Here is a 144,179-nt window from a genome sequence, read left to right on the forward strand (position 1 = left end):
ACCAAAGGGTCCAGTAAACAGACCCACATACCAGTGTGCTGGCACTAGCCCCTGTATCCCCAGGGCCTTGCAGCTAGAGATGCTAGGAACTGCACCACCCCCTGTGGGAAGGCAGCAGCCCCAGGAAATCCTGGGTCCTGATCTGAACCATCAGTGAGACAGCTCTAGTCTTGGGACCAGCCCCACCCACCAGTAGGCCAACACCATTCTGAGACACCTTGGGGCTCTCAACCAGCTGCCCCAGGATCTGGACCCACCCACCAGCAGGCTGACATGAGCTTTGGGACTCTCTAGAGCCTGTAGCCAGTTGTCAGGAACCAGCCTCCCCCAACAGCAGTCCATACACACTCTGGGAACCCCCAAGGCCCTGCAACCAAAGATCTTGTGATCTGGCTCTGCTCACCAGCAGGATGGTACTAGCTATAGGACCCACCAGCCTTGGTCTCACAAAGCAACAGACCAACATGAGCTCTGAGACATGCTGGACTATTCAGCAAGCCACCCTGGGACCCAGCTCCACTCACCAGTGGGCCCATACCAGCTATGAGTCACCCCAGACCCAGCAACCAGTGAAGTTAGGTACAGGTCCACTTACCAGTAGGAAGACACTAGATCCAGGACCCCTGACCCTGCAACAACCCACTGAAGAACTTAACTACATTCACCAGTGGGGCAACACTAAACCCAGGAGATCCTGGGGCTCCACAGCCAGTTGCCTCAATTCACAGACTTGCCCACCAGTGAACAGCAGCCTCTGCACAAAGCAGGGTCTGGCAACCAACCAGACAGGGACCAGCCACGTTTATCAGACTGCACACAATAGTAAGCCTGCCACCAAAAAAAAAAAAAGATTCATATGGCCCACATAGGGAACACCCCTAGAGCATGTAGCTCTGGTGACCAGAGGGGCATGCATTGTTGGGACACATAGGATGTATCCTACAAAAAGCCATTTCTCCAGGTGGAACATAACGAACTTACAAAATACAAAGAAATAAAAACAGTGAATTAGGCAAAATGAGGCAACAACAAAAAAATATGTTCTAAACAAAGGAACAAAATAACACACCAAAAGAATAATTAAGTGAAATGGAAATAATAAATCTACCCAATCAAAAGTTCAAGGTAATGATAGTAAAGATGTTCAAAGAATGTGGGAGAAGATTGGATGAACAAAATGAAAAGTTAGAAGTTTTTAACAAAGAAAATATAAAAAAGAACAAAACATACATGAAGAATACAATAATGGAATAAAAAATACACTAGAGTGAATCAACAGTAGATTAGATGATACAGAGGAATGGATCAGTGAACTGGAAGAAAAAGTAGTGGAAATCATTCAAGTTAAATGGAAAAAATTTAAAGTAAATAAATGAGGACAGTTTAAGAGACCTCTGAGACAATGTGAAGCATGCTAACATTCATATTATAGGAGTTCCAGAAGGACTAGAGAGAGAACAGGGCAGAGAATATATTTGAAGACTTAACAGTGGAAAACTTTCCTAACCTGGGAAAGGAAACAGACATCCAGGTCCAGGAAACACAGAGAGTCCCAAACAGAATCAACCCAAAAAGGAACACACCAAAACATATTGTAATTAAAAAGGAAAAAACTCAAGATAAAGAGAGAATATAAAAGCAGCAAGGGAAAAACAACAAGTTACATACAAAGGAACTCTGATTGGTCTTTCAGCTGACTTTTCAGCAGAAATTCTGCAGATCAGAGAAAGTGGTACAGTATATTTAAAGTGATGAGAGGGAAAAACCTACAACCAGAACTAGTCTACCTGGCAAGGATGTCATTCTGATTTGATGGAGAGAGCACAACTTTTACACACAACCAAAAGCTAAAAGACCTCAGCACCACTAAAACAGCTTACAAGAAATTCTAAAGGGATTTCTCTAAGTGAAAAAAAAAAAAAAAAGGGGCCATGCTAGAAATATGAACATTTTGAGAGGAAAAATTTCACTGGCAAATGGAAATATGCAGTAAAGGTAATAGATGAACGACGTATAAAGCTAATAGGAACATCAAAAGACAAAAGTAGTAAAATCATCAATATCTACAATAAGTATTTGAGAAATACACAAAACAAAAAGATGTAAAATATGATGTTAAAAAGAGTAAAAATGATGGAAGGGGGAGTAAAAATGTAGGGCTGTTAAAATGCTTTTGAACTTAAGAGATTAGCAATTTAAAATAATCACATGTATCTAGAGATTACTACATATACACCTCATAGTAACAAAAACCTAAAATTCTATAATAGATACACACAGTAAAAAAGAGAAATGAATCCAAACATTAAAGATAATCATCAAACCACAAGGGAAGAAATCAAAGGAAAAAAAAAGAAAAAAAAAAAAAACCAAATAATTAACAAAACAGCAATAAGTTATCAATAATTATTTTACATGTAAATGGAATAAATGCTCCAATCACATGACACAGAATAGCTGAATGGATAAAAAAATAAGAAGCATATATTTGCTGCCTACAAGAGACTCACTTGAGATTTAAAAACACACACAGACTGAAAATGAGGGAATGGAAAAAGGTATTTCATGCAAATGGAAATGAAAAGAAAGCCAGGCTATCAATAATTATATCAGAATATATAGACTGTGAAATAAAGATTGTAAGACGAGACAAAGAAGAATGTAACATAATGATCAAGTGATCAATCAAAGAAAACATAACAAGTGTGAATAGGTATGCACCCAACATAGGAGCACCAAAAAAATAAAGCAAATATTAACAGACATAAAGAGAGAAATTGACAGTAAAACAGTAATAGTAAGGGAATTTATCACTTCAATTACATCAATGGGCAGATCATCCAGAAGAATATAAATAAACACTTGACTTAAAGGACACATTAGGGTAAACTGACTTTTTTTTTTTTAACATCTTTGTTGGAGTATAATTGCTTTACAATTGTGTGTTAGTTTCTGCTTTATAATGTAGTGAATCAGTTATACATATACATATATCCCCATATCTCTTCCTTCTTGCATCTCCCTCCCTCCCACCCTCCCTATCCCACCACTCTAGGTGGTCACAAAGCACAGAGCTGATCTCCCTGTGCTATGCGACTGCTTCCCACTAGCTATCTATTTTACATTTGGTAGTGTATATATGTCCCTGCCATTCTCTCACTTTGCCCTAGCTTACCCTTCCCCCTCCCCATATCCTTAAGTTCATTCCCTAGTAGATCTGTGTCTTTATTCCCATCTTGCCCCTAGGTTCTTTATGACCTTTTTTTTTTTTTAGATTCCATATATATGTGTTAGCATACTGTATTTGTTTTTCTCTTTCTGACTTACTTCACCCTGTATGACACACTCTAGTTCCATCCACCTCACTACAAATAACTCAATTTTGTTTCTTTTTATGGCTGAGTAATATTCCATTGTATATAGTTGCCACATCTTCTTTATCCATTCATCTGATGATGGACACTTTGGTTGCTTCCATGTCCTGGCTATTGTAAATAGAGCTGCAATGAACATTTTGGTACATGACTTTTTTTGAATTATGGTTTTCTCAGGGTATATGCCCAGTAGTGGGATTGCTGGGTCCTATGGTAGTTCTATTTTTAGTTTTTTAAGGAACCTCCATACTGTTCTCCATAGTGGCTGTATCAATTTACATTCCCACCAACAGTGCAAGAGTGTTCCCTTTTCTCCACACCCTCTCCAGCATTTATTGTTTCTAGATTTTTTGATGATGGTCATTCTGACTGGTTTGAGACGATATCTCATTGTAGCTTTGATTGGCATTTCTCTAATGATTAATGATGTTGAACATTCTTTCATGTGTTTGTTGGCAATCTGTATATCCTCTTTGGAGAAATGTCTATTTAGGTCTTCTGCCCATTTTTGGATTGGGTTGTTTGTTTTTTTGTTATTGAGCTGCATGAGCTGCTTGTAAATCTTGGAGATTAACCCTTTGACAGTTGCTTCATTTGCAAATGTTTTCTCCCATTCTGAGGGTTGGTTTTTCGTCTTGTTTATGGTCTCCTTTGCTGTGCAAAAGCTTTTAAGTTTCATTAGGTCCTATTTGTTTATTTTTGTTTTTATTTCCATTTCTCTAGGAGGTGGGTCAAAAAGTATCTTGCTGTGATTTATGTCATACAATGTTCTGCCTATGTTTTCCTCTAAGAGTTTGATAGTGTCTGGCCTTACATTTAGGTCTTTAATTCATTTTGAGTTTATTTTTGTGTATGGTGTTAGGGACTGTTCTAATTCCATTCTTTTACATGTCGCTGTCCAGTTTTCCCAGCACCACTTATTGAAGAGACTGTCTTGTTTCCACTGTATATTCTTGCTTCCTTTATCAAAGATAAGGTAACCATATATGTGTGGGTTTATCTCTGGGCTTTCTATCCTGTTCCATTGATCTATATTTCTGTTTTTGTGCCAGTACTATATTGTCTTGATCACTGTAGCTTTGTAGTATAGTCTGAAGTAAGGGAGCCTGATTCCTCCAGCTCCGTTTTTTTTTTTTCTAAAGATTGTTTGGCTATTCGGGGTCTTTTGTGTTTCCCAACAAATTGTGAAATTTTTTGTTCTAGTTCTGTGAAAAATGCCAGTGGTAGTTTGATGGGGATTGCACTGAATCTGTAGATTGCTTTGGGTAGTAGAGTCATTTTCACAATGTTGATTCTTCCAATCCAAGAACATTGTATATCTCTCCATCTATTTGTATCATCTTTAATTTCTTCCATCAATGTCTTAAAATTTTCTGTATACAGGTCTTTTGTCTCCTTAGGTAGGTTTATTCCTAGATATTTTATTCTTTATGCTGCAATGGTAAATGGGAGTGTTTTCTTAATTTCAATTTCAGATTTTTCATCATTAGTGTGTAGGAATGCAAGAGATTTCTGTGCATTAATTTTTTATCCTGCTACTTTACCAAATTCATTGATGAGCTCTAGTAGTTTTCTGGTAGCATCTTTAGGATTCTCTATGTATATTATCATGTCATCTGCAAACAGTGACAGCTTTACTACTTATTTTCTGATTTGGATTCCTTTTTCTTCTCTGATTTCTGTGGCTAACACTTCCAAAACTATGTTGAATAATAGTCGTGAGAGTGGGCAACCTTGTCTTGTTCCTGATCTTAGTGGAAATGGTTTCAGTTTTTCACCATTGAGGATGATGTTGGCTGTGCGTTTGTCATATATGGCCTTTATTATGTTAAGGTAAATTCCCTCTATGCCTACTTTCTGGAGGGTATTTATCATAAATGGGTGTTGAATTTTGTCAAAAGCTTTCTCTGCATCTATTGAAATGATCATATTGCTTTTCTCCTTCAATTTGTTAATATGGTGTATCACATTGATTGATTTGCATATATAAGAATCCTTGCATTCCTGGGATAAACCCCACTTGATCATGGTGTAGGATCCTTTTAATATGCTGTTGGATTCTATTTGCTAGGATTTTGTTGAGGATTTTTGCATCTATGTTCATCAGTGATATTGACCTGTAGTTTTCTTTCTTTGTGACATCTTTGTCTGGTTTTGGTATCAGGGTGATGGTGGCCTCGTAGAATGAGTTTGGGAGTGTTCCTCCTTCTGCTATATTTTGGAAGAGTTTGAGAAAGATAGGTGTTAGCTCTTCTCTAAATGTTTGATAGAATTTGCCTGTGAAGCCATCTGGTCCTGGGTTTCTGTTTTTTGGAAGATTTTTAAACACAGTTTCAATTTCAATGCTTGTGATTGGTCTGTTCATAATTTCTATGTCTTCCTGGTTCAGTCTTGGAAGGTTGTGCCTTTCTAAGAACTTGTCCATTTCTTCAAGCTTGTCCATTTTATTGGCTTATAGTTGCTTTAGTAATCTCTCATGATCCTTTGTATTTCTGCAGTGTCAGTGGTTACTTCCTCTTTTTCATTGCTAATTCTATTGATTTGAGTCTTCTCCCTTTTTTTTTCTTGATGAGTCTGGCTAATGATTTATCAAGTTTGTTTATCTTCTCAAAGAACCAAATTTAGGTTTATTAATCTTTGCTATCGTTTCCTTCATTTCTTTTTCGTTTATTTCTGGTCTGATCTATATGATTTCTCTCCTTCTGCTAACTTTGGGGTTTTTTTGTTCTTCTTTCTCTAATTGCTTTAGGTGTAAGATTAGGTTGTTTATTTGAGATGTTTCTTGTTTCTTAAGGTAGGATAGTATTGCTGTATAATTCCCTCTTAGAACTGCTTTTGCTGAATCCCATAGGCTTTTGGTCGTCGTGTTTTCATTGTCATTTGTTTCCAGGTATTTTTTGATTTCCTCTTTGATTTCTTCAGTGATCTCTTGGTTATTAAGTAGTGTATTGTGTACCCTCCATGTGTTTGTAGTTTTTACAGATTTTTTCCTGTAATTGATATCTAGTCTGAAAACATTGTGGTCAGAAAAGATACTTGATATGATTTCAATTTTTTTTTTAATTTACCAAGGCTTGACTTGAGAAGAAAGTATATTCTGCTGTTTTTGGATGGAATGTCCTATAAATATCACTTAATTCCATCTTGTTTAATGTATCACTTAAAGATTGGGTTTCCTTATTTATTTTCATTTTGGATGATCTGTCCATTGGTGAAAGTGGGGTGTTAATGTCCCCTACTATGATTGTGTTACTGTTGATTTCCCCTTTTATGGCTGTTAGTATTTGCCTTATGTATTGAGGTGCTCCTATGTTGGGTGCATAAATATTTACAATTGTTATATCTTCTTCTTGGATTGATCCCTTGGTCATTATGTAGTGTCCTTCTTTGTCTCTTGTAATAGTCTTTGCTTTAAAGTCTATTTTTTCTGATATGAGAATTGCTACTCCAGCTTTCTTTTGATTTCCATTTCTATGAGATATCTTTTTCCATCCCCTCACTTTCAGTCTGTATGTGTCCCAAGTCTGAAGTGGGTCTCTTGTAGACAGCATATATATGGGTCTTGTTTTTGTATCCATTCAGCCAGTCTATGTCTTTTGTTGGGAGCATTTAATCCATTTACATTTAAGGTAATTATCGATATGTATGTTCCTATTACCATTTTCTCAATTGATTTGGGTTTGTTATTGTAGGTCTTTTCCTTCTCTTGTGTTTCCTGCCTAGAGAAGTTCCTTTAGCATTTGTTGTAAAGCTGGTTTGGTGGTGCTGAACTCTCTCAGCTTTTGCTTGTCTGTAAAGATTTTAATTTCTCCAACAAATCTGAATGAGATCCTTGCTTGGTAGAGTAATCTTTGTTATAGGTGTTCCCCCTTCATTACTTTAAATATGTCCTGCCACTCCCTTCTGGCTCTCAGAGTTTCTGCTGAGAGATCAGCTCTTAACCTTATGGGGATTCCCTTGTATGTTATTTGCTGCTTTTCCCTTGCTGCTTTTAATATTTTTTCTTTGTATTTAATTTTTGATACTTTGATTTATATGTGTCATGGAGTGTTTCTCCTTGGATTTATCCTGAGGACTCTCTGCTTCCTGGACTTGATTAACTATTTCCTTTCCCATATTAGGGAAGTTTTCAACTATAATCTCTTCAAATATTTTTTCAGTTCCTTCCTTTTTCTCTTCTTCTTCTGGGACCCCTACAATTCGAATGTTGGTGCATTTAATGTTGTCCCAGAGGTCTCTGAGACTGTCCTCAATTCTTTTCATTCCTTTTGCTTTATTCTGCTCTGCAGAAGTTATTTCTGCTCTTTTATCTTCCAGGTCATTTATCCATTCTTCTGCCTCAGTTATTCTGCTATTGATCCCTTCTAGAGAATTTTTAATTTCATTTATTGTGTTATTAATTACTGTTTCTTTGCTTTTTAGTTCTTCTAGGTCCTTGTTAAACGTTTCTTGTATGTTCTCCATTCTATTTCCAAGGTTTTGAATCATCTTTACTATCATTATTATGAATCTTTTTTCAGGTAGACTGCCTATTTCCTCTTCATTTATTAGGTCTGGTGGGTTTTTACCTTGTTCCTTCATCTGCTGTGTGTTTCTCTGTCGTCTCATTTTGCTGAACTTACTGTGTTTGGGGTCTCCTTTTCACAGGCTGCAGGTTCATAGTTCCCATTGTTTTTGGTATCTGCCCCCTGTGGCTAAAGTTGGTTCAGTGGGTTGTGTAGGATTTCTGGTGGAGGGGACTAATGCCTGTGTTCTGTTGGATGAGGCTGTATCTTGTCTTTCTGGTGGGCAGGTCCACGTCTGGTGGTGTGTTTTGGGGTGTCTGTGGCCTTATTATGATTTTAGGCAGCCTCTCTGTTAATGGGTAGGGTTGTGTTCCTGTTTTGCTAGTTGTTTGGCATAGGGTGTCCAGCACTGCAGTGTGCTGGTCATTGAGTGGAGCTGGGTCTTGGCATAGAGATGGAGATCTCTGGGAGACTTTCTCCATTTAATATTATGTGGAGCTGGGAGGTCTCTTGTGGACTGATGTCCTGAAGTTGGCTCTCCCACCTCAGAGGCACAGCCCTGACCCCTGGCTGGAACACCAAGAGACTGTCATCCCCCAGCTCAAAATAAAAGGGAGAAAAAAGAGAAAGAAAGAAAGAAGAAGATAAAATAAAATAAAGTTATTATAATAAATAATAAAAAGTAATTATTAAAAAAAAATTTTTAAGTAATAAAAACTTAAAAAAGAACGAAAGAAAGAACAGAGCAACCAAACCAAAAAACAAATCCAATGATAACAAGCACTAAAAACTATACTAAAAAAAAAAAAAACTAAAAAAAAGTAAACGGACAGACAGAACCCTAGGACAAATAGTAAAAACAAAGCTATACAGAGAAAATCACACACAGAAGCATACACATACACACTCACAATAAGAGAAAAAGGGAAAAAAATATATATATCATTGCTCTCAAATTCCACCTCCTCAATTCGTTGTCTATTCAGGTATGCCACAGATGCAGGATACATCAAGTTAACTGGAGATTTAATCCACTGCTCCTATGGCTGCTGGGAGAGATTTCCCTTTGTCTTCTTTGTTCGCACAGCTCCTGGTGTTTAGCTTTGGATTTGGCCCTGTCTCCGCATGTATGTCACCAGAGGGCGTCTGTTCTTCGCTCAGACAGGATGGGGTTAAAGGAGCAGCTGATGCAGGGGCTCTGGCTCCTTCAGGCCGGGGGGAGGGAGGGGTATGGAATGCGGGATGATCCTGTGGCCGCAGAGGCCAGCGTGAGGTGTGTCGTGTGTTCTCCTGGGGAAGTTGTCCCTGGATCACGGGACCTTGGCAGTGGCAGGCTGCACAGGCTTCCGGGAGGGGAGGTGTGGACAGTGACCTGTGCTTGCACACAGGCTTCTTGGTGGCTGCAGCAGCAGCCTTAGCATCTCATGCCCACCTCTGGGGTCCGTGCTGATAGCCGCGGCTTGCGCCCATCTCTGGAGCTCCTTTAAGCGGCGCTTTTAATCCCCTCTCCTCGTGCACCAGGAAACAAAGAGGGAACAAAAAGTCTCTTGCCTCTTTGGCAACTCCAGACTTTTCCCCGGACTCCGTCCCTGCTATCTGTGTTGCACTAACCCACTTCAGGCTGTGTTCACACAGCCAACACCAATCCTCTCCCTGGGATCTGACCTCCGAAGATGGAGCCTCAGTTCCCAGCCCCCAGCTGCCCCAGTGGGTGAGCAGACAAGCCTCTCGGACTGGTGAGTGCTGGTTGGCACCAATCCTATGTGCGGGAATCTCTCTGATTTGCCCTCCTCACCCCTGTTGTTGTGCTCTCCTCCATGGGTCCGACGCTTCCCCCCTCTACCACCTGCAGTCTCCACCCACGAAGTGGCTTCCTAGTGTGTGGAAACCTTTCCTCCTCCACAGCTCCCTCCCAATGGTGCAGGTCCCATCCCTATTCTTTTGTCTGTTTTTTCTTTTTTCTTTTGCCCTACCCAGGTATGTGGGAGTTTCTTGCTTTTTGGGAGGTCTGAGGACTTCTGCCAGCATTCAGTAGGTGTTCTGTAAGAGTTGTTCCACATGTAGATGTATTTCTGATGTATTTGTGGGGAGGAAGTGATCTCCACGTCTTACTCTTCTGACACCTTGAAGCTCCACCTACATTTTATGTATAGACATACACACATACACATTCCTTTCAAGTGTGCAAGGAATATTCTCCACAATAGATCACAGGGTAGGCAACAAAACAAATCTTAGTAAATTTAAGAAAACTGAAATAATATTAAGCATCTTTTCTGACCACAATGCTGTGATACTAGAAATCAACTACAAGAAATAAAACTGCAAAAAACACAAGCATATGCAGGCTAAACAATAAATGGATCACTGAAGAAATCAAAGAAGAAATTAAAAAAAAAATACGTGGAAGCTCCTGGAAGTAGATGAAGACAAATCCACAATAATCCAAAATTTATGGGATGCAGCAAAAGCAGTTCTAAGAGGCAAGTTTATAGTGATACATGCCTACCTCAGCAAACAACAAATCTCAAATAAGCAACTTAACCTTATATCTAAAGGAACTAGAAAAGGAAGAAAAAATCAATAACAAAGTAGAAGAAAATAAATTATAAAGATCAGAGAGAAATAAATGAAATTGAGACAAGAAAACAATAGAAAAGATCAGTGAAACAAAGAGCTGTTTCTCTGAAACCAACAAAATTGATAGACCTTTAGACTCATCAAGAAAAAGAAAAAAAAAGAAAGAAAGAAAGAAAGAAGGCCCAAATCAATAAAGTCAGAAGTGAAAAAGGGGAAATTATCATTTATACCACAGAAACAGAGAATTGTGAGAGATTACTCTGAGCAATTATATGCCAATAAAAGGACAAAGCAGATGAAAAGGATAAATTCTCAGAAATGTACAATCTCTCAAGCCTGAACTAGAAACATATAGAAAATATGAACACACTAATTACCAGTATTAAAATTAAATCAGTTGTTTAAAAACTACCAACAGAAAAAAGTTCATGATCAGATATGTTCATAGGTGAGTTCTACCAACCATTTAGAGAAGAGTTAACACCTATACTCCTCAAAGTATTTCGGAAAATTGCAGAGGAAGATATGCTTATTAACTCATTCTATGAATCCAGTAACACTTTGATACCAAAACCAGACAAAGATATCACAAAAAAAGAAAATTACAGGCCAACATCACTGATGAACATACATGTAAAAATTCTCAATAAAAGATTAGCAAACCACATTCAATATTAAAATGAACATACACCATAATCAAGTGGGATATAGCCCAGGGATGCAAGGAGGGTTCAATAACTACAAATCAATTAATGTGATACACTACATTAACAAATTTAAGAATAAAAATCATATGATCATCTCAATAGATGCAGAAAAAACTTTTGAGAAAATTCAGTATTCTTCCATAATAAAAACTCTCAACAAAGTGGGTATAGAGGGAACATACCTCAACACAATAAAAGCTAGTATGATAAAGCCCACAGCTAACATCATGTTTGATGGTGAAAGCTCGAAAACATTTCCTCTAAGATCAGGAACAAGACAAGGATGCCCACTTTTGCACTCTTATCCAACACAGTATTGGAAGCCCTAGACATAGCATCAGACAAGAAAAAGAAATGAAAGGAATACAAACTTGAGAGAAAAAAGTAAAACTTTCACTGTTTGCACATGACATCATATACACACAAAAAATCCTAAAGTTGTCACCAAATAACTACTAGAACTCATCAATGAATTTGGTAAAGTTGCAGGATACAAAATTAGTATAAAGAAATCTGTTGCATGTCTATACACTAACAATGAACTATCAGAACAAGAAATTAAGAAAATAAACCCATATATAATTGCACCAAAAAGAATAAAATGCCTTGAAATAAATCTAACCAAGGAGGTAAAAGACCTGTACTCGAAAAACTATAAGACACTGATGAAAGAAATTGAAGACAACACAAATAGGTGGAAAGATAAACCATGTTCATGGAATGGAAGAATTAATATTGTTTAAGTGACCATACCACCCAGGCAATCTACAAATTCAATGCAAACCCTATCAAAATACCAGCAGTATTTTTCACAGAACTAGCACAAATAACTCTAAAATTTGTATGGAAACACAGAAGACCCTGAATAGCCAAAACAATATTGAGAGAGAAGAACGAAGTTAGGGCTATCATGTGCCCTGATTTCAAATTATACTACAAAGTTGTAGTAATCAAAACAGTTCATTAATAGCACCAAAACAGACACATAGATCAATGAAACATAATAGAGAGTCCAGAAATGAATCCACAGTTATGTGGACCATTAATGTATGACAAAGAATTCAAGAATATAAAATGGGGTAAAGATAGCCTGTTTAATATATCATGTTGGGAAAACTGAACAGCTACACACAAAAGAAATTAACTGGACTACTCTTTCATACCATGCACAAAAATAAATTCAAAATAGATGAAAGACTTAAATGTAAGACTTGAAACCATAAAACTTCTATAAGAAAACATGGTAGTATGCTCTTTGACATTGATCTTGGTAATATTTTTTTTGGATATGTCACTTTAGGGAAGGGGAACAAAAGCAAAAATAAACAAATGGGATTACATCAAACTAAAAAGTTTTTGCACAGTGAAGGAAACTATAAACAAAATGAAAAGACTGCCTAATGAATGGAAGAAGATATTTTCAAACAATATCTGATAAGGTGTTCATATACAAAATATACAAAGAATACACAACTCAACATCAAAAACACAAGAAATTCAATTTAAAATGGGCAGAGGATATGTATAGACATTTTTCCAAAGAATACATACAGATGGCCAACAGGCATAAGAAAATATGCTCAACATCACTGATCAGAGGGAAATGAATAGCCAGGATATGGAAACAACCTAAATTTCCATCGACAGATGAATAGACAAAGAAGATGTGGCACATATATATAATGGAATAGTACTCAGCCATAAAAAGAAATGAAATTGGGTCATTTGTAGAGATGTGGATGGACCTAGAGTCTGTCATACAGAGTGAAGTAAGTCAGAAAGAGAAAAACAAATATCATATATTAACACATATATGGGAAATATAGAAAAATGGTACAGATGAACATATTTGCAGGGAAAGAATAGAAATGCAGACATAGAGAACGGACGTGTGGACACAGAGGGGGATGGGGAGGGTGGAATGAATTGGGAGATTAGGTTTGACGTAAATACACTATCATGTGTAAAACCGATAGCTAGTGGGAACCTGCTGTATAGCACAGGGAGCTCAGCTCTGTGCTCTGTGACAACCTAGATGGGTGGGAAGGGGGGGAGGGAGGTCCAAGAGGGAGGGGATATATGTATACATATAGATGATTCACTTCACTGTACAACAGAAACTAGCACAACAGTGTAAAGCAATTATACTTCAAAAAAAAAAAAAATGGAGATATCACTTCACACCTTTCAGAATGGCTATAGTCAAAAAGACAACAAATAACAGGTGTTGTTGAGGATGTGGACAAAAGGGAACTCTTGAGCACTGTTGGGAGGAATGTAAACTGGTGTAGCCACTATGGAAAACAATAGGGAGATTCCTTAAATAATTAAAGGTAGAACTACCATATCATCTAGCAACTCCACCATGGGTATTTACCCAACAAAAATGAGAACACTAATTAGAAAACATACATGCACCCTTATGTTCATTGAAGCATTATTTACAATAATCAAGGCATAGAAGCAACCTAAATACCCATAAATAAATAAATGGATAAAGAAGGTGTGGTAAGTACATATGATGGAATATTAGTCATTAAAAAGGATGAGATCTTGACATTTGTGACAACATGGATGAACCTAGAGCATATTATGCTAAGTGAAATAAGTCAAATACTGTATGATTTCACTTATATGTGCAATATAAATAACAAAGCAGATGAACAAACATCAAAACAGAAACAGAGGTACAGATATAGAGAACAATCAGATGGTTGCAAGACGGAAGTGGGTGGAGGAGGAAAGATATAGGTGAGAAGAATTAAGGGTACAAGCTTCCAGTTACAAAATAAATGAGTCACAGTTATGAAATGTACATTGTGCAGAATATAGTCAATTATTGTGTAATATTTTTGCATGATGACAAATGTTAACTAAACTTATCATGTTGAAATATATAGAACTATCAAATCACTGTGTTATGTAACAAGAACTAACATGACGTTTAGGTCATTATACTTCAAAAACAAACAAACAAAAAAATTCATTGATAAAGAGATCAGATTTGTGGTTACCAGAGTTGGGGTCAGGGAAGGGGAAATTGGATGAGGGTGGTCAAAAGGTACAAACTTCCAGTTATAAGATAAATAAGTAATAGAGATATAATGTACAACATTACACATGATGTCATGTACAACATGATAAATATGATTGACAGTGCTGTATGCTATATACGAAAGTTGATAAGAGAGTAAATCTTAAGCATTTTCATCACAAGGGAAAAAGAATATTTCTATTTCCTTAATTTTGTATCTATATGAGATGATGGATGTTCACTAAACTTATTGTGATAATCATTTCATGATGTACATAAGTCAAATCTTTGTGCTGTACACCTTAAACTTATACAGTGCCAATGTCAATTATAGCTCAGTAAAACTGGAAGAAAAAAATGATCTCCACCCTCTCTGGCAATATATAAGTGTCCCATATGCTCTATTCCCTTGCCAACCTTTGATATTAAATACTTGTTTTAAATAAAAATAAAATAGTTCTCCATACATAATCAATCAATCAATCAATCACATCCCAGAGTACATTTGAAATCCTGACTGACAAGAATGACAAAAACTCACTGTTATGTCAGCAAAGTTATTTTCCTATATTTTCTTAGTTCTGTCCTCTGAGATGATCTCTACTGTCCATTATGCTTCATAACTACAACTGAGATAGACCTTTTTTAGAGAATACATAATTTTTGCAGTCCATTTCTGCTAGTGAAAATTCACTGGTCTTGGAACTGCTTTAAGTGTTAAAGTCACAGGAAGTGTCTAACTAGCCTTTTTTCTTTCTTGCTTTCTCTTTCTTTCTTTCTTTCTTTCTTTCTTTTTCTTTCTTTTGTTTGTTTGCTTGCTTGCTTTCCATTTGTTTGTTTTGCGATTATAGTTCCTTTCAATACTTCATAACCATAGCCAATGAGTTTAGACAGCTTTTAAGCCTGAGGGGTTATTTTTTGTTGGTTTCTGTTTTGTTACTTTATTATTTTATGCAGTCTTCTCTTCCATTAGTCTTTGCTTAGCTTAATGGTCACTTCTTTGAAGTATTTCGAAGCAATAGTCTTTTGGCAAAAAACAGTGTTCTTAATCTACATTTGCTTGGCAAAGATCTTTTAATATTAGTTACTTAACAAAAGCCTAAGGCCAAGATTTTATCTTCTGCTGAGATATTTAGTACCTTCAATTTGGTTTACAAAACTTGGATTTTTCAACTCTGTAAAGCTCCAAATCTGGAGACTCTGTTAATGTAGATGCCAGGTTATAAGCAGAGATTGAATATTTTAAGGAACATTATTTTCTTTAATCCCTAATTTCAAGTTGATTATTTTTAGTCTGAGATCAGATGTCTCTTGTAAGACTTGTTTAAATGGTGACAAATCTACACATTCCAAAATATTTTTATTTATTTGTCCTATTATACACTCTAGTACTACAATCTCCCTCAACCTATATTTTGAGACCCGAACTATATCAATAACAGTCTGACAAAATGCTTTGCCAGCACGTAAAAAAAGATGCCAATTTCCAGTTGGGGATGGCTGTCTGTTCACTAGCATTGTTCTATCTTCTACATTCATAAAACTCAACATTATAGGTTTTATAACTTGTACTTATTTCAGGAAACCAGATTCTATCTTTACATTCTCACCTATAAGTTTTGAAAGGGAATAATAAAAAATGCCCACATAATAGGATCTTTGTGAAGATTAAATGAAATCATCCATATATAGCCTTAAGACCAACCCTGGCAAGTAGATAGATTAAATAACCAGCCATTTGTAATTCACTTGTATATTTAGAAATATAGGGTTTCCAAATTTTTTAATGTATGTAAGAAAACAAATAGGTTAAATCATTTCTGATCATGAAGTGCTAAATCAAGAAATTATTAAAACAAAGACATTTAAATTATCTGTGTTTTTAAGAAACTGTAATGTAAACAATTATTACTCAGTTATAAATACTCATAGTTTTAAATATATCAACCAGAAAATACATAAATAACTATTTACTAACACCTTTCTCTTGTTGGACCCTGGACTAATCCTGCCTTAGCATGGTTAGAGGGCTATTTAGCCATTTGCCATACGAGAACATTTCCCTCATTACAAGACATGAAACTTTGAGAACTAACAAAGAAGTGAGGCCTAATATTGACATTTATCAATTTAATTTATATATGTTTTAACAACTGAACAGGAGTAAAGCACCAGTCTTCATATTTTTAGTATACTGTGAAATATAATATATTGCAGGCCAGAGAATATCCAATTTTTAACATCTCCAATTAAATAAAAATTGAAATGTATATCATTGTTCTCCATTATCTTGTAAATAAAAGACAGAGAAATGTCATTTCAAAAGGATTAAGTGGCAACAGGTTCATGTTCCTGGAACCTGACTGTGGACAAACCTATTTTTGGCAAAACCTTGTGTGTGTTATCAATTTTGATCATGTATCTTCAGTTCTGCTTGGGTTTTCCAAACAATTCAAAAAGTAAGAGTTTACCAGTAAGGAACTAAGAAATGAGAAAAATAGTACCTGATTATCTCAATGTTATCCTGAATATAAAAATGAGGAGGCCTTGTTGATAAATCTTTTTTTTTTAAATTTTATTTATTTATTTATTTATTTATGGCTGTGTTGGGTCTTCGTTTCTGTGCGAGGGCTTTCTCTAGTTGTGGCAAGTGGGGGCCACTCTTCATCGCGATGCGCGGGCCTCTCATTATCGTGGCCTCTCGTTGCGGAGCACAGGCTCCAGACGCGCAGGCTCAGTAATTGTGGCTCACGGGCCTAGCTGCGCCGCGGCATGTGGGATCTTCCCAGACCAGGGCTTGAACCCGTGTCCCCTGCATTGGCAGGCAGATTCTCAACCACTGCGCCACCACGGAAGTCCCCAATCTGTTTTTTTTTTTGACAGAAGTTTGTCACTTGGAATTCTGAACCTTTCCTTTGGGGCTCTGTAAAAATAATCTATTAATAAACTTAGGGCCTGACAGAATATCTTGTTTTCTAATATTTGGCAAAAAGTTCTTCTTCAGAAAAATCCATATTGTTTTAGACTCAATGTACACAGGGCTTTTAAAGTATGATTTGAGGAAAAGTCGCCCTTTCCTTTGAAATGCCTGTGTTTGAATACACAGATTTAGAGTCAAAGTAAACCTAGGCCGCACACAGAGCGTGATTCACTTTTCTTTGACAACTTACTTTTTTTTTTCTGCCTTACCCTTTATCTACAAACCTCCACCACTCCTCACCACTGATTGATCCCAGCTACATTAAACGAAAAAAAACCACTAATAAATTCACATTGAAGTGTAGCGATTTAATGAGTTATGCCTGTTGCATTCGGCAGCAATAAAATTAATGAAGAAGGGTCAGGTTTAATTTTTGTAGCTGTTTATTGAAACCATAATTAATCTCACTCCATTCTAAATCTTAACCTCATATAGTAGGTGAATAGAAATAACAACAATTCAGTAGTCATTTAAAATAATAATAAAATAATATGTAATTGGTGGATGCAATTGCCAACGAGAATGTATATTCATTTTGCAATGGAATATCGTGATGGATCAATAACTTATTCATCGATCATATGAACATCCAATATTGGAACTATGGGCACTTTGGCATCTGTTATAGGTTATAAATTTTTGGTAAAATTCTCTTCTAAGGCCTACCACATATCATGTTCTCAATAGCCTGCTCCCACAATTGGCAAAATTATCTCTTTACAGAAGTAATGAGTAAAATACTGCCTAAATGTAGCCATTAATCCGTTTATGTCTGGAATTCTCTCCTGGTATGGCAAAGCATTCCAGCACAAAAACAAACAGCAACAACAAATAAATTGTGGTGAATAAGATATAATAAGCTAGACATGATAATATCTGGCTTTCTTGAATAGTAAGATGAAATTCTTCTTTTCATTATACTTACCTGTGTACTCAGGATAATAAAAATTAGATTCAGAATCATAATGGCTAGTAAGATCAGAGTCATTTTCTCCAGACTATAGGAAGTAGGCAAATTTCTCATCTGCTTTAATAGTTTTTCTCCATTTTTTTGATGTCTGAAGGCTGATAGCTTTTAAACCTCAGTTGTCTCTCTTCCCCTTCTGCTCCAAATATAGGCAAACTGAAAAGAAAGCACGAGTGTTCCCTCGTCTGGCATCTGGGAAGTTCAAACCATGAAACTCCATTTCCCACCCCCTCCCAGTGCAGGCAAGACTCTCCCAACAGCCTCAGTCTCCTCTCTGCCTTCTCAAGCCATTTTCAGACCTGTTTAGGGGCTTCCTCTGTTCTCAAAAGCCTCATTATATGAATGATAATTCTCTTCACATTCTCTTGGTGTATGTGTGGCATTATCAGTCTCAACATCCAAAAATTTTTGCTAAGTTTAGCTTACCAAGAGTTTCATTAAGATGGTGCTAACTACTGTAACTAGACCAAAATACGCACTTTGTTCTACAGAGACATTTTGAAGCTAAAGGTATATACTAGGAATGATAATGAGAGCATAAACAAAGGAAACAAACAGTTTTTAAAAAACACCCTATTTCTCTTGAAAGTAATTTTTCAAATCATTCTTTTGGGGAAAATCTTCATTTTACATATAAAAAGGAGTGTTAGTTGTAATAAAGTATTTATAGACATAATTAAGGAAGGGGTTAAACTGCTTATCAGTTTACTTTGCTTGTGAAAATGTGACTGAGTCCAGAGAAAAATATTTTCCCAGTAGAACCTTCTAAGAGAACAGCTTTGTAAGTGAGACCTTGATGTACAAATGAATTGGAGTCAGAGGAAAAGATGCTTTGGGGCTTCAGAGACCTAAAATATAAGTTCATTTAACTCCTTCAAGTTGACAATTATGAGATCAGTGTTTTGAACACAGTATTAAACTGGTGTTTTAAAAATAGGATACAGAAAGGTGAGAGTATAAACCTACCTTTTAAAATCTGTATTTATTTTTAAAGGAGTTCTATTTTGTGTATCTTGGAAAAGGACATTTCACAGATAGGTGAATTCTTCAAAGAATATTCTACCAAAATTATCCCCTGTTACTGTAAGTTGACTCAAAACAATGGTTCTAAGTGTTATGATCATAAATAGAGTAATTATACCCCCAAATACTAGAACATGGTTTAGGGTTTCTTAGGTAACCAGTCTATTTTATCTAAGGCTTTCTTATTAGAAAAACAGATGAATCTAGTTAAACTATAGAGTATGAACTATGGAGGGAAAAACTTTTTATTTGCATATATCACATTATTTTCTTATTTTTTTTGCCTTGATATTTTTTATTTTTATTTTTATTTTTCACTTTTTATTTTATATTGGAGTGCAGTTGATTAACAATGTTGTGTTAGTTTCAGGTGCATAGCAAAATGATTCAGTTATACATATATATGTATCTATTCTTTTTCAAATTCATTTCCCATTTAGGTTATTACATAATATTGAGCAGAGTTCCCTGTGCTATACAATAGGTCCTTGTTGGTTATCCATTTTAAATATAGCAGTGTGTACATGTCAATCCCAAACTATATGTAATGTTCATCTTATATATTACATCATATTTTGTATATCCAATGTATTTTCTGTTTTCATTAATTATGTTGGTTACTTGTGTGTATGAATATATATGGTCATATATATACACACAATGCACAAAGCACTAAGGTTCAACAGTCACACCATCATGAACTATGCTAAACTAATAATGCTCCTTTGCTGTATTTCAATCATATGGCCAGAAGTAGCTGGGACAGTGCTTTTTGGATAAACATAGCTCTGTGTCTGGGGTCATCACCCAAAGCAGCAAAATTGTTTGGAATTCAGATGTTCTATATTTTATATCAGTAAAAATATAACATTTAGTCCATAATATGTGTTTACTCTAATATAAAATATTTAAATCATCACCAGCGTATTTTGGCTGCATGTTCCCATGGTTATTACTGAGATGGTGTTCATTGAGTGTCTCGCTTTTCTGAAAGAGGACTCATTCAAAAAGTACTGGCACTAAATATCACAGTCAGTGTTCCTTTTAATTTTATATAATATATTTAACCTCTGTTCGTTAACTATAAGCATTGCACAAGTACATCTTGATACTTGAAGAAGGGACTTACTGCCCGCTTAATTTTTCTCCCACCCCATCCTTCACCAGCCACTTCAAAATAGTGCACAATGTATTATTAATTTTAGATAATTAATATCAATGACATATCAATTACTTTCTACACCTGTAATTTCTATCATTTTAATATCTGATGCTGATAATTAATAATGAATTAATTTTATATTATTTCAAAAATTGAAAACAAATAAAATAGTTCAAAATAAAATAAAAGAATCCCACCCTCAGTCTTCAGTATTTTTGTGGATATACAGGTATCCCCTGCTTTCCGAAAATCTTTATGTCACTTTACTTTCATAAAAGATCTACATTAGTACCTGTTTTTGCTAACCAACAGAAATCCCAAGAGGATTTTCACTTTTACAAAGAAAGGTGAAAAGCAAAAAGAACATTCAACGTTGGTGTTAGTTTTGCAGGAAGCTATTATAGAGGCAGCATGCACCCTGAGCAGGGAGAGCGGCACAACTGAGTTTCTTCCCCAGGAACTACACTCAGAATCTCAGCATCAAGCCTTCATAGTTTTGAACCGTGCCTTACATAGATTTATTTTGTGAATACGTTAGCAGTGATATTGCATTCATTTACTTATCTCTGGTACCACAATATGTTTCTTTGGTATTACTATGATCCCAATTTTTTTTAAACTTTATTTTTTAGAATAGTTTTAGACTTACAGATAAATTGTGAAGATAGTACAGAGTTCCCATATGCTCCACCCTCAACTTTTCCTTTTTATAACATCTTACATTAGTATGATACATGTTTTTATAATTAATAAATCAATACTTGTACATTTTGATTAATTAAAGTCTGTAATTTATTCAGTTCTTTAGCTTTGCCTACTATTTTCTGTTGCAGGGTGTCATCCATGATAACACATTACATTTAGCCATTGTGAATCCTTAGGCTGTTGTTGGCTGTGACAGTTTCTCAGACTTTGTTTTTAGTAAACTTGACTGTTTTGAGGAGTACTGGACAGGTGTTTTGTAGAATGTTCTTTAGTGTCGGTTTTTGTGATGTTTTTCTTATGATTAGACTGGAAATGTTGTTTTAGAAGGATACAATTTTAAAACCACACATCTATTTTAGTTTCTAATTTTTTTTCTCTTCCTTCTGTGTCTGTAATCTACTTGTATCAGTCCAAACTTCTTTGAACTTAAGGCTTTGTAAAAATAATTTTAATTCCTCAATACTTATTCTAAAACTTAAGTTTTAAGTCTAAGTTATATAGACTTTCTAGCTTGATTAACATTTTAAGAAAATTATATTTTTATTGCTTAATATTTACTCTGTAGTAATTTTTGATTGCTGAAATTATATAGGTACTGCAACTCCTGAAGATGCAATTTTTCCCAGCCCTGCTCCTGCAAAATGCTTTCTATTATTTCCCTCCACTAAGAAATGTCCACTTGAGGGTGACTAGAGGTTATTGATGGAAGTTTCTACCTGTAAGTGGAGAAAAAGATGTCCTCTGTGTTGAATACAATCCAGTTCATTCCCCAAGGACTGTTCTTCACAATTCTTTCCAAACTTCTACTTTTAAATACCTCCCAAGAGTTGCTGGCTTTCATTCTGCTCTCAAAATAACACATCTAGAAACATTTAAAATGCATATTTTCCTCATTATAAAAATTTGCATGGCTGTTTCTGTGAAAACTGGAGAAAATAAAACTTATTTTAGCAATCATAAATGTAAACTGAATGCGTATTTGAAAATTCACATATCTAGAAAAAATATACATGTGAATATCTATATATGTAAGTGACAAAATATATTCAAACTCATCCATGAATATATATATTATAATTAGAATTATCTGAATATTAATTTTTAATCTTTCCTTATCACGTAACATTATATCATATTTTTTCCTCTTATTGAGTATTGTTCAAAAATATGATTTTTCAATAATTGTATAATATACTATTATAGAGATGAGCTACATTGTAGGATATTTTTATATTCTCCATATTTTGAAATTTTAAGTAATGTGATGAATAGTATTCTTTTAGACAAGCTTTTGGGATAGATTCCCAGAAATGAGATTAACTTCTCAAAGTAAATACAATTTTAAGAACTTAAACTAATTGTTTGGCAAAATTTACACAAATTTATACTACCACCATAGTTGTCCAACACTCCTTTTCTCTCTTTTCATCTTCAGTTTCTGATTTTTATAAAATAATTTCTTATAGAATACCATAATTCTCCAGTGTTTTCATCTTATTGAGGAATCCTTGACCTTAAACACACTTTTGGCTATTAACTCATTTATCTGCTCTGTCTCTGTCTGTCTCTGTCTCTGTCTTTTTCTACCTCTCTTTCTGAAAGTGAGAATAATAAAATATTTGTAATTGCTTTATTACATCACCTTTTCTCTTCTTCTGGAAAATACTTATCAGACTTTGGTTCTACGTCTATAATGGAACAGCAACTTCTATTCAAGTCAATAATGATGTTCAGGTTGCTAAGTACAAAGATTATCTTTCTGTTCTTATTTTTCTTGACCTCTCAGCAGCATTTGACATAATTAATTATTCCTCCCTTTTTGAAATACTTTCTTATCTTGTTTCATATGACCCCATACAACTCTGAGATGCCTCTTACACATTACCCAATATTTTGAGTCTTCTTTATTTGCTATTACTCCTCTCTTGACCTTTGTCAATCAAGTGTTAAGCAGCTCACTCCAAACATATCTAAAAGCAGGAATCTTCATTCCCTACCAAATTTGCTCTCTCTCTGAATTGTCCCAGTCTGAGCATGTAGCACTCAGTATATTCCACACAATTGGTTTATTCCAAAAACTTAATGTCTCCAGAATTCCTTGCCTTTATTCCCTAACCCTTCACATTTGTTATTTCAGCAATCCCTGTTGGCTCTACCTTCACTCAAATCTGTTCCCTTTTTCTCCATTTCCATTTATCTTTAACCACTGGTCTTCTCTCTCCTCCTCCTCCTCCTCATTCTTCTTCTACTCCTCCCCCTTCCCCACCCCCTTCCCTCCTCCTCCTCTTCTTCCTCCTCCTCCTTCTTCTTCTTCTTCCTTTCTCTCTCTCTCTCTCTATATATATATACACACACATAAATATCTCACTTTCTTTTTCAAAACTCTCCATCACATTTAAGTAAAAGCTATCAGTCCCTACATAATGCCTCTCTTTCTGACCTCCTTTTCAATGCTAAGTGCTAACCATGCTGGTGTTATTTCTAGGGATGCTTAAGTTGACACTAGCTTACATTCTATGGTATAGCTCTAGCAGTTTCCTGTGTTTGGAAAACAAACAAATGAACAAACAAAAAACAAAATATATTTTCCTCAAGGCTGGCTTCTTGTTTTTCACCATAGATAAAAATTTACCTCCTCAGAAAAAGCTTTCACTGAATACTCACTCAAAATAACTAATTTTCTTGTCAACTGCATTATTATGAACTTTCATCAAATCTTTTACCGTGGTCATTTTTAAGTCTTTTGTCATTTACAGACAGTTCTGGGTGTACTCTGATGATTTTGCAAATATGTTCCTATAAAAGGGTTTCATCTTCAAGAAATTCATGGAAAAGACTCTGACAAGTACAGGTTTCTGGTAACTGACTGTACTGCTGAACTGAATGAATAAGCATTTTCAGAACTCTGATGAAAAACTGATGAACTCATAAAAGTGCTAACAAAAGATCAAGATGAAAAAAAACAATTAATTACATGGGACTGAGTGAACTGATGAGGATGAGTATAATTTTTGTGACTTTCTGTCTGAATTTAAAAAAAAAAAAAATCCCACAAGGACTCAGAGGCAAAGAATATACAAATCAATTTTCACTGCAAAGTAAAGGAGCTGTTACAGTGGAGGATTACTGGACTGAATGTCAATATTATGACATAGTATGAGTGTGTTTCATGTTTGGTAATTGCAATCATTGTTGCTTTTGTTGTGGTCATCCATGTACAATGCTTGGTGTCAGTCTATTTATCTCTTGTAAAAATAAAATACAGTGTGTGTGTGTGAAAAAAAAAAAAAATAGCTCCTCCCAACATAGTCATCCTCTGTCATGTAGCCTTATTTAATTTTCTTCACATAATTCATATATTCCTGAATGTATTTTTATTGTTTATTTAGGTACTTATTTTCTGTATTCTCTCACTGGAATACAAAAATCTATGAGAGCAAGTATTTTGTCATTGTTATAGATATACCCCTAAAATTTCAAAAGGTGTTTCACTGTATGTACCCAATACATATTTAATGAATAATGAAATGAACCACCATCTCTTCATCTTTTGTGTTTTTTTTTCTCAATTTTATAAGAAAAATAACATGCCTTGTTTAATTTGCATTTTTGTTACTAGTGGGTTTGAATGAGTTCCTATTTTTTAAATAAAGTATGTTTATTTATATTAGTTTTTTTTTGTTTTCTTTTTGTCTTTTTCATTTTTCTTGCCTGGAATACTCATAAATCTGGAGGGTAAGGAAACAGATGAAAAAAGTCTGTATGAAGACTCTCCTTCACTCCACATATCACAAAGTTTTTATTACAACTAAATACAACTTTCTTCATTGATAATGTACATTTTGAAAACGGAAAGGAGATTTTTTAGAATTTTTCTGATGTACAAAAAGGATATACTATTTTGATATTAAAATCTAATTAGATAATTTTCAGCACGGCTCTGGACACCTCTCTCCACCATCGAAATACCAGGATAAGGCAGACAGTTGATGCTCAATTAAATCTGTCAAAATCAAACTTATGCTTCACTAGAAAATGAAAGCTAAACAAGGTGGTTTAGATAGAGACAAGAGAATTGTGAACATTAAGCATCATAAGGAGGGTTGAAACCAAAAAGTAAAATTCTGAGTTTAAGAATTGGACTTTGTTGCCAATTTTTGCTTATCTTAGTTTGCCATACCAATTCAAACTTCCAATGTCTCCGAGTCAAACTGACTTTTTAATTGTTCTTAAATCTTTCTCTCCAAGCTAAGAGAGCCATGCTTAGGACAACATTGCTCAGAGGCCAATATCAACATTGACAGACACTTTACCATTTTCCTATCACGGATATTCTTCTTGTTTAATATCCATTGCATTAAAAGGATACAACTGCAATATTTTAACTATTTTTTAATGCTAGATTTTAAAACCATAAATTACCAAAAATATACTCCCTGTGATTTCCTAACATAGAGAGAAAGCATTCAGTTTCAAATAAGTGAATTCAAAGAAGGGATCTTTAAGCTCTATAGTTTTTCACAGATTTACCAAAAGCATGACATTTCAGAAAGTGCAAAGGTGATTGTATAATGTTTCCTATAGCTAAGCAAGTCACACAAAGATAAAACTAATTTTAAGTGCTGAAGTAAGACATATAAAGAGGATTCAGATCAACAATTCTGACATGATATTGAATGCCTTAGTTTGGGTACTGTGAGCTGAAGATATATACATACATACATATGTGTATGTTTGTGTTTATGTGTGTCTATGTTTCTTGAACTTAGCTCCATGGAATTTTATGTAAAGACTGTATATATGTGCATTTATTCATTTGAATTGATTGACAGTAACATTCCCAAGGTTCTCCAAGGAATTTATGAGCAACACCCCAAAGCAGAAATATCATGTTTTTTAAAGTTTCTGGCTAGAACCAGAAAAATCTGTATTCCTTGGTCATTTTTGTAATATGCAGCTACTCTGAAGGACATAGATTTGTGCTGGGTTATCATTAATTCTAGAAAAGAATATAATAATAAAGAAGACAGTTATCTTTTTGCATTGTTATTGTCATTAACTTAAATTTAATTCTCTCCTAACACTAATAAGAATTTAACAACACAGATATTAGCCATCACATCTTGAATACCTACTATATTCCAGGCCTTGTACTTTGTACTAAAATCTCAGAAGTTACGTTTATTTTACTCTCCCTATTTCACAAATGTGTAAACTCAAAGAGATTGTGTAACTTTCACAAGTTTACATTTAGTAATACCTGTAGAGTACTTAAACTTTCACTTCTGTAAGTACTGTGGAATGAATTCTGGCATTAAATCAAGGTCAATTTGTTGTCAGATATTTTATATTTGGTTCAAAATTGTCTTGGTGTTCCTAAATAAGGAAACCTAAAACATACATGATGGGTGTTGTTTATGAGGCTCTTAAATATTATATACTCATTTTACAGTAGAAATAATTAATATGGAGACCTTAATTCAAATTCATTGCAATAATTTTCAGTTCTGGAAAGCCATATTTGGTTCCACTGGCAAGGTGAAGGACTTCATTTTTTTGTTTCCCTGGACAAAACATTACTCGAACCCTATCAGAATATGTAGGAACTAGGAATGCCTGTCTCCTCTAATAGACGGTAAACGTGTATCACAGCAGGAAGTTTGTCATATTCATTTCCATATTATCACTGAACATAGTGTTAGAAACAAAATAGAAGTACAATAATGAGTAGTTTAATTAATATATTAATTGACATTAAATGCTATAATTTTTATATTTTTCATCCATATTAGTGAATTCATTTGCTTAGGTGGACATATTATCCCATAAAAATATTTTGAACCAACATTCCTACATAAGCATTTAAGAATGCCAGTGACTAAAGAGAGAACAAATTCAAGGAAGAAAATTCCAATATTTATAGGTGCATTATTTGCTTAATAAGAAGTCGACATTAAAGGTCTGACAGCTTTAGTTTTCTATTTAAGTATTAGCATATTTTGCCTATGTGCTATTTAAACATTTTTTAAATTTAATATTTACAAACACTGTTTTGCACCTTGTTTTATTCCTCAGTCATTATTCAGGTATAAACATTAATTAATAATCATTATAATAACAGAGTATAGCATTTATATGGTGCTTACTCTGTAATAGCCCCATTTTATTTTATTTTATTTTTTTTTTTTTTATTTTATTTTTTATTTATTTATTTATTATTATTATTTTTTAATAGCCCCATTTTAAATGCTTTACATATAATCCTTACAATATTCTAAGTGCTTTATATATATTATCCTTAATAATCCTGTGAGGTAGGTACTATTATTATCTCTAATTTAAAGAATGGAGCATGACATATAGTTAAGTGCCTTACCCAAAATCATACTGTTAATAAATATCAGATCTAAGAATTAAACCCAGGCAGAATGAATTTATATTCCTTGCTGTTCAACAAGATATATTGCCTTTGCATAAATAGTGTCATTGTAGTTCAATCTTTTTTTTTTTTTTTTTCTTGATTCCACCTTTGTTATTCCATAAGGGCATATGTTTTCATAAGCTTTCTTACTGACAGTCTTTGGTTAAAATTTAACTAAATTTCCTTTGTCAGTTTTTATCAGAGGCATACCTGAGTTAAACGCATTAATTTATGGCATTAAACAACCAACACATAACAATTCTTTATCTTTTTCCTAGATGATTCTAGCCAGGCATTTATTATCTAAGACTTAAAATGTTCTTGTGTCTCTATATACAGAGAAAATTCATCAGTCTTTACAACTTTGAAATACAATTTTTATTCTCATTTCACTGGTTATAAATATCAGATTTTTTAAATTTCTTAATAAAAAATTAATTTCAGAATATTTATTTCTACCCCCCACCCCCCATTTCTTTAGTTCTTCATATTCACTGCTGTCACCTAATCGGGAATAATGAACACAATATTGGGTCAACTTGAACTGAGAAGTTATTTTGACTCAATTAAGCCTGAGAGGTCTCTCAGGTGTTTGGAGCAATGAACTGATGTTCCAACAATCCTTATTACACTTTATGAGTTCTACACTCTTCACAAAATTGCTTTTTCAATTGGTGCTTCACGGGAGTTAAAATTTAATTTATATATTGGCATTTGTAGAATGTTAAATAGAAAAATATTTACTGATTATAACATACTTTATTTTGTTTGGTTTCAATAGTTTTAAAGTGCTGCTCCTTATAAAAATTGAATTGTCCTTCAAATTCAGTATTCATTTCATTGAGCTTCAGGAACGCTGCAAAGAATAAAGCAAAGAACTGATGAAAAACAAAGGACAGAAGTCAGTACTAAAATGAAAAACAGTGCTTTCTTCTTTGATAAGTATCATAGCTCACTTCTGTCATTTTCTCATAATTTGGGGGATTATTTTTCTATTCCAAATCCTTCAGTGGTTTCCATTTTTTGTGTGCATTAAAGTCATGTTAAAGTCTAAATATCTCACTATATGCAGTCTGTAGAAGGTCAGGTTTTTGAAAAACAGATGCTGAAACAAAGGTTCAGATGCAAGTAATTTATTGAGGAAGTGCTACCAAGATAAACTGATGAGGGAGTGGAGGAATCAGAACAGGGGAAAGGGAAGAAGTCTAACGAAGTGCAGTTTCAATCCAAAATCCTCACTACAGCCTGATGGGGCAGAAAGTATACTTCAGCCTTTGTCCTACCTGAAGGTGAGGGTGCTTATTTGTGGAGTGGGTGTTTAGAATCAGTGTGTGAGACACAAAGGATCAGTCTGTCAAATCAGATTGTGCTAATCAAAGATCTTACCCAGTATCAAGATTTACTAATAATTTTAAGGATACAGGATATCATGGGCCTCTACAACGCATGCACCTCTGGCACAGAGTAATGCATGAGGTCTCTAAGTGAGGTTCCTGGAGTTACCTCACATAGGGAGAGAAACATTTAAATTACAAAGCATCTAATCTTATACTCTAGAGAGGGGAGTAGCTTACATGAATCACCAGGAAGACAAACCTCATAAATTATAGGTTAATTAACCATAAATGTCCCTTTATCTGCAGACATTCAATAGATACGTTTTTTTCTTCCTTGTAAATATCATCAGCCTATTTACCTGGAAGGAAATTGACTAGAAAAGTAGACTAGGTCACCTGCTTTTGTTTCTTCACCCCAGTGGTGTTCCCCCAGTGAATGGATCACAGGCCAATTGCTTTAAATTCTCAGGTTACAAGAGATCTAATAAGCTTTGGAAGGAATATTGACAGCAACCAATCTACAGCATGTCATAACCCAATTCTAATCTTCTTTATCCAATGTCCCTCCCTGTGCATTATGTTTCAACCTTAGCAAACCAGTTGAATTTCTCTAAATTCATTCTATTTCTTCATCTTGAGTGTTTTTGTAAGTAGTGTTATATGGGGAAACTACTGTAAATTTTAGTACCAGTACGATTTCCATTGTTAACTCCTTTTAAGACTCACAAAATGGAGATGGTCACCTTCTCTGTACTATCACTCTACACTATTTTTATATTAGCATCTACTATACTTTAGCACAATTGTTTACATATGTGAAAATTATTTCCAAGTATCTCAAGTCTTTTGGGTCACTGACTCCTTGAAGATTCTGAAAATTTTCGTATGATACCATATGCCACAGAATTATTTTGCATTCAATAATATGAAGTCAAATATCCCTGAATCCCCATCATGGACCACCATATTGAGAAACCCTATAAAAAAGTATGTTTATTGAGAATAAGTTCTCTATTTTTTTCATCATTTCACGACTTGAGCTTATCTTAATGCCTGTATATATATTGACTTGGGACGATTAATTTTTAAGACTTTTGGGTATCCGTTTCCTTACAGATTGATCTCTCTTTTCCTCAAGTGTATAAACCACACTCATTAATAATCTCCTTTTTGCTTTCTTTGTCCATTTAAAAAATAATTTATGTTAGTACATGCTGAGTACTGATTTCAACATTTGACATATATATTTTTTTGTTTGTTTTTAGTTTATAGCTTTATACATATAATTATTTTTTTTATTTTTAAAAACTTTTTTATTTTTTAAAAATTTGTATTGGGGTATAGTTGATTTACAATGTTGTGTTAGTTTCAGGTGTACAGCAAAGTGAATCCGCTATACATATATACACTATTTTTTAGATTTTTTTCCCATATAGGCCATTTCAGAGTATTGAGTAAAGTTCCCTGTGCTATACAGCAGGTCCTTATTAGTTATCTATTTTATATATAGTAGTGTGTATGTGTCAATCCCAAACTTCCAATTTATGCCTCCCCTTACCCTCAGGTAACCATAAGTTTAATTTCTGCATATGAAACTCTATTTCTGTTTTGTAGATAAGTTCATTTGTAGACTTTACTTAGATTCCACATATAAGTGATATCATATGATATTTGTCTTTCTCTGTCTGACTTACTTCATTCAGTATGACAAGAGGTGAATCTCTAGGTCCATCCATGTTGCTGCAAATGGCATTATTTTGTTCTTTTTTATGGCTGAGTAATATTCCATTGTATATATGTACTACATCTTCTTTATCTATTCCTCTGTTGATGGACATTTAAGTTGTTTCCATGTCCTGGCTATTTTAAATAGTGCTGCAAAGAACATTGGGGTGCATGTACCTTTTAAAATTATGGTTTTCTCCAGATATATGCCCAGGAGTGGGATTGCTGGATCATAAGGTAGCTCTACTTTTAGTTTCATAAGGAACCCCCATACTGTTCTCCATAGTGGCTGTACCAGTTTGCATTCCCACCAACAGTGTAGTAGGGTTCCTTTTCTCCACACCCTCTCCAGCATTTGTTGTTTGTAGATATTTTGATGATGGCCATTCTGACTGGTGTGAGGTGATACCTCATTGTAGTTTGATTTGCATTTCTCTAACAGTTGGTAATATTGAGCATCTTTTCATGTTCCTCTTGGCCATCTGTATGTCTCCTTTGGAGAAACGTCTATTTAGATCTTCCACCCATTTTCTGATTGTGTTCTTCGTCTTTTTGATATTGAGCTGCACGAGCTGTTCGTATGTTTTGGAGATTAATCCCTTGTCCGTCACTTCCTTTGCAAATATTTTCTCCCATTCTGTGGGTTTTCTTTTGTTTATGGTTTCCTTTGCTGTGCAATATATTTTAAGTTTAATTAGGTCCCATTTGTCTATTTTGTTTTTATTTTCATTACTCTAGGAGGTGGATCAAAAAAGTTTTTTTTTTTTTTTTTTTTTTTTTAATGTCAGAGAGTGTTCTGCATATGTTTTCCTCTAAGAATTCTATAGTATCCAGCCTTACATTTTGGTCTTTATCCATTTTGAGGGTTTTTTTTTTTGTGTATATAGTGTTACGGTGTGTCCTAATTTCATTCTTTTACATGTATCTCTCCAGTTTTCCCAGCGCCACTTATTGAAGAGACTGTCTTTTCTCCACTGTATATTCTTGCCTCCTTTATCATAGATTAGTTGACCATAAATGCATGGGTTTATCTCTGGAATTTCTATCCTGTTGCATTAATCTATATTTCTGTTTTTGTGCCAGTATGATAATGATTTGATGATTGTATCTTTGTAGTATATTCTGAAGTCAGGGATCCTGATTTCTCCAGCTCCGTTTTCTTTCTCAGGTTTACCTTGGCTATTTGTGGTCATTTGTGTTTCCATCGTAAAATTTTTGGTTCTAATTCTGTGAAAATACCATTGGTAATTTGATAGGGATTGCATTGAATCTGTAGATGGCTATGAGTAGTACAGTCATTTTGACAATATTGATTCTTCCAATCCAAAAATATGGTATACCTCTCCATCTGTTTGTGTCATCTTTGGTTTAGGTCTTTTGCCTCTTTAGATAGGTTTACTCTTAGGTATTTTATTCTTTTTAATGCAATGATAAATGGGACTGTTTCCTTGATTTCTCTTTCTGATATTTCATTGTTAGTATATATGAATGCAAGAGATTTCTGTATATTAATTTTGTATTCTGCAACTTTGCCAAATTTATTGATGAGCTCTAGTAGTTTTCTGGTAGCATCTTTAGGATTTTCTATGTATAGTATCATGTCATCTGCAAAGAGTGACAGTTTTACTTCTTTTCCCATGTGGATTCATTTTATTTCTTTTTCTTCTCTGATGGCTGTGGCTAGGACTTCCAAAAGTGTGTTGAAAAATAGTGATGAGAGTGGACATCCTTGTCATGTTCCTGATCTTAGAGGAAATGCTTTCAGTTTTTCACCATTGAGAATGATATTTGCTGTGGGTTTGTCATATATGGCCTTTATTATGTTGAGGTAGGTTCACTCTATGACCACTTTTTGGAGAGTTTTTATAATAAATCAGTGTTGAATTTTATCAAAAGCTTTTTCTGCATCTATTGAGATGATCATATGGTTTTTATTCTTCAATTTGTTGATGTGCTGTATCACAGTGATTGATTTGTAGATATTGAAAAATCCTTGCACCTCTGGGATAAATCTCACTTGATCAGGGTGTGTGATCTTTTAATGTGTTGTTGGATTCAGTTTGCTGTATTTTTTTGAGGATTTTTGCATCTATATTCATCAGTAATATTGGTCTGTAATTTTCTTTCCTTCCGGTATCTTTGTCTTGTTTTGGTATCAGGGTGTTTGTGCCCTTGTAGAATGAGCTAGAGAGTATTCCTTCCTCTGTAATTTTTTGGAAGATTTTCAGAAGGGTAGGTGTTAACTCTTCATTAAATGTTTGGTAGAATTCATCTGTGAAGCCATCTGGTCCTGGAGTTTTGTTTATTGGAAGACTTTTAATCACAGTTTCAATTTCAGTACTCATCATTGGTCTGTTCGTATTTTCTATTTTTTCTGGTTCAGTCTTGGAAGTTTGTATCTTTCTAAGAAGTTGTCCATTTCTTTTAGGTTGCCCATTTTATTTGTGTTTAGTTGCTTGTAGTAATTTCTTATGATCCTTTGTATATCTGTGGTGTCCATTGTAACTTCTTTTTTATTTCTAAGTTTATTGATTTGAGCCCTCTCCCTTTTTTCTTGATGAGTCTGGCTAAAGGTTTTTCAGTTCTGTTTATGTTCTCAAAGAACCAGGTTTTAATTTCATTGATCTTTGCTTTTTTTTTTTTTTTTTTGTCTCTATTTCATTTATTTCTGCTCTGATCTGTATGATTTCTTTCCTTCTACTAACTTTCAGTGTTTCTTGTTCTTCTTTCTCTGGCTGCTTTAGGTGTAAGGACAGGTTATTTATTTGAGATTGTTCTTATTTCCTGAGGTAACATTTATTGCTATAAACTTCCCTCTTAGAACTGCTTTTGCTGCATCCCATAGGTTTTGGATTGTTGTGTTTTTGTTGTCAGTTTTCACTAGGTATTTTTTGATTCCTCCTTTGATTTCTTCAGTGATCCATTGATTATTTAGTAACATATTGGTTAGCCTGCATGAGTTTGTGTTTTTTACAGGTTTTTTTTTTGTTTTTTTTTCTTTCATGTAATTGATTTCCAATCTCATAGTGTTGTGGCCAGAAAAGATGCTTGATATGATTTCAATTTTTGTAAATTTACCAAGGTTTGATTTATCACACAAGATGTGACCTATCCTGGAGAATGTTCCATGTGCATTTGAGAAGAAAGTATTCTGCTGTTTTCAGATGGAATGTCCTATAAATATCAATTAAGTCTAACTGGTCTAATGTGTCATTTAAGGTTTGTGATTCCTTATTAATTTTCTGTCTGGATGATCTGTCCATTTGTGTAAGTGGGGTGTTAATGTCTCCCACTATTATTTTGTTACTGTTGATTTCCCCTTTTATGGTTATTAGCATTTGCCTTATATATTGTGGTTCTCCTATGTTGGGTGCATAAATATTTACCTTTGTTATATCTTTTTCTTGAGAAAACTGCTTCTTGATTCAGAGATAAGCTTCTTCTCACTGTATCCTCACATGGAGGAAGGAGTGAGAGAGCTCTCTGGGGTATCCACTATATTCATTCATTCATGAGAGTTCTACCCACATAACCTAATCATCTCTTAAAGACCCCACCTCCTAATGCTATCACATTAGGAGATAGGATTTCAACATATGGATTTTAGGGGGACACAAACATTCTGTCCACATACAACATTTTCATAGATACTGCAATGTCATTCTGTCTTTACAATGATTTTGATACATGATACGGTGTTTAAAATCATTTCAGTAAGGCTTTAACTAAACTATTCCACTAACTATACTGCTAATTGCAAAATCAAATTGACTCTGAGGAATTGCTGTATCTCTTTCCAAAGTAGCATTTGACGTTTTCGGCAAATTCATTTCTAATCACCAATTTCTTGATTTCTGTGATAAAAAAAGTTCCTTCCTAGTTCTTTTCCAAACTCTTTACTGTCTAATATTAAAGCAAACATCTTTTCCTTAACTCTATTTTTTTGTTTCCTTTTTTGGTAGATATACTATTTACCTATTCTCAATATAAAGCCTAATCATTTGAGAATCCCTCATCACATCTTTCATCCAGTTAACGTCAGACTCTTGATATATTGAATGACTTAACAATCCTTAGATGTGTTCCATCCTTTTTCAGCATGCTGATTCTTTCTCTGCCTAGATCTTCATTATTTTAGCTTGGGAATCTAGACTGTCTCAATACAACATATTTTCTTATAGTAGATAGATCTTTCTAAAATACAAATTCAATCATGTTATCCCATGACTAAAATTTTTAAAATTACTCTTCACTTGTCATGCAGTAAGAACATGGAAGTTGTAATATCATACATCTGTTTTCCCAGAACATTGAGAAATTTATGTGCCAAAATACTCCTTTATAGGTTAAATGAGTGACAAATGCTGAGAAAATAAAGTAGAACTTTTTTTTTTTTTTTTTTTTTTTTACTGGAAGAATCCTCAACTCTAAAAGCTAATGTGTATTTAATATGTATTTGAAATTTCTAAATAGAAATTCAGGCTCCATGTTTTCCTTGCATATCAGTATCTCTCTCTCTCTCTCTATATATATATAGTTTCAATCAATGAGTGCAAATAAATCATCTTAAAGGAGAGAGAGGATTATAGGAATTGGTTCACTCAATTATGTAAGTTGAGAAGTCCCAGGATCTTCAGTCTGCAAGCTGTAGACCCAGGAAAATGGGTGGTTGCAGTTTCAGTCCAATCTCAAAGGCCTAAGAACCAGGAGAACCAGTGGTGGTGAATTCTAGTCAAAATTCAAAGGCCTGAGGACCGGAGGGCCAACAATGTAAATCTCAGTCTGAGAACAGGATAAGATCGATATCTCAGCTCAAGCAGGCACGTTGAGAGATGGTGAATTCTCCCTTCCTCTGCCTTTTTGTTCTATAAGCATCTCAGTGGGCTGAATCATGCCCACTCTATTGAAGAGGGCAATCTGCTTTACTCAATCAATCAATTCAAATGCTAATTTGATCTGGAAGAAAACAGAGGAAAAGCTTGTTGACCTTGGCCTTAGCAAAGATTTTTTGGATTTGACACAAAAAGCACAGGCAACAAAAGCAAAAATAGACATCAAACTAAACAGTTTATGCACAGCAATGGACACCATCAACAAAATGAAAAGTAATGCATGGAATGGGAAAAATATTTCTATATTGAATATAAGTAGTTAATATCCAAAATCTGTAAGTAACTCGTACTACTCAATAGCAGAAAACCCACAAATAACTCTATTAAAAATGGGCAAAGAACCTGAATAGACATTTCTCCAAAGAAGACATACAAATATCCAACAGGTATATGAAATTCAGGATGTTCTAGACTCCTAGAATTGAATAAATTTTCTTACCTAGGTAAGTACTCTAGGAATTTCTAGAATTGCAGAGAATTAGAAAGTTAAAAATCTTTCTGATCAGGTAGTATTTGTGTTGAGCTAGGAGATACAGCAAAGATTTCAAGTATTAGTTACCACATTACTTATAAGTAAATGCCATTTATTGTCTCATACGTTGCGACTACAGTGTTATTCTGTTTCCTTTGGATTGGTACCTGAAGAACATAAGTGGCAGCATAAGCTACACAGAAGGCAAAGATTCCTTGACCCAATTTGACAGCCTGTTTTTCATTTCATTCAATACTGAGTTATTAAAACTCAGTAGGCTTTGAATTATTTATTAAAACTTAGTGGCCCACTAACATCTCCAGCCATTGTCTAATACATTGAGTGCCCACAGTTAAAGACTTTTCCTCCGTGTGGGGTGCACTGGAATAAGACAGTGGAAGACAGCTACTTCCATCAAGAAGTCAAGGAGTCTAAACAAAGATATGTAGTCACATAGAAAAGTATGAGAAACAGAAAATGTACATTGTGTGGTACTCGATCCATGTTGGTATGTGTTAATTTGTCACAAAACACTTATGCACCCAAACATACAGATTAAATAAATATTCAGAGTTCAATTAGAGAAGGTTCTCTGAAAGAGTATATATACAGGTATATATAAGAGCATATATTCTATGATTGCCACATGTTGATACATGATATGTATCCTTGTAATGGTACATAAGAGTATTCTATGTGGCCTTTCCGGATAGACACTCAGACATTTTGATGTTTAAGAAATTGAATTACTCTTTGAGTAACCTGTAAAAACACTATTTTTCTAATATATTTCTGTGCCTTATACTTTGGTATCAGCATTCAACATTTTCCTTTGTGTTCTTTAGTTTTCCTGTCTGTAAAATGGAGATAATGTTAATTTCCCTCTCCTGTTTGCTGAGGTTGATATATACTTAAAAAGCACTCTAAAAATGGAAAGCACTTGTGTTTATTACTAGCTTTTAATATTGACCAAGAAAAAAAGAGAAAAGAGTCATTTGTCTGAACATTTTGCAGTAGAATTAGCAAGGGCAGCAGTAGAGAAATGTGAATTATGGAAATATATATATAGGGAGAAGGCTTTTTAAAGATTACCATTTTTTTCATGATCGAAATCTCCTAAAATGCTTTGAGACCCTTTTTACTGTGCTCATAAGAGGTTTTCTACAGTCAATATAGATGAAAAAGAAAATATTATTTTCCACATCAGACATAGAGAATCATTATCTTCAGCTTTAGGAGTCTGGGTTTTCTAGTTTAAGAAGTATCAGGTTGGATTAGGACTGAAAGGAAGCATTTAATTTTTCCAATCTGTGACTGCAGAAGAGCTTTCATTGAATTTAATTTAAATCATATATATTATTTCTCTCATTGTGCTAAATTATTTCAACATTTAATGATTGTAAATACAAATTACTAATTTCTTACTGAGACTGACAAGTAAACAGAGTTGAAACAAACATGGTATGTACTGATTATATTTGTCAAAAATATTTCTTATTAATCACACTCAGAGAAAATAACAATGGCAAATTCAAGAGCCTGACACTTTATATTTTATATAATTTGTATTATATGTACTTGTTTATGGGAGAGGGATCTGTGATTACAGTTTTCTTAATGTGGCATCTGATTGAATTCTTCATTTAGTTCTACTCATTTACTGTTTTGTTATTCTTTTTAGTAGTAAGGAGGCAGGTTTACTTCTGTTAAAGTCATTAACCAATAAAAAATGTATTGTAGTAGAAACTTGATAGAAAGAATTCTGTGTTGAGCTCAGATATAAAATTAACCAGTAACAAAGAATTGCTTTCAGACAATAGTTATGCTCTATCTATAAGAGAAAGCAAAACAGGAATTCAGCAATTAATCAGAGAACTTTACCAAAAAAGACAGAAAAAACAGAATATATATAAATATTTTTTATATATAAATTTATTTATTTTTATATTTTGGCTTCATTGGGACTTCATTGCTGTGCACCGTCTTTCTCTAGTAATGCAAGCAGGGGCTGCTCTTCCTTGCAGTGCACAGGTTTCTCATTGTGGTGGCTTCTCTTGTTGCAGAGCACAGGCTCTAGGTACGCGGGCTTCAGTAGTTATGGCAAGCAGGCTCAGTAGCTGCGGGACATGGGCTTAGTTGCTCTGCGGCATGTGAGATCTTCCTGGACCAGGGCTCGAACCCTTGTCCCCTGTGTTGGCAGGCAGATTCTTAACCACTGCACCACCAAGGAAGCCCAAAACCAGAATATATCAAGCACTTAAAAACAATGAGTTGTTTTGTCAGAGAATTGTACTTACATTTATTATTGAGTCTTCTAATCTAATGATTTTAAGGTGAATTTAGTAAATGTTGAGAATATCCAAATAAACTGACCCAAGGCCTTAAAACAAAGCTGGTAATAATTTTTAGGTTGATAAAAGTACTATTGTTTTAGTGATAGTGACCTACCATGTTATTTTGAAAAGAAAGATAAAGAAGACATAACTTTCTTGCTAAGGCATGTTAGTTAATGATAATTTTTATATCATTACAAAACATGGTAGAATATGCTATAAGATGTGGAAAACACACACACACACACACACACACACACACACACATATATATATATATATATATATATATCTTGTATAGCCACCTCTAATCAAAAGGCATTTTGGGACTTCCCTGGTGGTGCAGTGGTTAAGAATCTGCTTGCCAATTCAGGGGACATGGGTTCAAGTCCTGGTCCGGGAAGATCCCACATGCCGTGGAGCAACTAAGCCCGTGTGCCGAAACTACTGAGCCTGCGCTCTACAGCCTGTGTGCCACAACTACTGAGCCCAAGCGCCTAGAACCCGTGCTCCGCAACAAGAGAAGCAACTGCAATGAGAAGCCCACGCACCACAACGAAGAGTAGCCCCCGCTCTCAGCAACTAGAGAAAGCCCGTGCGCAGCAATGAAGACCCAACACAGCCAAAAATAAATAAATAAATATTTAAAAAAAAATATATATATATATATATGTCTTTGGGTTTATTGGGTTTATGTCTAGAATAAATTGGCTGTGTACAGAAACAGAGGGATATATCTATTAAGGTTTTTGTTTTGTTTTTATTTTTTTTTCATTTTAAATCTACTATGAACTGTGAAAAACATTCAGAATAGACTGCCTGTATAATAATATGCTTGCTTAAAGCATATTGTAGTTATATTTTGAATTATTCAAATAAGCCATTCAAATTTTTATTTCCATTTTGTCTTACCTAAAAAGTCTTGGATTATTAAGTGTTCACTTTTCACTGTTCCTGTTATGGTTAATATTCTACTGAGGAAAGTGAAGTAAGGGTTATATATTAAATTGTAATGATTTAGGAGCATTTGGCAACCATTCAGTTTGGAATAGATAAGGTATGCCCATGAACATAAATTATGCAACTACACTGACCATGTTGACAAGATAACTGCTTATTTTTATTTAGTGTTGTTTACTCTAAAAGTTAGAGCATATCAAAAAGTTGACGATGAAGAAATTAAGAAAAGATGATACATACGTACATACATATATATATGTAAAATTTAAAGCATATCAAAGAATTGAAGATGAAGAAATTAAGGAAAGATGATACATACACATATATATATATATATATATATATATATATATATGCAACAACCACTATTAAAAAAAAGAAAAACAAACCACAATAAGATTAGCCTATTTTCTTCTAGTCTATTATATTCTATTTTATTCTATTTGAATAGTGAAATGGGCTAAGGTGGTCAAAACGTATAAACTTCCAGTTATAAAATAAGTCCTGGAGATGTAATGTAGAGCATGGCGACTACAGTTAATAATACTTTATCATATATTTGAAAATTGCTAAGAGAGTAGATTTTAAAAGTTCTCTTCACAAGAAAAAAAATATATTGCTATGTGTGCTGATAAACATTAACTAGATTTATTGTGGTTATCTTTTGCAACATATACATATATTGAATCATTATGCTGTATACCTGAAACTAATATAACGTTATATACTAATTATATCTCAATAAAAAAAGAATAGCTTTTCTTTCTAAAATTAAAAATATAGGTGACAAATATATTGTTGCTAATATTATTATTTGCTTTACAGAGTCTATCATTTACCTTTATGTATTTCTGTCTTACTCCATGTAACAACTGACTGATTGGAAATCTATACTGGTATAACATGAATAAAAAGGTGCATTTTGTGTATTATGAATTGAGATTCATAGTCTAACCAAATCACACATTTCCCCCTATCTTTTTAAAACATAGCCCTTCTCTTTCTCTTCCTTCCACATCTCTCCCTTTCCCCTTCCTCTACCACTGTTTCCTTCTTTTCCATTTTTTATTGCAACTGTCACAGAAATGATAGCACATCATGGGGAGTTTTGCCGTCATAAGTAGAATCAAAATCTCTAAGTTAAAAATGTTAATGAATGAACAGGAAATAACTTCTATTTAGAAAAATTACAATTACACATCATCACAATCAAACAATTTAAATTAAAGCTTCAAGTTATCTGTAAGAAGAGAGGTAATATTTAAAATGTTATGTGAACAATGCTATCTCAATTTAAAAAATAAATTGAATGAGTTAATTCTACCTGAAGCTCATTAATAAAACTATTAGCAAAAAAGCCTAAAGTGAGATCTCCTACAAGATTACAGAACTCTAAATATAGCATTTATATTAAATATGTAAATTACAAAATAAAAATTAACATTTTATCTTAGAAAATAGATACATATGAATCACCCTTTTTAAAGAGTAATATTGGTTTGTCTTAACAGCTCATAATTCTTTTTATATACAAGTTGGAGAATTGTATCCAAATTTTATATAAACTACCTTTTCATATTTTTTCTCTACTTATGTATTGAAATAAACCATCTCCCACATTACAAAAGGTTACATGATTAAATATTTCATCATTTAACTAAAGTGGTAAACATATATAATACATTACTATATTTTCAAAATGTCTTTCTTTCAAGTCAGAAAAGAAGTGTGTATCTATGTATATGTGAGAACTCAAAAAAAAAAAAAGAAAAAAAAGTGTAAGTAATAGAAAGATATGTGGTTCCCCATTATATCTAATTTGACTTAATGAGAAGTAGTTCTTATCTTTCAATCAGTCTCAATATAGCATAATATTCAAAATAACTTTTAGAGGAAACTTAAAGCTGGAATCATAGAACTTTTGCATTTTATCCACTTGATTATAGATTTTCTAATTTAGCTCAAAATTTTTGAGAAGCAATTATTAAAATATATGGCATTGAATCCATTTTTTATTATGAAACTTTTATATTAAATAAGAGTTGTCTAGGTTGTCAAGGGAATTTACCAATTTATGTCAATCATTTGGGTTCATAATTAAACACAATTCTTTTTTGAGATTTTTATATAAAATCTGCAGTTTTCTGTAATAGGAAAGGGGAAAGTAGGTCTTAGATACATTAAATCAGTGACTAACATGAATCCTTACAAAATACTGTTAGAAATCATGACATTATTTTACTATAAATTGTCTCAAGTCATGCCAGTCAAATAAGCACCATGATGTTAATGGTAGAATGTATTAATTCCAGATACTAGCCTTATCCATGGAAAATAAACCTACTGAAGTTGGAATATGTTGATGTTCTTGTAATAAGCGTAAGTTCAGAAATCAAGCTTGTGAGAGTAGTACTGAGGGAAGCTAGGACTAAAGAAAGGAATGGGGATGATGTGATGAGATGGATATTTCACTTCTGTGGTATTCTTCCCTCAAAATCCATTAATCCAGTTAATCATGAGAAAATAGCAGACAAACCCAAACTGGGGGATATTCTACAAAATATTTGATGAGTACACTTCAAACGTGTCGAGCCCATGAAAAATAAACAAACATTGAAAACTTAAAACTGGAGAACACTAAGATGAAAGAGCAACATAGAACATGGTATATAGTAAATGTTGGAACAGAAAATATAAGAAAATTAGTGAAAAAACTAGTGAATTCTGAATTAAAGCTTTATTTAGTTCACAATATTATACCAATTCTAAGCAACTTCTGAGTTGTGATAAGTGTACTATTGTTTACATAAGATGTAAACTTTAGGAGAAACTAAGTAAAGAGTAAATAGGAACTCATTATACAATTTTTCCAACTCTTCTGAAAATATAAAATGATTTTATTATGATAATAATAAGGAACATTAGCAAAATAAAGAAAAAATGAGAAATAAGAGAATTTGTAAGAAAATTGAAAATAGGTCAAAGGGGACCAAGCTATGTGGAAAACAGTTAAAACTGCAACATTACCTGTACATTTTTTTCCTGATGATACTGAGGTTTATATATGAAGATTATAGGAATTTACATCTACATTGATTCCCCAAAGCATAATATGTATATTAAGACTAATTTAAGATTGTCATCAATTTTCTGTATGTTTCTGAATTTAGACATTGACAGGATGAATAACAGGCTTTACATTGTAACTAACTTCCTGAGAAAGCTTTAGAGGTAAAAAGTCAAAAGGGATATGCTCAGATTTCTATATCCAATGAGGTCATAAACTACCTGATTTCAGAGAATGGAGTCTGTAATCAAATATTGAGTAATATGACAACATTAAGTCATGTGCAAACAGCCAGCTGAGGAAATTGCCTGTAACGTTTTCAAATCCTGTTCTGTGGTGTACTGATGACCTCAAAGATGGTAAATATTCCATGGGAAAAAAAAATGTACTTTGGTCAAAACTTTTAGAAAAGATTACATTAAAGAAAGATGAGGTGTCTTTACTCATTGAATCCTCAGAGCCTTTCAGATGACAATGTGTTTTATAAAGCTTTCTGCTGAAGGGGTTGGGCTTCTAAGATGTGTGTGTGTGTGGGGGGGAATTAAAGAAAATAGAGTATTTACAAAATTGATTTTTGCCACTTATTATTTATTTTTCTTTTTTCCTTGGAAAACTTACCTAAATAATGACACATTAAACATTCACACAGCAAATTTACTGTCAATTTAAATCTATTTGGTGGGACTATTACCTTTATAAATCTGAGTCTTTGGTTCCTGTATCTCTTAGCACTTTTATATTTCTGCATTTCTGATTTTAATGCCTACTAATGTTCCTGGCTGCTAATTTAGAGAGGTTTTTATAAATTCTCTAGTTAGTCTTAGGTAGTGTAAGAAGCTCACATCAATAATTATTTTGTCCAGGCCAATGAAATAAATCACAGCACACACACACATGCACACGCACACACACACACACACACACACACACACACACACACACACACACTGAACTGGAAGTAACTCCCCTTTCCCATCTGGTCTACTGTAGGTGAGCCACTAGCAGTCAGGAGTTAGAAATGGCATAGGTTTGCCTTCTTCTGTTTCCTGATGAGTAGTTATACACTCCATCTTTCATGGTTTTTGAAGTTTCCAGAATCTAAATTGGGGAAGGCAGGACAGAAAAGTGTCAAGAATATAGGAAAAATCTTCTTTTCTTTTCCCTTAATAAAAAGAAAACCTGTTAGCTCATATAAGTAGAAGTCCAGGTATAGGACAGAATTCAGAATTTGGTGATCCATTGGCTCATTGTTATCTCAAGGGACTCAGTATCTTTGCCTTTCTGCTATGCCATCTAATTTGTCAGAGAAATTACTCTCAGGGTGATCGGATGGCCTAGCACCTAGCAGTAGCAATCAAATCTATACATTGCTTTATACATATCCAGCGGGAGAAAATACTGTTGTCTGTGCTTTCCTAGCAGCCATCCTAAGATTCATCTTGATTGGCATGTAACTGCTCCTGAAACAACTGTGTCTAGTGGAATGGATTATGTTATTTTGTAGAAGCCTACCAAAGTAGGTAGGCATTGTTATCAAGCAGTGAAGCAACAGAGGAGCCTGAAATCAGTTTTACCTGAAGGGAATGGGAGCTGTTATCTAGTACTTATTGAGTCTTTAACTTTCTGGCTGACCATGGGAAAGTTTTTCAATTCCCTGGACTAGAGTAAATTTTAAAAGTTCAAAAGTTTTTTTCTATTTTTAAAAGTATAAAGGTAAGATTAAATAACTTCTAAGATCTTCCAAAGAATATGATTCTGAAAACTCAACTTCAGAGTGATTATAGAATTTTGATATTCAATAATTCAATATTTCTTATTGATTATTACATGATAGACACTGTTCTAAAATTTAGGTAAGTGATGTTCACATCGGACACTTTATATCTCAAGGAACCTACATTCTAGTGGAGAGGAATGAAAATAAACAAGAGAAATTAAGTTTGTAGTAAGTTGCTAGTAATAGGCACTAATTAGAAAAACAAAGCCGGGGAGAGATTAAGAAATGTTAGAGACAGGTTTTATAATGTCAGATTATTGTGGCCAATTATATCACTTAACAGGTCACATGTGAACAAATATTTGGAAAGTCATGGGAGTGTGCCTAGAACAGAGAGAGTAAAGAGCTGTAGGTGATGATATCAGAGGTGGTGGGAGCCAGATCTTTGATGGGACTTGCAGGCCACTGTAAGGCTTATGGTAAATCTAGGTCTTGGGGAAAGTCTATCAGAAATAACTACTGACAATAGCCCCTCTTCTTTCATTGTTCAGCAAATACAAGTTCAATCCTGTTAAGTTTCAGGAAAGGAGGCAGGATTGAGACAGCAAGGAATGACATTTCATTAAAACCTACACATCTGAAATGAGTTAATTACTGAAATTTTCTGTTGTTATTGATGTTAATAAAACAATAAAATGGAATTTATATGTAACATTTTATAAACACTCAAAGACAGTAAATTTTAAGCTGCTTTTGGTCAAAAGATTCTACATAATATTAATAGCATTACAGAGTTCAAAAGGTTTACTGAAATAAAAATATATATCCCAAGTATTACTGTCATGTTTCTCACTTCACTAGCCACAAATATTTTTGCCTCTAAAATGCAGTGCAAAAGTGCCAATTGAACTAGGTTTTGAAATTTATGCTTCAGAGTATCTTTATTATTTGATGCTGAAACCTCCAAGGAGAATTTGGTTAGTTCTGTACTCAAATCAGTATAAATCTCTTACAGATTTTATATAAAATGAAGCCATTTATGCTACAGTACGTTCATATGCAACTTTACTGTTTGATGCAATTCTTTAGTGTAGCTTGCAATGAATTTTAACTACAGTTATCAAGCTTTCTTGATTTACTTTTATTCATTAATTGCCCATTTATATAGAATGAAATAACTCTTCTTTTAGGAAATGTTATTACTTGAAAGGATTTTATTAATATTCATAAATGCAACTTTAAATAAAAATATATATTTCTTAGATTTATTTTTCATCAAGTGTGCTGAATCTACTTTGGGAGATTTTTCACTCTGGTCAGATTTTCCCCAGTATTCCTGATAACTAACAAAATGTCAATAATATGTATTCAGTACACCCAGTCTTAATAGTTTTATTTTATTCAAGTCTGATTATCATTGTTTGAGAATATAAATATAAATCCCAAGGTATCATCATTTCTTCCAGATTCAAATTTCATAGAAGTTTGAGATAGTAAAGAGTAATATTGCTAAAAAGATTTCCTGGTTCTCTTCAGTACTACTTCTCTTTTAAGTCATGGCGTTTTCAAGTAAACATAAATTGTTTTTCCAATTCCCTGTTATTTCAGTTCTTGAAATTCTTTTCTCTCATGATCTTGTTTTCCACCATACCTCAGCCTCTGACTTCCATGGTCATTACCAAGATCTTGATATTTCCAATAATTCAACACATACTCCATAATGTCAATGTCATGTGTTCCATTCTCTGACCAATTACTTTTTATCTGTTTCCAATCTTCAGGTGCCCTGAATCCAGCAATCCTTCCACACCTCCTGGACCATTGATACTACCATGTTTTCATCTTCTAAACCTCTTCAAGTCTGGATTCCCCTCTTAACTCACTTTATATTTCATTGTTAATCACTCCTGCCTGAAAACCTTGACTTCCCTTGCCCATCTCTCACTCTGTTGTAGAACCACAGTGTTGGTTAGATGTAACCCACCATACTCATTCAGCTGAGTGAGCAACAAGAAGACTTTGCTGCTGTCAGGCAGTCATATTCAACACCCCTTACTCATTTTTTCACTCCTTCAGATGACTATTTTATATGTTTTCCTTTGTCCTGAAACCTCCAATATGCCTCAGATGATCTGCATTCTCAGGTGATGGTATTACTGCCTACTTAACTGAAGAAAATTAAAGTAATTTGAAGAAATCTTCTAGAACCACCAAACTGCATTCACCCACCTACTCACATCTACATTCATGAGCTCTATCTTCCTACCTTCTCCTATCTAAGGACAATTCTCTATTTATAAATGGGATCCTGTATCCTACCACCTACTTGATTATGTCTGTCTGTAATCCTTCCCTCTTTTCTACATCATGCCATTTACATTTTCTATTCTAACATTCCTGTCAGCATAGAAATAACCCATTATTTCTCCCACCCTTACAGTCCATCTTTTTTGCTTCTTTGTCCATCAATTACTACTCCACTTCTTTACTGCCTTTTATAGCAAACCATCTCAAAAGAGTTGTCTTTGTTTACTGTCCATATTCTTGTTAAAACCACAACATCGAATGCTTTTGTTAAAGTCACTTATGTCCACAATATTGCTAAACATACTTTCAAATTTCAGTGCTCAACTTAATTAGTGCTTTCATCACCAAGATTTGACATAGTTGATTCCTTATCCCTCTTACTGCATGTTCTTCCTTTGGCTTTCATGACACCAAAACCACAGTTTCCATCCTATTTTACTGGCCATTCATTCTCCATCTTTCCTGGTGGTTCTTCCTTTACTCCAGAATCTCTTCAATTTAAATTGTCCCAGGGCTCAGACTTTGACTCCTTTCTTTTCAATAACTATAACATTTTCCAATCTTGTCTAATTTCCTGATTTTTATTATCTGTTAAATTTCCATCTCAGAACACTCTCGTGAACTCCAGACTCGCAGGTATATTACATTGCCTGCTTGACATCTCCACTTGGATGACTAATAGACATTTAAATCTTTTCAGGTCTAAAATTGAATTTCTGGTCTCCCCCCCCACAGACCTACTCTTCTCACAGCTTTCCTTTCTCAATCAATGACAACTGCACCAATAGAGGTGTCAGACCAAAAAATCACAGAATCATTCTTGACATCCCTTATTCTTCTATATCAAATCTGTTTGAGAATCCTATGGTCTCTACTTTCAAAATATATCCAGAATCTGACTAATTCTTTCCAACTCCCCTATTCCAGCATGTCTGTGGTTGGAACAGTCAATGTCTCTAGCCTGGATTTCTTCAATTGTCTCCTAGCACATCTCCCAACTTCTATCCTTGACATCTGAGAATCTCTCCTTAATACAGCAGTCAGAGGGGTCCATTTAAAATGCAATTCAGATCATATCACTATTCTGCTCAAAACTGTGCAGTGATTCTCACTTCACAAAAGCAAAACCTACAAGACCCTGTAAGGGCCTGCTTGATTTCCCCCAGTTACATCTTTTAATCCAGTCCTGATAGTTTCTATTCTGCTCACTCTCCTTCAACCCTACTGGCCTTCTTTCCACATTGTTGACGTAGAGTGAGCAGGCACTTTGCAGCAGGCACTTTTTACCACAAAGCCTCTGTCCTGAATGTTTTTCCCCTAAATATCTACAAGGCTCACTTCTGAGTTTGCACAAATGTTACCATGTCACTGGGACTCCTTTGAGCAGTGTATTTAATATTGCAACCTGTACCATTTCCCTGACTCTCTCAACCCCCTTGCCCTTCTCTACATGTTTTTCACCTGTATCCCTTATCACACTCTAACTTACTATTTGCTTCTAAATTAGGCTTTTTGTGTAATTTCTATTTTCATTAATAAATGTTAGCAGAAAAGCGGAAATATTTGCTTTACTAAGGTATCCCAAGGATCCACAAGTTTCCTGACTGATGATAAGCACTTATTTGTTTTTAAGTAAATGAAATAACAAGAGCTAATGTTTAATGAGCACTAAATATTTGTCAGGTATTGTACTAAGTGTCTTACATGTCTGGTAGCTATTACTGAAACTAACGTATAGTTATTGAGGTGGACGGGTGGAGTTAGGTACCGTTCTAAGGGATTTATACACATTAACTCATTTTAAGTGAATAACAAACTATATGAAGTGGGTACTACTATATTTTCCATTTTGTCAAAAGAGAAAAATTGAAGTACAGAGGATTTTGTAAATTGCTCTAGGCTACACAGCTAATAAATTGTGAAGCTGGCATTCACATCCAGACAGTCTGGTTCTGACATCCAAGATTCTAACCATATATATACTATCTCATGCTAGAAAGTAAGAGAGCTGAGATTTGAAGACAAGCAGTCTGATTCCAGAGCCCACATTCTTAATGACCAACATATATTTCATTCACTGCTAGACTCTTAGAAATAAATCAGGGATCATTGGCTAACTGAATGTGCTCTTTTTCAGTTCTATGAAGTTGTCAACAGGCACTAGAAAGAAAGAGTAGAACCCTATAAAAGTATTTAATGTCTGCAATATCTTTGAGATACAGGAACTTAAATAACTTCTTGTGTTTAGGAACTCATTTAATCTATGTCTGCACTGAATGCTACTCTAACTGATATGTAAATAATAAGTACCTGTAAGAACATAGACATATCACTTACTCACTCTAGGCTGCATTTTTTATTTCATCAAAATGTAAAAAGTTTGAACTAGAATGACCTATAAATTTCCAATTTTGAATAAAATGTTATGAGCACAGGTGACAACAATGAATTTACATTTTACTTTTATTACTTTTTTACAATTTAACATGTATTATTTACAAATTTTTAAAAAAATTGTCATCATAATCATCATCATCATCTAAATTTATATGCTAATAAATGCATTCACAAATGATAATTATGAGAAGAAATGAATTTATAGGAAGAATTGCGATAAATTCAACTTGCTATTTGTTTGGCTATGGGACTGATCATGATTTCCTCTTTATAGTTTACTTCCTCAAAAAAATCATAATACATTGCTGCTATTTGTTAAATGTCTCCATAATAGTTACAAATTTTATGTTTTTGGACTTTGAGACTCCACAGAATATACTGTTTTTAAATGAAGACTTTCAAGTCCTAATTTTTTATAAGTTTTAAGAAAAAGTTGTGTAAAAGTGCCAGATAATGAAAGATATAAAATTTACCATAGAGAGAAGAGTTTCATGGGAAAGCATCTGCTAAGAGCTTTGCATGAAAATTTAAGGAGTTTATTCTGAACATTTTCAGAGTATGCTTTTTTTAATCAAGTGTTATCTATGCAGGTTTACTCATAAATAATTGAAATTTAATTTTCCTTTTCCAAATAGTCCCAACTTCCATGTAAGTGTCCCAAACAATGTAACTCAGGGTTTTCTTCCTGATGAGAGTACACTTTAAAAGCTGATACTGTCATTTGGAAGAAAACTTGAGCATAACTACACATCTTATCATTAATTATTTACTTCCTAATAGTAGCAGAAATTCAGACAGAAGCTGCCATCTCACAAATACAAATTATGAAATGATCATGAGATTTTGGTCAGCATTTCTGAAACATGTGACTGATATTTACATTAGAGTTTATCATAAATATTATATTCATTTTGCATCACAATCTTTAAGCTTGTTAGTAGTTTTTAACTAATATGAACTAGATATTGTTACATTTGAAAATGGACACTGTTGACTGAAAAAAAGAAAAAACAAAAAATGCATAACATGAGAGCTGTGAGTTCAGTTTTATTTGGGGTTTACTGAGGACTGTAGCCTGGGAGACAGACACTCAGATAGCTCTGAGGAATTGCTCCAAAGAGTTAGCGGAGGAGGTCAGTGTATATATACGACTTTGGTAAATGGGGTACATGCAATGAAGCATACATCTCGGTAGAAGGTTGCTGCTAATCACAAGAGCAGATGTCTCCATTAAGTGATTATAGTGCTTTTCTAGGTATGAGAAGATGCAAGAAATTGGTTTCCTAAAATTTTCTCCTGAAAATACCTAACTATCTGAAGGCCTGTTCAGCCAGATTTTCCCAGAGCATAGAGTGCCTCATTCCTGATCTCATCCCTGAACTCCTTTCAGAGTATGTTAAAGGCCAGCAACTGCATTGGCTAGTGACTTCATTCCTGTAGAACCTGATGGTGAGCGACATTCTTTACTTGGCAACACTAACAAAATTGCTTATATAATTTCTGTTTCTATCCTTGAAAATTTATTTCCATTTTAAAATTTTATGTGTATATAAATACATACACACATATAAATTGCATTTTTGTAGATAAAACATGGTCAAAAATCATATATATGTGTATATATTCAATATAATATTTTTAGTTTGGGAATTGTTTTAGAGAAATCACAATTTTACAAAATGATTTTATCAAACTTTGCCCAAGATTAAATATTGAAATAGATAATACAAAACTGAAGAACTTAGGCTCATATTTCATTCTATACTATATTACAAATGGATTTGTATATTCACTTTTCAAATAAGCACATAGTATATATACAAAAACTATTGAATAACATGAGGACACAAACAAGTCAATGAATTATATATAAGAAAGCTGGTAAAAACAATTTAACAGACACATTTTATTTAGAAAAGATCTGTTTTTAAGAGTTAGGACTAATACTTAAAAATGATATTTAATTATATGCAGCATATGTATTTGGATATTTATAAGATCCAAAGCTTTAACATTTAATTGTAGGTTCAATTAATTAAATATTTCCTGATTTCATTGGGAGGGATAAAAGATAATTAAAAAGTTGTTGTTGCATTTTTTCAATCTCTCTCTAACGTAGTAGAAGACTCTGGGAATAAAATTCCAAGACTTGGTGTTAGGTCCTGTTTCAGCTACATCTTTATGTCCAAACAATGAAACCTTCCAATCTCAATTTCTCCATCAATGAAGCCAATGCAATGATCCTCACCCTGAGAGTTGCCCATAAATTGGTTTAATGTGAAATAACATATAGTATATCGTTTATTGTTAAGCATTTGAAAAGGTGAAAGGTCAGTACTTATTTCAGCAATAATCAGTGTTAAGCACAAAATCATATCTGTAAAATGTCAGTATAATTGAATTTAAATTTGGTTAATCTCATTTGTCACCTTTTTATCTCTTAAATTTTGAATTCCTCTTTCTTTAAATTAATTTTTTTAATTGGTGATTTACAATGTTGTGTTAGTTTCTGCTGTACAGCAAAGTGAATCAGTTATACATATACATATATCCACTATTTTTTAGATTCTATCCCTGTATGGGTCATGACAGAGTATTGAATAGAGTTCCCTGTGCTATGCAGTAGGTTCTTATTAGTTATCTATTTTATATATAGTAGTGTGTATATGTCAATCCCAATTTTCCAATTTATCCATCCTCCCCTTCCTCTTTGGTAACCGTAAGTTTGTTTTCTACATCTGTGACATTTCTGTTTTGTAAATAGGTTCATTTGTACCATTTTTTTAGATTCCACATATGATATCTGACATATATCATATGATATTTGTCTTTGTCTGACTTACTTCACGCAGTATGACAATCTCAAAGTCTATCCCTGTCACTGCAAATGGCATTATTTCATTCTTTTTATGGCTGAGTAATATTGCATTGTATATATGTACCACATCTTCTTTATCCATTCCTCTGTTGATGGACATTTAGGTTGCTTCCATGTCCTGGGTATTGTAAATAGTGCTGCAATGAACATTGAGGTGATGTATCCTTTCAAAGTATGGCTTTCTCCAGATATATGCTAAGGAGTGGGAATACTGGATCATAAGGTAGCTTTATTTTCAGTTTTTTTTTAGGGAATCTCCATACTGTTCTCCATAGTGGCTGTACCAATTTACATTCCCACCAACAGTGTAGGAGGGTTCCCTTTCTCCACACCCTCTCCAGCATTTATTATTTGTAGATTTTTTGATGATGGCCATTCTAACTGGTGTGAGGTGATAACTCATTGTAGTTTTGATTTGCACTTCTCTAATAATTAGTGATGTTGAGCATCTTTTCATGTTCCTCTTGGCCATCTGTTTGTCTATTTAGATCTTCTGCCCATTTTGTTTTGATTGGGTTGTTTGTTTTTTTGATACTGAGCTGCATAAGCTATTTGTACATTTTGTAGATTAATCTGTTGTCAGTCACTCCGTTTGTAAATATTTTTTCCCAGTCTGTGGGTTTTTTTTTTTTTCTTTTTGTGGTTGGTTTCCTTTGCTGTGCAAAAGCGTTTAAGTTTAATTAGGTCCCATTTTTTTGTTTTATTTTCATGTTCACTAATCTAGGAGGTGGATTGAAAAAGAGCTTGCTGCAATTTATGTCAGAGAGTGTTCTGCCTATGTTTCCCTTTAAGAGTTATATAGTATCCAGGCTTACATTTAGGTTTTTAATTATTTTGAGTTTATTTTTGTGTATGGGGTTAGGGTGTGTTCTAATTTCATTCATTTACATGTAGCTCTCCAGTTTTCCCAGCACCACTTATTGAAGAGGCTGTATTTGCTCCACTGAATCTTCTGGTCTCCTTTGTTACAGATCAGGTGACCATAGGTGCATGGCTTTTTCTCTGGACTTTCTATCCTGTTCCAGTGATCTATATTTCTGTTTTTGTGCCAGTACCATACAGTACTATACTACTGTAGCTTTGTAGTATAGTCTGAGGTCAGGGAGTCTGATTTCTCCACATCTGTTTTTCTCTCTCAAGATTGCCTTGGCTCTTTGGGGTCTTTTGTTTCTCCACACAAACTGTAAAAAATTTTGTTCTAATTCTGTGAAAAATACCGTTGGTAATTTGATAAGGATAGCATTGAACTTGTAGATTACTTTGGTTAGTTTAGTCATTTTGACAATACTGATTCTTCTAACACGGAAACATTGTATATCTCTTCTTCTGTTTGGATCATCTTTGATTTCTTCCATCATTATCTTTAAATTTTCTGAGTACAGGTCTTTTGCCTCCTTAAGTAGGTTAATTTCTAGGTATTTTATCCTTTTTGATGCGATGATAAATCGGATTGTTTCCTTAATTTCTCTTCCTGATGTTTTATTGTTAGTATGTAGGAATGCAAGTGATTTAGGTGCATTAATTTTGTATCCTGCAACTTTACCAAATTCATTGATGAGTTCTAGTAGTTTGTTCATAGCCTCTTTAGAATTTCCTATGTATAATATGAGGTCATCTGCAAACAGTGACAGTTTTACTTCTTCTTTTCCAATTTGGATTCCTTTTATTTCTTTTTCATCTCTGATAACTGTGGGTAGGACTTCCAAAACTATGTTGAATAAAAGTGGTGAGTGTGGACATCCTTGTCTTGTTCCTGATCTTAGAGGAAATGCTTTCAGTTTTTCACCATTGAGAATGATGTTTGCTGTTTGTTTTGTTGAATATGGCCTTTATTATGTTGAGGTAGGTTCCCTCTATGCCCACTTTCTAGAGCGTTTTTATCATAAATCGGTGTTGATTTTTGTCAAAAGACTTTTCTGCATCTACTGAGATGATCATATGGTTTTTATTCTTCAATTTGTTGATGTGGTGTATCACAATGATTGATTTGTAGATATTGAAAAATCTTTGCATCCCTGGGATAAATCTCACTTGATCAGGGTGTGTGATCTTTTAATGTGTTGTTGGATGCAATTTGCTAGTATTTTGTTAAGGATTTTGCATCTATATTCATCAGTGATATTGGCTTGTAATTTTCTCTTTTTGTGATATCTTTGTCTGGCTTTTGTGTCAGGGTGATGGTGGCCTCATAGAATGAGCTTGAGAGAGTTCCCTCCTCTGTAATATTTTGGAATAGATTGAGAAGGATAGGTGTTAACTCTTCTATAAATGTTTGATAGAATTCACCTGTGAACTCTGGTTCTTGACTTTTGTTTGTTGGAAGATTTTTAATCACAATTTCAATTTTAGTACTTGTGATTGGTATGTTCATATTTTCTATGTCTTCCTGCTTCAGTCTTAGAATGTTGTGTCTTTCAAAGTATTTTTCCATTTCTTCTAGGTTGTCCATTTTATTGGCATAGATTTGCTTGTAGTAGTCTCTTATGATCCTTTGTGTTTCTGTGGTGTCAGTTGGAACTTCTTTTTTCATTTCTAAATTTTATTGATTTGAGTTCTATATATATATATTTTTTTTTTTTTTGATGAGTCTGGCTAAAGTTTTATTGATTTTGTTTATCTTCTCAAAGAACAGCTTTTAGTTTCATTGATTTTTGCTATTTTTTTTCCTTTCTATTTTATTTGTTTCCACTCTGACCCTTATGGTTTCTTTCCTTCTACTAACTTTAGCTTTTGTTTGTTCTTCTTTCTCTAGTTGCTTTATGTGTAAGGCTAGGTTGTTTATTTGAGATTTTTCTTGTTTCCTGAGGTAAGATTGTATTGCTATAAACTTCCCTCTTAAAAGTGTTTTCTTGCATCCCATAGGTTTTGGATCACTGTGTTTTCATTCTTGTGTGCCTCTAGGTATTTTTTGATTTCCTCTTTGATTTGTTCAGTGATCCACTGGTTGTTTAGTAACATATTGTTTAGTCTCCATGTGTTTGTGTTTTTTACAGTTTTATTTTCCTGTAGTTGATTTCTAATCTCATAACATTGTGGTTGAAAAAGTGCTCAGTATAATTTCAATTGTGTTAAATTTATGAAGCCTTTACCTGTGACCAAAGATGTGATCTATCTTGGAGAATATTCCATGTGCAGTTGAGAAGAAAGTATATTCTGCTTCTTTGGAATGGAATGTCCTATAGATATCAACTAAGTCTATCTGGTCTAATGTGTCTTTTAAGGCTTGTGTTTCCTTATTAATTTTCTGTCTGGATAATCTGTCAGTTGATGGGGTGTTAAAGTTCCCACTATTATCATGTTATTTTTGATTTCCCTTTTTACAGCTGTTAACATTTACCTTATATATTGAGGTGCTCCTACATTGGATGCATATATATTTACAATCGTTATATATTCTTCTTAGATTGATCGCTTGATCATTATGTAGTGTCCTTCCTTGTCTCTTGCTACAGTCTTTATTTTAAAGTCTATTTTGTCTGATATGAGTATTGCTACTCCAGCTATCTTTTGATTTCCATTTGCATGGAATATCTCTTTCCATCCCCTCACTTTCAGTCTGTAGGTGTCCCTAGGTCTAAAGTAGGTCTCTTCTAGACAACATATATATGGGTCTTGTCTTTGCATCCATTCAGCTAATCTATGTCTTTTGGTTAGAGTATTTCATCCATTTACATTTAAGGTAATTTTCGATATGTGTGTACCTATTGCCATTTTCTTAATTGTTTTGGGTTTGTTTTTGTGGTCTTTTTTCTTCCCTTCCTCTTTTGGTCTCTTCTCTTCTGTTTTCCACCTAGACAAGTTCCTTTAGTATTTGTTGTAGAGCTGGTTTGGTGGTGATGAATTCTCTTAGCTTTTGCTTGTCTGTAAAGCTTTTGATTTCTCTGTCGAATCTGAATGAGAGCTTTGCTAGGTAAAATATTCTTGGTTGTAGGTTTTTCCCTTTCATCACTTGAAATGTATTGTGCCACTCTATTTTGGCCTGCAGAGTTTCTGCTAAAAAATCAGCTGAACCTTATCTGGATTCCCTTGTATATATTTGTTGCCCTTCCCTTGTTACTTTTAATTATTATTATTATTATTTTGGTCTTTATTTTTGTCAGTTTGATTAATATGTGTCTCAGTGTGTTCCTCCTTGGATTCACCCTTTATGGGATTCTCTGTGCTTCCTGGACTTGAGTGAATGTTTCCTTTCTCACGTTAGGGAAGTTTTGGGCTATAATATCTTCAAATATTTTTACAGGTTCTTTCTCTTTCTCTTCTCCTTCTGGGACCCCTATAATATGAATGTTGATGCACTTAATATTGTCCCAGAGGTCTCTGAGACTGTCCTCATTTCTTTTCATTCTTTTTTCTTTATTCTGTTCTGTGGCAGTGATTTCCACCGCTCCGTCTTCCAGCTCACGTATTCATTCTTCTGCCTCAGTTATTCTGCTATTGATTCCTTTTAGAGTATTTCATTTTGGTTATTGTATTTTTCATCTCTGTTTGTTCTTTAAATCTTCTAGCTCCTTGTTAAACATTTCTTGTATCTTTTTGATCTGTGCCTCCACTCATTTTCCGAGATTTTAGATCATCTTTACTATCATTACTCTGAGTTCTTTTTCAGATAGATTGTCTATCTCTTCTTCACTTAGTTGTTCCTGTGGGTTTTTATCTTGTTCCTTGCTTTGCAACATATTTCTCTGTCATCTCAATTTGTCTGACTTTCTGTGTTTGTAACCTCCTTTCCACAGGCTGCAGGATCATAGTTCCTCTTGCTTCTGGTGTCTGCCACTTGGTGGGTGAGGTTGGTTTGCTGTCTGTGGAGGCTTCCTGGTGGGAGGTCCTGGTGCCTGCCCTCTGGTGGGTGGAGCTGGGCCTTGTCCCTCTGATTGTCATGGCCCTGTCATGGAGTGTGTTTTGTGGTGGTTGTGAGCTCAGTACAACTTTCAGCAGCTGTCTTCTGATGGTTGGGGCTGTGTTCTTATCTTGGTGGTTGTTTGCTCTGAGTCTTTCCAGCTCTGGGGACTGCAGCTTGTTCCATGAGTCTGGGTCTTGGTTCTAAAATGTGGACCTCTGGGTAATCTCAGTTCAATCAGTATTCCCTGGGGCTTCTGCTATCTGTGTCCTTGCCCTCACTGTGAGTGACAATTGACCTTTGACTCCCCAGAGATCCCTCTAAAACCCCTAGGTAGGTGTAGCCCAGGTTCCCTTGGAGGTACTGCTTTCTGCTGGGTCCCATGCAAGTGTGACCTTGTGTGTGCCCTCCAAGAGTGTAGTCTCCATTTCCCCCAGCCCTGTGGAGCTCCTGCAATCAAACCCTGCTGGCCTTCAAGGCTAAATGCTCTGGGGGGTTTTCCTCCTGATGCCTGACCCTCAGACTGTCTTGGAGTGCTATATTATGTGGGAACATCCCTGTGTAGTCTGCATGGGTTTAATATTTTTTGTTGTGGTGACCAGAGCCTGCACTGGATATTGAGCAGGGCCTCTCTTTTGTGGTTGTCACTGCTCTGTCAGAGGTGGGGTCTGCTCCCTAGTTGTTGGAGTAGAGCCTCCCAGATCTGTTTCTTAGCTGTGTTTCTGATTTGCAGTTCAAGGGACTGGAGCACTCCCACCGAGAGGGAAGCCACTGAGTATTCCTCTTCTGGAGCTGTTCACCTGTGGGTGTTCTCTGTTGTGTCACCTTTCACCTATTGAGCTCTCAGATTACCCTGTTGTTGGCACTGCTCTTGGCCCTACCTTAACTGTGGGTATGCTGGCAATTGGCCCTGTTGACTTTTAGACATTGTTTCACCAGGCCACCAGCATAGATACACTGAAGTCAGGTCCCAAGATTACAGTAATCATTGATCTAGACCCACTGTGGGTGCTATGGGGGCAGCTCAGACTCTGGCCTGGCCCATTCCCCATGTATATGTTTCCACATAGTCTACAAATGCTAAATCTAGGCCTGTCTCAGCTGTGTGAGAACTCTTTGTCTGTTCAGATGTTCTGTATGTGCTAAGTTTACAAAGCCGGTCAAGGGGGTGTCAATTTGCAGTTTGCACAGCTGTGAGGAGAGATTTCAGCTTTTCTTCCTTAGTTGCATGGCCCCTGGGGCTCAGCTGTGGTTTCAGCCCCATCTCTGTGTGTGGGTCACCCACAGGCGTCTGCCCCCAAGGCTGCCCTGGAGCACATGAGGCCACCCTGGTGAAGAGAGCACACAGAGGCATGCAGTGGCCATCGTTGTGGGACCCCCCAGCAGTGATGGGCATGTGGAGGAGCCAGCAGCCACAGGCATGAGAGAGTCTTCCCTGATGGGGGCCCTTCTTAGTGCCTGGGGAGGCAGGGGCCAGAGTGTGAGGAGAAAGGCTGCAATGGTGGTCCCACCCCTTGCATGTCACTTACCAATGGCACTTTGCTTCTATGGCAGTCTGTGTTACCTCCACAAGCATTCCAGTTTGCGGATTTCCTTACTCCCATCCCCTCAGGCTATCTCCTTGTAGCCAAAGGCAGTTGTCTTTACAGATTTGCTCTCCAAACTCCACTTTCCAGCACCCAGCCCCCATCCACACCGGTGCACACATGTGTCAGGCTGGGGTGTCCAGGTCAGTGGAACGAACCATCTGTGTAGGTCTCACTCTGTCCTGCCTGCCATAGACCAGTTACTGCATTCTCCTCCAATAGCCCCTGAAGCTCCCTTTCTGTCCCAACTGATCTCCCTGCTTGTGAGGGGGCTTCCCCAGATGTAAGAACTTCTCCTCTCCTTTGTCTCCACGCTCCAGGGGCACTGGTCCCAACCTGCTCCCTTTCCTCTTCTTTTTCCCTTTTTTCTTTCATTCTACCCAATTATATGGGGTTATTTCTTGTCCAAGGTGTCCAAGGTCCTCTGTTAGTATTCTGCTGGTGCTCTGTGAGAATTGTTCCATTCACAGATGTATTCTTGATGCATTTGTGAAGAGAGATGAACTCCATGTCCTCCTACTCCACCATCTTGACCTTCTTCTCTTCAATTACTCTTTATATCCTAATTGATAAACAACTGATTCATCTTCAAGGCTACAAAAATAACACTTTCTCATTTATCAGTCATATATTTTGTGATTAGAAATATATTACATATACTTATTTAGGGAGATGGAACTTGTGGAGTTTTAAAAACACTTCCATGTGAACAAAAGAAACACCATACTGTAATACATCTAATATTTTGTAATTTGTCTAATCGTATAATATCAAATGTTTTGCTATCTCTTTATATGAAGTCAATGTTTTAATTTATAAATTTGCTTTGAGTTACTATTTTCTATGTCATGTGTATGAAAAGTCATGCACTTCAGAATTGTATACCAAAATTGTATACCAGGTTTGGCTTTGTTTTTCCAAAATACATATGCTTATTCCACATTCTAGAAATATTATACACATATTTCTTGTGGAGGTACTGGGTGCACATATTTATTTAGAAAGTATACTGGGTTACTTCAGTTTGTACAGCCATATATGAACTATAAGTGTGCCACAATATTCAAATAGCAGATGTTGTGAACATTCCCAGCACATGGAGAACATATGTGTCAGATACTGTGATTGATGTTTTCCATATATAGCCCCATTTAATCAACACAACAATCCTTATTAGGCCCAATTTACAAATGAAAAACCTAAAGCTTGATAATTTGAACAATTTGCTGGAGATTGGTGCTGGGGACTAATGCAAGTCCGTATGAATCTATTAATATTTGCAATGAATTCAGTACAAGGAATTGTAACAAAAATAAAGCAAGCAGAACTAAAAATAAGGGTTTGTAAACATTTTTAAAGTAAAGCTAAAAATAAGTTAATTTTGAAATAGGAAACTGAGAATTGGGTAAGGAGGATGGAGTCAAACTTATATAACGTTGTGTATATTGGCAGCATTTTGAAACTGAAGAGATTTCTTTTTGGGAACCAACGAGGAGAGGGCTGAGCTGCATGAAAGAAGGATGTTAACATAAATCTCTTCCTGGTGTTCCTGTTTACATTACTGAGAATCGCTGAGGCATTACTACTATAAGGAAGAGACAAGAGCTAAACTTTGGAACTTAAAAAACGAGCAAAACCGACTGCATGTATGTTCAAAACACCACTACCATGCTACTCCTTGTTTTAATTGGCTTGTTTAATGGATTACTGTGTAAAGTATCATAATTTCCAAAAACCTAATTCCAGAATCTAATTGTTTGGTAAGATTTGGTTAGGCTGAATAAGTGAGTCAGAATAGTCTATCTATAACTTTACCACTAAGTGTACTCCAGTGATTTATATTAAAAAAAAACAAAGTTAGCTTTTCCTCTTGCTTCTCACAAGGGAATGATACAGATTATAAATAATGATATTCACTTCCATAAATGACAAACTGGTACTTATTAGTTGAATAATAAGCACATTATGCTGAGTCACTGAAATTTGATACTCATAAACTAAAGCAAGCCTAAGATTAGGGTTAATTTAAGTCTATACTTTGATACATCACTAAGGTGTGGGAAGGCTGCTCAATGCTTGACAACATTGCAAAGCTTTGCTAGTTATTTATACATAAAGATACTTGAAAACTCCAATAACTGTAGGAACCTTGCTTTGTTAACATCTCTGCCACTGGTGTTTTGCGCTGGTTGTTATTTTTTTTTTATTTTTAACATGTAAATATTATTGGCTTTTGCCTTATTAGTATAACTTTAGATTGCGGGTCTTTATGGTAAAAATTATTGTATTGTAATTCATGTTTGTATCAGTAATGTTTTGTCTTTAAAATTATCTAATATGTGGCTATTAAGGCATGTGTGTATTATAGCTTAAATACAGGTAATTCACACTACTCATTTCTAACCTAAGTCTATTAAATTTTTTACTGTTCCAGTTAAAATATATCAGTCCTTTTTTTTTTTTTTTTAAACTTTGGGTTTATTTATTTATTTATTTATTTATTTATTTATTTATTTATTTATGGCTGTGTTGGGTCTTCGTTTCTGTGCAAGGGCTTTCTCTAGTTGCAGCAAGTGGGGGCCACTCTTCATTGCGGTGCACGGGCCTCTCATTATCGTGGCCTCTCTTGTTTTGGAGCACAGGCTTCAGACACACAGGCTCAGTAATTGTGGCTCACGGGCCTAGTTGTTCCGTGGCATGTGGGATCTTCCCAGACCAGGGCTCGAACCCGTGTCCCCTGCATTGACAGGCAGATTCTCAACCACTGCACCACCAGGGAAACCCTATCAGTCCATTTTTAAAAATAGAATTTATTTTTTACAGCAGTTTTAGGTTTATAGCAAAATTGAGTTCACATATGTCACCTTCCCCCACACAATTCTAGACTTTCCTACTGTCAACATCCCACATGAGATAGGTACACTTTTTACATTTGATGGGCCAACATTGATACATAATTATCACCAAACTTCATAGTTTACACTAGGGTTTACTTCTGGTGTTGTATGATATATGGGTTTTAACAAACATATGACAACATATGTCCACCATTATAGTTTTATGCACGATGGTTAAATGCCCTAAAAATTCCCTGAGCTCTACCTATTTATCCCTTCTCCCCCACAAACTCCTGGCAATCACTGATATTTTTACTGTTTCCATAGTTTTGCCTTTTCCAGCTATGACTGGAGTCATACAGTATGCAACCTTTTCAGATTGGCTTCTTATACTTAGTAATATGCTTTTAAGGTCTCTCCATGTCTTTTCATGTCTTGATAGATACATTTTAGCACTGAATAATATTTCTTTATGAATACACAGCAGTATATTTATCAAGTGGCATACTGAATGATATCCTGGTTTCTTCCAAGTTTTGGTAATTATGAATAAAAGGGCTATACACATATTTGTGCAGATTTTTATATGGAGGTAAATTTTCAACTTATTTGGGTAAATACCAAAGAGCGTGATTGGTGGATCATATTATAAAAGCATGTTTAGTTTTGTAAGAAATAGCCAAACTGACTTCCAAAGAACCATTTTACGACCCCTCCAGCAATTAATGTTAATTTCTGTTATATCCTCACCAGAATTTGTTGTTGTCAATATTTTAGACTTTAGTATATGTATTTTGATCCATTTCATATTTTTTCTGAAGGTCTATTTTTAGATTTACATTTTTGCCTGTGGATGTCAAACAGCATTTATTGAAAAAACTATCCTTTCTTCATTGCATTGTCTTTTCTCCTTTGTCAAAGATCAGTTGAAAATATTTTTGTGGATCTATTTCTGGGCTCTCTATTCTGGGCCATTGATTTATTTGTCTATTCTTGTTGATATGATGGATTACATTAATTGATTTTCAGAAATTGAACCTGCTTGAACACCTGAAATAAATCCCACATAATTACAGTGTATAATTCTTTCTATGTATTGCAGGTTTAATTTTCTGCTATCTTGTTGAGGAGTTTTGCATCTGTGTTTATGAAAGGTATTGGTCTTTAGCTTTCTTTTCATATACTGTCTTTGGTTTTGGTTTTAGGGTAATGCTGATCTCAAAGAATGGGTTAGTAAGTATTCCTTCTGCTTTTATCTTCTGGATGAGATTGTTGGAAATTAGTATAATTACTTATTTAAGTGTTTGGTTAGAGTTCACCTGTGAACTCATCCAAGCCTGGTGCTTTCTTTTTTGTAATGTTATCAATTATTAGTACAATTTCTTTAATATATATAGTCCTGTTTAGATTGTCTATTTCTTCTTCTGTAAGTTTTAGTATATTGTGTCTTTCAAGAAATTGTTCCATCTCAAACTTGTGAGCATAGTGTTGTTCATAAAATTCCTTTACTATTTTTTGTCCATGTGATCTGTATTGATAGGTCCCTTTCATTTCTTATATTAGTAGTTATGTCTTCTCTTTTCTTGGGTACCCAGGATAGAGGCTTACGATTTTATTGCTCTTTTTACAGAGCCATCTTTATTTTCTATGATTTTTAATTGATTTCTTGTTTTTAATTTCACTGATTTCTCCTCTAATTATTATTATTTTATCCTACATCCTTTAGATTGAATTTGATTTTCTTTTAGTCATAGTTTTTGCAGTCTGAGAGGAGGGAGAGTAGATTTTCTTGTGATCTCCCTGCCTCAGCTAACTATTTTGTTCAAATAAATTTGAGAAATACTAAGGTAGATGGTCACCTTCCAGTTGTCCAAAAGAAAAATTTTAAAGTCTGACAGTTTTATTAAAATTAAACAAAGAGATAATTAAGTTGGCTAGTTGAGAATGTCCATTAAATATAATTAGATTTAATCAAATTAATACATTAATTTGTTAAACATATGAACTTAGTGGAGAAGAACAAGGGTAACCGAACATGATCCAATCTTTTGCTCTTAAATAAAGATCCATTTACACTTAAGAAACAATATAGTGAGAAAGTCAAGAATTAATCAAATAATCCTGAAAATACACATAAAATTATTGTGTTTAATTTGTTCACTGGTTTACCCCTATTGCCTAGCACAGTATGTGGTACATAGAAAATACTCAATAAATGTTGAATGAACTAGTTAGCAAATAAAACTGCAATATGGGTTATGAAATCAGGTCATCGGATTCTGTGAGAGTACATAACAGGAATAAATTATGTTCAAAACTAACATGGGTAGTTCAAGAAGATTTTCTGTATGAAATGGTGCTTGAACTGAAGTCTAAGAAATGAAGCAGGGTAAGAGTTGAGAGACATTCCAGTTGGAGAAGTCTATTCTACATGTGCAACAACCCTGTGGATGGAGAGAACATGACCATAAGAATTGTAACATGGCCAGTGCACCCCAAGAACACAGAACAGGGAGTGGGTGAACATGAAAATGATGAAATGGAAGGTAGGAAACAGTCTATTTTGGATTTTCTAGACATCGTTAGATATTTTGTTATGTTTGTACTTGTCACTTAGACATACACTCTATTTATTTTCAAAGAATAGAAGCAAGTGACTGCAATTTTCATAGTACATAACCTATTTTCAAATCAAAATTGCTTGGTAATATAATATGTAAAATTCACTATAATACATCATTCCTATCATGACAGAAATAGAACATATGGAATATATCTGCCCCACCAATGAAATTGGAGACAAAGGTGAAAATAAGCCATGAAGTGATTATAAGGAAATGAAAAAGCTGTTCATGATTCATTGTGGAAGTGACTTACAAGCTCTTATTTCAGCTGGTTGCAGTATGTTATATTGAGCTGGCAGGAAACATCAAATTGTCAAATCAGAATCTCAGAAATTAGACATCTTTTTAGAGTATCAAGCTTTACTCATAAGTACAAATATACATATAATGAAATGTATAGGCAAAGCACAAGGTAGTGAGATATGTGATGTAGTTTCCTAGGACCTTTTTTTTTTTTTCTCATATTGGACACATGCTTTCTGCCCCCAAGTAACAGATGCATTCTCTGTGTGAGGTTGACATGTCATTTCATACAGCGGGGATCATTTAACTTTTGAAACACCTCCATGTTATACCCCAGATGGTCAACTAACTTATGTGACATTTTTCAGGTCCACACACAGCAGGAGGATCACAGACACCCTGTATTTGGCGTGCCTGAGTTAGGAGTAGGAGTCCTTAGGTATCCATCCAGCTGCACTATCCTAACATCAATTCCCACAAGTTTAAAAATTGTTTTCCATTTTCCTTACTGAGAATCAAACTCTTCCTGAACCAATCTAGTGCCTGGAATCATAATAACATGAACTGCTCTATTTAGCTGTGTTTCCATCAAGTTGTGGTCTGTTGAAATGCTCCTAACAAAAGACAACACCCAAATTTTGTCTTTTCCTAGAAGCTACTGTTGATACTACTCTCCTGCCTCCCCCCGCCCTGTTCCGGTTCAACAGATTAGATTCCCTAAGAAGTCATTGCAGCAAACCAGGTCAAGCTTATGCTCCCCATGACATTTTGGGCATTGCTTTGGGGTGTCAATCTCTTGCCTTAGGGTCCAGATTTATGACCACAATCATTTTTCTGGCCCTTAGACTTCCTTTATGATTTCTCCCCTTTTAGCTTGTCCTGACTAGGAATTCCCAGCTTAGTGCAGTCTTAGTCAACTATCTTTCTCTTTCCAAAATTGAAAGTACTTTTATATAAGGGCCAATTTAACCAAATAAAAGACTGTAGAATTACTGAATAGGTATTTAAGTTAGAATGGTAAAAATGATATTTGATTCACTCTTTACATTGCCTACTCAGAAGTGGGAGAAAGCAACTTTACCTCAAAGAATACTGAAAAATTTCTATGCAAGACAGTGTTCTATGTTCTGTGAATAATAGAAAAAATGAAAATACATGATTTCTATTTTGATACTCTGAAAATAACAATTGTAACACTCCTTGAGTTCCATATTTGCATTCATTCTTTAGAAAGAGAAATTAATAGATTGTGCTTATATTTTCAGGTGATTTCTGATATAGTAAGATTACAAAATGATTTGTTAAACAATATCTGTTTCAAATACTCTTTTTCAAAGCCAAAAAAATGTGTTACTAGAACATGGGTACTTCTACTACAATCTTCCTAAGATTGAATTTAAGATCACTATAAAATAACTAAAACTAGATAAAATCTGGTCATATATAATATATTAAAAATTAATCTATTTGTGTTCACTTTCTTAAAAATAGGAACTTTCATATTTTTCAGAGAGCATTTGTCCTTTTGAGTTTGTCTGAATAAATTCAGACACACTTGATAATTCAATCTATCTAAGCAGGGAAGCTCCTGTATCCAGGGAAACCAGTCTGGGTGGCCAGGACCTAAAGTTAAGACAGGAGGGGCCCTGCTATCTGGGATGTAAGGAAGCAATCTGCTAGCCTTCTCTTTTAGTCAAGGCTTCTTTGTGTCTGTGATGCCTCCTGACCAATCTGGAAACACACCTATGTCCTTAGTCATGTTTGTTATCTACCACCTTACTGTCTGTAGCCACAATCCACCCATGGAGATGACAGTCACAATCAAAAGCAAACTTTTTCAGATCTGTACTGGTGTCCATGGTTTCACATGCCAGCAAGGAAACTACAGAAGGAACAGCAGTTATCTCTTGAATCACAGTGAGAAAATTCTGTGATCTTCACTTAGCAGCTGCTTTCCCAGAGTCACTGAGCCAAAAAGACTGGCCTGTGTTTAATATAGTGTGAGAATTTAAGTTCCAGAATCAGAATGAATGGTTTGAAATCTTGGCTTTGCCATTTGTCACCTGTCAAGATCTTAGTGAATTACTTAACCATGTTGAGGCTCTGTAACCTTATCCAATAAATAAGGGTAAATATAGAGGCTAATTTAGAAATGTTGGGTGGATTAAATAAGAAAATGTATCTAACGGGTTTATTATGGTGTGGGAATAAAATAATAACTACTTAGTAATGATACCTGCTAGTATTTTTGTGATGTGTTCAACCCTTCTCTTCTTTGACTTCTGAGTATACAAAAATGTACCTGTATGTAGCTAAATATATTAGAGAATGTTTTATGACAAAGGCTAAATTATATTTTCATGATATTATGCAAATCTTAGGTGTGAGATTTGCACTCTCTGCTGTGTCTACAGAAACAAAAGAGCAAGATAACGGAGTCTTTGAAAAAATTTCAAATCTGTTCACATGGTCCTAGGATGAGGCTGTGGGCTTGACTCTCTCACTTAGCCTTGGCAGTAGAGAGAGAGATAAATGCTCTGTCCTTTCTGCTTAGTTCTTACCTAGCCTTGATTGCCCAGCTCGTGACTTGGGTAAGAGTCTTTACCAGTCTTGATTGAGACAAGAATGAACAGAGAGCATATGACTCCATCTTGGAAAGTAAATGTCCTGATTCTTATTAATCCATGAAGCAAGAAGAACAAGAAGAATGAGGGAGAGGAATGTAGTGTGTTTTAAATGATACTTGATGTCTAATAAAGTGAACCCTCTATACCTCTAATAAGTCATGACCCAGTGGATGTCAGTCTCTGAAACATCCACTCCTTTATAAAGGTGATGATAGAAAGCTCCCTTCCCAATGTTCTCTGCATAGGGAATGAATATTTCCTTTCTTAGATAAACCAAGACAGCTTCTTAAATGAATAGGCATAAGCCTCTTCTTTCCTCTAATCACATATTAGATAGATGGATAAGCAGATTGTTGTAATTATCATCATCTCATCATTATAGTTGTTACATTTTAATTACTTACCAGATTAACTGCAATTCTTACTTTGATCATTCATTCCAGGACAATTCAGAAAAAAAAAAAAAACACAGAATTTCATCTATCACTGCAAAAGAATGACAAAAATTAAAGTCATTGGTGACCAGAGTTCCTTCCTCCATTTTCTATGAAACATTCCATGATTGCCATCAACATGGACTTTGCAGACACAATGTGATCCTGTCAACCACCTGTCACTCTGCTTGTGCCCTCAGTCAGGGCAAGACTACCAAGCTTTAATCTTACAAACCATTCATTTTCCTGTTCATTATTGCCACTATAAAGTTGTTGACCTAAAACAAATAGACTGCCTGTTATTTCTCTAGCAAAAATGGGTTTATTCAGGATCAGTAGAGAATTGCAATTCAGGGTCTGCAACCATGATGAGCCATGTGCAACTTCCCAGCAGAGCAAGGGAAGGAAAACTCTCTTATAGTGGAGAAAAGGAAGCTGGGGGAGGGGGGCTACTGTATAAAAAGAGTCTATAGCTTTTCATTGGCTGGGTTGTTGCCAGGGAAAAGAGGAGTCCTTCTTCTTCCCGTTGGGTTATGTTATCTTTGCAGGGCATAAGAGTTCCCCCTTCTGGTCTCCTGAACCTATTTAATTGAGGTTTCTGTTTATTAATTTTTTATAAACACACATTTGAAATATAAACAAGGTTTTATTATCTAGAAAAAGGAAATTCTGCTAGAAATTGAAAAATGGCATAAATTGTAAAGTAAACGCTTATTTTATATTGAGCCCTCTGATTAAAAATATGTCAATTTAAAAAAAATGTCAATTAAAATATCACTTAACATCTAATCACATCAACTGTGAGATTAAAATAAAGGTTTTAATGTAAGTCCATCTTTGAATTACTGAAATGCAATACATCATATGTAGTATATAATATGTATGGTTATATCTGGCTGTGCATATCATTATTACTATCTGAATATAAATTAATGATATTAGTCCCCATCTACTTAAGTAATATAAATGCTAATTGAGCATACATTCTTCACCAGCTACTGTGCTACATTTTTCAGAATGAATAGCAACTTGTCCACATAAATTATCTTTGTAGGAATCACTCTCCCTATTTGGGGAGACATTTCAATAAAACAACAGTCTGAAGAAAATCAAGAACGTTTGGTTGGTGACATTACAATAGTTCATGCAGTGCAGGAGCTTTGGAAACAAGCAAGAAAATAAAAGAGGTAAAGCAGGTGATGAGATAAAGCACCATTTCTTCCAACAATGAGGTTTCCTGAATTTCAGTACTTGGTTATACAATGCACTGACCTTAAAAGCAGCAACTATTCTGCTACTATGTTGGTTACAGACATTTTCTGTGCCCTGTTTTGTTCTGCCATTTTCGTGAAAGAAGGTGAAATATTTATTTTATTACTAGAAAGTAGAATGGTCTGTTAATCCCTGAAATTTGACTTGTTTAGTAAAATTAAAAAGTTATACTTTTAGTTAAAATATTAACTAAATCAAATTTTACTGTTTTATGTGTTCATTAAGAAAATAAGTTACTGATTGAAACATACATTTATAAATTATAAAGCAGTAAGTAAAGTTTGTTTTAATTTAAAAATATATTATATGTTTAATAGTATGGGTTCTACTATTTAAATAATGCTCATGGTGAAATGAAGAATCAAGAAATCAACTAATGCATGTAGTGAAGGGTGTGGTTAATGGATTTTACAAAATTCTCGGTCTTGAACTCATTTAAGAATGCAATTTCAACATTTTTATATCCAGGGCCAGAGACTTGTGAAGCCCTTAATTAATTTGCTTTTTCAACAGCTTTTTTTTTTTAGCTCTATGGTGATCTAGATGGTTACTTTTCTTCTAAAAACTTGAGGAATCCATAGAACCTCTGGTAACTTTCTATGAGGAAAAGGATAAAGCTAACTAAAAAAAAAAAAAAAAAAATCCTGATTTTTATTCCCAAAACATAGTTTGATATTTGAATTATTTATTGTCAGCATGGTTTTCCACTCCATTTTGACCATGTACAATATATAAACATTTCTGCCTTTGATAAGCTGACTTACCAAACTAAAATTCTATCTAGCATCATATTTGTTCTGAAAACATCTTTTGTGTATACATTTATATTTTATGGTAAACTCAGTATAAAACTTTTTATTTAAACAATTTGAACACATGCATGTGTATATATCAAACAATTTTCAGATTTTTGCATTTGACAGTGAAAACTGAATGTTGTTTTTGGAGAGCTCCATGACAAATGAGCTTTTAATTGCGCTATGTTCCATGAATTCTGGACTCCATTTAGATGGTACACAGCTCTCTTTAAGTAAACTCAAATGAAAAACAGAAATAATTAAGCAATTAATAGCCTGGTTATAAAAAGATTGTCTGATTTAACATTAATTGTAGTTAACATTATTAATAGTTTATTTATAAAATTTAATACTTAAAATGGCTATAAATTAGCTGTCCATTTCCCTCTTTTTAAATATAAGGGAACTGAACCATATAGGTAGAGAGTATTACAGACTATATGTTAAACCTATGTATTTTAGATCTAAAGACTACATTCTTCACTATGACAATGTGTTGATTTAATATGCTTAGAAAGCATATGCATAATAATTCACCTCTCTGTATTATTTCCCCATGACCACTCTATAGGTACCCTTCAAACAGCTTATACATATAACAGTGTTTATTTAACTGTACTTAAAGTGCATTCAATTAAATTACAGACAACACTGAGAAAATACTTTTGGCTCACAATTTAAAATTATACTCAAAAGAAAGCTATGTTACATGTTTTTCTCCCTCAAATATGATATCATAATTTTCCTTTATCAGAATAATTTTCTTCTTATAACCAGTGTGCTTGGAGATGGCTATCTGGTTTGTAGCTAACATATCTTGTTCATAGATAATTATTGTGTGGTAGGATAACTTTCAGGATTTATTTTTTAAGGCAAGAGTAATTAAGTAAGTCACAAATCTTATAACTTAAAATACCATTTAAACATAATGTTATAACAATAAAAGATATTTTAAAAAGTGAAAACAAATAAAAATTATTTTGTTTATAATTCTATTAGCATACGATAATGACATTTTTTAATTTTCCATTTTGTTTTCTAAATTTTATTCATTATAAAAATGTTATTCTTTTATGTCACTGCAAAACTGTCTTTCATATTGCTTACACGTAAATATTCAGTCATGTCACTATATGTAGGTAGGAATTTTCAGCAGTTACTACACGCCTAGGATTTCTAGGCATCTTCATGTACTCAGCTATCCTGGCTTCCCGTTTTGCGGTGTGTTCTAATAGTAATGTTGATGGCTCAGAGGTGAAACTGATTTAATCCAAAATGTCAATATTACTATTTAAGATTAGCCTTTTATACAGAATTGGTATGTTTAATGCTACCCACCAATAATAGTTTGTTTCTTTGTACTGTCAGGACCCAATATAGTATGATTTGTTTGAGAAAAGAGATTATTATCTTATTTGCATTTATTTATTTCAACTGCTCCATGCTTCAAAATCTAGTCATTTTTCACACTTACTCAAAAAAAAATTTTTTTTTAATCCTAAACACTTCATATATCTATACAAACAAAGAGGAAAAGAAAATAAATCACTAGTAAGCAAGCACAAAATAATCTATCACATACTAGAAATTCCAAGGACTATTCTCTGAAATATAATATTAAGAAATCTAGGGCCGGGCGCTGTTGCGGCGCGGGGACCACTCGTTACTGCTACCGCCGTCTCTGCCACCTCATGGCGGCCATCGGGGTTCACCTAGGCTGCACATCAGCCTGTGTGGCCGTCTATAAGGATGGCCAGGCTGATGTAGTTGCCAATGGTGCAGGTGACAGACTTACTCCAGCTGTTTTTGCTTACTCAGAAAATGAAGAGGTTGTTGGATTGGAAGCAAAACAAAGTAGAATAAGGAATATTTCAAATACAGTAATGAAAGTAAAGCAGATCCTTGGCAGAAGCCAGAAATGCGGTCCTTGGACCTGGCTTCTCAGCAATTAGCCCTGAGAGGGAAGAATCAGCTGGCTCCTGGAGATAGACCGGAGCACACAGAACCTCCCCACACCTTCAGATCAGCACCTTGCTGCCCAGGAGCCTCCTCCAGCTAGCCTTCCTTCGCGGTCCGCTGTGACCACTTCCAATAGCAGTGCGGGCATCCGGTGGTCCAGACAGGAGACACCGATGCTTCTCTCCATACTAGGTGAGGCACAGTATATTCAGCGCCTCCAGACCGTACATCACAATGCAGACGTCTAACAGACTGTGTCTAAGCGGACGCAGCAGGAAGACTTCTACCGCACCGAGAGTCAGTGCCGCTCCAAGTTCAAAGTCCTGAAGGCATTATATTTAAAGGCCTATGTGGCCCACGCCACAAGTATGGGTGATCCACCACACTGTCCCTTTTATAGATACGTTGGATCACCTTCTCCGAAATCAGAGAGTGACTGACGCAGACAACTTAATGGAGGAGGCTGCTTGGACCCAGCACTTTAATCAGAACTTGGCAGCCCCTGACATCCCAGGGGAAGAAGGAACCAGCGTTCTGGGAGCAAAAAGGACTCAGGCAGCAGATCATCAGCCTACCTTGAAAACAGTTAAGGAATCAGATGAGGATTGTCAACTGAGGATCAGTGACCAGATGAGAGAAACCAGTGACCTTGAGGACTCCTGGGATGAATCCTCGGGTGCAGGGAGCTCTCAAGGAACCCCCAGCTACAGCAGCTCCCACCACCTTTCCAGAGGTGCAGCTGCTCCCTGTCAGAGCAGCCCCATGACCAGACTGGGAGTGTCTGGTGAGCCCAGCCCCTGCACCAGCTCCGGCCGAAACACTCCCGGGGTGGCCTCGGCACAGCGGCCTCCAGTCTCCTCCTCCAGAGCTCCTTTTGTTTCTGGTGGGGATGGGCCTTTGACCAGTGAGCCCCCTCCCAGGTGGGCGAGGTGAAGAAGGCAGTCAGTGGCCAGGACTATTGCAGCCAAGTTGGCAGAAAACAGGAGATTGGCGCGAGAACTTTCAAAGTGGGAGGAAGAAAAATTGGACCGGCTGATTGCCATTGGCGAGGAGGCCAGCGCTCAGCAGGACCTTGCCAACGAGCTGCGCAGGGATGCTGTGGTCGCGGTCAGACGCTCGGCCACAGCGGTAGAAGAGGCAACCGGTGCTTTTCAGCTAGGGCTTGAAAAGTTGCTTCAGAGGTTAATTTCAAACACCAAAAGTTATCTGATCACACAAGGGTGTATTTCCTTCTCTGGCAGAGGCCCGGGTCCAACAGCTGCCTTCTGGTACCCTGGCTCCTTTTCCGTGTCTTCAGAAAAAAAAAGAGTGGATGGACCATTAAGGTGCAGACGGGTAGGAATATACTTGCTTCTCCCAAGCGTCTCCACTAGTTGAAAGACCTTTCAGAAACATGAGTGGTGGCCTGGTAGACAATGGAAGTAGCCAAGTCCAGAGAGCTAGTTAGCCCTGGCTTCATCACTGATGTGCGACAATTTAGTTTACCTCTCAACACCAGTTTCCTCGGCTGTTAAAAGGGGGCAACCTGCCTATCTCACAGGGTTGTTGTGAGGATCAGATGGCTTAAATAGATGTGAAAGGATTTAAAAGTTTACAAGCACTATACACATGGAAGTTATTAAAGCATATGACCTTGGCCGAGGTCATGCTAGGGTGAGGCACAAGATATGGGGTGAGCTGACAAGATACAGAATTAAGGTTGTATACCAAGACCTCATTGCTTGAATCTACTAGTTTAACTTTACTGCTTCCTGGAGATTACAATCTTCATTTCTTTAAATCTCTCTTTAGCTCATTAGGCTAATATAGACACAACACGTCTTAGTACATTTATCTCTTATATCTTCACTGCTGTGTCTGTGACATGCCCACTAGCAAACACTCAATAGTCAAACCATCTTTCCCTCCATTTTACTAGTCCTTAGTCTCTTATCACTATGGATATAATTCAGAACTGACAGGGAGCCACAGTCGTGTGTTTTGGTTCATGTCAATCTTTGATATAATAAGAAATTGGCTGTCTTATAAAATATTACATGTAAGTAAATTCTTTGCATTCCATATTTTTTAGATTCCTTGATTATGCATAATTATATATCTTTAGCTTTGGTTTGCCATTTGGACATCGTTGAAACAATTTGGATTATATCAGTTTCCCAAAGGCTTTTAGCTAATTTTGTTCTTCTCTGTTAGCCTTTTTTCTGTCTAGTATGTTACAGAAGGAAAGCCCTAGAAAACTTTTGTTCTAGGGAATTTTCCAAAGTCACTTTTTCTCACAAGATATAGACAGAAGTTCACCTCATTAATGGCATATGATGGAATAGAACAGCTTTGGGAACAGTTGGGTGGTGTGGATAAGGATGGCCTGCAATAGGCAACTATTTTTAAGCACCAACCCTCCACAAATCCATCCCCTTTTCCCTCCAAAACACATACACTTCCTAGAGGAGATATGATGGTGTTGAGCCATGCTTCCAATTTACTCTAGAAGGGAAGCCATTTACCAGCCTTCGTTAACCTAACTTAAAGCTCTTAGTGGTTATTTAGTACTTTCAGAAAGTACAAAAAGGAAACTTGGAATTTAAAAAGCTTTCCTCTAATCAAGAGTCTGAAAAAATGTGCAGGCTTGTTGGGAGAGGTTTTATTTTATATTTTGCCAGCTTGATTGCTTACCTAAATGCTGGAAATACCAATGCTGGAGAAATGGTCCAAACCACAGTGGGAACATACTGGAAGCAGGAATAGATGGCAAGCTTCTCTGATGAATGGGCGATTATGTTGAAGCAGCATGAGGTAGAGCACACTGGAATCTAGTCAGAACCCTCAGATTCTAATGCTGCCACAGTTCGTTACATTGAGCAAATCACTTGCCCTTTTTGTGCTTCGGTTTCTTTATCTCTAAAATGAGATGTTTGTACTAGATAACTTTTCTTGTACCTTCCAGTTCTAAAAAATTAGATGAATAGCATAACAAAAGGCAAAATGAAATTCTGATTACAATATCTTCAGTCACAGCAGCGTATTAATGTATGTGAAATACTGGTAACAATTGTGTCTTAAGGAAGCATTCTACAGTATTAATATTTATGAATGTACTCATGAACTTCTATAAGCACCACACTCAGACACAGATTCCTTGCTTTAAAGGAGCATATGTTTAAGGCACGGAAATGGAGATATATATATATATATTTTTTTTCAGTTGTTTTAGGACCTTACGTGGAGGGGTCCATGTCAGTTACAACTGGATAACGCTACTGTAGATAGGTAGACTTTCCAGAAAACAGGAAAGGACTTGAACAAGTTAGCCCTGTACTATATTTATCTATTAATGGTAGCAAAGTACACAGGCAGGGATTTATTTGAGATAAGAGAAGTGCTAAAGAGCAGAAGTCAAGGTGAACTTTGGAGGTAGTAGTGTGCAGATCTAATGGGCAAGGTCAACTTTAAGGTTGGGAATAAAACTAAAGGGAAAAATCTTTAAAAAGGAAACAGAAAAAACAGGCCAAATCTTGTGAAGAGGAGGGAAGTCATAATAAGGGGAGGCTGTAGAGAAACAGACCCAGAAATCCTGTCTGAGCTCTAGGTCCAGCCGTGACCCCCTGTCAGTCTGCAGGCAGGTCACTTCACCATTCTGTACCTCAGGTCCCTCACTTATCCAGTGGGAGGCTATCCCAGCTACCACGCAGGAGCTGTGTGAGGGCCCAGTGGACAGATGAATGTAAAGACAGATGTTTCCAGACACAGTGGGCTCTGTACTGGGACAGCGCGGGGAAGAAGCCCAGTAGCACGCGAGTGCTGGTGAGTGAGGGGCAGGGGCCTGCTGACCGCAAGGGACACTTCAGGAGGGAGGAAGAGGAGGAGGATGAAGGCCATGGTACTGTGATAGGAGTGACGCTCTGCCTCCTGAAGCCCTCAACGTAAATGGTGCTGTGTATGCCAACCTCCCACCACCCTCTGTCTCTCTGTTAAGTAACTTAATCCTGGTATGGACGAATGAAATTTTTATCTGTACATAAAAAAAAAAAAGAAAAGAAATCTAGTTAAAGAAAAATCTTCTATGAATGAAAATATTCTGCTTCAATAGAGATAATCTAACCGGGAAAGAAGTAAGAAGAATTCTTGGTTGATTCACACAGATAACTTCAAATTCAGATAAGCTAAAGCTATACTAATCTGAGAAGGCTTTGTGTCTATGAGTTAGTACCATTGAGATCAGGTGAAAAATGTAAAGAGAATACAGAGGTGAGTATTAGGTTATCTCAGGTCAGTTCCTGTAAAAATGTAGATAAATAAGAAAATACAATGAAAAATAAGTAAGACAGGATTAGAACTATCTCTGCCAAATAGTAAATGTATTATATCTCCACAAAATAATTTGAAAAGTGAGGTACTAGCATAAGAAAAGATCAAATGATGAAACTGACCTGAAAAGACTATAATAGTTCATATCATACTCAAGAATTACATGAAATAAAGAATTATTGATCAATAAAGAAGAGCTATTGAGTAAATGAGTTTGTGTGTAAATATATCCATTATAATATAAATACACCCAAATTAAAACCAACTGTGTTACACAGGCCAATATTAGAAATGAATAAAAATTCAAAAAAATAATAAAAACATTTTGAATAGTTAATTTAAAATGTGAAGGACAAGAGATGATGTCAGCAAGATGGTGGAAAAGGAAACCACAAACCCTCCTTTCTACCATGAGGGCACTAATTCAACAATATGTAGACCAATTTCCTTTGTGAGCAATCTAGATTCCAGTTAAAAGGTTCCTGCACCCCTGTTGAGTTTGAAACCACTTACACTGGCAGAAAAATCTGTGTACACTCTCACCATATTCCCTCCCTCTGGGACAGTGTGATATGATCAAGAGGATCAAGCTGCTTTCTGGGGAGGAAAAGAGAACATTGAGCAATGTTCAAGGCTGACTTTTGATAGAGGGGGCTGCCTGAAGGACTGGTTTCTGTCTCTCACATCTCAGAGCACTGATTGGCCCACCATACCCTAGATGCCTGGGGACCACTGAGAACAAAAGAGAGCTGGCCACATGCTGATGCTGCAGAGCACCTGCACTACAGCAGAGGAAGGCTGAGACAGGTCAGAGGCCGCTCCCAGGAGGGAGAAAGAAAAGAGTGGAGCATGTGTCCAGTGTTTTGGCTTTTTGAGGAATGCCTGAGGAACCAGTTCCATGTAGCCTGACTTGGGGTGCTGAGGGGACCTGACATACTCTAATACCTGCAGGCCATTGAGACCAAAAGACGAGTTGAGCAGCATGCTCATTAAATGAGAAACACAGTAATTAATATTTTATATAATTCAATCTTAGACTTCTTTCTGCTCTTAGTAAGACTAGAAAGAAACATAAAAGAACATAGTAGTTATCTTTGGATTAGGCACTTTAGATGCCTTTAAAAAATTCATTATTCTTTCAAGTAGTTTTCAAATGTTAGTAGACAAGCATATAATACATTCAAATAGGGAAAAAATTAAGATGAAATATAAGAAAAAATCATTTACAGTAGTTAAAATACTATACACTTAACATAATAGTGGAAGTTGTAAAACATATTTGAAAATTCCTTGGCATAATGCCCATTAAGAGATCAGGTTTATGTCCCTTCTTATTGAATTTACTGACTTGTTTGTAACCAGAAGAAAGCAGCAGAACTTGTAATCTGTGACTTCCCAACATGCTCTTGGAATGCTTACTCTGGAGGAAGCAGCTATTATGTAAGAAGTCTGAACACCTTGAGATCCTCAGGCTGGGGAAGCCAAGGTTTGGCACGCAGATTCACAGCCCCAAAAGAGCTCTTAGCTGCCCCGGCCAAGTGGGGGAGCCATTTTGGATGTCTGCCGTCCTAGTCAACATCTGACTGCAATGATGTAAATGTCCTCAAGCTAGAATTGAGCCATTTGAGCCATTCATGAAACCTGGAGCAAAATAAAATGATTATTTGAATATGCTAAATTTGGGGGTAATTCGTCATACAGCAATAACGGGACAAAAATTTTCACGTAGGTGGTAATGTATTTGGTCATTATATGTACAACAATATTAAAAGGGCTACAACATCCAAAGGTAGTGGTGGATGATCCGATATTCATTACACTCAGATATTCAATCTTAATTTGTGTTAATTAATGATAACCATTCCACAATATGTTTTGTTTTGTTGTTGTGTGATTTTTTTAAGGACTTACAACTTATTAGAATTGTACCAAATATAATATGTATTTTAAAATTAGACCTTCTTATAAATTCCAGTTTACCACATTACTTTTGTTACCATTTTTAGAGAACCAGTTTCTCCTATGGAAATCTTTAATAGTTATTGTAAGGATTAAATAAAGTTATGTATATGAAACACTTAGCAGTGTGACTACTCTATAGAAGATATATTCAGTAAATAGTAATTATTAGTTATAATAATAATAAAATAATGCATATTCTCAGCACTGTGAATTATAAAGCTGAAAAACAATACTGATTCAGTTCATTATGTTTTAATAATATTTTCAAGTGATGCAGTAAGTGGCAACATTCTGGATAAGTAAATTAGCCATTTATTAATGCTTCTGTATAAAACTGAGTTTTTGTTGTTGCATTAAATAGTTGATGTATACTATTTTAAATTATTTTTCAAAACCATAAAATTTTGTTAAATTATATCTAGTTTTTCTTGTCTTCTTTTCACATGGAGAGTTTTCAGTTTGAACACTGCCATCAGTGATTCTCTAATGGGGTAGAAGAGCTTCAGTTAATGAAATGAAAGCAAAGAAAAATTATGACAGATAACTACATGATAATCCTTTCAAATTTTAGTGTTTTTTAGCTATTTACTATTTACTTAAGAAATTTTATAAATAAACTTTTTTAAAAGTTTTTATTTTTACTTTTTATTTAAGCAGCTTTATAAATGGTTTTCTTGTAATTTATTTTTCCTTTAACATAGATTAACTTTCCTGTAGACTGAAAAAATGCACAACCTGAAAGTTGAGAATTATATTTTATTTGGTGGACAATCTGAGACTTAAACCCAGTACACAGGACTGTCAGATAGCTCTGAGAGACTGCTCCGAAGAGGCAAGAGGAAGAGCCAGGATATATAGGAGTTTTTGCGACAAAGACAACGTAGTCAGAACTTCAAAAGATTACTGTTAATTAAAGAAAACCAGATATCTTAAGTTAACGGATTTAACACTTTTCTTGGTGTGGGCTCAATTGAAATCATTCCTTTGATGTGTACCTTAACTATCTAGGCCCAGCATCCTGCTTTTCTCCATCTTGAATCCCCTCAGGGTGCATAGTTTCAGGCAGCTGCATTGGCTGAGGGCTTGGCAGCAGGCAGCCCATTTGTCTCCATCCTGAGTTCCCTCAGGGCTCACGGTCCAGGGTGGTTGTAGTGTTTTGATGGCTGCAACATCCTTTGTTTACTGATATGGCAGACAACATTTTTTCATTCATATCCCTTAGAGGAGCATGGACTCCTCATTCCTAAGACACTTGGATCTAGATTTAGTCAGCAAACCAAATTCACATTATAAGTTATATATGTATTGTAATAAATCTCTATCAGAGATTTTTAAAATGAATTATATATTTTTCAAATATATGTAATTTTTAGATTTTTATTTTCAAATATCTAAATTTGTTCTTCTGTTTCTAAATTTAATGTGAGTAAAGTTTATTTTTGTGATGCCTATTTATGTTTATCCACTTCAGAGTAAAATAATTCTGTTATGAAAATCTATTTCTATCATTTCTTTGCTACATATCTATGGGTATTACATTAACCACTTTTTAACCAGTTTTCTCTGTTTAAAATGAGTGTAGTAATATTTATTTTGTAAGATTGTGGTGAGTATGAAAATTATTAAGCTCTTTAAAATACTTAAGAACTGATAAATCATGTGAACACTTCAAAAGTGAGGCTTTGATTAGTATTATAAATAAATAAATAAATATAAAGTTATATTCCTATATCATATATACTAGTGGATCTTTGGGATTAAAGCCCCATTTTTTTTTTTTTTTTTTTGGCCTCCCAGTGCAGCTTGCGGAATTTTAATTCCCAGAGATCGAATCTGGGCCCACAGCAGTGAAAGAGCACAATCCTAACCACTGGGCTGCCAGGGAATTCCCTAAACCCTCATTTTAATCTTATATATGTATATCCATGTGTACTCACCTATACTCATATATGTATATTAGATTACACAGATACTATTTGTACTGTATATAAAATATTATGTATGTATAATATCTATTATAAATATCCCTAATACCCTAATATCTACCTATCGATCTATCTATCCAATTCATGACGCCCTAACCATTCTCATTTTATAATACAGTATTCACCAAAGTAACCTTAACATTTCCTTCCACTTGATCAAGCTTTAGACGAGCTTATTCCTATCTCTAAGCCTCTGAACTCACTCCTAGCCTCCACCCTTACAGAATCCACAGGACCTAAACCCCAAGGCCTCTGACTTCCCTCTGCTTCTAGAATTTACTTTAGAAAATTGCAAATTATTTCTTTTCCCTTTGAGATATAAATATTTTTAAAAGTTTCTTGCACATTTTACAAGGCAGGGTTGTCTTTTTCCGGGACCTGGAAGCCATCCCTTTGAAATATAACCGTCAAGGAAGACAGCACTCTTTTCTCTCAATTTTTGTGGAAGTGTAGGAGCCCAACTACAGACAACTTTCCCCAAATTGTGAAACTACTTGAAGTCATGAAACTGTCATGAAGTTACTAGACAGTTTGCTTTTCCTTTGGGTAAAGCCAATCAGCAAACACAGATGGCCTCTGATCCGCACACCCTAGCTCTTAAAAACACATTTTTTGTTTTGACAGTATTGTTACTGAGTCCAAGCTGGTACTGCTCACCACAGGACAGATGAATAAATCTGGAGACAAGTTATTGGGGCAAGGAATAGTGACTTTATTTGGAAAGCCAGCAAACCAAGAGGATAGTGAACAAGTGTCCCAAAGAACCATCTTACCTGAGTTAGAATTCAGCCTTCTTTTATACTAAAAATGAAGAGGGTATGGTTGGTTGTTGCAAACTTCTTGGTATCAGAATCCTTTGTTCTTGCAGCTGTCCATGTAGGTCAGGTTATGATGTTCCTGTAATCCTCCAATAAGGCAAATGTTATTCTCTGTTCTGCAACTTTTTATCTCCATATGAATGAAAAGATGTTATACCGTTAAAGGTCAGAGCCTTGAGAATGCGCTATCCTGTATATTTTAGACTATAGGCAACATTCTTAACTAATAGCAAAAGCAATGGAATACAAAGGTTAAAGTAAGAGAAACAAATCCAATATGGAGTCAGGTTTGTTCTTCCCTATTACAGTATCTTTTTAATGAAATAAAGAGAAAAAGAAAAATTATAGTCCTATGTCATATGTAGTAGGGGATCTTTGGGAATAAGTCCCATTTTAATCTTATCAGCCTTTTGTTTGAAAATTATAATTGAATCAGTGTAATTACTTCTGATCTGCATTTCATAAAGTTATGGCAAATTTTATCAAGAAGTTATAATAAAAATTATGATTAGTAAGCAGGACATCATGTAGAATATATTGCTAACCATGAAATTAATGGCCACTCCCAAACACCTTATCTAAAAAAACAACCTTCAACCCAAAGGCTTGTCTCAATCAGAAAGTATCATGCTTGTTTATATATTAATCTTGCTGCTTGTTTACTATCTCCCTCATTGTCATGCAGATTCCCTGGAGGCAGGGACATTGTCTTGTTTGTTTACCATGGTATCTCCAGGGTCAGGCCCAGGGGAAAAATTAAGTAAATATGAATTAATGCATAAATGATTCATGAAATAGAATATGGAAATGATTAGCAATCAAGTATTTGGAAAGCTCTTTCTCATTTACCCTTTCTTTCTTAGATCCTATTTGATTCATTGCTTTCTTTCTTTTTAAGTCAATCTCACTTTTTCTGTGTGCACATAGCCTGAAATAGTTTCTGCAAAATCCCTGAGTTTACATAATCTGAAATCAATCCATTTTCAAGGATAATTGACTGTCTCTCAGACCCAATCCCAAATTTCTAGAAGATAATCTGATTAATTTATTTTGGGTTAGCATTCATCCACTGACAAAGTATATGTCTAAGCAAGAAAAATCATGTGTCACTTACCTGATTATTGGGGATCTATCCCTATTTGATTGGAGAGTGTCTCAACAGTATCTTTTATAATATATTTGAGGATAAAGATAGTCACTACTATATTAGAATTTATTGTGGTTGTCAAGAGATATTTGTTGATGACAAAATTAAAGTGGAAGTTTTAAAACATGGACTGCCCCCCCTTTTTTTTTCATGCCCAGCTCATGGAGAATGAGGTTTATGCTCTTGCCCCTTGAATCTGGACCTTGTAAGCAGTAGAATAAAGCATTGGTGACACCAGGCCAATTTATGAGTTCAGACCTTAAGGAACTGACATTTTCCTTGCCATGTTCTATGCTTAATTATTAATAGTGTATATACATATATATATATATAACAGAAGCTACCTGCATTTAATTGTGATTTATACTCTGATTTCACCTTATTCAATTAAACAATTAATCACTTCCACTCTGTCTTGCTACAAATATTCATTTGAATTTAGTTGTTAGGTAAAGGAAAAATTAGGCTTTTTTCAACAGGGATCTCAAAAAATGCAAATAACAGTGATTTTCTCAGTTATGTTTTGGGACATGCCCACTGGTAACAAAAGGTGCTTAGCTGTGATAGGGATTGAGTAGGATAATCAAATAGTCAGCTTAGAAACCCCATTAGGGGATTGTAGATAGAGAGGGAATTTTAGGGGGTATGGGAGACCACACTAAGATTAATGATCACTCAAGAAATTAATGGGAAAATCCTGAAACAATGTAGGCTTGCTTGACTCATAAAGCAGAACAAGTCGCTTAGCATCAAGGCCAGATTGGCTTGCTTAACAACAAAATCAAGCCAACTTGATTAACAACAAAATCATGCAACAGAAGCACGAGACATGGCCCAAAACGATAAAACAATGGTGGCATGAGACCTACATCCTGCTCAATGAGCTCAATAAGTTAATGACCCCCAAAACATGTTCTTTGACCCCTAGGACATGTTCTTTGCACAATGCGCTAAAAACAATAAAACAATAGTGGAGAATAAGACCTACAACCTGCCCAGTGGTGTCATCAAGTTAATGACCTCCAGGGCATGCTCTGTGCACATATAAAAACAATCATTTACGGAAAGGTGACATTTCAAAGTGAAAGACCCTCATTGCACTGAGACCTGAGATAATTTTTCCAAAGTGCCATGACAGTCCCAGCCTGACCATTTAGGGACAAAATACCCAACCTGGAGGAGGAACAGATTATGAAAGCATGATGTCTACTCAAGAAAGACAAAGAAGGTCTTCTCTCCCTCCCCTCTCTTCCTTTGATTATAAAAACGTAACCCACTAAGTATTTGGGGCAGTGCAATGCTTGCCTGCCTGCTTATAAGCCTCACAAGTATCCTATTTTAATAAATCACTTCTTATCTATCACTTTGCCTCTAGCTGAATTCTTTCTGTGCTGAGACATAAAGGACCCGGCTCCTAGGAGCCCCCCAAAATGACACCTAATGGTTTCAGCTGTGTCTTTTACATAATGATTATTCTTAATGATTATTGATAAAGCAGGGTGCTTTAAATTATATTTTTAGAAGAGTTCTAAAAACAGAACAATCATTTAATGAATATTTATGGATTGACAGATTGATTAATTTTACAAGTATCTTGTGCAGTAGAAGTGAAGGTCAGCAATGCTTCAAGCATGTGGAGCAAAAATGGAAAAGAAATCCAGCCTTGTTTAATAAAGGTAACTAAGGAAAACTGAGGAATAATGTTAAGCATTGGTGGGTGGAGGTGGGAGGAGTCTGGTGTATTAAATTGCTGCCATTACAGGTGAACAGCAAGAGGGAAACTATATCAGCTCTACCAACAGAGCACAACAGCTGAAAAACTTGTCCCTTATAAGTCAAAGTGATTAATAATTATGTTATAAATTTATTACTTCCTACCAAATTGCATGAATCTGAATATATAATTAATATTTACAGAAAATATAATAAAATTGAATGTTCTATACTATTCCATTTCAAATTTTTATCAGTGAAAGAGGGAGATTGTGTTGCTGTTTTGTAACAGAGTTTTCCACATTCACCTGCCTGCACAAGTTGGGCCCATTTTTAAATGGACGTTTGCAAAACAACAATTCTCCACTTTTCAAATATCTGTTTCCATGTCTCATAAATTGAATGGACCACAAGATTGTGGATACAGTCTTATTTACTTATTGTGATTGTCCTCTGTTTGTTGAGGTTGGTAAGAGTAAACACAACACTTAAGGACTAGCAGCCATAATCAGAAATCAGCCTAAGTTTATAATTTTCCCAGTTCAGACCTGGATGCTAATATAATGAGGGAAAGAGCATTTTTCATTAGGATAGATGCAATCTTCCCTATAGATAGAGAATTGTTCCCTTTTACTAAAAATTAGAAATAACCAAAACAAAATTGCAGAAGCTGCAAATATTCCAGGGAAGAACTATAGAAGGAAAACTCTGTACAAGAAAATAAAACACCATAGTAATGGATTCTGATAGAGTTTTTAAAAACTCTATTAAAAGGCAAATATAAAATTTAATTTTTATTCCAATACACAAAAAGCAAAAAAGAAAGGATAAGATTTTATGCATAAATAAGACCCCATTACACATTTTAATAACTGTTTTGAAAGAACATGAATTGATATTATATATTTCCTAGTTTTCATAAGTCTGTTTAAATACAAGGTGGGTTCTATGGACTTATGTCTAAAAAGACAATGTAAATTCATTATTTATGCAAGTGAAATAAATGATAAAACATTTACATTAAAAATAAAACTTCACAATAATATCTTCTGAATAAATTGGCTCTGTGTAATATTTTTAATCTTACTGTGTTAATATATATTTAAATCATATTTTGAGTCAGGTGATGCCTGAGATATAAGAAGGTTTGTAATAACATTGCAAATTTAAATGTTTCTGTATCAGGGATATTACAAACTTTGAGCACATATTGACAATATAAAAGTGCTAGTGCTATGCCATACTAGTGCTATGGCTTTATGTAGAATTAAGTTTATTGAATAGGTCAATCTTATTTTGTGATATTCAATTGGATATATTCATTTATTTTCTATTCATTTGTTTTTATTTTTGTTTTTTATAATTTTTCTCCCCAAGAAATTGAGGTTTTATTTACAAATATTATAATAAGAATTCTGGAATTGTTTATTAGCTTTTAAAGAATTTACAAAGATATGGACAATAAGATTTGGGCAATTTTGGATTTAATTGTGATTATTAAGAAAACCAGCAAAGTGAATCATATTTATTTTATAATTGGCCAATAGACAGAGCAAAAGATGGTCTGAATATGACATGCTGTGACTTTAACACTGCATTTGACATAGTCATTCTTATAACCTGTTAGTATATATGGACTAATATAGTCTGAATGAAAGTGGATTTAAGTATTTTGAAAAAGGGGAACAACATAATGTTATTTTATAAAATAAAAGCCATCAAGGAAAAAGTCTTGAGCAAGATGCACAAAATTCTCTTTTTATCTAGATACTATTAAATGTGTATTACTAAATATTTGGAGGAAGTTATAGTAGGCAGGTTCTCATATCTTCCGGATAGCACAAACCTAAATGGGCTCTTAAGTAAAGAACTAAGTTAAAAATCATCTTTCCATGAAGGAATGATAAGTTAGAAAGACAGGAATTTGACTCTCACAAAGATACATTTAACATCTTACAATCTTAATTTTCAATAAAGACCCAGAAATATTTCATCAAAATATCTTGTGTGTTATATTGCTCTAAGGTATAAATATATGTACCTCAAAAAAAAAAAAAAAAAAAACAAAGAAAACAAAATAATAAATATGATCAAATTTGTTTGGGCAATGATTCAAACCATATATATATGAAGATTTGTAAGTAACATTGTGCTATAGAATATTTTTTTTTATTATGGTAAAAAACACACAATACAAAATTTACTGTCTTTACCATTTTTAAGTGTACTGTTCAGTAATGTTAAGTATATTCATACTGTTGTGAAACAGATCTCCACTATTTTTTCATCTTGCAAACTGAAACTCTATACACATTAAACAACCTCTTTTTTCCCCCTCCCCCCACAGTCCCTGGTAACCACTATTCCACCTATTGTTTTATGACTTTGATTACTTAGATACCCCTAAGTAATTAATAGTTTTTTATAAGTTCTGTTTTATAGAAACCTGTTAATGCAGTACATCCCATGTATATTTAATAATAGAACACTTTTCCCTGAAACACATCCAAAAATCACTTGTGGAACACAACCTTGTAGAACAGTATGTTGAGAAACACTCAGCTATTATTTTTAGAGCAAAACTATTAACATTTCTACTGCGTTCTGCTATGTTCCTTTTTAGGAGAACACTTTAAGAGTAAAACGTACAAACTAGAGAAATGTTAAGGGGAGCTGGAGAGAATTATGAAGTAACTGAAATCAGTGTGCCAGGAGAAGGGTAATTGATATTTCATTTGAAAGGAGAAGATTTGGGGGCCAGATTATAAAGTTATATCAATTATTTAAAACTATAAAATTTTTAGTAAGAAACTTAGTCTATATATAAATCCAGAGAAAATAATTATAGTGAGTCAGCAAGGCAGATTTCAAATTAATAAAAAGTAGCAGCTTCTAAAATAATTTAGCTATCTTTTACCAGAAGTTTGAAGTAAAAGTTTATATGATTTAATATAAGAAATATTGTAGAAGAGATTCCTAATCAGATATAAAGTTAGATTAAATGCCTGTTAAGTTTCTCTGAAGTTATTATATAGGATTCTAGACCTTAAATTTAAAAAATAATACCAAGAATTTTGCCATTTAGATCAAAAAATGATATGTATTGGATGATTTTTCCTTAAAAATATTTAGCTAATTTTTATTCATTAGTTTTCAACAACTTTTTCAAATATGATACACCTTAAGGTAATCTGATTGTCACAATTTTTGCATCAAAAATTCTAAAAAAATTATGAATTCCTTTTAATCTTCAGATACTTAACTGAGAATTATAAACACCTACCACTGTGAAATATCTCAAGATCTGCTCCCAGTGGGTTTAGCCAATGCTCATGCTGCTGTCCCCAGGCTATATTTTTCTTTCCCTAAACATATTAGAGTCAGCGTAATCTGTTGATGACCAAATGTTTCCTTGGGAGCTTCAGTTTTCTGAATAAATTAGTTTTGGCAAGTGTTAATTGTAAGAGGTTCATTGTGGACCCAAGAGTATATAGTAAAGAATACCAAGTGTTTCCTTTAGTGAAATCTGACTTTTGGGTAGCTTTCTGCTTATTTGCTATTTATGGTTTCTAAACAACACACAACGAGTAAATGTTCTTTGTCCCAGAAACCCTCCTTCTTATTTTTTTTCCTCTAAGAGGTAGGAACCATATCCTTTATAAGAAAGCATTAAAACTTTAAAAGTGATACTAAAAGTAAAAATAAAGTGTTTAGCAAAATCATCTCCTGATATTTGTACTTTTTATAAGTACATACTGTCTTCACTACATATATTTTAATTAAAATGCTGTGTTCAGTTAAAAAATTATATTATGTCTCTCAAATATTTAGGGGAGTGTATTCTATTTAGATAAAGAATAAATCAAACATCTTCAGTGGCTGGAACGCTAAAATTGAAGGCTCTTGATTTATTTTTTATCTTTATTTTTTATCTTTATCTTTATTTTTTATTGGAAGCTCTGATTTTACATGTATTTTGCCCTTTGTTCACATATAATAATAAACATCTTTGAGAAAAATATTTCTATGTTTTTGATCTTTTTTCATTCAGTTTCTGTGTCCTTGAAAAAAGCATGATAAAGGATGATGTCATGGTAACATGGCAGCAAATGGATGGATTGTGACCCGAGGACTAGTGGGAAAGAGAAGTGTGCTTTCTGACATTTCTCACGCCAAGTAGCAAATCATCGAGCCTTTTTTTCAGTGGGAGTGCAGAAAAAGAAACTGATTTGACTTGTACAAAAATGCTCAGTGTTTCTTGGAATCATTGCCTGTATCTCAATTACATTCTGTGGGGGGGAAATGAATTTGGTTATTATTTTTAACCGACATAAAAGGATAGAAATGCAGAGGTCCATCTTTCACTAGCTCCTATGGACAGTGAAATGGGAAAATGAGTGGTCAGAATATATAATCTCTTACTTGTAATAGGCTGTGACTGTAACAAGTACAGGGCAGTAATCACTTTGTCAGGAGTTTGCAGCTGAGAATATCAACAGCTAATTCCTTTCAGTGAGAAAAAAAGACATTTTAGAAAAGTGGGAAGTTTTATTTGCATTTGAAAAGCTATGTTGTGTAAATTCAAAGTAAGTTTGTTGCAAAGACCCTGTAAGGAAGTGCTTGGAGTGATTAATGATTCAATTTTATCTATAAATGCCATGTGGAGAAACATAAAGCCAGAAAATTGTTGTATCAAAGTGCAAGGTCAGAGTTTATAGAAGACTAGAAACATTCAGGATAAACACTCTTAATGCTGATCACTTAAGATACTGAATTCTTTTGTTTAAACATGGGTCCCATTCCATAAAATAATAAAATATACCCATAACAACCTCTGCATGTAATGTATCCTTCACAATTTCAGAGAGAATATTAAAGTGATTTTATTTTATGAAGAGTCTATACAAAACTGATTAAATTTTCATTTGGTTCTTGAATATCCCAATTATGCTTTAGCACTCATTCTTTTATTACTATTTTCACCCACAAACTGAGCACATCTCTGTTAGAATTTAACCTCTACACTATAAACTATTTTTGAGTCTCATTTTGATAAAACTTGGCAAACACTGGAGGTTTAATAAATTAATGAAAGTCTTTGTGTCACTTGTTATTGAAATACTCAGTTTAAATAATGTGTAACACATAAAAATGAATCAAATATGAGATTTTGCTAATTAATTCTCTATTACAATTGAAGTATTTATTTTGATAAATGTTGGAATAATAACATAATAATGTTAAATACTCTACCAACATTTTACTTTTAAAAAGAGCAAGTTAGAAAACTGGCTTCTTATATGCAGAATATTAAGTAATGGCTATAAAAATACACCTGTAGACATAACATATGGCACAGTGGTGCTAGCTGAAAACAGAGTTGAAGCAGAAACTCACATGATTTTTCACTGATTCTGAGCTTGTTGCTCAAAGGCTGTGATCCCAAGAGTTTAGCAGGGTCAGATGCAATTGGGATGACAAGTTTTAGATTCGTTTTTTTTTTTTTTTTTTTTTGTAGCATTTATCAGTGGCTTTCTAAAGATACCATTTTCAATTGGTATTCTCTACTCATTCCAATATGCCAAACAATAAATAGGGCACTTCAGAGATGCAAAGTCCTTGACAAGTGGTCATTTTTCTACAATGTGTTTCAAGACTATTTTTCCAGAATCAGAGGACTTAGACCATGGAATGTCACAGCAGGCAGGGATCTTGAGGGGCTTCTCTGTTCCAGCTGTCCTTAATTGGCTCTTATTTGTCTTGTAGCCTCGGACCAACTCCAGTGCTAGGAATTAGAGATCTATCATCCGTTTAACATCTTTCCTATTTGTTTTTTCCTTTGACTAAGCTCAAATCTCTCTTGTTTTTGCATCTTTTGGAGCTACACAAATAGATTGAGCACACACTTAATCAGGAGAGTAAATGGTCATTTACTGTGTAACTACACATAAAATATGTGAAAAATAAAATTTCGAAGCCTTTCATGAGCTTATAGAAAATACTATTCTAGAGCTATTTATCTGTCTATCCTATACAGTTCTTCCTATTTTAAAAATGAATTAATCATTCATGGCAAATGCCAAGATGACAAGCTAAGTTGACAAGTCCTCTATTTTTATATACAGTAACTGAAGCATTCCCTACCCGACTTTGAAACAATGCCTCAGGCCTAAGCTTGAGGAAGAACCTATGGGGATGAAGATATCTCAGTTCCTGCTGCCTCAGTTTAGATGCCAGAAAAATGCCAATTTTATCAACTCTTGTCCAGATATATAAGTATTTCATGTAGACCATGTGAGGATGCTACTGAGATGAAAAAACTGAATACCTAGATCCTCAGCTAGATTTAAAATAGGGATACACAAAAGAAAGACTGGGTTTCATGTCTAACTTTAAATATAAATACTGATTTTTTTAATATCTCTATGCAGTTTTGAAATTTTTTCAGTCTTTCTGTAAGCAATATTCACAAAGTCTCAAGTGTTAAAAGACATGTATAGAATATGTTAAATATGAGGCATGCAATAGGCTAAAATTTTTGTAGAAAAACTACACTATAGATATATTACTCGAGGACATTTATTTGAGATCATTACATAGTAAGAGAGGGTAAGTTTGCTGTATCTCTAACATTGTCTTGTTTAATTCAGTTTGTAAAATGGCAAGTATCTTAAGCATGTATCTCCTTAAACAGAGGAGAACTTATGATGGCACTTTAAATATTGATACAATTATCTGTGTTATTGATAGATTGAGAGATTGAGCAGAGACCTTTTATATTCTAACCAGAAGCAGAATCCTTCATTAAGCATCTACTTCACATTAATGCTCAACAAGATAGAGAGTGAGGGGGATGTGTTTTTTGTACACACATTTCAAATATTTCACATATTTGGAATGAAGCAAGAAACCAGAGAGAGAAAAATGATCTGAAATTCAGGTTATAATAATGAGAATGCTCATTTTTTCATATTTTAATGCTGACACCTATAAGTGATATTGGTTCTCCATAAGAGTAAATATTTATAAGCATATAGAGACAGTAGAAAATAAAAATAAGTAAAAGATAAAATCCATTAAAATTTTTAAAAATAAGAAGAATGAAAAACTGAAAAAAATCAAATAAAGCTAAAAAGTGTTAATGGAATTATTTTAAATTGTTACACTCAATGAAGTTTTGGTTCATTTAACTAGGATTTTAAACTAGACATAAGTGTGGCTTCCAGAGTGAAATAAAAAAAAAAAATAACTAGTCTTAGAAAATGAGAAATACTGGATTTTATCATAAGGGGTAGGTATTATTTCAAACATAAGTACCTGCATTTAGGGATGCTATATTTAAGACTATTAATATATATATTAATATATTAACTATATATTAATATACTAATATATTAACTAATATATATATTATAATCTCAGGTTATAGGAAATAGAAACAGATTTATTGCGTTAATAGAGCTTTATTTTAAGGAACACATATATATTTATTTGTTATATATATACGTGTGTGTGTATATAAATCTAGAACAAAAAGAGAGTCAGTAGCACAACCAAACTTAGAACAATTTGGAAAATTATTCAATATATATTAGTAGGTCCATTTGCCTTAGAGTTCCTTTGAAGACCCTACAACAGGAGCTTCACCAGTCTGCTTCTGACCACGTTCCACCAAGCAAGAGCCTCTACTTTTCTATGTTATATTCTTACACGTAAGTCGTAGCTTGAGCTCCTGAATCAACTATATTTAAATTAAACTCTGTCACTTTGTAACGTAATGAATTTGGGAATTTTACTTAATCTTTCTAATTCTCTTTATTCTCATCCATAAAAAAGATATTGATACCTACCAAACTGAAGTGAGCTTAAAATAAGATAAATACATATTAACTATTTGTATTTAGCCTTTCCATCATAATCACGACTCATTTTTCTACCTTTGATTTCCTCTAATTTTCCTTTATTCTACTTTCTCATGACTTGCTTTCTTCAAAATGAAACCTACCTGCTCTCACAGACTCACCAGGTATACTTCTATTTTAAGAAAATTATCTTTAAACAGGTGTATATATCCTTTTTGATTATGCAAAGCTATTATAATAGATATGACTAGGCTAGGATAGCTTTAAGAACTTGAGTATTCCAGATCCTAATCTTTCCCATGTATTATTCCCTATATGTGCTCTGTCAGAAATTCTTCCTGAAAAATTTAGTACAAGTATGATAGGAAATTAGTCTAAATCATTTTACTATTCCTTTTGGAAATCATATAGGAAAAAAACAGCATTATTATTGAATGAAATACATGAAAATATCAAACTGAGAAATTCGGCTATTCCAAACTATCTGTAAACATTTATAAATATATGTGTAACTAAGTGTAAACACTTACAGCCAAAACAAGCAGAACTAGTGTGAAAAGACACAATACTCTATAAGGTTTATGTAGTAATATCTAGGAGTCAGACTGACAGAAGCCAGAAATTAGCAGGAAATACTCATCCCCAAAAGGCAAAGACCTCACTCTGAGTGAAAACTGATGCTGTAAGCAGTAAAGAAAGAACATTAAGGACATACAATATATATGAATATATAATATTATATAGCTATATAATGTATATACACATTTATATTTGTAGGTATACTGAATTTATATATATATAGTATCTATATCTGTATCTATATCTATATCTATATCTATACAGAGACAGAGAAAGGGAATAATGAATGTCATAAACAAAAAAATAATAATTGTAGGAGCAGAGTGTTAGCTCTAGAAACTAATTATATATACATACACAATGCTTATAAATTTGAAGGCCATAGAGGAGATAACCAAATAGTGTTATAGAATTGTTTTAAAGTAGAATTGATACCTTCCTGAAAAAACATAAATTTCAAGTTTACGTATTGATAGAATACACAATATTCCAGAGAAATTTGATAATTACCTATCCACATTCAGATTTTACATATGAATAATACATATATAAAACTATAAATATAAACACTCCTTTGGGCAGCAAGGCATATTGACCAAGTCATTTTAAAAATAGAGAAAATCCTGAAGGTAAAGATTTCTTCACAGTAAATTATTTACTGAAGTTCTTTCATTTCTTGACAGTTTTAAACAAGAAAAAAAGTCTCACTCATAAGAAGGTCTCAGGAGAACAAAGCAAATACACATTAATAAGATTCAGAATGCTCAAATGTCTTATTTTTCGTACGCTTAAACATGAAGAATTATTTTCAGCCATTCTCAAGGAAGTTCAAGCAACCAAGTCAATATTGATTAGAGTTGCTGATTGTTTTAAATCTAACAGTAGTGTTTTTCAAAGCTACCAATTTGGTATATATATATATATATATATATATATATATATATATATATACACACATACATTTGAAAAATATTTAAAATGGTAGTAGATATGTACATACAAATACAACCTTGGCTAAAACGAACAGATAAGACAAGACATAATTTCTTTCTAATTTACTGTGCATTATTCAATAAAACACTTGAATATATTTAATTGTATCATTCTACAATATATTTTTGAAAATAATCTTTATTTTGTTCCATATTGTGATTGTTTCTGCTTCTTATAAATTAAAAATAAAATTAGAGTCTATTTGCCAGATAGATTAATTTTAGCAGAAAAAAGTAAGCAAATAATAAATTATTATAACATTTTATGAACCTTAAAATCATAACCTGAAGCAAGTGTATGAAATAATCCAAAAAGAAAAGAATTATGTTACTAATGATTTTTTAGAAGGTGAATAAGAAATAAATCTACTGCTCTATTATCACACTTAATTTCCTTTCCCTTCAATTTTAAAATAAGTGCTTATCTGAGGCATTGATAAAGTATTTAATAATTGTATATCAAATATGAAGAGATAATGGGTTAGACGGTAGGCTATAGTTCCTAAGGCTTTTACTCATTATGACTCTTGACAGAGGTGAGGAAAATGAGAAAAGAATATGTTGAAATACATTTTCACACATATCTTTTATGATTTTATAAATATTAATAAGATTATGTAGTCTCCTGATATCACACATTCTCTAAGACTTCACCTTTCCTAAGTTTTAATTGACTAACTGTGCTCATATAAGAAATAATGTCCTTCAAAACATTTTAAATATTTCAGTTTTCTTTTTCTGGACTATTTCCAAATTTTATATCTCCCCTTGGTATTGAGTAGAAATTCAAATAGTTTTTCAAGATGCTGATAAACCTTTTAATAATAATATTTTTGGTTTTCCATTCAATAATCATTTGACAATGTTAACAACTTTGTAGGTCTTTGTTTTCCACTTGGCAGTCCATTGGAATGTTTTCAGGGAACATTTTGCAATTAATCAATCATCCAGTGACTTTGAGTACTGTACTGTGGAAGATCAAAAAAAACTTGTAAGGTAAGGTATGATTACAATGGAATGAATTTACAATCTGAACTGAAAAGTTTCCCTACAAAATGCTTTCAAACTTATATCCTCAAAAACCTTTTTTTTTTAACTTTTCATTGACACCACATCAACTCCATGTGATTATATCTTCTATACTTGTCCACCTCAATATCTAAATTTTTGTTTCTACATACACTAAATTTTGTGTTTTGAAGTAATCCTTAAACAGACTTCTATGTAATTTACATGAGCTCCCTTAGATAAGTATAGACTGGAGTTATTATATGTCCTCTATATTGTACATCACTACATTGACACATAGCTGCCACTCATCTGCCCACTCATGCAATTTCACTCATACTGCTTACAAGTTAAAAAAAAAGAAAAAGGTGTTTTTTTTAGCATTATTTGAAAATTAGAGAATTTTAATGTCCACTTTCATCCATAACACAAATAAGTACAGCACCAGGACTGTATTGTCTGGGATCTAGACACTCTGTTCTCTGGTCTTCAAAATGCTATATTATTATTAGACATGCCCTATCAATTAATAATGGGCAGTGTATTCCATGTTAAAAAATGTATAAAGTCAAACTGTGGTGTTCTGAGATTGAGATGAGAGGCAGTATTTTTTTGAGAGGAACTGAGTGGGCCCTATATCTTGTGAGAGTTAGTCTTAAAAATCCCATGGTATTTGCCACTGCCATCACCACCTAGACTTAGAGAATCTTTCCCCAAAACCTACCTCTCAAATTTAAATTTGTGCCTGTTCCTTTTCTGTGATTATATATAAGGTAAATCTGGGACATTTTAACAAAAAATGTAAAACCATAGTAAAAAGAAAATAATTAGAAAGAGAGATATTTATTTGAATTAACAGGTGTACAGAACAATTTATTCATCTTCAGACTGTAACATCCTTCAGGGATAGTTTATCCCAAATCCTTAGACTGTCCCATGGCCAAAACTCCTATCATCCTCCAAGAGTTAATTTAAAACTAGCTAAACTTCTATAGTGTGGTTCTCAAGTGGGGTGATTTTATCCCTCAGGGGATACTTAGCCACCAAAATCCAATGAATTAGATTTGGAGTACAAGTACCGAGGCTATAGCAATTTGGAACTGTAACTCAGTGATGAATAAATGGAGTGGACTTTAACTACATGGGCATGAAGACTTTTGGTGGTGGGTAAACCAGATGAAACTCTAAGTCATATATGTCCCTTGCTTTTTTAAGTTTACAGATAGGAGTTTATGGCTTATCCAGTCCTCTCTGTCTCTTTACCTACTCTTTCTCCCTTGTCAGTTATAACTAACTGGACTGGTGTGAAACATGCAGATATCTAACATAGCCAGAGTAGACATTCTCCTTTCTTCTTTGGGACTGGGAGAGCCACATAAAGTTATTTTTCTTCTCTGTCAATCCTCTGCCAGATTATTAGTGATTTCTGCAAATACTTTCCTATGAATATACTGTCTAAGTGTTTTGCCTTTATGGAGATCTCTTTTTCTTTCCTCCTAAGGTATTAACAATTGCAGAGAATTCCTCCATAATACTTTTCAACTCCTTCACTCATTTTCCTGATAGTCATCTTGGCATTTAATGTTTTCCCTTGATTTCTACACAATTATTTCTATAGGGTTGAATTTTCATAAAGCTTTCTACCTTAATTCTCCTGTTTCATTTGACCAATTTCCTACCTCAATTCCTGGGACTACCTACCTTTTCAGACTGTCTATTTCTATGTTTCCAAAATTTTTCTTTGTTAGCTGTTACAGAAACCGATTTTGTTTCTTTGCCTGTTTGCAAACATCTCACTGGCTGAGTTTTTCTTTCATGGCACAACCTCCCACAGAAGCCATACTTAAACATCTTTAATCTTGATCATAGGATACTCAGAGACAGTTTCATTAATATTATATGTTTCTATTCTCTGGAAAAATATTACTTATGATATTGACCAAGAAATTTAATTCCACTGCTCATCATTGTACAAATGAAACAAATTATCATAATTTCTTAATGTAAAACAAGCATTAATTTTTCAAGATAGTAAAATCATCAGGTGGCTGGACCTGAGACCAGCCTAGCTTAACTTTTGTCTTTGTGAGTTACCTTGGCCTTGTGAAATCTGTTCATTCTTAATGCCACAAACATCACAGACTCAAGGAACATCTTTCCTTCTTTAATTATCAAGTACAAATACAGGAAAACTGTATAATTTCAAACATATTCTTAATATAGACTAAAATATTTAAAACTCATCTGAGGTATGGGATGATTTTTTGTATCATTTTAACCCCACAAATGTCTACTCATACCTTTGGTGTTTAAGAACCTTTCTATTGGGTAATTTGCATAAATGGCTTTGTAGACCCCTTTTCAAAATAATAACCATTCTTCTCTTACAAGGAATTTCTTTCCTGTGGCATACATTTGAGGTTTCCTGTGGCATACATTTGAGGTTTCCTGTGTTGCAATCAAGAAAGGAAAAACAGACTAAGAACAAAAACAGACTAGGTATACTTTACACACTAAATTGCATATTCAAATTAAGGAGCTGACTTAGCTTATATGGATACATTTCTGCCTCATTTTCTTACTTAGCAGCCATGTTACAAAGCCCATCTTTCTCACCTTCAAGCATTTGTTAATGTCTTTGAGCATTTTTTTTTTTTTTTCTATTTCATACCAGGGAAGCTTGGCTGAAAAAAAGGCAGACAGACAGACAGACAGAGGGAGAGAATGAATTAGAATTTTTCCCTCTTGTCAGTCTTAATCTTGCCTTGCAAATTCTGATTTCTGATTTAATCATTCTCTGGGATATTGACACTAAGGGGGGAAAAAAAAAGACTCAGGACACAGCTTACATGTTTCCTACAGAAAGATAAACTTTCCTAAAACTTCCAAATGATAATAATATCAGAATACAATATAGATAGCTCAGTGGTAATTTAAGAATTATATGCTCACTGTATAGCATAGGGAACTATATTCAATGTCCTGGGATAAACCATAATGGAAGAGAATATAAGAAAGAATGTATATATGTATAACTGAGTCACTGTGTTGTACAGCAGAAATTAACACATCGTAAATCAACTATACTTTAATTAAAAAAAAACTCCTTTCTAACTAATGATTTCTAAGTTAAATGCAACTGCGGAATGATAAGTGTAGAAACTGGAAAAGTTTTCACTGTTTGGCCTGGTTTATAAGATAGAATTTGAGATTTGTATTCATAAATATAATGCAGATTATTTCCACGTAGGGATTTTGAGTTTGCTGACAATGTCTAAATAGCAAATTTAGAGTTCTTTTAAGCCATAACCAGTGTTTTATGTTGTCTTATTCACAAGTTTAAAGGTGTGAATATATTTTCCTGAAGGATCCTCTGACACAGCACCTGCCACAAACGTTCACTTTATCACTCTTGCCAGTGGCTGTACACGCAAGAAACTAATTTCTTTATTTCTAAATACACGTTAGAGACATTATCTCACCAAGCTTCCCCAAATCCTTATTATATTTATATTACTGATGAGGTAACTAACACAGAGAACACTAAAGGATTTTTCCGAAGTTATATGTATAAAAACGGTGCAGGGACCATCCCCCTATTGTCAGATGCCTGGTTAAGCAATCCTGTCTCTCAGTTTTGCTTTAGTTATTTTGCCCAGGAAAAAGGTGTCCTTTTATAACAGACGACTAAACTTTTCCCAGGAGGGGACACAGTTTAATAACAACATTTTTTAAAATACCGGTGCTTTCAGATACACCCGTCTCCATATCCTCCAGGAGAATACATTATGAAATGTCTAATCTCTCTCGCCTGCTATCAATCACTCTTCTGACCCTCAGCCTTTGATCCCATTTTAAACAAAACAATGATCTATTTTAAACAAAATAACTACTAAAATTTCCCTTTAATCCAGTTAGACTTTATATATTGTATTACTTCTCTCTACCTTTCCAAAAAGGAAATGAACATGCAGTTTAAATATTGGGAGACTGGGGTTGACATATATACACTAATATGTATAAAATAGATAATTAATAAGAACCTGTTTATAAAAATAAATAAATTAATTAAAATAAAATGCTTTCATACTCAAAAATAAATAAATAAATAATATACAGTATATATGTTTATCAATCTCTTACTTCTTGACATCTTCCTGTATTGAAATGGTCCTCTATCTGTTGGAGGCTACTAGTAACCTATTAATAACCAGTATCAACTGTTTCTATGATTTTTTTCCCTTTTCTTCTTTCCATTGAGAAATGGAATATTTCCTGTCATATCAGTAAACAAAGGATGTCACATTCATCAGCAGTTGCAGCCCTCCAGCATGAGCCAGTGAGCCCTGAGGAAACTCAGAAAGGAAAGAATACCTGCCATCTAGCAGCTGTCAGACTACAGCCACTCCCTACGGTGAGCCCTGAGGAAACTCAGGTTGTGAAAACACAGGATACCGGGCCCAGATAGCTGAGGTACATATCAAAGGAATGATTTCAGTGAGCCCAGACTCTTGAATCGTCCCATATATAGAAATTCCTTAACTTGGGATATCTGGTTTTCTTTAATTTACAATGATCCTTTGATATTCTGACTACCTGCCAGTTTGTTACAAAACTTCCATATAACCTGGCTCCCACCCACTCACCTCCTTGGAGCACTTCTCTCAGGGTTACTTGAGATGCTGCCTCCCTGGCTTGAAGTCCTAAAAATTCCCACTGAATAAAACATAACTCTTAACTTTTACGTTGTGAATAATTTTTCAAGTCCATATCATTCTCTTTCCTTTCTTGGCTCCTATCCTCCCTCCTCTTCATTATCTCCTTCTCTTCCCTCCCCCCATCTATTTCTTTCTTGAATAACTTTATTTAAAATTTGGAAACATAATATTTGCACTGAGTGAAAATAAAATATTCAAAAATGCTAAAAAATATTAAATGTCTCTCCTCCTAAAGTCCCTCTTCTCAGAGATTCACTTTTAACCATTGATATTAATCTTTGTCAGGTAGGTAGTACCATAATTTTAGATAATATGATTAATCTCTATTAATTTTTGTGATATATGATTTAGTCCTGTGTGGAAAACAGAGATCATTCTAGGTATTTCAAAGAGAAGGAATTAAATATACAGAATTGGAGGGTCACTTCTGGTTTTTGGTTCAGCATGTAAGGAGCTTGAAAGTTGTCATTCCCATGCACCCAACAAGAAAAAGGGTGAACAAACTAAAAATATACATCTCTTCTTAGATCCATAAAAGAATTGAGGTCAGGGCAAACTTCTGTTCCCAGAGTTGGAGAGACAGACAAGGAGATAAAGAATCACAGCTTACTGAAGTTTTCTGTTTTGTGGGAACCAGGAACAGAGAAAGAACAACTAAACTGTAGTTGATGAATTCCTGAGGCTCAATATGGACAAGTTTGTGTTAAAATCTCTAGAAAATCCCAGTATTAAAAGACCCCTACACTGGCAGCCAACCCAGGCCTCTGTGACTGTTCTCATGCAAGGTACTGGCCTAAACCTCCATGGCTGAGCCCACTGCCATGCGTGCACTTGGGCCTAACCCTTCCAGCTGTGTACCTGCACATCATCGGCCTGACCCCTGTCAGTGGCCCCCATGTGGAGATGGGCCCTGCCATCTGCCATATGCCCATGTGAGACCCTGCAGCCACAGAAGTGCACACCTACAGCCATGACTCCCACAGCCCGCACCACTGGGCTCACCCCAGCTGTGCATCTGCATGTCCCTGGTCAGACCCCTGTTACTGACATCCACCACTGTGTGCCCTAAGTAAGACCTTGCTGCCATAGGTGTGCATACTGACACAGGGATCCCACAGCTCCTTTTGGGCCTAGATACAGCCCTATCCCTTGTCACTGCCTGTACCATTGGGCTTGCCAGCAGTTGGCCCCTCCAACCCACTGGCCCAACACCCATCACCGGCCTCCACTGTCACATGCATACCCATGGGCATGGGGAGATACCCCCTGCCATCTGCCATGTGCCAACAGGGAAACCCTGCAGCCACAGGAGTACCCAACAACTACCAGAGGTCTGCATCTGCCAGTGTGCCCACAGTTGTCCCTGGCCCTTGCTGTTGGCCATAGCCCTCACCACTACATATGTGTGTGCAATCGGCCTCTAATAGTATAAGGCACCTGAAGCTGGCCCCCTACAGCTGAATGTATGCACACCATTGACTCCAGCCACCACCACTGCTTGACCTGATCCCAAGCCCATGGACCTAAAGGTGCCACTGAAGACCCCAACAGACCTTACAGCCACTGTGGACACACAGTAATGGAATATTATTCAGCTACAAAAATGGAGGAGTCTTGCCATTTGTGACAACGTGGATAGATTTTGAAAACATTATGCTAAGAGAAATAAGTCAGACAGGGAAACAAAAATACTGTATGATCTCACTTATATGTGGAATCTGAAAACATCAAACTCACAGAAACAGAGTAGAATGGTGGTTGCAAAGGGCTGATAGGTGGAGGAAATGAGGAGATATTGGTCAAAGGGTACAAACATTGATCATAGGATGAATAAGTTTCACAGATCTAAAGTACAACATGGTGAGTATTACTAACAATACTGTATTGTATACTTGAAAGTTACTATAACAGTAGAACTTTAATTTTCTTACCATAAAACAACAGCAACAAAATTATAATTATGTAAGTTGAAGAATGTGTTAACTAACTTTATTGTCGTAAATATCTTGCAATATATATGTGTATAAAAATCATTACATCATATACCTTAATGTTATACAATGTTAGATGTCAATTATATTTCAATAAAACTTTAAAGAAAGCCTGCTGTGGGGAAACTTATAAAATACAAGTAAGGCCTTTAGTTTACTTAATAGTATTATACCAATGTTGATTTCATAGTTTTGATAAATGTACATGGTTATATAAGATGTTAACATTAGTGGTAGCTAGGTAAAGACTATACAAGAACTCTCCTTATTATCTTCCTGACACTTCTCTAGATCTAAAATTATTTAAAAATAAAATATTTATTAATTCACCACAAAAATATCAAGAAGCCTCTAGGACACCGAAAGATAACAAGGGAGACAAAATCCACCAGAAGAAAATTTAGCTTCTTACACCAAGCTACAGCAAACAATAAACACAGTTTACCTCATAGAGAGATAAACATGAAGCCTCATACTAAAACCTTTTTACCTCAGTGCCTTTAGCCCAGTACACCCTGTCCCACTTTCAACAGCAACAAAAGAATTACAAGGCATGCTAAAAGACAAAAAACACCGTTTGAAGAGACAGTGTGAACATCAGACATAGAAGGAATTATGTACAAATAATTTGGTAAGCATAGAAGAAAAATAATAGAAGGAAATGAGGATGGAAAATTTATAAAAAAGAAAAGCGGTAATACAAGGAAGGGTGGGGGGAGAGATAACTGGGAGTTTGGGATTGATATGTACACAATGCTATATTTAAAATAGACAACCAACAAGGACCTACTGTATAGCACAGGGAACTCTGCCAGTATTCTGTAATAACCTAAATGGGAAAAGAATTTGAAAAAGAATAAATACATGTAAATGTATAACTGAATCACTTTGCTATGCACTTGAAACTAACACAACATCGTTAATCAACTATACTCCAATATAAAATAAAAATTTTAAAAATTCAGACGCTGCTAATACTCCTGAATAGAAATTTACAACAGCTGCTGCACTGTAGTAAATGCTTTTGCAACTAATATTTGAAGTGGTGTTGGGAGTTTTAGCCAGTGCAACTAGACAAAGGCAATTGGAGAGATATTGATTGTAATGGAAAAGTTATAAAGTTCTGTGACAATGAAGAAATTGAATTTTGGGGAAACAAAAAATATATGAAGAAATGACTGCAAACAATAACAGAATCCAGTTAAATAGTAAGATATAAAGTTAACAGACAGAAAAGGTGAGAAAAGTGTTCACCTCAATCCATAGTTTTATTGTTAGTAGTTATATTCATATTTAGAAATGTATATACCCTTCACATATTGTATATATATGTGAATAAAGCAGATAAATGACTTTATTAATGCTGTTCAGAACCAGGACATGAGCATAACAGAAAAGAAAGTATAAAATGAAGTAATTTGGACTTCCCTGGTGGCACAGTGGTTAAGAATCCACCTGCCAATACAGGGGACACAGGTTCAAGCCCTGATCTGGGAAGATCCCACATGCCGTGGAGCAAATAAGCCTGTGTGCCACAATACTGAACCTGCACTCTAGAGCCTGTGAGCCACAAATACTGAACTCACATGCCACAACTACTGAACCCGCTTGCCTAGAGCCTGTGCTCCGCAACAAGAGAAGCCACCGCAATGAAAAGCTCACGCACGGCAATGAAGAGTAACCCCCGAAGAGTAGCCCCCACTCGCCACAACTAGAGAAAGTCCATGTGCAGCAACAAAGACCCAATGCAGCCAAAAATAAAATAAAATTTAAAAAATTTTTAAAAAAAGATTCTCTAAAAATGAAATAATTTACTAAACCCCTTAAAATTTAAATTTGAAATATCATTAGGGACTTGTCTTTAAAAAATAAATGTTTAGTTCTACCCATGTAAGGACCAAGAAGCAATAATAGCTCAGTAGAAACAAGCATGACTAATGCCTAGATATGGTCTCCAGATATATTCCCCACTTAAAGGAGCCAAGACTCCTTGAAGAAATGACAAATCCTGGGTCTTGTCAAGATGTATGAAATGAGACCAGAATATTTGTGCCACAAAGCAAATAACTTTTCAAAGATAGATTGAAGGGGTTCACTTGATCAAAGAATTGATTTGAGCATTTAAAAAAATGACTATAGTTGATTCAGATTGAATATATAAAACTCCAGTTTTACTATGGGAAGCAACTAGGTCACCAATATTGTAATAAAAGTGTCAAGCAAAGAGAAATAATTAGTCTTTTCTGAAATAACTATATTTCTGGTTAACAAAATAGCCCTAGCTGATGAGAGAAATTATTCTCTACAGATGTCCAGCTAAGAATTGCAGAAAGAACTAGAAAATCAAAAGTTTAGGAACCCTATTGAAACACTAATTCAAACAAAGCTTCTTAATGTGCAACTATTTTTATAAAATGTTGATAGAAAACTTCATAAATCTAATATTCAAGCTTAACATCACTAAGAATGAGACAATCAATTATTATTTGGGATTTGACAAATATGGAGTACATAGCACAACTTCTAAAGCATTCCTAACCACAACATTTGAACTAAAATCTTATTAAACCATTAGAAGTAACTTTTACTTCTTACCCACAGGGATATGGTAAATAGAATTATAAGTTAAATAAAGTCACAAAGAGTCAAACATTGAAATCCTGATTCAAACAAATCAAAATATGAAGGTATACTTTGTAACTATTGGGAAATTTAATGTAAAGTAGATATCAAATGATACCAAGAAATTATTTTTAATTTCATGGGTCATAATAGCATTGCTGCTATGTAATAAAATAGCCATTTTTTTAAGAGATGTAAACTGATATAGAAAGGCAATGGCATAAAGAAGGGGACTTGCTCTAAACTATTTCAGTAGTGAAAAGCTAACAAACACAAAACAGGTTAGGTAAAGCTAAAGCAACAAACTTCTGATAGCGAGCTGAATAATTTGGGTGATGAGTCTTTAGAGATTCATAACATTCTTTCTACTTTGGTATTGTATGTTTTAATACTTCATAGTTGATAAATAAATTAAAAGTAGATAAATATATAAATAGATAAATAGCTAAAAGAACAGATAGAGAGAATAGAACGAAGAATCACAGTTCAAATTAAGCTCTGGAGAAAACAAATACAGAATAAGATTAATGCCAGGAATCCTTAAACTTACAGTAAACTAATAAAAAAGAGCAATAGCAAAATCTGGAGTAAGACAAAAGGGACATTTATTAATGTAATACAATTAGCTCCCCCTGGACTTCTTCCTATGCTGATAGGCAATAGCAATGATAACTCCCAACAGATTAGAAAAATATACAGCTGCTTAATAAGTAAGTTAAGTATCTGTTTGGTGCTAGGATCCAGGTGCTACAGAATGGATCCTGAAGTATTTCCAGATAATTCCAGGGGACCAGAGAGAGACAAAAAGGTACATGGGAAACAACAACTCCAGTGCAAGTTTTAGGATGAGTTCCTAATGATAGGTCACAGATATTGGAGATACAAGAGAGGAATAATAGTGTACCTGGGTCAGATATATGACAGTGCTACTAGTTAAATAATAATTTCTAAAAGGGACTTAGAATCCAAAGGCCCCAAGATCCAGAAACTAAGAGACCTTTATAGTCCAAATGCTATACATCTCCCAAGCAGGTCAGCAGAGGAGGACTATTTAGTCTTACTATTAGGTCTTACTACTATAAGTCTTACTACTATTAAGTCTTACTTACTACTACTTACTACTTACTACTAGTAAGTCTTACTTACTATTTAGTCTTACTATTTAGTCTTGATGTCCATTAGATCAAGAGCGAATGAAGGTGATCCTTTCAACATTACAGACTAGGAGCTGAGCAGGGAGTGGTGGAGCATTGAGGCCAGATATGGATCCTGCAGAGGTCTCTAAGGACTTGAGTTGATGTCTTCTAGTCAACAAAATATCACAATTTTATCATGGGATTCCAGTAGGTGTAGCAGCAGCTTCATTGACAAGCAATCCTGTATGCCAATTCAAATTACTTTGGAAATATATATGGTGATGTTCGTTACTGTTTTTTTTTCTATTTAAAGCAGTATCATCTTGTTCTTTTTATCAGTTTTATTGAGGTATAATTGACAAAATTGCAAGATAGTTTGTGAATATATCAAAATTTGAGAAGCTTGGTATAGAACATGTATGAAGTTAAGAGCTAAGTTACCCATTGTAAAACATGGTACCAATTCCTTTAAAATAAGTTAATTAAATCAAACACTCTCATACTTTTCAAATACAACATTTATACCCAGATTATAAAGATACCACATTAGAAATAACTTTCTCTACACTATTTTTAATTTAAGATCATCAAGTTTCAACTAATATTGTGACCAAAGAGAGAAAGTCTCAATATATAGTAGCATTTGATTTGGAGATCCAGAACCTAAAAGGGATTTGTAAATTGGGTTATTAAATATGTTACTATATACTACTATTTATTTACATATTGTAATTAGTATATAAATATAGTACTAAATATACTAGTATAATCAAATCCTACATTTAAGAACAAGCAAATACTGATTTTCAACTGCCAAAAAAAAAAAAATAGAACAGGAAATTAAACATTTTGGGAAAAACCAAATGAATGTGAGTAACGAAATTACAGAAAATTTAACTCTAAAAGGATATTTTCAAGTGAGAAATTTAAAATGTTAAATGTTATAATTATGATGTACCAAATATCCATAGAAGTAAGAAAAACAAGCTATTATGTAGTAAAAATAACCAGATTTTTGAAATTTTAATACATTTTTTCTAAGTTGGAAAAAAAATTCAATTATGGACTGAATAGCACTATGAACATAGATGACAATGAAAATCTGATTTTGAAAGCAGAACTTGACTTTTCTTCTAAAATGCAAGTGATATGAACAAAAATATGGAAATTGTGAATGAAAATGTAACATACCAGATGATCCAAAATTTCACTTATCCTTCTAACGGGATTGCATAGGGAGAAAAATGAGGTAAATGAGATGTTATTAAAACACGTAAACCTGTAAAAAAATTGTTTCAAAGCAGGAGAAAAAAATATAAAAGTTAAAAAGCAACAAGTGTAGAGATGTTTCCAGGAAGGAAAAAATAGTTACTTAAAAAGGAATAAGAATCTGGCAACAAAATTTGCAAAAACAACCCTGAACACAGAAAGACAATATCAATCCACGTTATCTTTTGTAAACAATAGAAGGTAATTCTAGTTCTCTTAAACAAATAGGGGTTTTATTGTTGTGATATAAGTGGATCATATAATTAATGATTATAATGATAATTAATACCAGTATAGATATTTAGAAATTAGAAAAAAATAAAGATATTTCACAGACTACACTGCAGAGACAATTTGGTCAGGAAACTCCCAGTACCATTGCTGGGTGCTGCCCTTGCCGCAGACAGATATGAAAAGGGAGCTCCACCTTCTCTTTCATCTCTCTCTCCCCTCTCTCTCTTCTCTCTGTCTCACTGGCTTCAGCTTAAGTACCCTAGGATGAAAAATGTTACTGACTGATGCTACTTTTGATGCTTATACTTTAACTGTTAGTGGCTGATGAGAAGGAAAATCCCTTGTTATGATCCTCCAGGTGTGATGCAGCAAGAAGAAAAGCATTGCACTGACATTATGAAATTTGGAAAATTAACCAAATACCAGGAGTTGCTCTTTTATCACTTGATGTTGTGATATGATGCATGACCTCAGGAATCCCTATATTCCATTCTCATATCTCCATATCCTCCCATATGATAGAAATCTTTGTTCCTCTGCTCATCAAGATTAGTCATCTCAGAGAGTGATACAACTGCACAGTTTACCTATTGACTCAGTCATGAGGGTCCCCAAAGAGACAGGTGGCAGGCTTAACTTCTAACAATGATGGGACCATTGTGGTGATCCATAATGAAAGTTCTAACATTTTCACTTGGGAAGAATGGTAAAAATTTACTAGTGATTAGTAAGGTGTATTTGTGAGGGTACTCATTCCCACTTCCAACACATGGATTTTAAAATCCATGAAATCTGAAAATAGGAAGAACTGAACACTTTTTTTTAATTAGGTCAAAAAATATACAGTATCCTGAGAAACAGCACCTTTAATCTCATATGCTATAGTCTTCTAACATTTCAATAAAATATAACACTATATTTTCTGGTTAATGTAGCATATGATAAGACACGTAAGTCACATGGCATCAGCTCTTTCCTGTGTTTCTTTCACTGGAAAAGTGTTTTCTTTTTTTTTTCTTTAAAAGCAAACTTGTACGGTTTAATAAGTTTTAACACATCCAGTGAAAATATGAATACAGAAACATGATGGGCAGGATAATGTGTACAAGGCAGAATATATCTAATCCCACTGCCCCCACCATTATGGAAAAATTCCAATATAATTAATTAGTTTCTGTCTGTTCTTCTTACTCCCAAGGTACAGAACCTGGAAAGGGAAAAATCCATGGCATGTATGTAACTTATTCACTTTCTCCTTGAAGACACCTATGTCTGTATTGTCCTTGTAAACCTCCCTGTAAAAATGCTAAAATAATTTACTATAAGGAAAATAACTAATGAAATTATATAATATGACTTTAGCAGAGCCTACTTGGTTCATCTAGACTGCTTCTCTGAAACAAATCTGACTATAAAGTAGAGGTTATGCATGTACACTCTCCAGCTTACATGATTAATAGAGTATTAAAACTAAGTCCCAAATTTAAACAGCTTCCTTTGAGTTCACATCTACCACATATAATCAATGTTAGCCTGCATCTCTGAAACCAAAATACATACCAATGCTTAAAAGAAATAATTTGAAAGTTCAGGGCATTGCAAGAGAGGAAAATGTTATTCCTATGCCTGATGCCTGATTTTTGCTCATATCTGTTTCTATTAGTAAATTTCATGATATGTAAGATCTATGATTTCTGAGAGTATATAATTTTATATGTTTTCATATAAAATTGTTGTCAATGAGTGTCTTAATGTGGGGTGGGAGATGGGGTGGAAGATGCTTCCAGCAATGGGAACCTATCAGCAGTGACACTATCAGATGCTGTTTTATGCAGCTCTGCTGTTCAACAATAGCATTCCCTCCATTCTACAACTATAATGGCTTGTTCATAAATTCATTAATTGACATCCACAAAATAAATTTTCTAATCCATAATCTTTATTAAGAAGAATTTCCTCACCTCTCTTTTCCTAGTGCTTTCATTGACCATAAATATATGCTAAGATGCTAGACCCAAGATTATTAGTCCATGAGATATCAATGTTTTTCTATCCCAAAACTCTTTATTACCTGTTCCCATTATTTCCACCCATAATGGCAGAGAAGAGTCTTGTTCTAACTATAGCCTACACCAGATAGAAATCTTTCCATTATTCTGACCTCCACTCAAAGTTGGCACTATAAGTGACCCAATAAATTGGCTAAAGCAGCACACTCAAATACATTAAACTCTAGGCTACCCCACAACCCTGCAACTTGATCATGACACAGTTAGTCTAAGACTGGGCTCCTAATTCCTGCTTTGGCAAAAGCTATAGGAGGAGTAAACTATTTATGTGAATGTGTTAGAGAATGTAAAATACAGATTAGTAACACAGAAAGGCAACTCATTGTAGATATGGTAAACTAGGAAAAGAGTACACCTCTGCTGCTGACCTTAGGTCCTTTCTTTTACTCATTCATGGCCCCAGACTAGTCCAATGATGTCAGAGTAAAGACTGACACTTTTGAAACTGTGGGAAAGGACTTTCCTGCTGGCACAGTGGTTAAGAATCCGCCATGCCAATGCAGGGGACACGGGTTCGAGCCCTGGCCCAGGAAGATCCCACATGCCATGGAGCAACTAAGCCCGTGTGCCACAACCACTGAGCCTGAGCTCTAGAGCTCCTGAGCCACAGCTACTGAGCCTGCGTGCCACAGTTACTGAAGCCTGCATGCCTAGAACCCATGCTCAGCGAAAATGCCTCTGCAATGAGAAGCCCGCACACCTCAACAAAGAGTAGGCCCCACTTGCCACAACTAGAGAAAGCCCGTGCACAGCAATGAAGACCCAATGCAGCCAAAAATTAATTAATTAATTAATTAATTAATTAAAATAAGACTGTGGGAAATATTGAATAAGGTTTAAGAGGGTTAAGTACAGGTTACCTATGCTCTAGTCAAACAAGACATAGCATAAAACTAATAATGAGTACAAGCAAACAAGATTGGTGGCTCTGATAGTCTTCATGTATCTCCTTCTGAGTACAGGACTGAGAAATATTAGACAGAAAGAATACAGGGAAGTAGGAAAGAAGGGGCAAGGGAGAAAAGATGAGAGTAAGGAAAGAATAAAGAAGGAAGAAAGTAAGAGAAGAAAGGAAATAAGGGAGAAAAGAAGGAAGGAAGGAAGGAGGGAAGGAGGGAGGAAGGGAAGGAAGGAAGGAAGAAATGAACGAAGAAAGGAAGGAAGGGAGGGAAGAAGGAGAGAAGGAAAGAAGAGAGATACAGAGAGAAAGGGATTAAAGAGTGCACTCTTAACTTTAATCAACTCTGTCCAGATGAAGTAAGATGTCACAACTACTGCTAAGCTTGGGGCCAACATACCTTCATGGTTATTTATTGTTGTGTAACAAACTACCCCAAAACTTAGTAGTTTAAAATAAAAACCATTTTATTATATGTTTAGGGGGTTATTTCGCTCACCAGAAAATAACATGATCATGATTTTAAGAAATTTTTTATTTCAACCCCACATATCACATTCAGGCAGATTTTATGTACCAATCATGGTCTTGTTAGCAGTGGTAGAAACAGACAGTTGTTTTATTTTTATTGACCATTTTTATATTTCTACAGCTCTAAATTAAATTCCTTAGTTAGAAGCAACACTGTATAGGATACAATTATTGTAAAGAATGCATTTAGTAAGTTCACAGGTGGCAATTTTGGAAGAAGTGTTTTGGACTAAGAAGACAAATCTATAATCAGAATTAATGTCTATAGTGAGGACAAATCACTGCTCTGTCTATAATCAAAGGAATCTAATGTAATTAGCCTGCTTAGAGGTGTTTGGTTATACCCCTGGGACACAACTTTATATCAGAGGTAACCTAGTACATAGAGTGCCTTTCCCTGAGCTAGAAAAGGGTGCTGCTTTCTTCAAGATTTTCAATCGTTTACTTACATCTGAGAGAAAATTGCTGTATACATAAATTATTGGGTTGGCCAAAAAGTATCTTAAGTTTTTAAATAAAAATAAAAGACACATTTTTCATTTTCACCAAGAACTTTGTTGAACAACGTATTCACCCTTTTGTTCCACTACCTTCTGCCATTTTTCAGGCAACTTCATAATTCCATCTTCCCAAAACTTTTTATATTTTTGAGCAAAGATCTGTTCCAGGTGCATTTTACAGTCTTCCAGGGAATTGAATTTTTTTCCAGTAAGATAATTTTGTAAAGACCAAAATAGATGGAAATCTGAAGGTGCAATGTCTGGTGAATACGACAGATGAATCAGAACTTCCCAGACAAGCTGTAACAGTTTTCACCTGGTCATCAAAGAAACATGCCGTCTTGCGTTACCCTGATGGAAGATTGTACGTTTTCTGTTAACTAATTCTGGATGCTTTTCATCGAGTGCTGTTTTCAGTTGGTCTAAATGGGAGCAGTACTTATTGGAATTAATCATTTGGTTTTCTGGAAGGAGCTCATAAGAGAGGACTCCCTTTCAATCCCACCATATACACATCACCTTCTTTGGATGAAGACTGGCCTTTGGTGTGGTTGATGGTGGTTCATTTCACTTGCCCCACGATCTCTTCCATTCCACATTATTGTACAGTAGCCACTTTTCATTGCCCATTACAATTTGTTTTAAAAACGGAACGTTTTCATTATGTTTAAATAGAGAATCTCATGTGGAAATACGGTCAAGAAGGTTTTTTTTCACTTAACTTATGTGGAACCCAAATATCGAAGCAATGAACATAACCAAGCTGGTGCAAATGATTTCAACACTTGATTTGGATATTTTGAGTATGTCGGCTATCTCCTGAGTGGTATAATGTTGATTGTTCTCAGTTAATGTCTCGATTTGATCATTATTAACCACGACCATGTATGAAATACACGACCATGGAGCATTGTCCAATGAGAAATCTCCAGCACAAAACTTGGCAAACCACTTTTGACACGTTCGACCAGTCACAGCACCTTCTCCATACACTGCACATACAGTCTAAAAAAATTGTTTCGAATGAAGTTAAAGACAACTAAGTGCTCCTAGAGCCATCTTACAGAAAAAAACTGAATGAAACTTTTGGCCAAACTAATAATATATTGTATATATTTATATATTTATATATATATATATATATATATATATATATATATATATATATATATATATATCATGCATATGATACTAATGACATCAGCTAGGTGGTATGGTATACCTAACACTAAATAACTTTACATGTGGACCTGACTGTAGTAGCTATATGAATTATCTTTCTCTTTTATGTATATATCTATAAATATTAATTACTATTTTTCCCTCTTTTTCCTCCTATTTAATAATAATCTAGGTTATTTTCATAATGGTTAAATTACAATTTTATCTTCATATTATAAAATAATAATGTAGGCTACCTAGAAGAATATTGACTATTACTTAGAGATGGATCTGTCCCATTGATAAAAGATTGGGTCTATATTACATAATTATTCATTTTAGGCAAAAGAAATTTTTATTACTATTATTTCTCTTTTGATGTTTAAATAGAAAGATGTGCATGGATTCTGAGCTGCCAAAGAGATATAATGTAGCAATTATTGTGATATTCTTTTCCACATAGCTTTTAGGATGCCTTCCTGTACCACAAAGACTTAGTTTGAAAGCTATGTTTCCTGAACACTTTTGTAGCTAGAGTTCTACATGCAAATTGGGCTTTTACTGACTAGATGCCCTTACATAAAATATGGAAGACACAATTAGTAGGTTATTTTCCTACTTCTTTTTGCAAATTTTTGGCTTGCTAGGCAAGATTTTGGAGAACATTTTACTCTGTATCACTGTTACAGTGTCCATTATCCATCTTTCATTTCAATCCTAATGGTAGATATGTCAGCTTCTTATTTTTACTTTTCCATCCTTATATAGCTGCAATGGTTAAAGAGTTCTTAAATCAATAGGTCTTGTGTTGGCCTGGTAGGTGGTACATTACCTGATGGATAATTGTGTCTAGCACAATTCATTTGTGGAGTGCCTGCCTAGATCTTGCTCCTCTATCCCTTTCAACAATATTGTAAATACACTATATTTTACAACTAAATATATTCTAACTTACAATAATTAAAATTGATTACATTTATTGTTCTGAATTCAGAACTGATACAAAAGGTGATATCAAAAGTCAGTTGGAACTTCCCTGGTGGTGCAGTGGTTAAGAATCTGCCTGCCAATGCAGGGAACTAGGGTTCGAGCCCTGGTCTGGGAAGATCCCACATGCCACAGACCAACTAAGCCCGTGAGCCACAACTACTGAAGCCACGTGCCTAGAGACCGTTCTCCACAACAAGAGAAGCCACTGCAATGAGAAGCCTGTGCACCGCAACGAAGAGTAGTCCCTGCTCACCACAACTAGAGAAAGCCCATGTGCAGCAACGAAGACCCAATGCAGCCAAAAATAAATAAATAAATTTATTTTTTTTAAAGTGAGTTAAAATATATGATCTTGATGAGATATGCATGGCATAAGGCAAAGGACCCTAGTTATTTGTTGTCCTGTAGTAAAATATTTTATGAAACTATGTGTTATTCTCAATGGCTGCCCCTGTTACTAAAAGGCTGAGTGTTAGTAGAACTATTTTGTAAACCTCAAAATGTAACTGTATGTTGGCTGCTGTTTTTGACTTTTACCAAATTACATAAGAGATAGGTTAACTAAGGCTCACTGTAAACAGGTGGCTGTGAAGAAGCAGCCTTAGAGGGAGATAAGACTGCAAGAATTTTCTAGTAGTCTCAGTATAAACCTGCCAGACAATAGGAGGCAGCCCAAAGCCATATATCAAATATTAGATGTCACCATCCCACCAAAGCCTGTAATTTTAGATGTCCTCACATTTGCCAACATTAAGAGAGAGGAAAGGGCTCAGCACAAAGGCATTGATACTAGACAAAGCAGGATTCAGTGCTTTGTCTAGACAAGGTTTTTCATGTGTTCACTTGCCCTTAGAACTGACTGAATGAAAATAGATGCAAAGCCAAATAGGGACTTACATTGTCAAAGAAACCACAAGTCTGGCCTGAGAAGCACAGTGCTGGTTTCATTTCTAAGGCAAACCTTGGGCTCCAAACCTGCACCAGATGGAAGCTGCTGTGAAAGCTGTACAATCTTACTTCTCACGTGCCCACACAACAGACTCTGCAAGGAGACCTTTCCCAGTGAGCAGAGCCAGGGTCTATAACACAACAGAACATGAGTCAACCCAGAGCACACTGGTTTCTCCATAAGTAACTTGCTCCACTGCCAAGGCAGGCACTTTTCAAAATAATTCCTGCCCAGAAATATTATATGACTCCTATGAACTGGGACTTCTGGGAGGTTTTCATTCTTTTGTCTTCTTTAATGAAAATGTTTCTACCCTGTTCATACAGCATTATTGCATACTGGCTGCAAGATGTTAAGATCCATTTTCATTAGATTATAGGTCACCAGACCACAGATACTTATATCCAAACTGATGAAGAGGTCTACATAACACTTAGAAATCTTAGACCTGGGCATGGATGTGATCATTATCAGATTTGAACTGCTTCATTTTGGCAAGAATTAAATTACTGCTGTAGATAACAACTAAAGTATTCATAGATATTTGGTGGCAGAGGCAAGTCTAGTCATTGATATGGCATGTTCAATATCCCTTTTCTATTTAGCAAAAGCACTTCTGAGTTTTAGGTAGGCATATGGTTACCAAGCTAGGTGAGACATGCTTTCTCCCACTGAAGCTAGAAATGTCGATGTGATAAGGTCTTGACAATGAGGATGTGAACCATGTTTTGATAGTCTTTTAACATTATTGTGAGAATTTAAGTGACAGAGAAAAAATTATACTTTCACTCTTATCCTTCATCAATGCTATACCAATACTTCATTGTATTTACTCTTAATTCATAATATCCTTAAAATATTTTGTTAAATGACCTCCCCTTTCTAATTTTGCAGTTATAAAAACGTACATGAGAGAATAGTGACTGACAGGCAGAAGAAAAGAGTAAAACTTAAGGGAAACCCAATGGATAAGAGAATGTTGGAGAGATTTTATTTTCCTTCATCACAGATGGGAGAAGTTGGAAGAGGCAAAACTCTTCAGAGAGCATTCTTACAGACTATAAAAGCTGGAAACCTGCTCATTAAAATAAAGACCTATATTTTGAAATCAAATATCTGCCTTATATTTATGCTTCATTTGTACAAATATAATCCAGCTAATTAGTTATATCTATCTAGAAAACTCATATATTCCATTCTTTGTTCCTAATAGATGGAAGCGTAGAGGACTTATTATGACAATATTATCTTGGGCACATAAAGTACACATCTTTGAAATTGGACAGTCCCTGCAGAAACAAATACAGTTTCATTCTTTTTAAAATCTTACCTTTGCAAAAATGGGAAAGAAGAAATCATTGTTAATATCCTTTTAAAGGTGTTTTGAATTTAGAGTAAATACAATGAAGTATTGCCATAGCTTTGATGAAGAAAAGGCATGAAATTATAGGCATACTTCTGTCACTTAGCAAATTCCCATAATAGTGTCAAATCTAAATCTTGTGCAAAAGTGACTTGTATTTACAGTGGAAATTCTGCACACCATTAACTGTTTTGTATATATGTATAAGCTGCTAAAAGTAATTTGTGGCAAAAGCCACAGTGTTAATAAATTTCCATATCTTAATAGACTTCATGCTGGCAAATTTGTGGAGCCATTTAAAACATTTCAACCTAAAGACAGTTTTATCTCCTCCTTGTTTTCTCTTTTCCTTTCTATTCCCAAGCTTAGAATATTTACCGTTTTGTTTCTTTACAACTCAGCCTCTATTTCTGCAGATAGTCGCATGAATGAATAAGTACCATAAAAAGTATGAAAAGTAAAAATGAAGAAGGTACTCTTTCTGAAACCAGGCAAGTGAGCATGGCAATTGTACTAAATCTACATTTTCTGTAATATTTCAGCAACTCAGAAATTTCCTGACTAGAATATTTCTTAGAATATACTCTGATATGCATAGAATAATATACATTCTAGAGGTTATGAAATACCAAGGTTTGTTTGCATGATAATTAGATGCTCAGTGTATGCACATATTTGTCTATTAAGTATGTGCAAAGAGACCTGTTATTAGAAACAAATTTTCAAGGAAACTTTGCAAATGTTTCTAATGCTTGGGCATAATAAGAATGTATATACTTTTTATACATTACCAAAATAATATATACAAATGTAAAAAAAACAAAATTGCATAATATCACAATAAAAAACAAATTTCTGAAACCATTCCCCACTCCCAGCGCACTTTCTAAAGGAAAACTCTTTGTAGTATTCACTTCTTTAAGTGACTGTTCTATAAATATATGTTATATGCATTTATATCTGTTTCTTCATACACATGTTTTTGATTGTCTTTCTATCTCTGAGAATTAAAGTTTACTTCACTTATGCTTATTTTACTATCACTCACTTTCTATATTCAGCTAATTCTATTATTAGTTTAAATTAGTATGTTTCTAGATTGCCTGGATTCAAATCCTAAGTGAAATTCTCCCTCAAAATACATACATACATATTTTAGAATATGGTTATTTTGAGCAAATTACATAACTTTTCTGTCTCTTGGTTTTCTAATCTGTAATGTCAAGACAACTACCCATGTTGGAGAAGTTATAAGGAATATGTTAGAGAATGGATATAAATTAATTAGAACAGTTACATTCAAGTATAAAATAACTTCTTAAATTATCAAAGTATAGTAATTTAATATTTCTTTCCATAGGCATAATTAGATTCCCCATGCTTTGCAGACAAATTGACCATCAAAATGGAAAATCTTTGAATATATTATATTTACAGCATTATGGCTATGCTAACATTGTTGAATACATAACTCAGATTGAGGGATAGACTTACATTATCTTTGTCATGGCTACATTACCTTCATTTTTGCATGGTTCAAGGGAAATTATCTAAAATGCTAATTTTAAATAAATTATTCTTTATTTCATCTATTATGAAAATCATGTCTCATTTTGTTTCATTAAAATATTCTTTGCTTGCTCTATTTACAATAGCCAGGACACGGAAGCAACCAAAGTGTCCATCATCGGATGAATGGATAAAGAAGATGTGGCACATATATACAATGGAATGTTACTCAGCCATAAAAAGAAATGAAATGGAGGTATTTGTAATGAGGTGGATGGAGTTAGAGTCTGTCATACAGAATGAAGTAAGTCAGAAAGAGAAAAACAAATACAGTATGCTAACACATATATATGGAATCTAAGGAAAAAAAAAAAAAAGGTCATGAAGAACCTAGTGGCAAGATGGGAATAAAGACACAGACCTACTAAAGAATGGACTTGAGGATATGGGGAGGGGGAGGGGTGAGATGTGACAGGGTGTGAGAGTGCCATGGACATATATACACTACCAAATGTAAAATAGATAGCTAGTGGGAAGTAGCCACATAGCACAGGGAGATCAGCTCGGTGCTTTGTGACCGCCTGGGGGGGTGGGATGGGGAGGGTGAGAGGGAGGGAGATGCGGGAGGGAGGAGATATGGGAACGTGTGTATATGTGTAGCTGATTCACTTTGTTATAAAGCAGAAACTAACACACCTTTGTGAAGCAATTATACTTCAATAAAGATGTTTAAAAAAAAATTCTTTGCTTGATATTATTAATATTCTTTTTTGTTTTTGCTTACACAATGAACAGATGTCTTTATTTTATCAATATTATCCTTCTAACATACTATACTATAATTTCTGGAGGCCTGTACCCTCCTGCTCCACTCTGCTCCAGTTGCTTTCTAGGATTGCATTATAACTAAATCCTGGGAATTTACTTCATTTCACTTAAGTTGTACATGAGTATTTTATTTATATATGTATCATATGTTCTTAATTTTCTTGGTTTTCTTCATATTATTTATTTGCCTTCACAATTGATTACTATTTCAGTGTTAAATTAAAAGTTCTAATCATTTTCTGTTAGAATGTTGGGGCTTTTCTATATTTTGTTATAGAAAACTATAGATAATCTAATGTTCATTTTCAGATTGTTATATACATTCTTCCTCAAATCTTTCAAGATTATAATTTTATTCTTATAATTTTGAAATTTCCATGAGAGTATAATTTTCTGTGGGTCTTTTAAATGTAAACAGCTTGACATTCAATCGGTTATTTCTATTTGAACACTTATGCTAAATTGCAAAGCTAGAATGTCATTTGCTTTAAAAAAAAAATTCTTATTGGAGTATAGTTGATTTACAATGTTGTGTTAGTTTCTCCTGTGCAGCAAAGTGAATCAGTTATACATATACATATATCCACTCTTTTTTAGATTATTTTCCCATATAGGTCATTACAAACTATTGAGTAGAGTTCCCTGTGCTATACATTAGGTTTTTATTAGTTAGCTATTTTAAATATAGTAGTGTGTATATGTCAACGCCAAACTCCCAATTTATCCCTCTCCACCTTTCCCCCGGTAACCATAAGATTGTTTTCTACATTTGTGACTCTATTTCTGTTTTGTAAATAAGTTCATTTGTACCATTTTTTTAGATTCCACATATAAGCAATATCATATAATATTTATTCTTCTCTGTCTGACTTACGTCACTCAGTATGACAATCTCTAGGTCCACCCATGTTGCTGTAAATGGCATTATTTTGTTCTTTCGTATGGCTGAGTAATATTCCATTGTATATATGTACCACATCTCCTTTATTCATTCTTCTATTGATGGACATTTAGGTTGCTTCCAGGTACTGGCTATTGTAAATAGTGCTGCAATGAATATTGGGGTGCATTTATCTTTTTGAAGTATAGTTTCTCAGGGAAAATGCCCAAGAGTGGGATTTCTGGATCATATAGTAGTTCTATTTTTAGTTTTATAAGGAACCTCCATACCATTCTCCATAGTGGCTGTATCAATTTACATTCCAACCAACAGTGTAAAAGTATTCCTTTCTCTCTACATTCTCTCCAGCATTTACTGCTTGTAGATTTTTTGATGATGGCCAGTCTTACTGGCCTGAGGTGAAACCTCATTGTAGTTTGATTTGCATTTCTCTAATAATTAGTGATGTAGGAGCTTTCCATGTGCTTTTTGGCCATCTGTATGTCTTCTTTGGAGAAATGTCTATTTAGATCTTCTGTCCATTTTCTGATTGGATTTTTTTTTTAATTGAGCTGCATGTGCTGTTTGTATATTTTAGAAGTGAGTCCCTTGTCAGCCACTTCATTTGCAAATATTTTCTCCCATTCTGTGGATTGTCTTTTTGTTTTGTTTATGATTTCCTTTACTGTGCAAAAGCTTTTAAGTTTAATTAGGTCCGATTTGTTTATTTTTGTTTTTATTTTATTACTCTAGCAGGTGGATCAAAAAAGATCTTCCTTTGATAAATGTCAGAGAATGTTCTGCCTGTGTTTTCCTCTAAGAGTTTTACAGTATCCAGCCTTACATTTAGGTCTTTAATCCATTTTCAGTTTACTTTTCTGTATGGTGTTAGAGAATGTTCTAATTTCATTATTTTACATGTAGTCGTCCAGTTTTCCCAGCACCACTTATTCAAGAGACTGTCTTTTCTCCATTGTATGTCCTTACCCCCTTTGTCATAGATTAGTTGACCATAGGTGTGTGGGTTTATCTCTGGACTTTCTATCCTGTTTCATTGATCTATATTTCTGGTTTGAGCCAGTACAATATTGTTTAGATTACTGTAGCTTTGCAGTATAGTCTGAAGTCAGGGAGCCTGATTCCTAAAGCTCCAGTTTTCTTTCTCAAGATTGCTTTGGCTATTCAGGGTCTTTTGTGTCTCCATACAAATTTTAAGATTTTTTTGTTCTAGTTCTGTAAAAAATGCCATTGGTAATTTGATAGGGATTGCATTGAATCTGTAGATTTCTTTGGGTAGTATAGTCATTTTGGTAATATTGATTCTTGCAATTCAAGAACATGGCATATCTCTCCATCTGTCTGTGTCATCTTTCATTTCTTTGAACAGTATCTTATCATTTTCTGAGTACAGGTCTTTTGCCTCCTTAGGTAGTTTTATTCCTAGATATTTTATTCCTTTTAATGTGATGATAAATGGGATTGTTCCTTAATTTCTCTTTCTGATTTTTGTTGTTAGTGTATAGGAATGCAAGAGACTTTTGTGTATTGATTTTATATCCTGCAACTTTACCAAATTCATTCATGAGCACTAGTAGTATTCTGGTAGCGTCTTTAGGATTTTCTAAGAATAGTATCATGTCATATGCAAACAGTGAAAGTGTTACTTTTTCTTTTCCAATTTTGATTTTATTTTTTTCTTCTCTGATTGTCATGTCTAAGACTCCCAAAATATGTTGAAAAACATGTGGTGAGAGTGGACTTCCTTGGCTTGTTCCTGATCTTAGGGGGAATGCTTTCAGCTTTTCACCATTGAGAATGATGTTTGCTGTGGGGTTGTCGTATATGTCCCTTATTATGTCCAGGTAGGTTCCCTCTATGCCCACTACCTGGAGAGTTTTTATCATAAATTGGTGTTGAATTTTGTCCAAACCTTTTTCTGCATTTATTGAGATGATCATATTTTTAAAAAAATTTATTTTATATTGGAATATAGTCAGATAACAATGTGTTAGTTTCAGGTGTACAGCAATGTGATTCAGTTATACATATACATGTATCTATTATTTTTCAAATTCTTTTCCCATTTAGGTTATTACAAAATATTGAGCAGAGTTCCCTATGCTGCACAGTAGGTTCTTGTTGGTTTTCTATTTTAAATATAGCAGTTGTTGTTGGAAAATATACTTGATATTGATTTCAATTTTCTTAAATTCACCAAGGCTCACTTTGTGGTCCTGCACATGTACCACATGAAAAGTATGTGTATTCTGCTGCTTTGGGATGGAATGCTCTATAAATATCAGTTAAGTCCCTCTGGTTTAATGTGTCATTTCCTATTGAGTTTCTGTCTGGATGATCTGTCCATTGGTGAAAGTGGGGTGTTAAAGTCCCCCACTATTATTGTGTTACTGTCAATTTCTCCTTTTATAGCAGTTAGTATTTGCCTTATATATTGAGGTGCTCCTATTTTAGGTGCATAAATATTTACAATTGTTGTCTTCTTCTTGGATTGATCGCTTGATCATTATGTAGTGTCTTTCTTTGTCTCTTATAAAAGCTTTTATTTAAAAGTCTATTTTGTTGGATATGAGTACTGCTACTCCAGCTTTCTTTTGATTTCCATTTGAATGGAATCCTTTTTACCATACCCTTACTTTCAGTCTGTATGTGTCCCTAAGTCTGAAGACAGCAAATATAGGGGTCTTGTTTTTGTATCCATTCATTCAGTCCATGTCTTTTGGTTGGAGCGAGATGATCATATGGTTTTTATTCTTCAGTTTGTTAACGTGGTGTATCACATTGATTGATTTGCGTATATTGAAGAATCCTTGCATCCCTGTGATAAATCCCACTAGATCATGGTGTATGATCCTTTTCATGTGTTGGTGGATTCGGGTTCCTAGTGTTTTCTTGAGGAATTTTATGTCTGTGTTCATCAGTTATATCAGCCTATAATTTTCTTTTTTTTATGGTATCTTTGGTTTTGGTATCAGGGTGATGGTGGCCTCATAGAATGAGCTTGGGAGTGTTCCTTCTTCTGCAATCGTTTTTGGAAGAGTTTCAGAAGGATAGGTGTTAACTGTTCTCTAAATGTTTGAGATAATTTACCTGGAAGTCATCTGGTCCTGGATTTTTGTTTGTTTGAATTTTTTAAATCACACTTTTAATTTCAGTACTTTTGATTGGTCTGTTCATATTTTCTATTTCTTCCTCGTTCAGTCATGGAAGGTTGTACCTTTCTAAGAATTTGTCCATTGCTTCTAGATTGTCCATTTTATTGTCATATAGTTGTTTGTAGTAGTCTCTTATGATCCTTTATATTGCCGTGGTGTCCATTGTAACTTCTCCTTTTTCATTTCCAATTTTATTGATTTAAGCCCTCTTCTTTTATTTATTTATTTATTTTTTTGATGAGTTTGGTTAAAAGTCTATCAATTTTGTTTATCTTTTCAAAGAACCAGCTTTTACTTTCATTGATCTTTGCTATTGATTTCATCATCTCTTTCATTTATTTCTGTTCAGATCTTTATGATTTCTTTCTTTCTACTATCTTTAGGTTTTGTTTGTTCTTCTTTCTCTAGTTGCTTTAGGTGTAAGGTTACGTTGTTTATTTGATATTTTTTCTTGTTTCCTGAGGTACGTTTGTATTGGTATAAACCTCCTTCTTAGAACTGCTTTTGCTGCATTCCATAGGTTTTGATCATCGCGTTTTCATTGTCATTTATCTCTAGGTAGTTTTTTATTTCCTCTTTGATTTTTTTCAGTGATCCATTGGTTGTTTAGTTTATTCTCCATGTGTTTATGATTTTTACAGGTTTTTTTTCCTGTCAGTTATTTCTAATCTCCTTACATTGTGGTCAGAAAAGATGCTTGATATGATTTCAATTTTCTTAACTTTATTGAGACTTGATATGTGGCCCAAGACGTGATCTATCTTGGAAAATGTTTCATGTACACTTAAGAAGAAAGTGTATTCTAGTGCTCTCAGATGGAATATTGTATAAATATTGGTTAAGTCCATCTTGTCTAATGTGTTATTTAAAGCCTATGTTTCCTTATTGATTTTCTGTTTGGATGATCTGTCCATTGGTGTAAGTGGGGTGTTAAAGTCCCCCATTATTATTGTATTACTGTCTATTTCTCTTTTTATGGCTGTTTTCATTTGGCTTATATATTGGGTCCTCCTATGTTGAGTGCATATATATTTGTAATTTTTATATCTTCTTGGATTGATCCTTTGATCATTATGTAGTGTCTTTCCTTGTCTCTTGTAACACTCTTTATTTTAAAGTCTATTTTTGATCAGTTCCCTCAGCCTCCACTGCTGCTGCCCCTCTGCCAGCACTCAGTGCCACCTTGGGCTGGTTATCCTCTGCTGGAGGGAGCAAGGCAGCGGGCAGCTGGGAGGGTGGCTGACGGGGGCGGTGGGGACAGAGGCAGGGTGGCCAGTGGTCCTGAGTGCTCGGTGGTGGCGGCATCTCGCCTCCATGCGGTCTACCCGTGGCACCCGTGTGCTCTAAGGTGGACAGCAGATTGTACATTTATCAGAACATTTTCACTGCTGCACTGAGGGCACACACATCTTCAGTGGGACTTGGAATTCCTGGAGAATTGCCTTTGTGAAAAGCTGGCATAATTTCTTTAAATTCCATCTCTTAGTTTCCCATTTTGTTGTTTCAAAAAGATATCAAGAAACCATGAATAACTTTAGTAATGAAGTTTGACTGCCATTTCTTGGATGAAGGTTTTACTGCCAAGGACATTCTGGACCAAAAAATTAATGAAGTTTCTTCTTCTGATGATAAGGATGTCTTCTATGTTGCAGACCTGGGAGACATTGTAAAGAAACATCTGAGATGGTTTAAAGCTCTTCCTTGAGTCACCCCCTTTTATGCAGTCAAATGCAATTATAGCAGAACCATAGTGAAGACCATACCTGCCATTTGGAAGGGATTTGACTGTGTCAGCAAGACTGAAATCCAGTTGGTGCAGAGTCTCAGGGTGCCTCCAGAGAGGATTATCTATGCAAATCCTTGTAAATAAGTGTCTCTGATTAAATATGCTGCCAATAATGGAGTCCAGATGATGACTTTTGATAGTGAAGTCGAGTTGGTGAAAGTTGCCAGGGCAAATCCAAAGGCCAAGTTGGTTTTTCAGATTGCCACTGATGATTCCAAAGCAGTCTGTCACCTCAGTGTCAAATTTGGTGCCACACTCAAAACCAGCAGGCTTCTTTTGGAATGGGCAAAAGAGCTAGATATTGATGTCACTGTTGTCAGCTACCATGTGGGACATGGTTGTACTGATCCAGAGACCTTCGTGCAGACCATCTCTGATGCCCACTGTGTCTTTGACATGGGAGGTGAGGTTGGTTTCAACATGTTTCTGCTTGATATTGGTTGTGGTTTTCCTGGATCTGAGGATGTAAATCTTAAATTTGAAGAGATCACCAGTGTAATCAACCCAGTGTTGTGCAAGTATTTTCCAACAGATTCTGGAGTGAGAATCATAGCTGAGCCAGGAAGATACTGTGTTGCCTCAGTTTTCACTCTAGCAGTTAATATCATTGCCAAAAAACTCATCTTAAAGAAACAGACAGGCTCTGATGATGAAGATGAGTCAAGTGAACAGACATTTATGTATTATGGGAATGATGGAGTATAGGGATCATTCAACTGCATCCTCTACGACCATGAACATGTGAAGCCTCTTCTGCAGAAGAGATCCAAACCAGATGAGAAGTATTATTCATTCAGCATCTGGGGACCGACCTGTGATGGCCTGGATCGCATTGTTGAGCACTGTAACTTACTTGAGATGAATGTGGGCGATTGGATGCTGTTTGAAAACATGGGTGTTTACACTGTCACTGCTGCTTCTACTTTCAATAGATTCCAGAGACCGACCATCTACTATGTGATGTCAGGGCCAACATGGCAACTGATGCAGAAAATCCAGAACCATGACTTCCCACCCAGAGTAGAGGAGCTGGATGTTGGCACTCTGCCTGTGTCCTGTGCTTTGGAGAGTGGAATGAAATGGCACTCAGCAGCCTGTGCTTCAGCTTGTATTAATGTGTAGATACCATTCTTGTAGCTGTTAACTGTGAGTTTAGCTTGGTTTAAGGGTTTGGGGGGGACCATTTAACTTAATTACTGCTAATTTTGAGATGTCTATGTGAGTAGTGTTGACACAGATGCAACAATGTGGAAGACTAGGTGATGGGGTCACACTTAACTGTGTTCCTATGGAAACTATTTGAATATTTGTTTTATATAGATTTTTATTCACTTTTCAAACATGTTACTAAAGCATGCCCTTCAACTGCTTAGCAAGCATTTGTATCTTGCGCATTAGCAGAATGGCCCTGAAGCTTAGTGTTGTGACCTGTTTTAAAATAAATAAATAAATAATCTTAAAATAATTTAAAAAAAATAAATAAAGTCTATTTTGTTTGATATGGGTATTGCTACTCCAGCTTTCCTTTGGTTTGAATTTGCATGGAACACCTTTTTTCATCCTCTCACTTTCGGTCTGTATGTGTCCCTAGATCTGAAGTAGGTCTCTTGTAGACAACATTTATATGAGTCTTGTTTTTGTATCCATTCATCCAGTCTATGTATTTTGGTTAAAGTATTTAATCCATTTACATTTAAGGTAATTATCAATATGTATGTTCCTAGTGACAGCTTCTTAATTGTCTTGGATTTGTTTCTGCAGGTATTTTTTTCTTCCCTTCCTCTTTATTTATCTTCTTTGTGATTTGATAACTATCATTCTTGTTGTGTTTGGGTTACTTTTGTGTGTGTGTGTATGTTTCTATTGTAGTTTTTTGATTTGCTGTTCCCATGAGGTTTTGATATAGCAGTCTATATATGTAAAGGTTGTTTTAAGTTGCTTGCCTCTTCCGCACCTAGAGAAGTTCCTTTAACATTTGTTGTAAAGCTGGTTTGGTGGTGCTGAATTCTTTTAGCTTTTTCTTGTCTGTAAAGCTTTTGATTTCTCTGTCGAATCTGAGCAAGAGCCTTGCCTGGTAAAGTAGTCTTGGTTGTAGGTTTTTCCCTTTCATCTCTTTATATATATTGTGTCACTCCCTTCTGTCCCTCAGGATTTCTGCAGAAAAATCAGCTGATAATCTTATGGGGATTCCCTTGGATGTTATTTGTTGCTTTTCCCTGTTGCTGTTAATATTTTTACCTTTGTCTTTAATTTTTGTCAGTTTGATTAATATGTGTCTCAGCATGTTCCACCTTTGGTTCATCCTGTATGGGACTCTCTGTGCTTCCTGGACTTGAGTGAGGGTTTTCTTTTCATGTTAGGTAAGTTTTTGGTTACAATATCTTCAAATATTTTCTTAGGCCCTCTTTCTTTCTCTTTTCCTTCTGGGACTCCTATATACAAATGTTGGTGTGTTTAATGTTGTCCCAGATGTCTCTGAGACTGTCCTCATTTCTTTTCATTCTTTTTTCTTTATTCTGTACTGTGGCAGTGATTTCTACTACTCTGTCTTTCAGCTCACTTATTAATTCTTCTGCCTCAGTTATTCTGCTATTGATTCTTTCTAGTGTATTTTTCATTTTAGTTATTGAATTGTTCACCTCTGTTTGTTTCTTCTTAAACTCTTCTAGCTCCTTAGTAAACATTTCTTGTATTGTCTTCATCTGGGCCTCCATTCTTTTTCTGAGATTTTGGATCATCTTTACTATTATTACTCTGAAGTATTTTTCAGGTAGATTGCCTATCTCCTCTTCATTTAGTTGTTCTTGTAGGTTTTTATTTTGTTTCTTGGTTTGCATCATATTTGTCTACTGTCTCATTTTGTCTAACTTTCTGTGTTTGTGGTCTCCTTTCTTCAGGCTGCAGGATCATAGTATCTCTTACTTCTGGTGTCTGCCCCCTGGTGGCTGAGTTTTTGTCTGGGGTCTTGTACTGGCTTCCTGGTGGGAGGGCCTGGCTCCTGCCCTCTGGTAAGTGCAGCTGTGTCTTGTCCCTCTGGTGGGCAGAGCCATGTCAAGTAGTGTGTTTTGAGGTAGCTGTGAGCTCAGGACAATTTTAGACAGCCTCTTTTCTGATGGGTTGGGCTGTGTTCCTTTCTTGCTGATTGTTTGGTCTGAGGCATTCCAGCTATGGAGCCTGTAGGCTGCTGGGTGGGGCTGGGTCTGGGTGCCAAAATGTGGACATCCAGGAGATCTCACTCTGATCAATATTTTCTGGGGCCTCCAATATCAGTGTCCTTGCCCCACACTGAGCTACAGCCAACCCCCACCTCTCCAGTAGACCCTCCAAGGCACCTAGTTAGATCTAGTCCCGCTTCCTGTAGAGGTATTTCTTTGTGCTGTGTTGCAGTGCAATTGAGGTCTTGTGTACACTCTCCAAGAGTGGTGTCTATGTTTTCCCAGCCCTGTGGAACTCCTGCACTCAGGTACTGCTGTCCTTCAAAGCCAAATGCTCTGGGGGTTCTTCCTCCCAATGCCTGACACTCAGGCTGTCTTCAAGGGCTATATTTATGTGGGAAGGTCCCTGTGTAGCCCATGTGGGTTTAATATTTTTTTGGTGAAAGGGCTGCTTTTAGTATGGATGTCTGTCACCTCTTTCTTCAGTGTATGCTGGTCTTTATCCCCTTGATAGGAGGTGTGACTGATGTTGTGGTTACCTGAGCCTGCAATGAATTTTGAGTGAGGTCTTCCCTTTGTTCTGTGGTTGTTACTGTCCTGTCAGGGGTGGAGTCTGCTCCCTAGTTTTTGGAGTAAAGACCCCCAGATCTGTTTCTGAATTGTGTTTCTGATCTGCAGTGTGAAGTAGGCAGGATTGGAGCACTTCCCCTGGGAAAGAAGCCACTGAGCTTTCCTCCTCTGGAGATGTTCACCTGTAAGTGTTCTCTGTTGTGTCACTTTTCACCCATCATGCTGGCTAACAAATTACACTGTTGGGATTTCCTTAGTGGTCCAGTGGTTAAAACTTCACACTTCCAAGGCAGAGGACATGGGTTCATTCCCTGGTGAGGGAACTAAGATCCCATATGCCGCTTGGCATGACCAAAAAAAACCAAGAAAACAAATTGCACTGTTGTTGGAACTTCTCTCAGTTCCACCTTAACTGTGGGTATGCTGGCAATTGGCCCTGGTGTCTCTCAAGCATTGTTTTCACCAGGCCACCAGCACAGATCCACCAAAGTCAGGTCCAAGGACTTCAGCAATCATGTACCTGGACCCACTGTGGGAGGTTTGGGAGGAGCTCAGATTCTGGCCTCATCCAATCCCCATGTGTATGTGCTCACAAAGTGCACAGGTGCTAAAGCCAGACCTGTCTCAGCTGAGGGAGCACTCTTCAGTTTGGATGTCCTGCAGGCGCTGAGTTTACAAAGCCAGCAGTGGTGGTGTAAATCCGAGGTTCCCACAGCTGTGAGGAGAGATTTTAACTTTTCTTCCTTAGTTGCACAGCCCCTGGGGCTCTGCTGTGGTTTCATCCCCACCTCTACATGTGGGCCTCCACCAGCATCTGCTCCCAAGGCTGCCCTGGAGCACACACGATCCAGCAACCAGCCTTCATCCACACCAGCAGACACACGTCTCAGGCTGGGGTGCACAAGGCTGTGGCATGGACCATCCATATAAGTCTTACTCTGTCCTGCCTGCCACAGACCGGTTGCTGCACTCTTCTCTCCCAGCTCATCTCCCTGCTGGTGAGAGTGCTTCCCTAGTTGCGGGACACTCTCCTCTCCTTCAGCTTCCCCTCAGGGGTGCAGGTCTCTCCCATTTCTTCTTTTCCTTTTTTCTTTCTTTTTCACTACCCAGTTGTGTTGGGATTTTTCTTGTCATTTTTGGTGTCCAAAGTCCTCTGCTACTGTTCACCAGGCTTATGAGAGAAAATTGTTTCATTTGTAGATATATTCTTGATGTACTTATGGGGAGAGGTGAACTCCATGTCCTCCTATTCTGCCACCTTGATGTCATTTACTTTTATCAATCAAAATTGCCTTTCCTATTTTTTGTCATTTTCTCCTAAAACTGCTGGTAAAATAAACTTATATGACATTAAATTTTAATATTTTATTGAAGTGCAATTGACATAGTAAAATGAACTTTAGTTGTATAATTTGCTATGAATGTCTACATTTGTGTATGTATGTCAATGAAACATGACCACAATCAATATTATGAATATATTAACCATCCACAAAAGTTCTACATTCTGTCACAATTTTTAGTTTGCCTTTTCTATATTTTCATATAATTGGAATTACATTGTATGTGTTTTTTTATGGTCTAGATTTTCCTCAGAATAATTATTTTTACTTACATTCATGTTGTTCTGTTTATCAGTAGTCATTCATTTTTTTGCTAAATATCATCCCACTGCATAGATATTTCACAAATTGTTTATACATATAGCTGTCAATGACCATTTGGGTCATTTCCAATTTTAATGATTACAAATAAAGCTTCTCTGGATATTCATGCACATGTTCTTGTACAGCCATATGATTTCTTTTCTCTTTAGTAGATAGGTGAAGTAGATATAAGTTAACTTTTTAAGAAACTGACAATTTTCCAGAGTCATTGTACCATCTTCCTTTCTCTTTCCCTTTCTTTCCTTCTTTCTCTTTCTTCTTTTTTCCCCTTCCTTCTTTCCTTCCTTTCTTCCTTCCTTCCCCCCACTTTTCTTTCTCTTCCTTTTCCTCTCTCTCTCCTTCCCTCTCTATGGTGACTATTGACTCAGTTTAACTTTTTAGTCTTACTACTTTGTCCTATTTCCATATTAGTAACGAAAGCTTTATCTTACAAATAATACTTTGTTTTTCTCTGATGGTGTGTTGTTTTACAGCATCTGGCCCTTATGTGAGTTAATGAGTGTCTGTGTGTTTTCAAGGGATAGCATAACTTCTCAAATTCCAAAAATATGTATATTTATTACTTACAAATATTATTCTACTTACTTATTCTTTCATTTATCTGGTGTTCACTTTCTAGTAGTTTATTTTGATCATTCTCTTGATTTCTTTTGACTATATCAGTTGTTTTTTTTTTTTTTTAACATCTTTATTGGAGTATAATTGCTTTACAATGGTGTGCTAGTTTCTGCTTTATAACAAAGTGAATCAGCTATACATATACATATATGTTCATGTCATTCCTGTCCAAGTCTTTTTTTTTTTTTAATTCAAACAGAAAGTCACAAAAATTATAATCATCCTCATCAGTTCACTCAGTCCCATGTAATAAATTTTTTTTTCATCTTGATCTTTTGTTAGCACTTTTATGAGTTCATCAGTTTTTCATTAGAGTTCTGAAAATGCTTATTCATTCATTCAGTTCAGCAGTACAGTCAGTTACCAGAAACCTGTACTTGTCAGAGTCTTTTCCATGAATTCCTTGAAGATGAAACCCTTTTATAGGAACATATTTGCAAAAGCATCAGAGTACACCCAGAACTGTCTGTAAATGACAAAAGACTTAAAAATGACCATGGTTAAAGATTTGATGAAAGTTCATAATAATGCAATTGACAAGGAAATTTAGTTCTTTCTGAGATGATATACATTTTAAAGTAATAACTAGAATTATGACTTATAACATTATACCAGAACATATAAGATTTTTAGAAATTTCATGTAATGTCTGAAACATTTATATTAACATATTTCCATACAAATAACCCAATGAAAGTTTAATATTAGTTGTTTTGTTTGTTTGTTTTTTTATACTACAGGTTCTTATTAGTCATCAGTTTTATACACATCAGTGTATACATGTCAATCTCAATCGCCCAATTTAGCACACCACCATCCCCACCCCACTGCAGTTTTTCCCCCTTGGTGTCCATATGTCTGTTCTCTACATCAGTGTCTCAACTTCTGCCTTGCAAACCGGCTCATCTGTACCATTTTTCTAGGTTCCACATACATGCGTTAATATATGATATTTGTTTTTCTCTTTCTGACTTACTTCACTCTGTATGACAGTCTCTAGATCCATCCATGTCTCAACAAATGACTCAATTTCGTTCCTTTTTATGGCTGAGTAATATTCCATTGTATATATGTACCACAACTTTTTAATCCATTCGTCTGTTGATGGGCATTTAGGTTGCTTCCATGACCTGGCTGCTGTAAATAGTGCTGCAATGAACATTGGGGTGCATGTGTCTTTTTGAAATATTGTTTTCTCTGGGTATAGGCCCATTAGCAGGATTGCTGGATCATATGGTAAATCTATTTTTAGTTTTTTAAGGAACCTCCGTACTGTTCTCCATAGTGGCTGTATCAATTTACATTCCCACCAACAGTGCAAGAGGGTTCCCTTTTCTCCACACCCTCTCCAGCATTTGTTGTTTGTCGATTTTCTGATGATGCCCATTCTAACTGGGGTGAGGTGATACCTCATTGTAGTTTTGATTTGCATTTCTCTAATAATTAGTGATGTTGAGCAGCTTTTCATGTGCTTCTTGGCCATCTGTATGTCTTCTTTGGAGAAATGTCTATTTAGGTCTTCTGCCCATTTTTGGATTGGGCTGTTTGTTTCTTTAATATTGAGCTGAATGAGCTGTTTATATATTTTGGAGATTAATCCTTTGTCCGTTGATTCGTTTGCAAATATTTTCTCCCATTCTGAGGGTTGTCTTTTTGTCTTGTTTATGGTTTCCTTTGCTGTGCAAAAGCTTTGAAGTTTCATTAGGTCCCATTTGTTTATTTTTGTTTTTATTTCCATTACTCTAGGAGGTGGATCAAAAAAGATCTTGCTGTGATTTATGTCAAAGAGTGTTCTTCTTATGTTTTCCTCTAAGAGTTTTATAGTGCCCGGTCTTACATTTAGGTCTCAAATCCATTTTAAGTTTATTTTTGTGTATGGTGTTAGGGAGTGTTGTAATTTCCTTCTTTTACATGTAGCTGTCCAGTTTTCCCAGCACCACTTATTGAAGAGACTCTCTTTTCTCCATTGTATATCTTTGTCTCCTTTGTCACAGATTAGTTGACCATAGGTGCATGGCTTTATCTCTGGGCTTTCTATCTTGTTCCATTGATCTATGTTTCTGTTTTTGTGCCAGTATCTTATTGTCTTGATTCCTGTAGCTTTGTAGTATAGTCTGATGTCAGGGAGTCTGATTCCTCCAGCTCCGTTTTTTTCCCTCAAGACTGCTTTGGCTATTCGGGGTCTTTTGTGTCTCCATACAATTTTTAAGACGATTTGTTCTAGTTCCATAAAAAATGCCATTGGTAATTTGATAGGGATTGCATTGAATCTGTAGATTGCTTTGGGTAATATAGTCATTTTCACAATATTCATTCTTCCAATCCAAGAACATGGTATATCTCTCCATCTGTTGGCATCATCTTTAATTTCTTTCATCAGCATCTTACAGTTTTCTGCATACAGGTCTTTTGTTTCCCTAGGTAGGTTTATTCCTAGGTATTTTATTCTTTTTGTTGCAATGGTAAATGGGAGTGTTTCCAAAATTCCTCTTTCAGATTTTTCAACATTAGTGTATAGGAATGCAAGAGATTTCTGTGCATTAATTTTGTATCTTGCAACTTTACCAAATTCATTGATTAGCTCTAGTAGTTTTCTGGTTGTATTTTTAGGATTCTTTATGTATAGTATCATGTCATCTGCAAACAGTGACAGTTTTACTTCTTCTTTTCCAATTTGTGTTCCTTTTATTTCTTTTTCTTCTCTGATTGCCATGGCTAGGACTTCCAAAACTATGTTGAATAATAGTGGTGAGAGTGGACATCCTTGTCTCTTTCCTGATATTAGAGGAAATGCTTCCAGTTTTTCACCATTGAGAATGATGTTTGCTGTGGGTTTGTCGTATATGGCCTTTATTATGTTGAGGTAGTTTCCCTTTATGCCCACTTTCTGAAGAGTTTTTATCATAAATGGGTGTTGAATTTTGTCAAAAGCTTTTTCTGCATCTATTGAGATGATCATACGGTTTTTATTCTTCAATTTGTTAATATGGTGTATCACATTGATTGATTTGTGTATATTGAAGAATCCTTGCATCCCTGGGATAAATCCTACTTGATCGTGGTGTATGATCCATTTAATGTGTTGTTGGATTCTGTCTGCTAGTATTTTGTTGAGGATATTTGCATCTATGTTCATCAGTGATATTGGTCTGTAATTTTCTTTTTTTGTAGTATCTTTGTCTGGTTTTGGTATCAGGGTGATGGTGGCCTCATAGAATGAGTTTGGGAGTGTTCCTTCCTCTGCAGTTTTTTGGAAGAGTTTAAGAAGGATGGGTGTTAGCTCTTCTCTAAATGTGTGATAGAATTCACTTGTGAAGCCATCTGGTCCTGGACTTTTGTTTGTTGGAAGATTTTTAATCACAGTTTCAATTTCATTACTTGTGACTGTTCTATTCATATTCTCTGTTTCTTCCTGGTTCAGTCTTGGAAGGTTATACCTTTCTAAGAATTTGTCCATTTCTTCCAGGTTGTCCATTTCATTGGCATAGAGTTGCTTGTAGTAGTCTCTTAGGATGCTTTGTATTTCTGCGGTGTCTGTTGTAACTTCTCCTTTTTCACTTCTGATTTTATTGATTTGAATCCTCTCCCTCTTTTTCTTGATGAGTCTGGCTAATGGCTTATCAATTTTGTTTATCTTCTCAAAGGACCAGCTTTTAGTTTTATTGATCTTTGCTATTATTTTCTTTGTTTCTATTTCATTTATTTCTACTCTGATCTTTATGATTTCTTTCCTTCTGCTAACTTTGGGTTTTGTTTGTTCTTCTTTTTCTAGTTCCTTTAGGTGTAAAGTTAGATTGTTTACTTGAGATTTTTCTTGTTTCCTTAGGTAGGCTTGTATAGCTATAAACTTCCCTCGTAGAACTGCTTTTGCTGCATCCCATAGGTTTTGGATCATCGGGTTTTCATTGTCATTTGTCTCTAGGTATTTTTTGATTTCCTTTTTGATTTCTTCAGTGATCTCTTGGTTATTTAGTAACGTATTGTTTAGCCTCCATGTGTTTGTCTTTTTTACGTGTTTCTCCCTGTAATTCATTTCTAATCTCATAGCATTGTGGTCAGAAAAGATGCTTGATATGATTTCAATTTTCTTAAATTTACTGAGGCTTGATTTGTGACCCAAGATGTGATCTATCCTGGAGAATGTTCCGTGAGCACTTGAGAAGAAAGTGTAATCTGCTGTTTTTGGATGGAATATCCTATAAATATCAATTAAATCTATCTGGTCTATTGTGTCATTTAAAGCTTCTGTTTCCTTATTTATTTTCATTTCAGATGATCTTTCCATTGGTGTAAGTGAGGTGTTAAAGTCCCCCACTATTATTGTGTTACTGTTGATTTCCTCTTTTATAGCTGTTAGCAGTTGCCTTATGTATTGAGGTGCTCCTATGTTGGGTGCATATATATTTATAATTGTTATATCTTCTTCTTGGATTGATCCCTTGATCATTATGTAGTGTCCTTCCTTGTCTCTTGTAACATTCTTTATTTTAAAGTCTATTTTATCTGATATGAGTATAGCTACTCCAGTTTTCTTTTGATTTCCATTAGCATGGAATATCTTTTTCCATCCCCTCACTTTCAGTCTGTATGTGTCCCTAGGTCTGAAGTGGGTCTCTTGTAGACAGCATATATATGGTCTTGTTTTTGTATCCGTTCAGCAAGCCTGGGTCTTTTGGTTGGAGCATTTAATCCATTCCCATTTAAGGTAATTATCGATATGTATGTTCCTATGACCATTTTCTTAATTGTTTTGGGTTTGTTTTTGTAAGTCCTTTTCTTCTCTCGTGTTTCCCACTTAGAGAAGTTCCTTTAGCATTTGTTGTAGAGCTGGTTTGGTGGTGCTGAATTCTCTTAGCTTTTGCTTGTCTGTAAAACTTTTGATTTCTGCATCAAATCTGAATCAGATCCTTGCCGGGTAGAGTAATCTTGGTTGTAGGTTCTTCCCTTTCATCACTTTAAGTATATCATGCCACTCCCTTCTGGCTTGTAGAGTTTCTGCTGAGAAATCAGCTGTTAACCTTATGGGAGTTCCCTTGTATGTTATTTGTCATTTTTCCCTTGCTGCTTTCAATATTTTTTCTTTGTCTTTAATTTTTGCCAATTTGATTACTATGTGTCTCAGCGTGTTTCTCCTTGGGTTTATCCTGTATGGGACTCGCTGCACTTCCTGGACTTGGGTGGGTATTTCCTTTCCCATGTTAGGGAAGTTTTCGACTATAATCTCTTCAAATGTTTTCTCTGGTCCTTCCTCTCTCTCTTCTCCTTCTGGGACCCCTATAATGTGAATGTTGTTGTGTTTAATGTTGTCTCTGAGGTGTCTTAGGCTGTCTTCATTTCTTTTCATTCTTTTTTCTTTAGTCTGTTCCGCAGCAGTGAATTCCACCATTCTGTCTTCCAGGTCACTTATCCGTTCTTTTGCCTCAGTTATTCTGCTATTGATTCCTTCTAGTGTAGTTTTCATTTCAGTTATTGTATTGTTCATCTCTGTTTGCTTGTTCTTTAATTCTTCTAGGTCTTTGTTAAACATTTCTTGCATCTTCTTGATCTTTGCCTCCATTCTTATTCCAATGTCCTGGATCATCTTCACTATCATTATTCTGAATTCTTTTTCTGGAAGGTTGCCTGTCTCCACTTCATTTAGTTGTTTTTCTGAGTTTTTATCTTGTTCCTTTATCTGGTATATAGCCCTCTGCCTTTTCATCTTGTCTATCTTTCTGTGAATGTGGTTTTTGTTCCACAGGCTGCAGGATTATAGTTTTTCTTGCTTCTGCTGTCTGCCCTCTGGTGGTTGAGGGTATCTAAGAGGTTTGATGGGAGGCTCTGGTTGTGGGTAGAGCTGACTGTTTCTGTGGTGGTCAGAGCTCAGTAAAACTTTAATCCACTTGACTGTTGATGGGTGGGGCTGTGTTCCCTCCCTGTTTGTTGTTTTGCCTGAGGCAACCCAACACTGGAGCCTACCTGGGCTCTTTGGTGGGGCTAATGACAGACTCTGGGAGGGCTCACGCCAAGGAATACTTCCCAGAACTTCTGCTGCCAGTCCTTGCCCCCACAGTGAAACAGAGCCATCCCTAGCCTCTGCAGGAGACCTTCCAACACTAGCAGGTTGGTCTGGTTCAGTCTCCCCCGGGGTCACTGCTCCTTCCCCTGGGTCCCAATGCACACACTATTTTGTGTGCACCCTCCAAGGGTGGGGTCTTTGTTTCCCCCAGTCCTGTCAAAGTCCTGCAATCAATTCCCACTAGGCTTCAAAGTCTGATTCTCTATGAATTCCTCCTCCCGTTTCTGGACCCCCAGGTTGGGAAGCCTGACGTGGGTCTCAGAACCTTCACTCCAGTGGGTGGACTTCTGTGGTATAAGTGTTCGCCAGTCTGTGAGTCACCCACCCACCAGTTACGGGATTTGATTTTACTCTGATTGCACCCCTCCTACCATCTCATTGTGGCTTCTCCTTTGTCTTTGGATGTGGGGTATCTTTTTTGGTGAGTTCCAGTGTCTTCCTGTCGATGATTGTCCAGCAGCTAGTTGTGATTCTGGTGTTCTTATAAGAGGGAGTGAGAGCACGTCCTTCTACTCTGCCATCTTGGTTCTTCCCTCGACTATATCAGTTTTATAAATTTTATTGTAGGCTCCTACTCCATAATGAAGGATTGAGTCATTAAAACAAGAAAAAGGTAAGTTTATAGCACTTTTATCTTCCTTTCCAGGCAATTATAAGAACTCTCAAAAAACAAGAGTTAAAAATATACAGATTAAGGTAGAAGCAATTTTAAATGCTTAACTCTAAAATAGGTAAAAGAAAGGTATTTACTATCTCGAGAAATAAAGTTGAAATTTGCATAAACCAGAAGGATTACATAAAGGGATAATTAAGTAACAAAGAGAAACAGCATCTACTTCCAAATTCTACCAAGGATTTTATCATTATTTACATGTGTTTCAATAGACCCAATAGTATCAATAGCATTAGAATTCTAGGAAACATAAACCGATTGATTGACAGTAATTACTTTTCACTAGTAGTCTTATAAAAAAGCCAAAAATATGCTTTTGGTAGAACAATGTCCTGAAAATATCTCCTATACTGCTATGCTGCTGAGGTTAATATGCATCCTTTGACATTAACACAATGGTCTTACTCCTAGTTATCCAGGATGTTTGATTGTGAATGTTTTCAAAAAGAAACACTCCACAATACTCATCACAAACAACACAAAAGAAAACATATGTGCCTTTATATTTTAAAAGTTTTCACAGTTGGATTTTTGTTGACTAGTTAGAGGCAAAGATAATTGTCAAGAAGAAACTTCTTCTATTAAAATACAAGTATTAAATACAAATATTGCTGTGTAACCAACCACCTGAAATTTGGTGGCATAAGAAAGTAAGTGTTGTATTATGCTCCCAGATTTTGTGCATCAAAAATTTCTATAAGGTACACTGAGGATATCTTTTCCTTTTTCCATAATATATGAGACTTCAGCTGATAAGACTTGAATGAGTGGAGGTACTTTAAGAAGCTAGGGGGTTGAATTGTCTAGAGGCATCTTTACTCACATGTATGTTACCTGGATTGTGATGACTCCAAGTCTGGGATCAAATGGTACTCTCAAATGGAATTCTATATTCAGGTTTCATATTTGGTCTGGCTTCACAAGTGATACCTGGATTCCAGTGGGAGTATTCCAAGAGGCAGGAACCAAAGAGCATTTGTTCTAATATAATGATGCTTGACCCTTCCTGACTTAGGTTCAGAATTTACCTATCAAGTCTTCTGCCCCATTCTATTAGTTACAAGTGAGTTACTAAGTCCAATTCATACTTAAGAGGCTTGAAAGAAGTAGACTTAACTTCTTGAAATGCAAAAGAGCATGCGGGATAGGGGATGCCATTGTGTCCACCTTTGCAAAATAAAACCTCCCACAATATTCCAGGAATGTTTGACTGTTTAAAATCATATGTCTTTCACAAATAAGTTAAACAAGTACTTATTATCTGTCCATAATATCTGATTATAATAAGAAATTTAATAAAGAATTACACCCATAAGTAAAAAATAATAAATACAATTTGCCTGTGTAAGCTGTGACAGGTAGGCAAAAACCTTGATTACTCTACATTATAAAACAATAGAGCGAAAGCAATGCATATCAAAATTTGGATGAATTCAGATTTGTTTTCAATATAAGCTAAAGGCATAATAATCTGTTGTTTTAATTAATAATATAAATGTGAAACATGAATTAAACTTTAAATATCAGTAGTAAAAAAGAACCTTAATAGAAACCAAATGTCATAGAAGTAAGGAGTTATTAAATATAAACATAAAATTAACTAGAAAACTGTTATCATGATAGATTTGGTTTACTGGTTTGAAATAAAAGATAAAAGAGATAAAGTTTAATAAAGGAAATGTTCCCAAATAACCAAAACTTACAATGAGGAAGACATATAATCATTTATAAAGAAAATTTAGTAGTTTAAAGAGATAATTTTCACAAATTTCTCTCAATAAATTTGATGATTTCATTCTCATTAATTATCTTAGTTATATAAAAATATAAATAGAAAAAATAACTCAAGGAAAACTTTAAATATCTAAAGAGACTAATAACTATAAACTTTAGAAAAGATTCCAAAAATACTTTCAGGGATAAGTGGTATCTACATCACTGTAACTTGACTAAAGTAAGAAGGAGAAGGAGAGCTACCAGTGGCACTTACAAAGTTAGCATTATCTGAAATAATAAAAAAATGGAGATAATACACAATGGTATTAAACACGTTAATTTTACTTACACATATTTATGCAAGAATTCTAAGGATGATTTACCTCATAGAAGCTTATAGTACGTTAAAAGAATGATGAATATACCATTAAGAACTGGGTTCATTCATGATTTGTAGCATTGTTAACATTAAGATATGTGTTCCTATATTTCACTTTGTTAAATTAAAAAAGAACATATTATATTTTCATATGTGCTGAAAACTCATTTAGATTCTCTGTTTTCACAAATGTTTCTGTATCTCTCTTGATTTTTTTCTCTGTCTTTTATCTGTTCCACTCTCTTTTAACATTATTCATAATATCAATGGGCAGTAGGATGCTTATTGTCATCAATATTTTAACATTAGTCTTAGAAAACTAAAACAATAAAATAATATATTCAAATAAGAAATATTAGAAATCTGCTAACAAAATGACAATTGTTTGCAAATGAATTGGATTTCTTCCTAAAATATCTGAGACAATCAATTGAAAAGCCATTAGAGATAATGACACTTTATTATAATACATACTTAATATGATCAAATTAAAATGCAACTCTGCAATAACCATGTTTGAAAATATTTCTAGCAATACATTCAGTGTTCACAAAAAACTACCTATCATGTCGTAACTAAAATGATAAGTGTTTGATATTATTAGAAAACCAATTGTTTAAATGCATAGTTAAAATAGAAGAAAAATAAGATGATGTAAAGTATTATTCTATTTGGTAAACTTGGATGTTTGTACAATACTTGGGAATAAATTACTATTCTCTAAAATTGACACATAAGCATGATCAATCTTTTATATGAATGCTATATTCACCAAAAAATAAAAATAAAAATATAGAAGTAAAGAAATTATTTCCTCAAGTGTAGTAATGAGTAATTATACAAAGCTTAGAAATAAATTTGGAAATAATTGTAAGATGCTCATACTCTAAAATTAAACAAACAAAAAAAACACACAGTGAAATCTATCAATTTCATAAAAGAAAGAAATGAGAGATTTTCCATGAAATTAGAGGCAATTACTTAGTGTAACTTGAATGTTAACACTATACAAGTGTATTATTTTAGTGAAATATCAAGCAAAATAACAAAGTTACATTTTATTTCAAATTTGGTAAAACACCATGACAGTTTGCAAATAGAGGATTAAACATACAGTAAAAGCAATGATATTTTTGAAAACTGCTCCTCTTGAAGTTTAATACACATGAAACTCTAAAATGAATATAAATATTAATTGTTAAACAACTAAAAAAGAAAGCATGATTTTTTATTAGTGTATACCTTGGATAATAATTTCATCAAACAGAAATATAAATTCCTTGTGACATATTTTTAAACACACTTGCAGAGTTTTCAAAAACAATACTTGACATTAATAATTCATCAAAAATACCATGTAGAATATATTTTGCTTTGTTTTCTTATTCACAGTATTTAGAATTTACATTTTTTAATAAAAATGAATACTTTACAGTACTTTACGTCGCCATCTGTTGCCAAAAGTATTAGACTCCTTTCAGCTGTTTTCTTTGAAGGAAGAGTCTGGGGAAGACATGACAGGATGCCCTGAGGCAGTGCATCTCAAATTTCACCAATGTAGTATCCCTAACTCTGGAGAAAAGTAAACTTTCATTCCTGGTCTATTGCCTGAAGGGGTCTTCAACAAGCACCAACTTTTTCCAGAATTTCCTATTTTACCTAACATTTTATGAGAAATGTCACATTCTGCTACATAATATGTGTATTGGTGTAAAAATGTTTTAAATTGTTTTCATTAAATAAAATAAATGTTACCTGATTTGCATACAAAAACTTCCAAATTTTAAGTATTAGTTAATTGGAAAAAAAAAAGAGAAATATTTTACAGGCAAATAAGGTGATTCTCTAGGTCCTTGTAGCTTGCAAACTCTGAATTGATCAACTGTTATTCAGAACAAACATTTTTGGCTTTTGACTTGAATTGGTACAAACTGTAGTAATTAACCTTCATTCACAAAGTAATAATGTGGTCTCTAGTTACAAAGTGAAATAATCATGCTTGTGGTTTATATGTTATATACTACATGATAGTTTTATGAAATTATACAGTTCAATCAATTATGCAGATCAAAAAATCTGTAGTTTTAAAGAATTAAACTTATAATCATTCCTTCCTATCACTATCACCTTTCTCATGTATTGTCATATTTCCTCTCATTTCTGCTTTATTTTCCATGTTTGGATGTTGTAGCCCATCTGCATTCCTTCACTTGGAAAGGAGACAAGAAAAATAAGATGCACACGCACTCTAAGATATCACTCATCAGTTAGAAGCAACAAATTAGTTGTACACATAAACAATCTTATAAACACACTGCTGAAATGAACTTATTTCCAAAATGGAAAGAGACTCACAGACACAGAAAACAAACTTATGGTTACCAAAGGGAAAAGGGGAATGGGGAGAGGGATAAATTAGGAAGCTGAGATTAACATATACACACTACTGTGTATAAAATAGATATCAAACAAGCACCTACTGTATAGCAAAGGGAACTTATGTAATAACATATAGGGGAAAAGAATCGGAAAAAGAAAATACATATAACTGAATCACTGTGCTGTACAGCTGAAACTTACCTGATGTTGTAAGTCAACTATGCTTCAATTAAAAAAAATTTAAAAAACACTGCTGAGTAAAAAAAGTAACAGACAGAATTAGATCTATAACCAAGCACTATCTATGTAATGGAAAATGGGTACTTTCAGAACCATCTTTATTTCACAAGATCAATTTCAAACTAAAAATACACATATTTTCTTCCTATTAGATTATATAATTTATGAAATCTCTCAAGTAAAGTGATCCTTTTGTTGCACTTCTGTCCAGCTTTGGTTATCATCCCACCTCTTTTATTCTTAAGGAGTTGTATTCTTCACAGTACCCTTGAAATTCATTATCACCCTTCCCTTATTTTGCATTTTATTAGTTATGATAATGCTAAACTATTGCAAAAAATAGAGTTAAATTTATAGCAGATCTACAAAGAGAATCTATTCTCACTCACAGTTCAGAGAAGTGCTTTTGGATAGCAAGGACTTCATTCTATGCATGGAGATTCAGGGATCTAGTCTCCTTGCATCCTTTTCACGTATGCTCCACTAAGGCTATTATAAAATTTTACTGTTGCCCTAGGATTACCTGGAGGGCAGGTTAAAACAAAGATTGCTTTTACCCCTCACACCTACCCAAGTATTTCTTATTTACAAAGTCAGAAGTAAGCCTGGAAACTTGCTTCAAGAATGTTCTCAAATGCTGTTGATACTGCTGCACACTTTGAAAACCTGTCCTAGCATATTGTCTGTGTCTGCACACAGCTGGGGGAGGTGGAAGGAAAATGTAGAGAAAGAACAACCACTCCTTACATCCAGGCCCTGAAATAATACTTGACACTGCTATTCATAATCTGTAGGCAAGAAAGGTTTCATTGCGAGATGTAAGGGAAGGCTCTGAGGTAGTAACTACGTCTACCTTACAAGACACTTCGAGACAGTAATTGTGTTCTCTGGAAAAAGGAGCGCAAATACTGTCAGTCATTCCCTCTGGGCACCAAACCCTGAATAGTTCTTCACACAAAAGAAGAAATTCACCATCTCTTATGCAGGTTCAATTCAAGTCTTGTCTTAAAACAACACTTATCTCAGCCCAAAATCTATGAGTTATATTTAATCATCTCCATCAATTTGTAGCTCTTTGTGGTCCAGCCATCGATTTTTATATGAAAATATATATATATATGTATAAGACTGAAATCATTAAACTTCACATTCGGTGCCCACTTTGTGTTCAGCTCTCACCACCAGTGCTGACAGGGATTGAATGGCAAAAAGTTGGGAAGATGTTAAATAGAGCATGGTTCTTATAAACAATATCGACAGAAGCAACAAGAGTGCTACATAACACACCCAACCGTAAAAGATAAGAAAGCAAGAGCTGAAGATTCAGTCCCTTACTGAGAACTCACATCTGAGCTTGTTTTGAATACAGAACTCATTGGCATAAGAACTGGTCATCTCCCTAAAAAGAAGTACCCTAACACCACAGCAATTCTATACTGTAATGCTTTCCCCAGTCTCATCAAAGAAACCCACAGCCATTTACTCTGGGGATTCTATACTAGGCAAAACATCATTTCCAGATATTATGAGGACTATTCTACATAAGATCTGGTAGATCTGGTTGATCTAACACTCAGAGACACAATCTGTCATTATAGCTCCTTTGTTAGAATGGGAACTTAGGGAGAACAGTTAGTAAATGAAGCCTTGGCTAAGGCTAGCTTTAGCCCTGCTGAGCCCACAGCCCCACCTAGTAGCCATTTCCTTAGTTGCCAAGTATGTAATTGGTACTGCTACACCTGCCAGTTGAAGTAACCCCTAAATTGATTCCTTGGCTTGTAGAGTAAGAGCTATCATATCAGGTAAAGCCAAATGAAACTCTGAAACTTCCTATTCCCCCACAAAAGAACAGAACATTTGCAAGAGAGATTTTTATAACTTTTGAGAAATAGCTCCTGGCATGTCACTGAACCCTAGTAGAGACAGAACACCTGACCATGGAGCAACAACTGACAGTGCATCTGGAACTTCTTATTATGAGCTATGTTCTGCTAGACTCACCAAGTTAAAAATTCAGAAGTCCAATCAGCAGTCATAATTTGAGAATGCTATATCCTGGATTGAACTTGAACAGTCTCAAAAGGCAGAGATAAGCTTTGCATGAGTGGGTAGCCTGGACCCTCATGTCACCACTAAAGTTACACAAATAAATCCTTCACAGCTCATCTTTGTTCATATGGGTGTTCCTGTAGGTTCAACTGAAGCAGAAGGAATAATTCCCAGGCTTAATATATGAATGGGTTGACCTAGTATGTGAGTTCAGACTGAAAATGAGTGGCATCAGCATTACAGCCACATTCAGCGTAGCTATGGATGACAGTGGAAAGAAAATGTTCCCATTGGGTGAAAGTGCTAACAGTGAACTCCTACTTTGTGTGGTAGCATAAGTGGCACAGGGATGCATGGCATGTGGAAGCGGACATCAACTGCGAAGATATTTGTATCACATTCTGATGTCCATCATAAAACAACCACCATAAAAGCAACACTGTATAACCAAGTAGATAGAATGCCTCAGTCACTTGAAGTTAGCCAAATTTCATATGCCATTTTGGGACTGACCTGATAGGCACACAAATGGAATAATGGCTGTCGTGAAGGTTAATTACTACAGGCTTGGAATTAGCTTGAATTGTCTCGCTAAAGTTTGTGTGCGGCAATGACCCTTAGCCAAGGCTTGAAACATTCTAATAATAGTGTTCTTTATAACCATGGATCTGAAGAGCTTCCAGCTCATTTGTTCTAGCTTATCAGCATTGTTTATTGATAACAATAAGACTGGTGATTCCCACCTGGTCTCTCTGAGACCCTGGAGAACTCTGCTGTTAAAGCTGGTTATGTAGCAGAAATATGTTACATGGCCAGCACAAAATAAAAATCTCCAGCCAAGATTCCATTTTGATTTCCCTAATTCCAAGGTGTTCCATGAACACATTGGTGGTTCTTGATCCAAGAAAAAAATTGCATCCATCCATGGCCCTTAGAGATGGGTTTCAATAGGATCCTACATCTGATGTCTCTGGATCCCTGGCTATGAGACAGCCTTTGGCAGTAATGCATATACTTACTTTAATGCTGTTGCTAACATACTATATCTTTTAATTGTAATAAACTATAGATTTGTAAGTATTTCATCTTGAATCTTGTGAGTCTTCTTTAACAATCAAACCCTGTTTAACACCTACTGTCAGTGCAGTGGGTGGCAGAAGCGAACGCTATGAATTGGCTCAACAACATGGACTTGCACTTACTAAGACCAGTCTATCTGCCATCTCTTTGGAATGCCCAACCTGCCAGACACGGACCTATTCTGAGCCCATGATATGACACCATTCCTCAACTATAAGCTACTTGGTGGCAAATCGACAACATCGGGCCCTCACTTTTCCAGAAGAGCCAGAAATTTATCCTCATAGGTATTGAACTGTATTCCAGGTATGGGCTTGGCTTTCCTGCCTGCGGAGCCTTGGCCAACAATACTGCATGAGGGCTTAAGGATACCTATTCCATAGGCAGGGAATCTGTATTAAGTTTTATATTACTTCATTGCAAATTATTACAAACAGTGTATTAAAACAACATCTGTTTATTATCTCACAGTCTCTATAGATCAGAAGGCCAGTTACAGGTTAGCTGGATTCTCTGCTCAGGGTCTTAAAAATTAAGGTGTTGGTTGTATTCCTTCCTGAAGCTCAGGGCCTTCTCCGAACTTATGTGGTTGTTAGCAGAATTTAATTCCTTGCAGCTGTAGGATGGATGTCCCTGTGGCTGTCAAAAGGGGAGGCTCTCAGCTCCTACAGGCTGCCTGCTATTTCCTGTCACATCCATCTTAATGCCATGCTATTTTCTTTTTCAAGGCCAACAGAAGAGCATCTTCTGCAGCTTCAAATCTGATTTATTCCAACCCTTATGTCTAAACCCTCTTTTAAAAAGGCTCACCAGATTAGGTAAGGCCTACCACACACAGGGGAGTATATACTTGCCAGTTGGGGTAACCCATACATTGATTCTTGTGGATTCAGAGCTCTCATAGTGGGGAAAGCCAGATGAAACTCTGAAACCATCCCCTTTCCCCAGAAAGAACATAAAATCTCCAGAAAAGATTAATATGCCTTTTGAGAAACAGCTCATGGCATGTTACTGAATCTTAGTAGAGGTGGAATGTATGACCATGGAGCGACAAGTGACAGGTATCTGGAACTTTCCATTATAAGCTGTGTTCTTCCAGACCTATTAGGTTATGAATTCAGGAGGGCCTACAGGCAGTCATAAGATGAGAATGATGTATGCTACATTATACAATGTTTACAAATCAGGGGATGGGAATCTTGGGGATCATTTTAAATTGCTGCTTACCACAGGAGACCTGACAACATTGCATGCAACTGGGTGACTTGCTTCATAGCAACATTGGTGTGAGTGTGGGCCCATAACCAAGAGATTTGCTTTTTGTACCACCAGTGTACTACTTAGAAGCAACTGGTCTTATGGAAGGCTGGAATAGCCTTCTAAGGGCAAAGGTTAAGCACCAGCTTAGAGGCAATCCTTTGAAATAATGGATTGCCATCCTTCAGGATACAGAATATGCTTTAAGTCAGAAGCTTCTGTATAGCTGTGTGTCCCCAAATGGGTGTGGAAACCAAGTGGTAGAAGTAGAAATGGCCCCACTTATATTATTCATAATGATGCACAAGGGTATTTAGTGCTTCCCATTCCTGCAACCGTGGGCTTTGCAGGGTTGGGTGTTCTTTCCCAAATGTGGCTCCTTCTTGCCACAGGACACAGCAAACTTCCCATTGACCATACCTACCACCTGAACACTTTGGACACCTGATGCATCAGGAGCATCAGTCTAGTAGAAGAGGCATCCTTACAGTAAGTGTAATCGACTACAATAAGCTGGAAGAAGAACCACCTCTGCCTAACAATGTCATAGCAATATATATATATATATATATATATATATATATATATATATATATATATA

General features: G+C 35.0%; 2 pseudogenes across 2 annotated transcripts; both read left to right on the forward strand.

Annotated features, from left to right (window-relative positions):
- The first annotated feature begins 27,272 nt into the window (after positions 1 to 27,272).
- LOC309647449 (myb/SANT-like DNA-binding domain-containing protein 7 pseudogene) lies at positions 27,273 to 84,774 on the forward strand (annotated as a pseudogene). The gene is made up of 2 exons (XR_014268663.1): positions 27,273 to 32,348; positions 53,386 to 84,774. The product of XR_014268663.1 is annotated as a myb/SANT-like DNA-binding domain-containing protein 7 pseudogene (transcript).
- Positions 84,775 to 119,467: 34,693 nt separating this feature from the next.
- On the forward strand, positions 119,468 to 126,081 carry LOC309647450 (ornithine decarboxylase pseudogene; annotated as a pseudogene). Its single transcript has one exon. The product of its transcript is annotated as an ornithine decarboxylase pseudogene (transcript).
- The last annotated feature ends 18,098 nt before the right edge of the window (positions 126,082 to 144,179 follow it).

The sequence above is a fragment of the Balaenoptera physalus genome (genome assembly GCF_965194825.1).
Source record: "Balaenoptera physalus genome assembly, chromosome: 18".
Classification (NCBI taxonomy): domain Eukaryota; kingdom Metazoa; phylum Chordata; class Mammalia; order Artiodactyla; family Balaenopteridae; genus Balaenoptera; species Balaenoptera physalus.